The sequence below is a fragment of the Acanthochromis polyacanthus genome, chromosome 3 (genome assembly GCF_021347895.1).
Source record: "Acanthochromis polyacanthus isolate Apoly-LR-REF ecotype Palm Island chromosome 3, KAUST_Apoly_ChrSc, whole genome shotgun sequence".
Lineage (NCBI taxonomy): Eukaryota > Metazoa > Chordata > Actinopteri > Pomacentridae > Acanthochromis > Acanthochromis polyacanthus.
The window spans coordinates 15247464-15387724 of NC_067115.1; the positions used below are offsets into that span (position 1 = coordinate 15247464).

General features: G+C 40.6%; 12 protein-coding genes across 21 annotated transcripts in view; 5 read left to right on the forward strand and 7 right to left on the reverse strand.

Annotated features, from left to right (window-relative positions):
• The first annotated feature begins 221 nt into the window (after positions 1–221).
• pi4k2a (phosphatidylinositol 4-kinase type 2 alpha) lies at positions 222–8090 on the forward strand. The gene is made up of 9 exons (XM_051945873.1): positions 222–726; positions 2847–3047; positions 3140–3271; positions 4841–4998; positions 5192–5249; positions 5496–5595; positions 6268–6401; positions 6585–6644; positions 6819–8090. Exons 1-9 carry the CDS (start codon positions 388–390, stop codon positions 6978–6980), a joined length of 1344 nt encoding a protein of 447 aa, XP_051801833.1. The 5' UTR covers positions 222–387; the 3' UTR covers positions 6981–8090.
• A 1378-nt stretch (positions 8091–9468) lies between these two features.
• On the reverse strand, positions 9469–13475 carry avpi1 (arginine vasopressin induced 1). Of its 3 annotated transcripts, XR_007941041.1 has the most exons (4): positions 12637–13475; positions 12254–12458; positions 11053–11515; positions 9469–10228 (listed from the first exon to the last, which is right to left on the reverse strand). XR_007941041.1 is itself a non-coding variant. In XM_051945891.1 (3 exons), the coding sequence occupies exons 2-3, from the start codon at positions 11421–11423 to the stop codon at positions 10042–10044; spliced, it is 558 nt and encodes a 185-aa protein (XP_051801851.1). In that variant the 5' UTR covers positions 11424–11515; positions 12254–12391; the 3' UTR covers positions 9469–10041. The 3 variants fall into 3 exon arrangements, 2 of the variants coding, with proteins under 2 accessions (XP_051801851.1, XP_051801850.1); XM_051945891.1 differs by lacking the exon at positions 12637–13475 and having other exon boundaries at positions 12254–12391; XM_051945890.1 differs by lacking the exons at positions 12254–12458; positions 12637–13475 and having other exon boundaries at positions 11053–11604.
• Positions 13476–14255: 780 nt separating this feature from the next.
• LOC110960929 (zinc finger protein 287-like) lies at positions 14256–21851 on the forward strand. The gene is made up of 3 exons (XM_022208350.2): positions 14256–14988; positions 17259–17582; positions 19799–21851. The coding sequence occupies exons 1-3, from the start codon at positions 14451–14453 to the stop codon at positions 20386–20388; spliced, it is 1452 nt and encodes a 483-aa protein (XP_022064042.2). The 5' UTR covers positions 14256–14450; the 3' UTR covers positions 20389–21851.
• Positions 21852–24414: 2563 nt separating this feature from the next.
• zfyve27 (zinc finger, FYVE domain containing 27) lies at positions 24415–36454 on the forward strand. 3 transcript variants are annotated; one of them, XM_022208363.2, is made up of 14 exons: positions 24415–24753; positions 26598–26835; positions 26965–27035; positions 27144–27330; positions 28664–28759; positions 29710–29822; positions 29913–30031; positions 30482–30553; positions 31631–31651; positions 31864–31884; positions 34209–34350; positions 34470–34516; positions 34640–34721; positions 34835–36454. In XM_022208363.2, the coding sequence occupies exons 2-14, from the start codon at positions 26603–26605 to the stop codon at positions 34903–34905; spliced, it is 1275 nt and encodes a 424-aa protein (XP_022064055.1). In that variant the 5' UTR covers positions 24415–24753; positions 26598–26602; the 3' UTR covers positions 34906–36454. The 3 variants fall into 3 exon arrangements, with proteins under 3 accessions (XP_022064055.1, XP_022064065.1, XP_022064074.1); XM_022208373.2 differs by lacking the exon at positions 31864–31884; XM_022208382.2 differs by lacking the exons at positions 31631–31651; positions 31864–31884.
• A 1899-nt stretch (positions 36455–38353) lies between these two features.
• On the forward strand, positions 38354–42981 carry golga7ba (golgin A7 family, member Ba). Its single transcript, XM_022208414.2, has 5 exons — positions 38354–38495; positions 39478–39603; positions 41394–41546; positions 41627–41728; positions 41833–42981. Exons 1-5 carry the CDS (start codon positions 38448–38450, stop codon positions 41914–41916), a joined length of 513 nt encoding a protein of 170 aa, XP_022064106.1. The 5' UTR covers positions 38354–38447; the 3' UTR covers positions 41917–42981.
• A 1478-nt stretch (positions 42982–44459) lies between these two features.
• On the reverse strand, positions 44460–54889 carry crtac1a (cartilage acidic protein 1a). Of its 3 annotated transcripts, none has more exons than XM_022208400.2 (14): positions 54746–54889; positions 52515–52720; positions 52195–52391; positions 51962–52098; positions 51061–51217; positions 50840–50974; positions 49239–49375; positions 49026–49162; positions 48844–48926; positions 48569–48669; positions 47372–47540; positions 46436–46581; positions 45908–45947; positions 44460–45135 (listed from the first exon to the last, which is right to left on the reverse strand). In XM_022208400.2, exons 2-14 carry the CDS (start codon positions 52709–52711, stop codon positions 45017–45019), a joined length of 1755 nt encoding a protein of 584 aa, XP_022064092.2. In that variant the 5' UTR covers positions 52712–52720; positions 54746–54889; the 3' UTR covers positions 44460–45016. The 3 variants fall into 3 exon arrangements, with proteins under 3 accessions (XP_022064092.2, XP_022064085.2, XP_022064098.1); XM_022208393.2 differs by having other exon boundaries at positions 49239–49402; XM_022208406.2 differs by lacking the exon at positions 44460–45135 and adding an exon at positions 45558–45799 and having other exon boundaries at positions 49239–49402.
• A 272-nt stretch (positions 54890–55161) lies between these two features.
• r3hcc1l (R3H domain and coiled-coil containing 1-like) lies at positions 55162–63493 on the forward strand. The gene is made up of 7 exons (XM_022208426.2): positions 55162–55250; positions 55603–56076; positions 56317–56504; positions 58319–58389; positions 58698–58793; positions 59131–59271; positions 61151–63493. The coding sequence occupies exons 2-7, from the start codon at positions 55627–55629 to the stop codon at positions 61201–61203; spliced, it is 999 nt and encodes a 332-aa protein (XP_022064118.1). The 5' UTR covers positions 55162–55250; positions 55603–55626; the 3' UTR covers positions 61204–63493.
• A 3305-nt stretch (positions 63494–66798) lies between these two features.
• On the reverse strand, positions 66799–90046 carry LOC110960991 (lysyl oxidase homolog 4-like). Its single transcript, XM_051946089.1, has 15 exons — positions 89091–90046; positions 87946–88214; positions 87182–87861; positions 86282–86493; positions 78650–78688; positions 77550–77757; positions 77030–77210; positions 75280–75434; positions 75020–75187; positions 74317–74479; positions 73752–73995; positions 72692–72807; positions 72185–72321; positions 67904–68015; positions 66799–67790 (listed from the first exon to the last, which is right to left on the reverse strand). The coding sequence occupies exons 2-15, from the start codon at positions 88211–88213 to the stop codon at positions 67720–67722; spliced, it is 2754 nt and encodes a 917-aa protein (XP_051802049.1). The 5' UTR covers position 88214; positions 89091–90046; the 3' UTR covers positions 66799–67719.
• A 1445-nt stretch (positions 90047–91491) lies between these two features.
• On the reverse strand, positions 91492–95685 carry tekt4 (tektin 4). 2 transcript variants are annotated; one of them, XM_022208456.2, is made up of 7 exons: positions 95025–95684; positions 94122–94192; positions 93884–94027; positions 93719–93805; positions 93499–93634; positions 93275–93429; positions 91492–92501 (listed from the first exon to the last, which is right to left on the reverse strand). In XM_022208456.2, exons 1-7 carry the CDS (start codon positions 95550–95552, stop codon positions 92288–92290), a joined length of 1335 nt encoding a protein of 444 aa, XP_022064148.2. In that variant the 5' UTR covers positions 95553–95684; the 3' UTR covers positions 91492–92287. The 2 variants fall into 2 exon arrangements, with proteins under 2 accessions (XP_022064148.2, XP_022064141.2); XM_022208449.2 differs by having other exon boundaries at positions 93499–93805; positions 95025–95685.
• A 2165-nt stretch (positions 95686–97850) lies between these two features.
• On the reverse strand, positions 97851–105243 carry LOC110961017 (polymeric immunoglobulin receptor-like). 2 transcript variants are annotated; one of them, XM_022208467.2, is made up of 8 exons: positions 105186–105243; positions 104670–104993; positions 102132–102452; positions 101714–102013; positions 100024–100080; positions 99099–99197; positions 98936–99000; positions 97851–98335 (listed from the first exon to the last, which is right to left on the reverse strand). In XM_022208467.2, the coding sequence occupies exons 1-8, from the start codon at positions 105220–105222 to the stop codon at positions 98171–98173; spliced, it is 1368 nt and encodes a 455-aa protein (XP_022064159.2). In that variant the 5' UTR covers positions 105223–105243; the 3' UTR covers positions 97851–98170. The 2 variants fall into 2 exon arrangements, with proteins under 2 accessions (XP_022064159.2, XP_022064167.2); XM_022208475.2 differs by lacking the exon at positions 100024–100080.
• Positions 105244–111491: 6248 nt separating this feature from the next.
• LOC110961033 (meteorin-like protein) lies at positions 111492–117133 on the reverse strand. Its single transcript, XM_022208486.2, has 5 exons — positions 116623–117133; positions 115468–115651; positions 115155–115374; positions 113654–113713; positions 111492–112395 (listed from the first exon to the last, which is right to left on the reverse strand). Exons 1-5 carry the CDS (start codon positions 116715–116717, stop codon positions 112079–112081), a joined length of 876 nt encoding a protein of 291 aa, XP_022064178.2. The 5' UTR covers positions 116718–117133; the 3' UTR covers positions 111492–112078.
• Positions 117134–124368: 7235 nt separating this feature from the next.
• The window catches only part of b3gntl1 (UDP-GlcNAc:betaGal beta-1,3-N-acetylglucosaminyltransferase-like 1), a 17437-nt gene continuing 1544 nt past the window's right edge, over positions 124369–140261 (reverse strand). Inside the window, exons 2-12 of one of the 2 annotated variants that reach the window (XM_051945869.1) lie at positions 139731–139847; positions 139552–139651; positions 138631–138695; positions 136824–136889; positions 135817–135912; positions 131550–131645; positions 130536–130660; positions 126923–127058; positions 126732–126800; positions 126514–126588; positions 124369–125682 (exon numbers count right to left, since the gene is read on the reverse strand). In XM_051945869.1, coding sequence (XP_051801829.1) covers positions 125602–125682; positions 126514–126588; positions 126732–126800; positions 126923–127058; positions 130536–130660; positions 131550–131645; positions 135817–135912; positions 136824–136889; positions 138631–138695; positions 139552–139651; positions 139731–139847 — 1026 coding nt within the window. In that variant the 3' untranslated portion in view covers positions 124369–125601. The remainder of the gene's footprint in view (positions 125683–126513; positions 126589–126731; positions 126801–126922; positions 127059–130535; positions 130661–131549; positions 131646–135816; positions 135913–136823; positions 136890–138630; positions 138696–139551; positions 139652–139730; positions 139848–140261) is intronic. The other variant, XM_051945870.1, reaches the window with a different exon arrangement.

Genomic DNA, 140261 nt, shown 5'->3' on the forward strand with positions numbered 1-140261 from the left:
GTTCCATAATATCTCGCATAGCTTCATGATAAATACAGAAACTATTTATCAATGGCTTTTTTGTACAGTTAATTGATTGGGTTAACTGTGCTGTCACGTGTCTTCCGTGGGAGGAATATTTGTGTCTAATCAGCGGTCGAAATTCGGTCGTTGGCGTCAACAGCATGACCGCTGATTGGTTACAGGTCAAAACCCTCGTTTAGTCCCGCCTCTTCCCGGAAGCTGACAGTCATCTGATTTTTCTTTTTTGCTGTGTTTCCTTGTTAGCCAGCGTCACTGCTAGCCAACAAAACAACCGTCCCACTTTCTGTCCCTCTTCTACTTCGTCCTCTTCTTTCTGCTTCTGTCTGCAGGAGTTAGCACAACTCCTCATCCCCCTTCGAAGTCATGGACGAGACGAGTCCGCTTGTCTCTCCGCTGCGGGACTCCGGTGATTTCAGCTACTGCCCCACAGAGCCCACCAGCCCCCGGGGTGCGTTTGGAAGCACTCCGGGCTCCGTGGTGCGCATCCCGGCCGGCAGCCCGGGGCGCAACCGGGAGAGACAGCCTCTACTGGACCGGGACCGCGGAAACTTGCCTCGGGAGCCGCACAGGAACGAATTTCCAGAGGATCCCGAGTTCAGAGAGATCATCCGAAAGGCCGAACGAGCCATAGAGGAGGGGATCTACCCGGAGAGGATCTACCAGGGCTCCAGTGGCAGCTATTTTGTTAAAGACTCACAGGGGGTAAGAAGAGCTGCTGCTAACTTAGACCTGTAGATTTCTCACTGCTTTATTTTCTCTTGACTGATCTGTGAAATCGAAAGTGTTGTTGGTGATGCGACGAGTTCAAGACTGTATTGATCCTAGAGTGAGTCGCTTCTCGGAGAGGCCTCTTCTAACTCGCCTGTGATGACTTAGCAAATAGATTACAAGACATGTAAACACAACACGATCCGGCTTTTACCTGGATGAACTAACACCAGGATAAACTAATATCAACTTTAACGTTAAAATTAAATAGAAGACAACTCTGTCCATCAAGGTGGAAAATTGTCTCTAGCCTGACCGATTAAAAAAACAACCCTACAGGTGCAGCACACACGTGAATCTGTATGAATAGCAGTACTTCAGTACAACAAAGTCGAGATCAAAATCATCACATGAGCAATCCCTGCTAGGATCATTGACTTCTTTTATACTCTTATTCTTGTTTCTAAAGGCATCTTGTTGCACTTCTTAGAGCTACAGTCCCTAAATCCTCTTGTGGCTTTCTAGTTAGTTTACTGACAATGCTGATGACTTTTTTGCAGCTTATTTGTGTATTTACTGCACAGTAGAATGCTTTTAATGAGAGATATACTGCAGACCACTTGCAAAATATATTTGCTTTTAAACATAAACACCAATAGCATTCACATCTGAGTATTTTTAACTCCTTGATCCATTTGCTTAGCTGCAAATGGATCAAATGCTTTTATCTCCACTGTGGCTGTGCTGGCAGGTGTTCGTCATTTTAGATCCATCTGCTGAGGTAGGCAGCCTGTCAGCCAACGTCCATCAGACCAGTTGTCACACTGATGTCAACAAAAACACGTACTCAAGGATAATATGTCTGTTAGTTGTTGTTTCAGGCAGCTTTTCTGTTTTGCCTTGTTTTTCCTTCTATTTGCGTGCCTGGACAAATAACACACAGTCAGGTGTCTAATCAGACAGGAGGTGCTGAGCACACATCTGATTTGTTGCAGCTGCATTTGCACAAAAAGAGTCAAGATAAATTGAGGAATCAACACAGGGGAAGAGTTTAAGTATGTCTTTCAATTTATCGTCCTCTATAACAATTTTAGAATCTTCCTAATCAGGTTGTTGACAGTGCACTTTGATTATCTCTGTCAACAGTATGTACTGAGTTATATAAAAAGTAATTAAAGGAAATGTGTCTGTGGACTTTAGGATCATATCCTCTTAAATTCCACATCTACTTTCAGTCTTTTCAAGCCAATATAGTCTTTGAACTTTCTTTTAAGTGGTGCTTTGTCCCCCCTGTAGAGACTTGCAAAACAAAAAAACATAAAGTAGTATTCTAGATTGAATGTGTGAGGTTTTTATCAAGTACCCTACTCCACTCAACCCCCACCTCTCCAGTTTCTTTAGTCAGTCACCACTGTGCTTAGTAGTCATGTGCTAGCTGCCTGTGAGGACATAATTCTCCTCTATGACCAAGTTCCATGTTGTAATGTGTGTGTGTGTGTGTTTCAAGGGTAATATAACATGTGATTTCTCTATGCAGGTCTAAAGTAGCACCGCACCCCAAATCTGCCTTTTTCTTATCAAACTTTCATCCTGTGTAGGTTTAAAAGAATTTCATAGTTTCACAGAGCATGGAGGATTTGCACAGGTTCAATTCATGTCAGTTACAGTGATTAAAATAGCGTTCACTGCACATTAAATCACCCCTTTAGTGTAACCCACTTTCCAGTATTTGTGCTCCACATTTCTATCTGCATCCCTGGTTCGAATCCCGGGGTGGGCCTGGGATCTTTCTGCATGGAGTTTGCATGTTCTCCCTGAGCATGCGTGGGTTTTCTCCGGGCACTCCGGCTTCCTCCCACAGTCCAAAAATATGCTGAGGTTAACTGAGTACCCGTAGGTGTGAATGCGAGTGTGATTGTTCGTCTGTGTATGTAGCCCTGTGACAGACTGGCGACCTGTCCTGGGTGTCCCCTGCCTTTGCCCGAGTCAGCTGAGATAGGCTCCAGCACCCCCCACGACCCTAATGAGGATAAAGCGGTGTATAGAGGATGGATGGATGGATTTCTATCTACATTTCGTCTTCGCACCATCTTCCACTCTATCTCTCTTTGCAGAAGATCATCGGAGTGTTTAAACCTAAAAATGAAGAGCCTTACGGCCAGCTGAATCCCAAGTGGACAAAGTGGCTTCAGAAACTGTGCTGTCCTTGCTGTTTTGGCCGAGACTGTTTGGTACTAAACCAGGGTTACCTGTCAGAGGCCGGGGCCAGTCTGGTGGATCAGAAGCTGGAGCTCAATATTGTTCCCAGGACCAAGGTATTGACAAACAAAGCGCTGTCTCCACGTTTACAAAAGTTACACACCATTTGGCAAATATCCATCTTTATAAATCAACATTTCTACTTTAGGTGGTGTATTTGGCAAGTGAGACATTCAACTACAGTGCCATAGACAGGGTCAAGTCTCGAGGCAAACGGCTCGCCCTGGAGAAGGTGCCTAAAGTGGGTCAGCGTTTCCACAGGATCGGACTGCCCCCAAAGGTAAACTGACACTTGTACAAGTCATTTTATTTGGCTTTTAATTTGTATTATTTACCAGATGTGCAGTGAATTAGGTAGCCTGTGAAACAACATTCTCCTAGCCTAGCCGTGCTAGACAACCCACGGCAACAAATTTAATTCTCTGCCAGGGTGGGTCTAGTTACCCTCGGTAAGCCTCGAGGTTGGATGCTCCTAAAACTGGCCGGACGAATCACCATGAAGTGTAGAGTCAGAAGGCGGGCGTAACTAAGTGACGACAGAGGCGCGACGATTCTGACAGAAACAACCGGAAACAACTAGCCTAGCCGCGCTAGACAACCCACGGCAGCGAATTTAATTCTCTGCCAGGGTCGACAACAAAACGACAACAGTCGTTGAGCTCCATTAGCACCGACTCTGAATAATCTTTCTGTTAACATGTCTGTAATATACTTGAGCTTCACCCATTGACTGTATAAATAAGGCTTCACCGAACTACCGCATCCTCTGATTTCCGGCGCTCCAGAAACTACATCAGCCTATTCGTTGCGCTGATTGGTTGTATACCTACCCAATTGCTGCAGAGTGATTTGAAAGACAGCCTTTTAGCCCGCCTCCCTCCCTGTCGAGAGTTCCTAGACCCTTGCGTCTTCAGAGCTGGGTCTAGCGCGGCTAGGCTAACATTCTCCCTGAAAGGTCTTCAAATTAAACTTTGACATTTATTTGTTTATGTTTCTAAAAGTTTAGGAGTTACTTCTTATTTATATCAGTGATATACACTTGTTGACAGTAAAAGGAAGTAATTCTTCAATTTTCCATTTTTCTTTTTATTGATGATCATTAATTTTTGATCGAACTGTCAATTAAACTGCAGTGGAAATACACAAATGTGCTGTCAGTGTCTGTGTTTGGTCCACGATCCACATAACTGCCAAAAATACACCAAAGTTCACCAGGTTCATTTAGAGGCTGCTGTCTTCCAGATAAAAACTACTCTGCTAAACAACAGGAAGACCACATTATTTTGTGGGAAGTGTTTTTAAGGCCTCTTTGTGCTGTAAGCACCATCTATTACATACAACCACAGCCAAAATAAAAGCTACTGTGATGGACATAATGTCAAAATCAAGGATTCTTCGTCTTCAGAGGTGTAATCAAATTTCAACGTGTCTGAAAAAGCAAAATTCCAAGTAGCATCTTGTGTCACATGCGGTGTTATGTTAACAACTCTGTATTGAATCTAAAAGCACAGTATGTCGGACCAACTCCTCTACATGCTCTGGTATGATAAGTATTAGTAAGAGTCGGCCATCGCTACATGTTCTTGTAGAGCAATTCTCCAACTTGGTCTATTTTTCACACCGCAAAAAGTGACATAATCAAAATGTGCTTTTCGTTGTGCCTTTAACGTAAACACTTTCAGAACTTTAAAATCACAGCCAGGGATGTAACATTATTTGTCTCGGATCAGAGTTTTCTACAGGATTTTTTCCATTAACTCATTACTCAACGCATTGTTTACATCTCTATTAGGAATGTCAAAAAATCCAGACTGTACATCTGTTGTGTTTTCCGTTTCAATCCCACCAGGTTGGCTCCTTCCAGCTATTTGTTGATGGGTACAAAGATGCAGATTTCTGGCTGCGAAGGTTTGAAGCTGATCCTTTGCCTGAAAACACCAACCGTCAGCTCCAGCTGCAGTTTGAGCGGCTCGTAGTCCTCGATTACATCATCAGGAATACAGGCATGTAGTCACACTGTGCTCTGCAAAGTAAACCAAAAACAGCTCTTTTATGAAAATATTATGTTATTAGTGTCTTGTTATAAAGTATTCCTTGTCAGCTGGTATCACTGCTAAATAGAGTTTTTGTAGTTATCACAGATTGTTGCTCTGATTTGATTCTAATTATCTGAATTTGAATCTTTCTGTGTTCTAGACAGGGGAAATGACAACTGGTTGCTGAAGTACGACTGTCCCATGGACCCTGTCGGCAACAGGGTGGGGAGACACTCACACATTCTCTGACATACAGATTTCACACAGTTCAGTTCGTGATCACAATAGACCTTTTTGAAAGTATTTCTTGACGTCATGTCAGGAAAAGCAGAGGCAGTTGCGCTTGCTAGTTCAGGGTTAATTGGATCGAGTTATCATTAATGTTGAACCTTTTTCTGCAAGTCAGAATACCCAGCGTAAAATGGTAAAATATGTGTCTGCGTTAAACTTGTGTCTTTACCTTTGTAGGACACAGACTGGGTGGTAGTAAAGGATCCCATCATCAAGTTAGCAGCCATAGACAACGGCCTCGCCTTCCCCCTCAAACACCCCGACTCCTGGAGAGCTTGTAAGCACCCGCACTGACACCATTTGAACCAGTGTCTGCTCATCCTTAGTACAAAGAAAATCTTACTTTCGAGAGAAGAAACAGCTTGTTTCTTCTCAACAGTAAAAGAAAACTGCTGCAGCTACTCAGTTACACCTGTCAACCTATACTTTGTATTTTATGTGCCATTATGACATTTGGGTTCCGTCAGCCAGGAGGAAGCGCCTTAGACTCCTAAGCTGTATTGCAGGATTGTTAGTAATAAAAAATGTGGAAGTATTTCAAGTAGCACTATCAGTAGTAAGACTGTGTCTGTATGTTAATTGCAGAAGTGTCTTCATCACTTGACTATCTGAAGCCTCAGTATTTGTACTTTAACATAACAGGATCAACTATGGGGCACTTTGTACCCACACAGAGGGACATTTTGCAAGCAGTGACAATTACATTTTACATTTTTAGGAACAAAGTAGTGAATATTTTCTATCTTTCTAACACAGGTTGTATCTGTTTTCAGTAAGGATGTTTATTGTTTTTTTTCCCCTGTATATTTATTCTTATTTTATTACTTTTATTCCACATATATTGTGCTTGTTTCCTATTAAAATATTGTTTTTTTTAATTGTGATCTTTAGTCACAGTATTAATAATTGTCCTTTACATCTGACACTGCTTCATTGTCATTATCACCAGACCCCTTCTACTGGGCATGGCTTTCCCAGGCCAAAGTCCCCTTCTCCCAGGAAATCAGAGACCTGGTTCTACCCAAACTCTCTGACCCAAACTTCATCAAAGACCTAGAAGAAGACCTCTATGAACTATTTAAGGCAAGAAGAGCTTCATTAAGTATATGAATTAAATTATTTGGGAAGAATGATTGTGTGAGGAATGATGTGAGTGTGAAGATTTTGAGAATCAGAGATTAAAAGAAGGGAAACTGAAAAGGAGGGTGACTCATTTTTCTAAATGTTCTGTAAATAAATAAATGTGTTGTCTGTTGTGTGCCACAGAAAGATCCCGGTTTCGACAGGGGACAGTTTCACAAACAAGTATCTGTTATGAGGGGGCAGGTGAGTTTTCTCCTCCCTTTTCTAAAATCGCCTATCTAGACAGCAGAACCTGAGGCCGAAGATCAATTGGGGAAGGGCCGCTCTTTTTCAGCAGTTTGACACGTAACCAGTTTCATCGGTTTAAAGCATCACTATCCTGTAAATGTTAACATATGTCTCCCTTTTTATCCTAAGATCCTGAACCTATGCCAAGCCCTGAAGGATGAAAAAACGCCCCTCCAGTTGGTCCAGATGCCTCCAGTAATCGTCGAAACAGCCAGAGCACCTCAGAGAGCAAACAGTGAGTCCTACACACAGAGTTTCCAGAGCAGAAGACCCTTCTTCACCTGGTGGTAGGAAAAGAGCAGCGAAGCGAGAGAGGAGGAGGAGGAGGAGCAGCAGCAGCAGGAAGCTGGAGCGAGGAAAGGAGTCGGGAGGATCCGTGTTCGGAAGGAGGCGAAGTCAGAATCTGAGTGCACACGTTTTTGTCCTGGAAATGGAAATAGTCCTCACCCCCACTCCTCTTCTGGTGGATATTTTGGTAACAGAGAGCGAGTCAGTGGGTGTAGAGATGAGGCCAAAAGAGGAAGAATTTCACGACATTTCTTTCCTGCTTGCTTTTGTGCCTTTTGTGGTTGTCAACTATGAAATTTAAGTGATGAAGATTCTGTATCTTCTTGAGCGATATTTCCATCAGAGGGCATTTCTGTTGGACTTCTGCGTGCACGTAATGTCTGCTCACACTCGCATGCCCGCCAGTCAGAAGCCTCTCTTGCGCTGGTTTGTGGATGGGAGGCGTTGCATTCCATGTTTTGTTTTTTTTTTTCCTTTCTCTTCATACCTCTCTGCCTTTTAATACTCACATGCATATTCCCTCCCATGCAGTTAAAATCCCTGGGCTGGTGAATGCAGCAGTGCCACCAGATCAGCATTTTATTTTATTTTTTTAACAAAAAACAGAAGTGTTCATTGTGGTTAAGTCTTACAGATATAGGAACTGGACAGTTTGACAGTGGTGTGTATATCGTTGCACAGAGAGCGCAAACTGGTTTCACGTTACTCATTGCTTCCCCTAAGATTAGGTTCTGCAAGTCATCTGGGGTGATGTTGGAAAGCAGACGTCCTTCTGGTTAAAGAAGTAAGCTGTCATGCTGAGAAAAGTATGACTGGGACTTGTGACTTGTCTTTTCGCACTGATAAGTTAAATCGTCAGTGAAAAAGACAAAATGATCACATCTGCAGCTAAGCGGAGGAGGACTGGTGGTTCTCAGTCCACCAGCTCCTGCTTGTTTTGGCCGTGTTGATTTCTGTTCATTTTCTGGCTCATGGGTGGACCTGAGTAAACAAAGAAGTAACTTCCTGCTGTACTGAACTGACAAGAAATGTATTGTGACAATGCACTGTATAATTTGTATGTAATATTTAATGATAGATTATAATTAAAACATATTCCATTAATACAGATGATCTGTGTGTTGGGTGACTGGATTCTGTTGATGGTGATTGCTTAAAGTTACTGCAGGTAGTATTACAGTCAAATAACATGCTAATGGTCAATCAAATCATGTCTTTAAAGCTGCTGTAATCAAACCTTTTTCTGTTAGTTATGGATCAAATGACGATCTGTTATGTGAAAGAAGTCACCTAACTCTAGTTTCCTTCCGCTTCCTCGATTGCGTCATTGTTTTGGTTTAATGTCCTCTATTTTTTTTGTTTTAGTTTGCTGTTACTCCTCTGATCAAACTTAATTCCAGCTATATTTTTGTTTTATTTTAAGAGTTCTGACAAACCAAGAGATCGCAGTAGACAGACTCAATTAGTGATTTAGCAGCTAACCTGTCTGACAAGCAGGTAGAAACCAAAAACAAAAGTAAGAGAACATTGGATTTACATTTGCCAGATAGCCATGAACAAAGCTGCAAATGAATGGTAGCTTGTTCCATCTGCTAGAGGTACGAATAGGCAACATAACAGCTTCACCATATCAGAGCTGAAGATGACAGTTTGTCAGTTTGAGTTTAGAGCTTGTTTCTACTGCTTGTAAATTATTCTAACGTCAGTGGATGCAAGTTTGTAAAAACAACTGATGTACCATTATTAGTACATTTCAGTAATAAGTAGAACAAATCTAAAGCTAGGCATGCCTTTAAAATGCTTTTCATCTGTCATGGTTTCTGCATGACAGATGAAAAGTGGACAACGTACACACACGTGATTCTATTTGTACTAGAAATGTTATGCAGATGATCTCATTGCTCTTTATATTAGACAGAAGAAAATTATGTTCTGAAAGGTTGACTGTGACTTTGCGCTTTTTTCAGATTGGGCTGTAGCACTGTGTCAGTGTGATTATTCCAGAGGTGAGCTGATCATACTGATTAAACAGCACAAGATTTCTGGAGAACTTCCTGCTGTGTTTGAGCACAGTTTACAGAGAGCAGGTACAAATCGAAGCACCTCCAGCAGCCACTTCAATTACAACTCTTGTAATCACAGATAAAGTTGTGGATGATGGAAATTTTTTTTGTACAGCTTCTTAAAACAGTTGCTTTTAGCACCACTTGGTCACAAATTTGAGCCCTCGACTTGAGTAGATGATGAAGTTTATCTCACACATCCTTGTGGACATGCAGAAAGCATGAATTGGCCTCAGTGGTAGTCTGTTCTTTTTGATTGCTGTCCAGAAGCTTGCCCATACACAAAATATTGTACTCACTATGTCCATCAGAAGCAGGCCATTCCCATCGGCTGGTTTGACTCCATTGGGTTAATCTATGACTTGCTGCTAAGACACATACACATTTGAATTTCCTTCAGTATTTATTGGACTAATCTCCCAAGCAGGTTTAAGATAAGATAGGATAAGATAATCCTTTATTACTCCCCATGCCAAGGGACATTTCCATTGTTACAGCAGCAACATCTTTCACAGAAGTACCTAGTGTATGTATAGTAATAATAATGACAATAATATATACAAGAATGAAAAATGAATAAATACAGTATTACTACACTACAAACGACAGCAACATAAAGTGGCTTGTGGAATAAATGCAACTATAAAAGTGCAAGATGCCAGCTGTGCAAAAAAATTGTTGAGATTTCTCCATGGTTTGAGATGTTGATATGATAAAGTCCAGTTTATGTTCACATCAGCCAGTGATGCTGATGTTGTAACGTCTTAAAACAGATGGAATGACTGATCTACGATAGCGCTCCTTCTTGCAGGGTGGATGTCTCAGCCTTCTGCTGAAGGAGCTGTTTTAGCAGATTTCAGTCGTTTGTGCTGCGGTCTAACATGTATAACCCATGATAGCAGATGATGCAGTATGTCTTTTCATCCAAAATCAGTCTTTTAATTCATGACTTCAGTTTTCTTGCATCTTCCATCACTGAGTGTTATTCCAGACTCCAGTTTTTAATGAAGGATGTGGTGAAGGTAGCGTTCAGAGTCTCTGGCACCCTCCATCCTCGCTACGCCTAACCTCCATGATGAGGGTTTAAAGGGATTTTGGTTCTCTGAGAAGCCTTCCTCACTTGGCAGCAGAAATTCTCCTGAACTTGGCACTTGGTCGACTTCCTCACCAGTCAGTGGCTCCTCAATCCTGGAAGACAAGAGCCGTAACTCTTATTTAGAAAAACTATTACAGGCCTATAATTTATACTTGGGGCATATAAGCATATAATTTCCCACATAAAGATATTGTTGAAAGGGGAATAGTACTAAGTCATAAGTGCATGTGTGTTTCTGTGAATATCAGTGTACGAATTACAAGAATTAGGGATAATTTGTTCAGGGCGGGAGTTCAAGTCCCCAAACTACAAAGCTGCCACTTCCTAAACAAGGAGGGAATAAAAGAAAATTTCCCTTTGTGAGATGAATAGGCTTTACAAAATAAAAATTATATATGCATTTTTGTAAATCAACACACACCATAGTTATTGAGATACATCCATCTGAATCAAGGCACTGGACCTACTCACAGACCAACCTGCCCACACTGCACATCACATTACGCTGCTGTAAAGGCCATAAAATGTTGCTGTACCCTGTTCTGCTAATACTGCACTGCCATGTGAACTCACCGCACCATTTTACCATTTTGTTGCACTCCATTACTACTTTAGCAAATCTAATTTCATCTCAGTGAGGAATGTGGAAAGTGAAGCGTGACAGTGGCGTGTGTGTTTGTGGCGGTATGCAGAGGAGGACACAGTCTCGTGAGGTCAATTTGTTAGGCACATGACAATTCACACACTTCATTTCAAGACACAGGCCCAAAGCTGAACAGACACTGGTATGTCAACTAACGACAATATTCTTCATTAAGGTGAGAACAGATTTTGCTGCAAATAATAGGCCAAACTCTACAGAGCCTCGCTTTTCGTACCCTCGTCTTGAGTTCGTTTTGCTCATAATGTCACCTACCTGAGATATCCTGATGCTCTGAGCCACTTGTGCTCTCGGTGTCCCTCCACTCTGATTCCTGCCTTATTTCTCGCTCGGACTCTGAGCCCCACCAGCGCCTGAGCCAGCCCTGCTTCATCCTCTCTCTCCATCCCACTCTCCTCCTTTTCCTCCTCTGCTCCCTCCATGTCTGCATCCATTCCTCGCCACACTAGCTTCGCCCGGTGTTCAGCGTTTCTGTCTCCTGCTGTTCTGAACAGCCTTTGCAGCTGATGAAGGTTCACTCCTGTGAAGATGTTGGAGCAGCCAGACTTCCTGCTGCGTGGGCTGGAAAACTTCCACTGTGCAGTCTGACCATCCTCGGTGGAGCTGGATGCCAGGGCCTCGGCCATGTTATCCAGATGGAGAGCCTCCGGGTTGGTATATGAGGACAGGAGGTTGATGTGAAGGGAAGGCAGGAGCACTGACTGGAAGGTAGGATCAGCTGAAAGAGGAGAAATGGGAACTGGTCAAAGTAAAGATAAAGAGATCACAGCCAGAAGCAAAGCCTACATCCAGCACACACATTTCCATGACTGTAGCCAGAAAACCTAGTTACCTCAGACAACCTTTTATGTGTGCCAAAGTCTGATCTCATTATTTCTGGGCACTGGGTTAAGAATGTGGGAAAGGTAACACTAATGCACGTGCACAAACACTAACTGGAACAAACCATTTTCATTGTTATTTGCTCTACAAATCACATGGAAGTGTCACAGTGAACAAATAGCAGTGAAAAATCTAAATATACATAATTTTAGATCAGAAAATCAGGAAAAACTTTCACATTTGAGTAGCTGAAATAGGTAGACTTTTGTGTTTTTCTTTATATTTTGTTCAAAATACAACAAATCCAACAATAAGTCATATATTCAGCTCATCATTCCAGCTTTTTGATGAATGTTGACATGACAATTTAGACTTGAAGGTGTTTTTTTTCTCAAATTTAGTTCGGGCCTTTTAATCAACTCTTATGCACACATAATTCTCTTAAGAACCTAAAATTGCATGTTTGAAATGGCTAGAGCTACAGTCTACTCAATATATTTAGTTTTACGCCATATTTAAATAACCACTAGACCTATTCTGTCTCATGTAACATCTCCACTGATTACATTCAGTGAAAAGTTAAGTTTTCTATACAATAACAAGTATTTTAGGTACAAAAATGAGAGTTTCTTACCTCTGAGGTCTGAATGATACAAAGCCAGCCATGCGCTACAGACAGCCAGCCTGATTATTGAACCAGCATCCAGACTACAACCTTCACACCCTCTAATGCTGAGCCGACCCACTTCCGACCGGCACGTCAGTGGCCCAGGAAGCCGTAATCAAAGTGTAATCAGGCTTATGATGTTAGTGCAAAGGTGCTCAAAACAAGGGTCAGTCTGTAAATAAAGACAGAGAAAGAGGAAAGGCAGTCTGAACAAAAGAATGAATAGAAGCTGCATTGTAAAAAAAAAAGAAAAAAAGAACCTATGTAGTAAAATTCAAATAATGGCATTTTATGTCACTATAAATGGAGAGTTCAGCAGGATAATAATGACTGGTCACCCATTTTCCTACCTAAATGTGCAGTCTCTGTATTTAGCAGTTGTTGATGTCATGGTTGTGGTTGTTTCATGGTGTCAAAGCAGTCATAATTTTCATAAAACCTATCTGGAACAAAAAGATGCAGCATTTGAGTATTTTGTTAAATTGTACCCATTCTTTCAACATATGGGAATAAATGCTAGTGCTTCATTCAGCACCTCTACAACAGAATAGACATCATGAGACAAGCAAGTACACACTATATAGAAAGTAATAACTGGCAGATGGAGAGTAAAGTCACAGACCAGAGATCACAAGTTATCAAATTACACGTGTGACATATAGAGTTATTGAAGTTGTCCATGCTGCTTGTTGAATGTTGTCTCATTTTCCTGAAGGTCTGGGTGAAGTTGACAGACATTTGACATCCATCCACAACATCATGTGGCAGCTTGTCTGTCGTACCATGCTGACTGAAATGATTTCTTAGAGGTAAATGGTTGAGTTGTGGACATTTAAGTGCTTGACTTTGACTGTGGCATTGTTTCATTTGAAAAGAGCTGCATTTCAAGGTAGTCTTTTATAGCCACTGTTGAAAGTCACACCTGACAGGAGTGTGGATTAACTCAGAGGTGAGAATTTGTCACCAGTTGACCAGCTCAATAACTTTACCTGCACAGTTGGCTCAATCATTTTCTAATCATCACAATAGAAGAGAGACTTTTAAACTTTTTCTCAGAATCAGAAAAGACCCCCATTGGCATGCTGCCTCCATAATATTCTCCAGTGTATTTGGACCTGGCTGCACTCATTAAAACAAGCATGAAAGCAACACAGTATAATTCATATCACGGATGGCTGATGCGCTACAGCAAGACAATGTTATGTCTTTGTGCATATTATATAACGTTGCAGCTTTCAATCATAAATAGGCAGCAGTAATCAATGTAACTGACCACATATATTAAACTGAAAAAACGTGTATGTACCATATCCCTGCAAATCTCTCCAAAATACATCCAAAACTCTGACAAGACTTTAAAAAACTAAAATATTCATCTAAATGTTCATCTGAAACTAACCTCCATCCCAGTGTTTTTTCCAGTGGCAATTGAAGGCACCGTGGCTAATTAAGCTCAATGAGCAGGTGCGTAAAAACGGCCTTAAAAGCGTCCTGCTCCTCGTTAAACGGTTATTTCTGTTGATCTGGACCCTCTGAGCTGTTAACCAACATGTGTGGGCTCTTTGCTGGACTGCTGAAGGCTCCACGGACTCTGATTCTCAGGACAGGAGTCCAACAGCGAGCAACTTACATCCATGGCAAACCACCTAAAGATAAAATCGGCGCTATGGTAAGTTAGGATGAGTCGTGTTTTGTTGTATTTGGTGTTTTTTTTAAGTTGTTTTTTTTTTTTTTTAACAATTATATATATATTTTTAAAGTGCAATATTGCCCTGCAGGAGTCTGCGTTCGCCCTGACTATCTTGACTCTGACCGTCCTCGGACCTTCTGGTTGGATCCTTTCCCACTTGGACGACTATAAAACGCGTGGGCCTTAAATGGTGGATAGGCCATCGATAAAAATGCTGTTCATCGATGGTTTTCAGACCATTATCAATATGTTTAATCAATAAAATAAACGGGAATTTCTCAGTTTGTCGTTTTCAATTTGCTTTACACTTTGGTGCAGTTCATCTTCGGCACCGGCAGGCGTCTATGGGCGTCACATGCGTCACCGGAAGTGAAACCTTTTCCTCGACTTAGAAACAGACAGCATCACCACAAGGCATCCGTGAGACAAAAGCATTTAGCCGACGGGAGTAAATAATTTTACAGCTCATGCGCTATGAAACCGCAGCTGTTTGGTACCAAAACGCATCCGTGCGTAACGGACGCAGCGTCTTTTCAGGAAGAGCTGGTCGCCGCGATCCACGGCGCATTTGAAGTGGCCGTGGAGGTCGCAGTTCGGGAGGTGAAGCAGCTAGTAGGTCAGGCAACGAGCGACATGTACGAGGAGCTGCGTCGAGAGAACGCGTCCCTGAAACAAAGGCTGCAGAGAGCCGAGGCGCTGCTGGACTCTGTGCGCACGGAGATGACATGTGGCAGCTCTCCTCATGCAAACCAGCTCTGTAATGGCACAAAGAGCACAGACCAGCAGCTCCACCCTAACTGTAGGAGCCCGAACCCTGCAGTGAACAGCTGTACGGAGGTCAGAGGTGACTCTCCTCTTCCTGCAGGTCACAGCGGCGCACATCAGCCTGTGAACTCCAGACATAAACGCAGGAGCAGAAATGAACAGACGTCAAGCAGAGATGTGACAAGTCAGTGTGTCGATGATGCAGCTTCAGATGCAGAGAGAGAACGAAATGACGGATATTCAGAAGGTATGCAGCAGCTCCTGTACGTTATCTTTGATATGTCTAATACTCTGTAGTTCAGTTTACAGTAAATGTATTAAGGTAAAGTACTGAAACAACTGAACTGTTAGCTGAATGTTTTCACATGTTCCTTTGACACAAGTGAGAAATTTCAGAGATGCTCCCGCTGCTTGTCGCCTTCACATGCTTCATTAACAGGATTGCTGAAGTGCAGAGACTGGTTACCTTCTTAATTTTGTATGTAGTAAAGTTTATTTATGTAATGACACATTTATGAATGACTGGAGTTGAACAAAGTGCTGCACATGCTGTCAGAACAAATGTGTGAACTAGTATGACCTATTTCTAAAATGTAGTCTGTTAAAATCAAAGGCTTGAAGAAACGGTGACTTATTTTAAATCACTTCTAAAAGCACATTTTGATAGACTTAATTATGTGATGTCTCAATCAGTTTGATTGCCTTTTATTTGTTTTCTTTTCATTTTGTCCTTGTTACAATTTTACTGTTCTTGTCAAGCTTTTTCCTTTGCACTTTTATAGCATGTCTATATTTTTTTCTTTTATGTGCTGGGGCACTTTTAGTGCTTATTATTAACACTTGGTGCTTTTTGTATGGGTTTATTTATATTTAAATTCTGTAGCTTCATTTTTTGCTTCTCAAAAACATACATCTTCAGATTTTTCTTAAAAACTTAAGTACAGGGTGACCCAAAAGTTTGGAAACAAATGAAAAGTCTATAATCCAAATGTGTTATTTCAATAAATCAGTACCACGGATATATTCAGAAGAGTAACAGATTAGTTTAAAGCAAACACATTTTGACATGTTCATGTTTGTTTCTTATACAAAGACGTGAACGTTTCCACCACCTGGTCACACTGGTGTCTTCTGGAATGTATCTTCATTCATGCTTAGGAAGGTTCCTCAAACTGGCCAGTAAATGTTGCCTCATAGTACTTTTGGATGTTTAAAAAAATTTAAACTGTCAGATACTTTACCATCAAGAGTTTTGAAATCTGGCACTGATGGCCTGCATTTTGAAGTTTTGCTCCAGCGTACCTGTGCCTTATGGTTCTATTAATTTTCTTCCAAGTTATTGCACTCGACAAATACTATACTTTTAAGTTATTTTATTATGGTATAACAAAAATGGGTAAAATAAAAGTGACTTCATGCACCCCTAACTCAAATAGACTCTGCAGTTAAACTTTGTTTCCAAACTTTTGGGTCACCCTGTACACTTCTAACATTTGATTTAAAGAGGAAGGCTGTTCCAAAGCTGTCATTGCTCCTACAGAGGGTTCATCTCCTTTATACACCGGCCTCAATCGTAGAACAGTTTTTAGCTTTAGAAATTAAGAGACGCTAAGGTAATTTAGAGCCAGAGAAGTTCTGAAATTTATCCAGGTGAAACCATGCATGGATTTATAAACGCATACAGAGACCTTTAAAATCAGTCATGTATTTAGCAGGTAAATGGAGCAGGAAATAGAGTGCAGGAGATATTTTGGTACCAGTCTTGTACCAGTTTCACACAACAGAATGAAGTTGTAGTAATCCAGTTGAAAAAGAAAGTAACACCTTTTTACAAAAGAATTAATCTGTTTGTCAAATCTTAGAGTTGAGTCAAAGAGGATAAGGTGAGGATTTATGGAATGAGCATATTTTGGTCTTATGTGGTTTGTAATGCTCCTTGTGGTATTGGAGTGAACAAACAATCACATCTTTCTTAATGCCATTGCCAGTAATGCACTGCAGGTTGTAACCTGTAGTATAATCTAAGAGGTACTTTCTTTCTTGCATGTGAATTCACTAAGAGCACAGATTTGAGCAGGTGTCTCTTCAAAAATGGAATTTGCAATAAAAATCCGCTACATAATGACATGGGGGGGCAGTAAATCTTCTCTTTTATACAGTGGTATTTTAATCACTTTGGTTTCATTTTTAAATCTTGTATAGCTGTTTCAAACACTTTAAATACCTTCCTGATTATAACACTTAATCTAAAAGCTGACTGAGACACAAAAGAAGCATTTTAGAATTACCATTGGAGTTAAATCTTTTCAGATTTTACCCTTTAATTTGAAAAGTAGCTTAAGAGGGTTTTAGTTTTACAACTGGCCAAACTCAGCAATGGACTTAAAGGGCACTCACTGAAGCATAAGAATTTTGCAATGTAATAAATTAATTTTGCATGTTTCTATACTTCAGTGTTGAAGTGTATATATGAAAAACATTTTGCTTTGCTTAATGCTTGTATCTTTTAATTTACAGAGGTCACTGAGGACATTTCCCACGTTTGTGCAGTGAAGCTAGAAAGCATGAATCCAACATGTGAAGAACCAGGAGTTCATAACTGCGACTCACCACCGCTTCCCAGCATTAACAAGTCCACATTGGAGCAGGTTACTATCAAGCAGGAAAACGCAGAAGACGACAGGAATGGTTCATCTTGCTGCTTGGACTCTATTAAAGTGGAGGATTTTAGTTTGGAGTGTTTGTCTGCAGTCCAGTCCAAAATGTTGGAGGAGTGGAATCCAGAAGTCCTGGATATCCCAGACCCAAACGCTCAGCTGTCCACCGCTGGACTGGAACATGGTAAGAAAGGAAACTGTGCCCACAACAATCACTGAATGACCATCTTTAAGGAATATATGAGTTAAAACTCGTTGAATAAGTGATATTTCAAGTTGGGCTCTAAAAATCTGTGGAAACAGCATTTGAGCTGGGGGGGGGGGGGCTACACTGTTTGAGATCCAGGATTATAAAAATGACAAAGCAGAGCTGTGATTGCTGTTAACACACTACAGAGGCTCATCTCTCTTATCTAAACCAATCAACTGATACGGTGTACAGAGACCCAAGTGCAGGAAATGAGATTTCAGACAGAAGAGCAATTTAGAGGAGCTTTTATTTCCAAGACAGGAAAAAGATACAGAACTACCACTCAAACCTGTAAAACTACACCAGAACCGGAAAAACAGGTTCCGTCTAAAGCGGCAGAATGACACTACTCCTAGTGGGGAGGCAGACCAAATATAAGAATAGCAAAAACTTAACATTAGCAAACCCACGTATGGTAACAGCAAGGCAGGAATACAATCAGGAACAACTCGATACAATAATCAGGATTATTTCTACAACTAGCAGACCCACATATGGAAATACCAAGGCAGGAATACATGACCCAAAGCAAGAAACAGGCCCAAAGATAAACCGTGAATACGAGCTACCATAAATACTAATACAATGACCATGGGTCGGCTACAACAGGAGCCCAATCAGTAATGCCTGTAAAGTTTAGGAACGGAGCTATGAGTGATTTGGAGTCTAGTACTGTACTAGGGGCTGGACAAGAATATCGGCATATTCGCTTGTTACAGTAGTATCGGAATATTAATTTTGAGATCCGAGTATTTGGTTGTATGGAGGAGATGGAGTGGCTGATTGGACTGCTCCCACCTGCTCCTGCACTGCTCTCGCTGATTGCAGATTGCCATCACCTGCTGCCAGCCTCTGTGCACACGCACACCTAATTAGAGAATGCAGGGGGAAGGGAGAGTACTGCCGCTTCCTGGAACCTGCAGCTGCGGGCGTGACGTCACCCAAACTACACTGTCGGTTCGAAAAAAGTTGTACCCTAATATTTTGTTGGACTGCCTCTAGCTTTGAATATGGCACTCATTCACTGTGGCATCATTTCGATCAGCTTCTGCAATGTCACCACATTTATTGCTGTTCACAGTTGAATTAAATTTCTCCCAAGGCTTTGTATTGATGATGGGAGAGTTGAACCGCTGCGCAATGTCTTCTCCAGCACACCGTGCTCCCTGAACCACTCAGCCCCATGAATCCTGGCATTGTCACCTCTGAATCTGACCCTTCTGAGACAGATTAATGTCTTTTCCATGACCACAGGATACGCCTTCCAACATGGTTGTTTAAGAAATGAGAAGCTCCTCACTGCAGCAGCTAGGGTTAAACAAATTGATGCAGCTAAAACATATTCATCACTGCAGTAATTATCCAATGGAAGGCTCTTACCTATTTACTTAATTAAATCCAGGTGGCAACTTTTTTTTGGACAGGCAGTGTATGTTTGTATAGCAGCTTTTAAACAGCTTAGTGCCTTCAGAATGCTTCATAGATGACTGATAAGCTGATAATAGCACAGAGCAGTAGAAAGTAAAATAAAGCAAAACTGTAAAGGAATAAAATAGATTAGAGACAAAGCATCAAAATAGAATAATCAAAACAATGTAAAAAACATAATGTTTGTTTTGATAGCAAATTATACATTTGATCTTCCATTTCACATCAATCACAACTTATAATTTAGGCATTTGGAAGCCAGACTGGTTAAAAAGACAAGTTTATGCTTATAGTGCAGCTGATAAAATGCTAATTAAAACTTATTACTGTAAGCTTAATCACCTCTACAACCATTCAACGTCATATCCATGCTACAGTGAAACTGAATTACCTGCATTCAGGTGTCAAAGTTTCACATCTGCATTTCCAGTTCGGCTGCTAATGATTTGTGGAAACTATTTAAATGGCATCAAACAATCAGTCTTGTCTGATTTTTAATTTTGATGACCAGTGTGCCAGTATACAAATTTACTGCATGGAAATACTGTGTATCTGCTCTGTATTCTTAGGGCTAATTTCAAAATGCTGATCTGTTTATGTTGGGAACGAGTATCTGTAACAGAAAAAGTTGGAAAAAACATTCAAACTTTAAATTCTGTTAAGGTGAACTTTTTTTTTTTCGTTTTCTGCACTTGAGCTCTACATGTTGTATATTTCTACAGCTCACCCTCCAAACCTGATCACCAGCCTCAGTCCACCCACAGATCTTCCATCCCTATCTTCAGAGTTCCCAAACATCCTCCAGCTGGCAGAACCAGCTCCCGTATCAGAAGCTCCTCCACAGGTTTATGGAATCCACATCCGGACCGGCTGCAGCCTCAGCCACGCTGCCCCTGCCCTCTATACCTGTAAGTCCTGCGGTCAGACCTTCCACCTGCCCAGCTTGCTACGGCGGCACTATGGCCAGTGCCAGGAGAGGCTACAACAGCGCTGTCCGCAACCTGTGACAGGAAGCAAGAGGACCAGACTGCAGCTTTACCCGCCGGGCTGCAGCCCTTTCCGCTGCCCAGAGTGTAACCGAGAGTTCAACCGCATGGAGAATCTCAAGACCCACCTTCGCATCCATACCGGCGAGAGGCCGTATACCTGCTCGGTCTGCTCCAAGTGCTTCCGGCACTCGGGGGCGTTAACCAGACACTTCCGGATCCACACTGGAGAGAAGCCTTACATCTGCGGACAGTGTGGGAAGTCTTTCAGAAACTGTGGTGGGCTCAAATTCCACCAGCGTTCTCACAGCAAGCAGCTACAGTAGAGTGGGACTTTATTCAAGGTGTAAACAGCTGACTTATGCAATGCACAGTATGTTTATATTTGATATTTTTCTATTACAAATCATTTAGGAGGGTTTTACAGTCTGTGCATGTGAAACTGTTGAATTGAATAGTGTGAGCAGACATCTGATTATTTTACCAGATATACAGACACGGGATAGCTTCAGGAATCCCGTGTAAAAAATGAGCAATGCACAAAACAGCATTCCCAAGGACAAGGACACATTACAAATTTCTGACATGGATCATCATATTGGGCTAAAACATGCAGGATAGTGGCCCTCCAGGAACGGAGTTTGACACCCCTGTTCTATTGATTTATAATGACTACCCCCAAAAAGGCAGCATGTCAACCAATCACAGGAACTGTGAAGTGTATCACATTGAGGCAACAGCTGTCAAAAATTAAGAGTTTTTTTGGTTTGAATAAATTTACATTGAAAACAAATACAAATGTGACATGTTTTTTTTAAAATTACATTTTATCAATTATAGGTCCAGCATAGGTAAATATGTAATTGTTGTTCCAACACTCATCATCTCTACAACAGAATGAATTCATGAAACAACCAAGTACGGCCTATATTGGTCCAATCAAGAGTGGAGTCATTGACCAGAAATCACAAGTCGGTAATGAGCCACACGTCTGGGATCCAGATAATAAATGAGGATGCTGATGCTGATTGTGAAATGTCCTCAAGGACTCGGTGTTGCCAGACACATCAATCCAGAGACTGCCTATTGGACCATGCTCTCTGAAAGTATTTCTCTAATGACAAATGGTGGAGTTGTAGACATTTCAGTGCCTGGCTACAGCCCTAACTGACATGCCAGCACCCTGTTCTGGTGTCTCTCTGTTATCTGTAGCTTTGTGTCATTCAAATAAAGCTGCAGTTTAGTCGGCCTCCAATAGTGACTGGTCAAAGGAGTGTCTGTGTGCTGTTAATGCTGTATGGTCATTGTGCTTTAAAGCCATGTCTGATGAGTATGCGGATAAACTCAGTGATCAAGAACTGAAAACAACTTTTTGTGCACAAATGGCTAAATTTAACCATTTCCTAACCACAACAATAGAAAGGAGACTATTAACTTTCTGTCAGACACTTTTTACATGCTGCATTTATGCTTCGTTCAGTGTAATTAGCTTCATGTTAGCAGAAATGGTTCAAATGCAGAGGCTGTGTGATCACAGAACTATTTTGTGTGGGACTTCTCAGTTGTAATGAAATGAAATATGTATTGAGCCTTCTATTATAACTCCAAGTGCAATTTTTTCATACATGTTTCATGATTGTTATTAAAGTACATCACTGGCTGGGCCAGTTTGCATTTATTCAGTCATGTTTTGTAATTATTTGTTTGTGTGCTTTCTAAATATGAATCATATTGTGACTTTACTATGAAAAATAATGCAATGGGATTAATAAATGGATTACAAAATGAACATCAGAAGCCTTTAGACTGATTAATTTAAATGTTTAATTTTAAAACTAACAAAGTAAATTAACTCAAGTCAGAACACACAGACAGACTCGGATCATCATGCTGTTAATTTTGAAAGGAACGGCCACGTGCAGATTTACTTGGAATATGTGAACGCTTTTTAAATGGCATGTCATTAAACAGAAGAATGATAACTGGAGACATTCAGAGAACCAATAGAGGGCAGCAAAGATCAAACCACTATGAAAACCAATGCCATCACAATCTTATGATCAAAGAAATATTGGTTGGGAAGAAAATGTATGTTAATGTCAGTAACACTGATGCTCAGAAAGGCGATTAGTAATTATTGATTATCATGCAATATACTGTGATTTTCAACAGCTCATGTGAACAGCTCTTAATAAATCACAAGAAACTGAGCTTGCCAATAAGAAGTTACTGTCAGTCAAACTGTTTGTTAAATCTGTACAGTCACTTTTTTCCTGTTTGTGCAATAAATGGACATTCTAAAAAGGCTTTAGTTAAAATAAAAATAACACTCCTCCACCCAGTCACCCAGAAACACTTTCTAACAGGCACATACCCACTAAATGTTCTCACACATCACATCTGCTTACATGTTCATGTGCACTTATATCTTGATTTAAATGTTGAGGTTCCTGCTGCAGCTGCTAAATAGATCCATCAAGACTTAATTGAATCATCACTGTGCCTCAAGAGATAATCATGTCCCAACACACCTTCTCTGTCTGTTGATAGGATGTTTTAATAATGAAATAGAGGTAAATGTGGGTGGTTGTATGTGTGTTTTGTCAATTCTTATCTGTTACTTTTCTTTCTTTCTTGCCTCCTGTCTCTATATTACAGTGTAAGAACAAAGCTTCAATTTCCCTCAGAAAAACACAATTTATTAAGCAGAGTGTAACTGTGGAGGGGGACTGACTCTAACAGCTCTTCAACAGCTGAATTTTTATTTAATCATCTCAGTGACATTGACTTTCAACTCCTTATCCACCCTCTCAGCACAGTCGGTGTCACAGATGAAACTCAAAAGTAACGATTTCCTCTTTACAGACTGCACTGACTGTGGTCAGCTTGAAGCCGAGTTCACTTCTTCTACTTCTCATTTTTGCTGAGAACTGAGAGTCTATTAACAAGTCGAGGACACTCAGTCATCAGTAGAATACAAACAATTTGAATGAATTACTGCTGAGTGGGATCATGCGTCTTTCCCTTCCTTCACTTGCTGCCTTTTAACAAACCTGGTTATTATGAAAGTTTCTCTCTATCCATATGTGTGTTTTCTTTATTATTAGGTGTCTTGGATGTTTGAGATTCACTGTGCAAAATCAGGTTTGTCCAAAAATTCCCAATGTAGGCTTTAAGTTCACAATGTGTGCTACAGGCTATATACAGATCAACTTGTAGAACAGTCAGCAGGGGTCACATTAGGTGTTTCTATATAAAGAAACAGTAAACTGCACAATAAAACGTTATAAATACCCCCTTCCATTTTTAATTTCTTTAAAACAGTTGGACCCGCCATCTGACGCAACAACAAATAAATACAAATAAACAAATTACATTATTCACATATACATTGTGGATATTTTCAACATGTGTTTTACATCATAAAGTGGCTAAATGTACAGTAGTTTAACAAACAGCTCTTCTTAATTCATGGAAAGACCACCTTTCAGGAGGTACATGTAAGTATTATAAATTGATAGCAGCAGTTAAAATTCAATATATTCTTTTTGTTTGATATTGACAGCTGCTTGTGGGATTATTTTATAAGAGCATAGTTATTTTATTTTATTTTACAGCATTGAATGTTAAGCAATTTTCGCTCGGGGATCAATAAAGTATTTCTGATTCTGATTCTGACAGAAGCTTATTAGCTACCCTAATGCCCATTTTATCTTATCACAGTAATGATTAAACAAATCGAGTGAAAAATATAAATGAACGTACATATACTACATGATTCACAAATTAGAATATTTGAGCATTTTTAAAGTTTACTATGTTCTTGATTGGGAGATTTCCTAAATGTCAGGTATTTCACTAATACTAAAAAGTTTTTAACAACACACGCTTAAGGCTTGATTAAGACCAAGACCAGATTAACTGATCTAATCACGTTTCAGAACCCACCCCTTTTTTTTTATTTCAAACGGCCAACTTTCAAGATTTAATCCAATCTGATACCTGAAATCTCATCAATTTACCTTTTTAAAGGATTTGGCTCAGAAGACTGTTTTCCAGTCATCTGCTTAAGAAGGTAAGTTTCTCTGTCCTCACTATGAATGTTAACTATTAACCTGATTTTGTTACATTACAACAATTACACGAAAAGCAAGTTATTTGCGTCTTTAATTGGGATTATTTCAATTTATAAGCAGATTTATGTAAGATTTTGATAATTTATTTTTAAACATTATCTATGTTTAAGTCCTGGACACTGAAAGGAGTTAACTCAAGGTCCTCAACACGTCAACCCATTCAAATCTGCAGCAGATGATCATCCTGCTCTGTGATCGACTGCAGCGCTCCCTTTTCTGCCATCAATTACGCGGCCTGGATTAAAGGAGGAAGCGGACGTACTCGGATAGAGACGAAGCCAACAAAGATAGCTCGTCCACAGACTAAACAGCCGCTTCACCGTGCTGTTCTGCCTGCAGACAGCAGGATAGTTTTATAAATCATCTCGTTTTGACGGGTCGCTGCTCCTGCAGGACGGCAGGCTGCTGTCATGTTGACGGAGCTGCTCGGATTTGGAGGCTCTTCCTTCCTCCGGGCTCATGATGTCGGCAGGACTCGCTAGTTTCGCCTGAGCTCCTCTCAGCCGCCGCCGTCGCTGCTTCATAAGTTCGTTGTTGTCGGACGCTCTGCCCGGGGTAAACCATCTGCTTCATGCCCAGCAGCCAATATTAGCTAGACTGAAGTGTCAGTGATATACAACTGCCAACACAACAGGAGTTAACTTTCCGGTTTGACAGCATCTCACAGGCCACAGCGGCTAACCCTGATTTAAAGACGTGATGTTTACTGTAGATGCTCTTCTGTGCATGTTTGTACTCACTAGTTTTTGTTACATTTCACACTTTTCTGTAAGATGTAAATAATAAAGCGTGGAGAATATTAGCTGTGGATAATTACTTCAAAATTTTAAAGCAAAGTATCTAAGTAAAAGTACTATTTTGAAGGCTATATTAGGTTCCACAATAGTAAAAATGAATCCACTCTAATTATCACTAGCTAACGCAATCATGTTTTAAATAGTATTTCCAGCACACAACATAAGTGCAAAATAATAATAATACAAATTATTTACCGTGCAGCAATTTCTTCTAAGGACAAAACTAGGCTGTTCACTCATATGTAAAAATTAGAAACTGACTATTTATATTTACTGTAATAAAAACAGACAAAAGCAACATAATACCATAAAAATCTCTACACAATACTGAGGTTAAAACTATTTTTTAAATACTTAATATGCCTACCTTTATTTTGAGGACCTTCCTGGACATGGAGGATAGCAAATTTGTGGAGAGGTGTTCTGCCATTCTTCAGAGACAATTTTCCCAGCTGCTTTTTGCTGGCAGGGTTGTATTGCCATGCATTTCTCTGTAAAATACCCAGAGGTGTTCTCTGGGATGTAAGTCAGATAACACACTTGGCCAGGCCACGGTCTTCCCTTTTTCACTTCTTGAAAAACTGTTATGTCATTTTTCAAAGTCTTTTAGATTGTTATCATGCGGAAATATTCGTTTTCAGCCTTGCTTCTGCAGACTAGGAGTCTTCCTGTCAGCCAGTATTTTGTTATATCCACCGAAATTCATGGGACCATCTGTAAATGCAGTCATCCAACCCTTTTTTTGCAGTCATACAGGCCATATCATCATACTGCCACCTGCATGCTGCACTGTTAGGACTATGATTTATTGTGGTAGTTCTGGCCAGGTAAACGTCTAACATGCCGAACCCTGAGCAAATTAATCTTAGTCTCATCTGACCATAGAATGTTCTCACAGTATTCATCAGGGTTTGTTTAATATTCTTTATCCTGCCTTTTTGTGCTGAAGAGTAAGCAAGGTTTTCTCTTGGATGCATCCTTTACACCGCGACAGAAAGTTAGATTTGCATTGATAACTCATTTAATACCTCAGCTGTGTTTCACCTACTTTTTAGTTGATCATAGATCTTTTGTCCCTTTCTGTCTTTTTGAATCACATTTTAATATTCTTCTTGTAATATTTTTCTTGCAGAATCATGATGCAGACATGCACGTAGACACAGATCCTAAACTGAGAAAGTTCTGATGTTCACAGCTCATTTTATGACCATGTTCATGTACTTAGGCTAATTGGAAATCACAGGTGTCAACCAAGTGTGCTCTTCCTTCTCTTGTACCCTGCATATATCTAATATATCTCCTTACTATACACACGTTAATTACCATAGGCTTTTCTGTAAACTTTGCCTTTGTATCATGAATGCACAGATAAACTACTGAGCTTACACTATAAAGAATGTTCCCTATTTGATGCTATTTACTCCTGAAACTACAGTAAAGAGTTACTTAACACCAGCCTGAAAAGGTTGTATAATAGTTGAAAGTTTGTTTGATCCAGAACACTTGTTTATAGGGGTCGGTCATAATATCAAGTCAAGGTTCTTTTTGCCTTTTGAAGTCATTTCAGTGCCTGATTCCTTTGTTTTTCTTCACTTTGTGCAGGAGTGATGATGCACAGTACCGGCGCATTCCAGGAGCCCTCACAGGGGGCGGGAGAACGGGGCGAGCTGGTCCACTCATTATCTAAAGAGACCGCCGGGTCTCCAGATGCTTCTGAGTTGGGGAGCCCTCGCTGCACACCAAACTTTGACCTCCTCAACATGGTCGTGTCGTATAAAAGAATGGCTTTGTTTCTAGAGCCAGTTGTGGATGCAGTGGAGCTCACCCGCTTCCTGCTTGGGTGTGTACATGCGTTTCTCTTTGGCCTGTCTGGACGTCATATGGCATAGTTGCTTTTGATGTTGAGTAGAAAGCAATATTTATAGCCGAGCATTCAGTGTCATCTGTTGTGTTTTTTTTTATCTCTCAGATGGAAGATGCCACTGTGCTCTCTGCTTGTTTGTATATTCCTCAGTGTCTTCTTCTGCACAGTTAATGAAGGTAAGGTGTGACATTAGGCATTCATATTGATCCTGCTTTGTTACGGTGTTTTAAAAGACACTTGAATAATTTATCAACTTGTTGTTCTGTCTGCTTCTCTGGTATCAGTTGGTTGGTTCACCGTGAGTGTGGTGGCGGTATCGGCACCCGCTGCCCTGGGTTACCTGCAGGACAGGTGTGGGGGCAGAGCCTCTGAAGCTGAGCTCCAGAAGAGGCGCTATCATGCTGTGCACCGGAGAGACCTGCAGACCGTGCATCTCACCAAGCAGGAGGCCATGCTGGAAGTCAAAGACCTGTAAGAGTGCAGCTAATGTTTATTGCCACGAATGATTAATTTGCCTGCAGTTTTCTTGAATTGTTGATTTTTTTATTTAGTTTTTTTTTTAAAGTATATTAGTCAAAAATGCTGGTGTTCAGTCTGACTAACAGCCCAGAACCAGTCAGTTAGCTCTTCCACTAATGGACTAGTTCCTTCAGCTGTAATGTGCTCTATTTATATATGTGAATAGGAAATGAGAGCTTGTCTGCATGTGTGCGCGCTTGTCTTTCAGTGTTTCTACATTTATGCCAGATCTAGATCTACAAACTGTTTGTAGAAAACATCACTTCCCTTTTTCTATTGTGGTCTCACCATTACTTTTGTAAAGACTTACTAGAAACAGCAATTAGCATACAGTTTTATACTTGCTTAAAAACTTATATTAGTGTTTGACATAGATAGTATACAAAAGATAGACATATCCTGTGGCTCTGAGCAGGTATGCCAATGGGGAAGTTCCTTAAACCTGCGTACTTTCTAATAGCCAGCAGGGGGCAACTCCTCTGACCTCAAAAGGAAGGCAAAATTGCATAGAGGTCTACGAGAAAATAACTCTGCTTTTCACTTGGTTTACAAGTTTTCCGAATGAGTTTATAGTTTCATAAGTTATTTTCAATTCTCCTGAAACACAGCAAGATGTTCATTTGAGTCTAACTAGGACTAAAATATATGATAAAGCAGAGTATGCTTTAGGGTGTGGCTAACTTGTAATTTCCAAGTTACTTTTACATGGAAGTGTGTAGTGTCCTTGGGTTCTGAGTTGAACACAACCTGCTGACGTAGAGGCCCGGTTCTGTTGTTTTTTATTTTTAAAGCAACTGTTTTGGTGTTTAAGTTTGGAAACCGCATTAAGACGAAGCTGTTTGTTCTTTTACCCCATGCTCATCATGTACAATTTGAACAAATCAAGATGACGACAACTGAAATGTCAAATACAAAGCTTCAAAACTGTAATCCACCAATGAGCGAGTGAATTCATTGTGGCTATGTAATCATTTTTCAAAGAATCCATCCTCTGGGATTATCAACAAGTTGTCTTAGAGCTCTGGCCAAACTCAGCAGGTTAGCTTTAAATTTGCTTCTGCTTTCTATTTTGTTCAGAAAGACAAATAAATGGTTAATTATTAATTGAAAATATAGATCAACTGTCAACTACTTAACCCTTTTTCCCAAACTGTGTTCAGACTGCGACTTATGTGAACTCCCGTGTGTACGTGACATTTGTACGTGACATTTCTTCATGTGTGGATTTGACCGTATTGTTGTTCTTACAGCATTTGTGTTTGTGGGCGTTTTCTTTCTTCAAAAGGTTGAAGCACCTGGATGACATGTTGTCCTCTGCTTGTCAGTCAGCGGAAGCTATTTACAAAGTCCTGTACTGGGATAATCACACCAAGTCATCAAGGTCTGCATCTGCGTTTGCACACCCACAGCCACACATAAATGTCAAATGCAACTGAGCCATTATTTCTTTATAGTGGAGTCACTGATCATTACCACTGCTCAGCTCATTAATGTAAATGAAATGTATATTTTCTAACAATTTCTGATGACCTTAAGCCTTTGTTGTGCTGTGCTTTGTAGTATGTTATTTAGGAATACTAATTTAAATAATAAAGTGAATTTTTGAAGCTGATTCCAGTTTTCCCTATGTGTGCTGCAGACAGTGCTAAAAATGGAGTTGGAGCAGTCTGTGGGGCAAACTGTGTATGACAGCAATTTTAAATTGCCCCACACATCTTTTTCTGCATTATATTCTTGGACATCATAGGATCATACTGAAACCGATACATCTGTTGTAGTCAATATCCACCTGTTGTATTGGCCACTCGTTACATTGGTCAGGTTGTAGAAAATACTGTGTTAAGGGGCATGTTTGATCCATTTGTGCAGCTCTGAGCATATGCAATGTGAAAGATTATGAAAATTCAAACAAACAGAGGCTATGGAGACACACTTTCCTACAGCAAGCCAGCAGTGCGTTGCTCTTCATTGATGATGCTATGTGTAGATCAAGTGCTGTTTGGTTTAAAGGTCACCTTGAATCAGAGAAAGACCATTGCAGAGTTCACCTAAACACTTGCTTGTGACTGCAGACGCAACCTGTTAGAAAGATGTTATTTTTGCACCGAGGGCTAAAGAAAAGGATGAACAATGTTAGCCTACATTTGTGGTGGTTCCACGTGTGTCAGTAGAGCCGTGTGTAGCACCAACATAGCATGTTTGGTCTTTATTCGGACCGAGGTTAGTCATAACAGCTTTAATGCTTTTAATGTCACCCCACACTTTGTAGGAATGTTGACTGATCAATTACACACAGGTTTGAACGGGACATTTCAAATTTCCCCCCTGCAGGTTCTATGGAGGGTTGTTAATCGTGGTGTGTCTGCTGTATGTTGCTCCTTTGGGCTGGGTGCTCGCTGGGCTCAACATCGCCATCTTCCTGTGGAACAGAGACTTCTGCAGAGGTTAGTTCATCCTGCCTCAAAGATGGTTTAGTTACACTTGCTTTAAAAAATGAAGTGCTGTTTTTTTTTATTTTTTATTTGCTGTTGTAGTTTTGTTGGACCTCAGGAAGCTGTTCCACTTGGGTCCGACGCCTGCTTCAGAGGGGATGTGTGAAGAACAGGAACACAGCAATTTGTTGGACCGGACTCCCACACCGACCAGCGTGGAGGTGAGAGGAAGCAGTACAGTGGTGAAAAAAGTGCATGTGGGGTTAAATACTGAAAGACTCTGTTGTTGTGATTTACTTTAAAACCAACCACAGCTGTAAGCTTCTTACCCTGGTTATCCCATGCTCTCAGTGTATTAAACATAATGCACATCCATGCATGGATTTGTCAGTTCCATCATGGCGCCGCTTTCTCTGTTATCATTCCTTCTGCAATTAAGGCAGAAACAACGGCTCAGATTAATTTGGCTTTGACAGGATTACAACCAGGCAAAAGCGAACTGAAAACTAAACTGATGAAACTCATTTGCGATCATTGTTTAAGACCATCCATTGGTCTTCACATGGTTTTTAACATGACTGGGATCACTATGGAAATCAGGAGATGTCTGCAGTATAAAGTACAAACAAGTATTCATGTATGGATCTGTGTTTGTTTGTGTTTGATGGCAGGACCTGTCTCCTGGCAGCGTGGAGGAAGCTGAGGAGGCTGAGCCTGATGATGAATTTAAGGATGCCATTGAGGTAAATGCATTCCTAAAATTTGATGCTGCTCTTATCAATTAAAATTATCGTGCCACATTTTTTCACCCAAAACTGTAGTCAGATGTGACGGTGGAATCACAGACATATTTCTTATTGTATCTGTGATAAAAGACACATCAGGGGAAAACAAGGATTACAGCAGCCCCATGCTGCTAAATATATCTTGTAACATCTGGTTTATACTTGGAAAAAGTGGTGTAGGTGTTTATACCTGATCCAGCACATGCAGCCACACTCTAGAGTGAAAGAGACATTTCCAACAACACTGCATTCACGTGGCCAGTAAGAGTATAATAATAGTTAAACAGAGTAACAAATATTTGATTACTCTGGTTTTTGATCAAAGAAACATGCAAACAAGTAGAATAACAAGTAATGTTTAATGTACAAGTAAAATTAAAAGACCTGAATTTTGTAAATGATCCATCTTTATGTCCGTATTGTACGTTTGAGGCGTCATTGTAGGATCTTGCCTATCACTAGCCCAATCCCTATCTCCAAACTTTGAGGCATGTTCTTGCTAAGTGTGAGAGCTAATGAGCAGAGCAGGGCTTTGATGTAGACTTTTTATCTCCTATTTGCACTCTTTCTCTGCATATCTGCAGACCTTCCTGCCCAAACGTTATCTGTGACAGAATCTGACTGCAGTGGTTATTTATAGCACCTTTGCAGAGTTGTTTGCTTTTGTAAAAACTATATTGCTGCCCTGACATTTAGTTGTTTGCTGAAGTGTATAGACACACACTAATAAAACTGTGAATGGAAGTGCAGTCTAAATAGTGTTATTTTTTAAATGTTGTGCGTTATATTCATGCAACATGTTGTATCAAGAAGTTGTGTCCAATTCCTCCTTTTTATACCATCTTAAGCCTTCATAAATCCAGTCATTACACTGCGCTACAGCTGTGCCCACAGGTGAAGTCAGTTAAATCTGAGGATTTCCAGTTTAGGCCTGGAGATTGGGATTAAGCCAGTGTGTGGAAAACAACCGTGTTCAAGTTGATGACATACCGCCTGTTGTTTTTTTTCTTCCCCTCTGCTGTTCTCTAAACTCAGGAACATTCAGGTTCAATACAGGTGAGTGTTGCCCCCTTCTGTTTGGAAGAGGCAGGTGCACTGTCGCCCAGTCCACTCACACTAAACAACTATTTAACACATGAACTTCATGTGTTTTTTGTTAGTGTGATGAAACCTTGTGGTGTAGTTCTTGCTTTGTCCTTAGAAGCATGGTGTTTGGTATTTTTTGTGATCATTCACACTAAATATTGTGTGTTCTGTTTCCTGAAAAGGAAAACCCTTTGGTGTTAGTGGTAAGTGGATTTCCCAGCACCTCCTTTCCATCCAGTCATGCGTTTGTTCCGTCCGCATGTGACAGGGATGGGTAACACTATAGCTGTGTTTCAATTCAGGGGCTGTATTTGAAGACTGAATGTGTGGTGCAGCAAGGCTTTAAAGGCTCCTTCAAATGTAGCAAAGAAATGTGGGATGAAAGACTCACCCTTTGGATCCTTTAAGGCCAGCATATCACAAGAGTCATGGTACAGTAATAATTGGAGTTTTTCCAAAGAAGAGCTTTAGTTTTCCAATGAATTAAGCTGTCAGCTTGTCACTTTGACATTTCCTTTCTTAGTAATCACAGTAATATGAAGTTGCACTGTTTTACTCACACACAACAACAATACTTTGTAAGACAATGAATATCCTTTTCCAAATTTTTCAAAATAGATTTACAACTGAGGCCAAGAAATTGTGTGGCTCTCTATTCCCTGGGATCAAACCCAATGAAAGGTGTACTGTTACTGGGAGGCAATGATTACAGCCACAGATTTCCACATATTAGAAAGATTGTTTAAATAATTTAAAAAAAAATTATCCACATCCTTAAAGTGCAAGAAAGGAAACAATGAATTCCTGCATCACTGTAAGAATAAATATCTATTTGTACGTACTGTAAATGTTTTTATTCCTCTTAAATCAATGCAAATTATTTTAGTTTTACTGCAAACTTTAATTATTCCAGTTTAATCATGTACACATCAACACAAATACATTTAGGTTCCTGCAAGAGCAGAGCCTTTCAAAATGAAGCAGCGACCGAGAAGTAAACTTTTAAAGCAAAATCTGGGTTTCAAATCATTCAAGCTGATGATTCAAATGTTAAAAATGCGTCCATGCAGCTGTCAAGGCTGCCGGGTGACAGGAGCACAGCTTGTTGATACAAGTGTGAAGGCAGGAACAGCTGGTGACACAAATAGGAAGTCTTCCGTGGACCAGATCGCATCATTTGACAACGCTACGTTCAGCCTTCACGTGTACGAAGGCGTTCGCTCTGAAGGATGCGGCCCCTGAATTGAGGCACAGTTTAGAATCAACAGGCCCATAATTGTTGACTTCAGTAATCCCATCATGATGTTCATTCATGTCTAGTCTGCATGCCTGGCATTGTTCATATTACATCAGTGAAGTCAGCTTTTCCATTTTCAGGCGTCCTCATTTCTGTTTTTTAGTGTTTGATTGAAAGCATGGTTTGCACAGAAATGCATAGTTTTTTTATTTAAAATATAGCATGTGGATCGCTGATTTGGTGCACGATAGCTCACATATTTTTGAGGTGACCTTAGCTGACTTTGCTTCCAGTGTAGTTATTGCTTGACTAAAAGATAAGCAGCCAGTGAAGCCATTTCCAGCCGTCTCTGTTAAATTAAGATCACCATCTGCTGCCTGAAAGTTCATATTTAACAGACGTGAGAGCGGTGTACGTCTTCTCATCTATTTATTGGCAAGGTAAATACAGCAGGCAGAAACAAACAGTTCTGTTCCCTTTGAGCCTGACTGATCTGTTGGCTGATATTGGCCTATCACAGAACATAATGGAGAAATCGATGCAAAAAAGCGCTAATTTAGAAACGGCGTCGTCGCATAGTTTGTTTCTCAGACTGTTTGCAGCACATGTAGTATTTATTAGAGCTGAACAGGCGGTGGTGCAGAGTCAAGTGGTGTATTCATGGTGAATTGCTAATTAGTTTGTGAGGAATATTGTTTGGAAGTTATAAACAATGACTTTTTATCATCAGGCAATATTGATATATACCTACAAGTTGGCACTGGCTCCAAAAATCCAGTATCAGTCGTCTGTTATCTACAAGATCTGTTTGCAGAGTGTGGATGGTCCTTAAAAGTGAATACTAACATTAGAAAACTCATGTCTTCTCCTTGTGTGTCTGTTTACTCGCTGGGCTTTTGTACCATCTTACTCCTGCCACATGTAGCGGTAGATGTGCTGTGGTTTAGGATGTATTAACACGACTGCCTCGCTTTTAGTCAGTAGAGTCCTATTTGTGGTGGTTTTCCTCAGGTTTGGCAGATAGATTAAGCTCATCTGTATGCATACATGTATTTTTCCTGTGAATACATGTATTTCCCACCTCGGCCATCACTCTGTAGTCGTAGTATTTGCCATCACAATGCTTGATTTGTTTGCCAAACATCTGTCAGTCACGCTGGCTGTGTTTCAGCCAGATCAGCCCTGCTGCTGTTTGATCTGTTTCCCGGCCAAACCCCAGAAGACCATCTCCGGTTACTTATACAGCGTGTAACTGCTTGTTTCTTCGTCTGCCTCCCTCCTCTCCCTCAGGAGGATGACGACGGGCCTCTTGGAGCTCCGGAGTATGACACCATCTCTGAAAATGGTCTTCTGAGCCGCAATGAACCAATTCGCAGCAAAGTGTCCAAATTGACAGAGAAGCTGCGTAAACGCTATCCCACGGCCGCCACAGGTCAGTCCGCTCTGACTCATCCGCTCATTTCATCTATCTTATTCTCCCTCAGTGATGAAAGAAGAGTCTCTGGGAAAGTCTCACATCTTATTTTTTTATCCGTCTCTGTCTCTCCAAAGGTAACTGTTCTAGCTGCAATGCCGTCTTTTCAGTCCTGAAGAAAAGGGTGAGAGTAAAAACTTGTGACAAGAATTGGAGATATATTTAGGTTTTGCGTCATCATTGCATTTCATTTTGTCTTTGTTTGCTATTGGTTCTGATTTCAACCTGATACGTCTTTGTGTTGCAGAGGAACTGCAGTAACTGTGGCAACAGCTTCTGTTCCCGATGCTGTTCCTATAAGGTGCTGAGATCTTTCATGGGGGCAACAGGTGAGAAAGAAAAGATTTCTGTTTGGACAGATTATTAAAATTGCACGACAGTTGCATCATGTGCCAGTCACACAATCCTGAGTTACATTCTCTTATTATTGTTTCCTCCTCAGCTCCGGAGGCGCAGAGAGAGACCGTGTTTGTTTGTGCTGCCTGTAATTCCTCCCTCATCAAGTTACAATGAGATGGCATGTTAGTTTTTTCTCCTCCCAGCGGGCAGCAGTTCATTCACTGTCCACCCCTGAGCCCTTCAATGAAACCCTGACCTACATGCCTTGGTATTGAAGTCGCATCTGTGAAGATACCTCCCATGTGGAACTCAACAACCCCACTGTCTTTACAAGTTGCATCCCTCCTTAGCATCTGTTATTGCTTATGGGACTGAATATGTTAAGTGTTCCCTGCTACAACTGTCAGTGAAGAACTGGACCTGATGAATCAAAGAGACTTAATACAGAGCACAGATGGCTCTAAAATTTATACGACCTATTTTTTCCCCTCTTCCTGAGCAGATATAAGTACAAAGCATGCATGTTGGAGCCAGGATGGACTAGCGGTGTTGGATGATACAAATAGACATAAAAGGAAGTAGTACTTTGCTTTTTCACAAAGCTGATTCCACTTGAATGCTGATATCTTTAGCTATGTGTAGCAAATTAACTGTACTGTGATCTTGAGAGGACTTTTCTGTATGAACAGAATCTGAGGCTGCACGTTAAATTTGGCATACATTTTGATTGGAGATGAATGCGACACAAAACTGAACAAAATAGTGGGCATGCAACCCAAAGGTTCCGCATTCAGCATTGGCCAGTCAAATATTTGCACAGACAAGTTCACTAAAACATGTTCACAATTTCATGTGATCAGTTGACAGTTTGTCCAAGTCTCTGACCTCAAGCTGGTAAGTGATGCAGAATTTGCTCATGTTGCCATATTCATGAGCATTTTGTGCGTTTTATCAGTTGACACTGGAACGCTTACTATGACTTGAGGTTTGCTTTGTTCACTTGTGTCCCTAAAGGAGCTCAAGAGACACAGACGGAGCAGATATAAAATGTAGAAACACCCATAACTCTCATGCAGTAAACGGAAAATGCATGGCCTGTTGTAAATCACATGACATCTTTTATATATGATGGCATACTGGAGGGTAGGCTGTGAGGCTCCTTGATTCTTTGTTTTTATTTAATTTTTTTGCAGACCAGCTCGCTGCTCTTGTAATACTCAAATTGTTGCTCATTCCACTTGTCATATTATCCTTTGTGGACGTGTCATAAATCTTTTTTTCCGAGTCTGTCAGTAACCTAAAAGTCGAGAGGTCCCTGCAGTCCATGCTTTTCCTTTAACTGGATCAAAGTCAACCCAACTGGATCAAAGTCATTTGAATGGACCGTGAAACCAGCTGAAACCGTCATCAGAGCCTCACACTGTTGCAAGCAGGACTTGACGTGAGGAAGAATTGACGTCGAGGCAGTAAAAGCCAGGAGGTAAATCTGGCAGCAGTCATTTTAATCATGATTCAGACACAGATGATTGTAACTGTTTGCTTTGCTTTTATTGTAATCGTATATCAACTGTTACTGTAAATTGTTCTATAATATATTTAATTTAAAACTCCAGAAAGTGCAAGTTATCATTTTTGACTCAATGATTACTTCTGTATATATTGCCCCTGATTTTAAAAGTTGGAATATGCCATTACTAAAATAAACTCTGAAGATTTAATTAAAGTTACAAGTGGCATGTTCTTTTTGACGTAGTTTTATAAGCAGCTATAAACAATTTTAGCTACTGCTGGATGGTTTCTGCAGAAATTTTATACTAAGGCAACTAATTTGTAACATTGCAAAGATTTTTTTTGTTTTTTTTAAACACTTGTAAGAAATCAGAGTTCTGTTTCTGGCAGGTCGGATGTGCAAGTTTCAATTCTGTATTTTGAATTTTGGCATCTGATTTCATCTGGACTGATTTGTCTTGATGAATTTGTGAAGCCTAAAGTAACATATTTCAACTCCATTAACTATTTATACTTAAAAATGGAAACCCAGCATGTAATATTTACTTTCTAAAAATCTAATACATTATTTTTAAAATACAAAAATAAGATTTTATGTTCAGACATTGCATCTCTACATTCTGTTGGACAGAATGGAACTTATGAAAGAAGAGTGGGGTGATACCAGAAATCAGAAATGAGTCACACATCTGTGACGCATGGAGTTAATAAGGTTTTTGATGCTGGCTTGTGCAATAATGTCCCACTGTTCCGGAAAGGCTTTTAGAGCTAGATGGATTTAAGGATGCATTTCTTATCATTATAAGCTAATTTCTGCAATTATCCTGTTAATTGTTTACTGTGCTGCATTATGGTTTCATGGTTTTGTAGTAACCAAATAGTATTGTTTTGTTTTATCATTCTGATAGGAAGCACTTTGGTCTTCTTTTATGTTGTTGTAAAGTGCTCTATAAACAAATTTTGATTGATTGAAGGATATTTTGGTTCCATACAGAAAATTCAGTATATTCAAAACTCAGTGAAACCTATGCTGGTAAACTGTCAGGTTAACTCTCACACAAAGCTTGAGTTGTTGCTTAAGCAGCGTTCCAGTAGCATTCACCTGAGTACCGACTCAAGTTTCACAGAAACTCAGCTTAAGAATCGCACACACATGCTATTATCCCGACTGCTTGAACCTGTAAAAACGAGCCCGACTATGTGAACTGGAACTGACCCTGATGGAACAGGTTTAACGCTTAGCTTTATGGAACTACAATAACCTAACAAGTCGGACTAACTGAAAGAAGCTTTATTTATTTGTAGAACATCCTCTATGGAACAGGTTTAACCACAGCTGATTTGTTAGCTTCATTCAAGTCAGGTGTTTATTCTCACTTTTCTTAGTGCATTTTGTGCAACAGGCCCCAGGTTAGTCTCCCAGCATGGTTTCCAGCATGAAATTGCTTTATGGAACCAAAGTAGCCTTAAAACAAGACAGACTAATTGGAATGAACCTGGATTATTTATTAAACTTGTTTTACCAAAACAGGGTCCTGGTTAGTTTCCAAGCATAAGTTTCTTGTATGATTTTTTTGTTGTTTCTGTTTTTGTTTTTTGCTTTATTGATTTGCAATAACCTGACAATAAGTTAGAATAACTGAAATAAGCCTTGACTATTTGTTAAACTTGCTTTATGGAACAGGTTTAACCCAGACTGATTTGTCGGCTTCTTTCACGTCAGGTGTCTATTACCAGTTTTCTTAGCAGGCCCCAGGTAAAACTACCAGTATGAATTTGCTCTTTTTTTGAATTTGCAACAAGTCAGACTAACTGAAATAAACCTGGATTAACTTATTTGATCAGCAGGCCACTTGTTAGTTTCACAGCATAAGGTCCTCATATCATTTTTATTTTTTGGCTTTATTGAACTGCAATAACCTGAAAAGGAGTCACACTAACTGAAATAACCCTGGATTGTTGTTTAAACTCTCTGTATTGAACAGTCTTCAGATGTGGATGCTAAAATGAAGCTGCTCCAATGTCAGTCTCCTGCTGTCCTGGTACCGGCTGACACGTGTGCTCTTTCCACTATGAGTTAAAGTGTTTTGCTGTGATCCAAACGCACACCGAGGCTTTAGAGGAACTGTACTACCGTAAGCACCGCCCCTCCGGCTCCCCTCCCCGCCCTCCTCCCCTCCGTGTCCCACTAAAGCGATTTTCAGCGCATGCAGGGACTCGTCCCTACGGCCACGGATGGCAACATGGCGACAGAGGTAAGATCCCGGCAAACTGTCTGTTTCATATTTCCTGCTCAGGGATTTTTGCTTCCTTCGATCGGCTGCATCAACAGTGTCTTTATATCGTGATGAAAGCGGCGGTGGACGCGGTCAGTGAGGGCATCGAGGCTGCGCACGGTTAAAAACTGTGCCACTTGACTGTGTCCTACATTATCATTTAGTCCGAGGTCGTTTTTCCCCCCTTTCTCTTCACCTTCAACAAACGTGTTGTAGTGTGTGTTTTAATATTATTATCAAACAGGGGGGAAAAGCAACAAAGGGTGAATTCTGAAAGTCAGCTGGGCTACATATGGAGACAGAAATTGGGCAGAAACAGCGGATCAGCGCGCAAAACCCCCTCCACCCACCCAGCCACCCAACCACCGCGATGTTAAGCTGTATTGGTGAAAGCAGATCTGTTTTTGTCTGTTGAGAAATCACGTTAATCCGGTGACAAGCCACTGTGTTTGACCACTGGCTGCACATGCACACAGTCACAGATGGAGGAATAAAGCGTTCAGCACCATGGACAGAAGCCGCCCTGACCTTCCTCTGCGCTCCCTGCTTCACCTGAGCCTTCATGCATTCACAGAAATAATAATAATACACTCTGAAAGATGCACTCAGCAGCATAAATATTTGGGTGGCTTCTATCTTTGTCTTATCGATCTGTTGTCGATGTGCTTCCCCTTGTCAGACCAGAGAGAAAGGAGGGAAAAGAGTCAAAGTGTGTGTGTGTCGTAAAAGATAGTATGTCCATCGCTGGGCTCTGCTCCAGCACTTAACCAGGCAGAAATGAATGCAGACATCGAGCCACACCGTGATTGATCACATTCTGTCTGCTCCTACTCCATCATCCTACACCTCACTGTTTGTACACAGTACAAGAGAACAGGTGCTCTGAGAGGGAGGCAGCTCTGTCTGGAGATTCATTAAAGAGATGCTCTGTTAACTCTTGTTCTGCTGTGTGATTTCTCAGTTTCATAACCTGCAGGAGTTGAGGCACAGTGCATCTCTGGCCAACAAAGTGTTCATCCAGAGGGACTACAGCGAAGGGACCACCTGCAAGTTTCAAACCAAGTTCCCCTCCGAGCTGGAGAGCAGAGTAAGGAGCGCTTTTGATTTAATATGCTTTTGTTTTATGTTTTATTGTATGCAGCAAAGCATACACGCATTTGGATTTGAAGCCTCCGTGATAGGGACAGAAAAAATGCTTAAAACGCTTTAGATTTTACAACTCTCATGTGATAAGTTGGAGAAATATCTGTTAATATTTAGACGGTATGTATTTTCTCCATGTTAAAACTAGTAGGTTAGTAAATAAAATGCTCAAGAGATCTTACTCGCGTATTCCCAGTACCAACATTTTGTTCAGTGTGATCGTAAACTGAACTGAAGCTGAAGTTTTTAAGAAAGCTTTTGATAACATTTTAAAGATTAAAGTCCCCCCATTCAGTCAAAATCTAAGACTTACAGGCTTTGAAAGAAGCAGTTGACAGATTGCTGTGCTTTTACATCTCACAACAGATTCAGATTTTCAATGTTTAATCATTAACAGACTAAAGGAATAAATTCTGTCAGTTTGCAGGGGTGGGGTGGATTTAGTGTATCATTATATATTTTATTATTTATTATTACTTTTTAAAATGTTCTAGTTTTAACGTGTCTGGTTGAATTACAGCAGCATTACCACTTGCTATCACGTGGCTTACAGTAGTTTTACAGTATTTAAGCAGAGTCATACAGGAGCTGGTGTGCTCGAACTGCACTGAGCGGCATGGACTTAATTATATTCCATTGGTCATTTATGTTGCTTTGATAGACAGAGAGGAGTTTTTAGGGATTGAATCCTCTAAATCACAAGCAGTTTCAGGGCGTTTCTGCTCCTGTGGGTGTGTCCTGCACTGCTATAGAAGAAGCACAACGCTGGAAAGAAGTACAGAGAACTCAAAACTGTCTTTTGTACAATATTGCAAAGTTATAATGCCATAAATACTACTCAAGTTACAAAAATGTAGAAAAAAAACTTGAAATCAACATAAACATTTTTCCAAGTATGTACAAGTGTTACAATACTGGAAAAATGGTGACTCTACATACTATTGGTATTTACTACTTAAACCTCAATTTGTTTCTATACTGGCCTCCTCTCTGCTCTGTTAAAGCACAGCCTGCAGTTAAGCTCAGTTTAACCGAAAAGTCTTTGAGTGTTTTAAATGTGACTGTTGGTTGCAGTGGAGTCACTAATGACTTCTCAGTTGTTGTTCTTTTTTTTTTTTTTAGAATCTGGCTTGAATAAAGGTTTTATCTTTGGAAATTATGTTTTATTTTACATATGTAGAATGAAGTAATTTTGGCAAAATATCACAATTTTAAACTTAGATTTTGTTATGTTTTCTATGGAACCGCACGGCTCACATAAATAGTTCAAGGAGAGTTGGAAAGGTGACAATCTGACTCTGATACATGGTGTCATTTTGGCGATTCTTTTAAGGATAACCTGCTTTTCAAACCTGCTGCTGTTTTGGGGGTTCAGAGGGTTGATTAATGACTGATTGAGAAAACAAATACTAAATATTGGCTGCAGTATCTATTCACTGATGTTGTAATTTGTTAGAAAATTACACAGACAAATCTAGTCATTTGGTGAATCATCTATTGTTTCTGTCTTTAACTTTTTTAAAATCACTGTACAGAAAATAGATATTTTCCTTAGTGGGTTCCTAATAAATATTCTAAAAAAAAAAAAAAGAGTAATAGTTTATAATAAAGCTTGGAAGCTGGACCTGTGACTTAAATAATTCAGTATCTTGTGTCCCACTCACCAGCTGACTTGTATTTATTAACGGAATATAAATATATTCAAAGATTCCCTTTTTCCCTTTGTGCCTCCAGATTGAGCGGACACTGTTTGAGGACACTGTGAAGACGCTGAACAACTATTACGCAGAGGCCGAAAAGATAGGAGGGCAGTCCTACCTGGAGGGATGTCTGGCCTGTGCTACAGCATACCTCATCTTCCTCTGCATGGAGACGCGTTACGAAAAGGTCAGACTGGTCTTCACATTGATGAGACTTGGGTTCCACACAGTTTCTCATTTTTGGTGTTCTGTTTGTACGTGTGTCAGGTGTTGAAGAAGATAGCCAAGTACATTCAGGAGCAGAATGAGAAGATCTACGCTCCCAGAGGTCTGCTCATCACAGATCCCATAGAGAGGGGAATGCGTGTTGTATCCTTCCTCAGTGTTTTTGGGTGCATGTACATAAAGGCATCTTTTCTGTGTATTTAACCACACTCTACAGAAAGTTCTTGGTCCTTAATTAGTGTCACCAGATAGAGATTTCCATCTATGAGGACCGGGGCTCCAGTGGCTCCAGCTCAGGAAGCAGCTCTGTGTCCGGCAGCACTGCTCGATGACTGGGTGCTTCCTAAAACCGAGCCCCCAAATCACTCACAACCCTGGAAGACAAGATGGCGAAGATGCCACTCATGTTCCAACACTTAGCCTGTACACTCCTACGCTCACACAAAGGATTCACTAGCTTTTACTTCTTCTTTTTTATTTTTCTCCTGACCTGCCATCACAAGTTGTTCAAGCTTTTTCACCGTAAATGTGAACCTTACTCATTTGTTGCAAGCGCCAGGATGCAGTGTCACAATGAACAGGAAAACAAATCATGCAGCCAGTAATACTTTGTGTGATCGTATCGTTTCTTTCCTTCCTGTTGTCCTTGAAGTTTTAATGAAAAAGGGAGGATCGCTGAGTGGACCTCGAGCCTCATCAAATCTCATACCTCAGCTGCACCACGACTACACCGGACCAACCAGGAAACTGATCTAATTTCCATCAACCCTCACACCAAACCCTGGCTTTTTATTATCTGTCACTCTGAGTTTTCAGATTTTAGCAAAATACTTGAGTAAAGCAAAGTTTCACCTTCCCAGAGACCCACATAAACAATACAGAGCACTTCCTCCTCTTTCACCTCAGCTGTAAATCATGCTGTCTGGTAGCAGATGAATGTCATTCAACCCGTCCATGTATATAATGTAGCAGATCTTCCATGTTTCTCACGCGAAGCCTGAATTTTACTCGTTAGTCACACAGACAAGTGCACAAATCGAAGCACTAACCTCTTGCTGTCACTGAGCGAGACCAACTCTTCCTAAATTTCGATTATGCAAAGACTTACTGTGCAACAGATGTGACAGTAAGTAGAGAAAGGATGGGCCAAGAAAAGAAGTCTTCCTGAATCTTAACTGTAGTGTTTTAAAAGATAAACAACCAACCCTTCCTTGATTTTTGAACAAAATTCCAAAGAACAATAACTGCCAAAAAAAAAGGCTCACAAATGTGAATGTGTTTTTTGTTTTGGTGACATTTTGTGCAAGAAACAAATTTTCGTACTGCTTTGTCGTTTGATACACATGGCGATGAGGTATATATGGCTGTGTCAAATAAACAGTTTCATCACAACTGCACAGGACTGATGTTTCTTTTATTCAATATGAATAAACAATATTTTTCTTATGCAAGCTATTTGACTTCTTTTCAGACTTCTTCTTTTCATGCTACACAGCTATTTCTGTCACTTTTCATGTTAACATTCATGGATGCCTTGCAGAAGAATGTCTAAAACGGTACACTGCTGTAACATTTTTGCGTTAATAATGACCGCATGTATTGTGAAAAGGATTGCTCATAGCGATAAGCCCCAACAGAATAATCAAAAGACTGTGTAGCTCCTGTGAGCTCTTCAGTTATCAGAGGATTTAATCATACTTTCATCCGTATCTTTGATGTTTTGTTCCATTCTCACAGCTGGTTTCCTTCCGCATGTAGCAGCAATGCTCTAAAAAAAAGCATACAACTGACTCATGAACATAGTGGAGATTTTCTTTAGATTACCTTTGCCAGAAGCTTATCTCCAGATTAATAGTAAAGTTGCTTTTGATGCATAAATGAGCAGGTTTTTTTTGTAACAACTTCTTCATGCCAACTCAAAAGCAATACAAGTGTTGTGTGCAGCTTGTCTGACATGTCAAAAATATCTGCAGGTGTGTATCTGCAAACCTTATGGGCTTCTCCACTTTTTATCCATTGTTTAAGATACCTTGGGGGTCTATAAATTTTATGTAAATGATAACATTCCCAAATTTCAAGAAGAAACTTACCAACAGCCGTGAGAAAAAAATTACGGAGACCGTGTCTATCATGGCAGTCTTTCTTTCTACAATTCAGCATTTTCTTTGATGGAATGATTGACACACCATTTCTTTACCACCTTTGATAGGTGTTTGGGATCCCAGTTGTATTCAAGAATCAACCTTTTAACTGATGATTTTAGATTTTTCTAAAGAATGTGGAGGTAATCCTTTATCATTTTCCCATTTACTTTGTGTAAAACAGCCCCAGAGCATAATTCTACCACCACCCTGCTTGATATTCTTGGGGTTAGAGGCCTCATTTGACTGCAGAACTTTTCTCCAGAAGCCTCTTCTTTGTCCATGTGATCAGCAGCAAAGTTAGCAGTGGCTGAGTCTGATTAAAATATCAAATAGGCACTACTTTGATTTAATTTAATAACACAACCTTCTGCATCGCAAAAATTGATATTTCAAGTTGCAGTATGTATATTTTTGACCCAGCAGATTTTGTCATATTTCCAGAAGACATATACTAAATTGAGCTGCACACCACTGTGAAGAACTCCAGGTGGCATATGTGTATAGATAATGTGTATAATCATCACATTTTCTCGTGTATAGATAATGGATGGATATATTACATTTCTGAAAGAAAAGCACAATATTTTTGTGACACAGACACTTGTGTTTTAATCATCTATCATAGAAAATTTAGAGATGCAGAAATCAAGACTGTCAGGATATGTATGATCTTTACAAGTGTATATAAAGTTTTGTTCGCAACAGTTTGAGAACATGTTTTCACACCGCTGAAAAATTTGCATATTGTTTATTTATAGGCAAAACACAACCTTTAAAAAAGGCATTTTGTCGTCACAAGCAGTAAAGCAAAAATAAATAACTACAAATTACGGATGGATTCTGTTTCTGCTGTGCATGCAGACTCATTGTCTCCCTGTTGTGACTTGATGGGACATTTAATAAAACAGAGCCAACAACAATGTTATTAGTAGCTTTTGATTTTCCTCCTGTGACAAGTCAAAGTGTTGTCAAAAGCATTGGTGAAGCAAATGCCCTCATGTTTGCATGCATGCCTGCCTCGTTACATGACACTACAGCTGGGTAAAGGGCACGATACTGATCCAGTGTCTCAGTCTTCACTTGCAACACACAGGGACGTCCTCATGCAACCAACTTATCAAAATAAGCAGGACATGTCCCCACTGCAGGACGTCCAGATGTGAGGACGTGATTAAATAGTGTGTCCTAACATAACAAATGGACACTGCATGCCAAAGTGAGTCCTTATAGCACATTTAGTCCAGGCAACGCTGGATGGAGGCTGTCATCATTTCCCTGCAGACTACTCTCACCTCAGATCTGCCAGTGCAGACAGCAGCAACACACACTGCAGCAAAATAGTGTTAAAACAGGAGGCTCCAAACATGGAGGCTGCAGAACGAACACCGTCGTAAAATGGAGCCAACGCTGCATAGATGTAGAGAGAACAGGGAGGGGTCAACAAAAATGGTGGAAAAACAAGGAAAGGCAGACATCAGATTGAGGCAGAACAAAATAAATGATCATCCATGTGGTAAGAAGATGAGGAAAGGCCGGAGAAGTTCACACAGGTTACATCAAAGAAACCCAGGATGTGTCCTTTGTACGTAACGCTGATCCTTTCTGATTATTGGCGAGTCTGTGGCAGCGGAAGAGTTCATGCCTCACTCTTACTACAATAGTTCTGTTTCAGCAGGTTTTACTGCAAACTCAGCACGTCTTAAAACATGTAGGAAGTACTTGCTGCATTCACTGCTGTTGTGAGTCAAAGTAAGTGTAAATGGCGACACTGTATGCGAGACCAAATGTGTCACAAGAGAGATATGAAAGGACAGTCTGACTCACGCAGCTTATTGATGTGATGCAGTTTATTTAATTAAAGTACAGCAGTAGAAGTAAAGAGTAAAATCCCCCCCAAAAATACTAAAATATTGTAAACAAAGATATTAAAACCACTCATAGAGTAAAGAAAATAAGGACTCTCTCTTTAAACAAAGACAAAAAGAAAAGCTTATTAAAACCGTATTCTCTGTAACACTGTTCCCACACACATAAGTTCTTTATTGCATTTCATGTGATTATCCTCACACACCTGTAGAAACATAAACATGAATGTAAATTAAAGAGAAAACATTACACAAACACAATATTTGGAAAAAATATAATAATAATAATAATAATAATAATAATACATGCTTACCTGTACAGCGGCCATTCTTGACAGTGAAGCCGTTCCCACACTGAGAAAAAGAAAGAAAAAAGAAGTTGGTATTCAGGAATATTGATTCTTTTTAATTTTACAGACAAAAGTCTAAAATCTATTTTTTTTAATTAAGAGAAAATAGTCAGTCGTGCTACATTCTGTTGTAAAATGGTTTTTGAAATTAGACTGTGATGTGTTTGTTCAGTATATAAAGCCATTTACATAGAAAAACCCATGTTCATAATTAATGCCATGAATCCCGCCTTGCCTCTAGTGCTGCTCTCACACTGGTGTATGAATGCGTGTGAATGTTGGTGGTGGTCAGAGGGGCTGTAGGCGCGGATTGGCAGCCACGCTTCCATCAGTCTGCCCCAGGGCAGCTGTGGCTACAAATGTAGCTTACCACCACCAGAGTGAGAATGTGTGAGTGAATGAATAATGGATCCATTGTGAAGCGCTTTGAGTGCCCAGAAAGTGCTATATAAATCTAATCCATTATTATTATTATTAATCCATACTGTGTACCTGCGTGTCATTGGCCAGCACAGACATTTCCCCTTCTTTAGGATAAGCGACTTCCACCACCGAGTTCATTTCACCGGCCTGAAGAGCTCGAGTGACGGTCGTGCCGTCTGGCCAAGAGACCTGCAGCACCATCACCTGGTCAGTTCCTGGGAGAAATTTACACAGTTTTGTCAATTTCTCATTTTATTTTACCTTCACCGTATTTACTTCTTAAGCTGAAACTCAGTAATGAGAAATGACCGCTTGTCTGTGCAATGACACAATTATAATTCTGCCATTATTTATCACATTATATACTTGGTTGTTGTATATATCTCATGTTTTTCTACTATTTAGACTTCTAAGACTTGAATGAGAGTACTGTAGCATGAGCTATTCCCCTTCCCAATAGCTTAGCTTAGCTTAGCATATTAAACTTGCTAGCCATGCTCTATGAAAAACTAAAAAAAAACATACCCACCAATCACACACATTAATAAAGCTTTACATTATTCAGTAAAACTTTCTATAGTTTTTGTCTGGTCCATTTAGAAACAGCAATACAGCATATTAGACAACATAAATAAAAAAGACCAATGACAGAAGTGTTGAACTGATAGATTGTGACTGCTGTTTGTCAAGACAGTTACAATACACACTAAATCCACTCTGTGCCATTTCTGTTTGTTGTGAATAAAAAAATTGGTACATGTTCATTATTAGCCTTCAAGGTTTTGGAAGGTGAATTTTTTAACTTCTGGGCGAAGTCAGACTAACTGTTTCTCTCTCGATTCTAGTCTTTAGGCTAAGCTAAGCTAATGGACTCTCCAAACTCCAGTTTGTCATAGAAACAATATGCATATTTGGATCACAGTAAAAATAATATAAATAGCAGTATATACCGTTCTATACTTGAAATGCTATTTTTCAGTGTCTACTATGTCTAAAGAAGTTTACCTAAACCAAAGTGTGCAACCGGCTCCATCTCACACAGGTAGCCTGAACCTCCATCAATGATGTGTGTTTGAGCTCCACTCTGATTGGTGAAGGCCGTTACCTTGGCACCTCGAGCAAAAGCACCAAACTGGGTGCGAGGAATCACCCGCAGCCAGTTATTGGATGAGCCCTGACAACAAGGATGATGGGTTAGTTAGTAGGTAGTCACAGTCCAGAGGGTTGTAACATGAAGCATATTCAACAAAGCCAGGCTTTCTTTGAGTTAGATGGCTCAACAAAACCTAAAATTCCATCCAGAGATAACAAATACCACAACAGTGGTTATCAACTTTTTTATTAGCTAGACTTTCTTCATCATCCTCTGTGCCCTCCCATAAAAAGTGACATTTGAAGTGTGATGTGATATCATTTTCTCATGAAATGGACCAATCATGTGCCGCAAGACAGGAAAGCTGATAGGAAATAGTTAATTGCATAACTAATATGTTTATTTTACCATACTTATTTCTAACATGGTGGCTGCACATTAGAGCTCTGAAACTTTAGATGACATTCATTAAAACATGATATTCAAGCAGTGCATTGAAGTCTGGCCCTGAACCTTATTATACCACACGTGGAAATCACTGTAGTTTGTGGCCAAATCCAAGTGAAATTAATGCTATTACGGTAACTGAAAATTCTCTGTGATGAATATAAATGAATTTCAGAATCTATGTTTTATTAGCTGCAGTACACAGAGGATAAAACGAACCTGGCTCCAAATCAGGACCAGGCATAAAAGCATATTTATGCATTTTCAGCATCACTAACGAAATGCATATCGGCTCCTGGGTCAATACATTGTATACAGGTTACACGACAGTAACTGCACACCTTCAACCAATTGGTTTGCTAATATATGGCTCAACAGGTTTGCTGACTTAACCTCCGACAATCATCAAGGAAATAACTGATGAAGGCAGGGTGCATATTTCAGCTAGTTAAAATCCCATACTCTGAACAGAGCATCCTCTAAAGCAGGTCACCTGTGCAGCTTGAGTTACCATGGTGATCTAGCTCGTTTAAAGAGAGCCATACTCCTGAACACTGTGGTTTTAGGCTCAACATCCCTGACTGGTAATCTCAATTGACAGTAGATGTCTCAGTTGTTATGAACAAGCACAAACATTCAGACACATGCACAAACACGCTCACCTGTGTGACTTTGAAGACAGAGATTGGCTGCTGAGCGCTCTCTCCATGTGCCAGCAGCAGGTCCAGCTGTCCGTCGCCGTCCAAGTCTGTCACAGTGCCACCTGTCCAAACACAGACTGTTTTCACTGCACTGACTTACACAGCAACTTCCCTCTTGTGTTCATCTGATGGCTGGGAATCTCATCCAAACATATTGGTAGCTGAGGCAACATAATTACAATAGCATATTGAGAATAAAACAGATGAAAATAGGTCTGAGTTTACAGATATCTGACCTGTTCCTCTCCCCTGTGGCTCTGCAGCATCTCCCACATTAAGCTCCTGGATCAAAGGGTCTGCATTAGCTCGCCTCGACACCCTACAAGCAAAGACAAGCTTTAAAAAATTGCTGATAGCCTAAACAATAATTCAAAGTGTCTCAGGTGGACTTTAGTTGACACAATATTTGAAATCTTACCTGAAGAGCCTGTTAGGGGAGGATCCTCTGTAGGCAATGTTATTAAAGAACACCTCCAGCTCCTTGTCATTGTCAAAGTCGGCAGCGATGACAGTGCGAATAGGTGACGGTGAAGCAAATCCTCCAGTAGCAATATTCTGAACAGAAAAACACGTAACTGTCAAGTCATGCTTTATTATAACCTTTATATTTTACCAACTTCTATCCTCGTACCCGGAACTTGGAGTCGCTGGTCTGCAGGTAAAGTCTGTGTGGACCGTTCCAGTTGCCATAGACAATGTCTGTCTTTCCATCGCCATTGAAGTCAGCTAGCGCCACTCCTCTGCCATGCTGGTATCGGTCCTCCACACCTTTATATATGGACACAACGGTAAAGGCTGCGTAATATTTGGATATAACTCTGTAAAAAAAAGATGAAAATAACGAGAAGCGCCTCTTCTGTATCTGATAAAATTAAAGCTAATTCCAGGAAGTGTTTTTATTAGCTTAACAAAGACTAGGGGCAAGAGAGCCGGATTCTTTTGTAAGCAGCAACTTTGGGCTGAGAAATTAAGCAAACATAGAAGTGCTAAAAAGTGCTAAAAAGTGCTGCAGTTCTGCGAATGTCCACTTGAGGCTGGTTCCAAAAGCAAGTCAAGCTCTATAGAACCCAATGTTAAAATGCCCAACTTTACAGCAGAATTAAAAAAGTTTTACAGCCTGGAACAAAAACTATTTTGGTCCGGTTCATGTAAACTGTATGGGAGTAATTTTTTAAACAACTCACCCATTTACATTGTGTTCGGGTTGAAAATTAGGCTTAATTTCCTGTGTGACCCCTTTGATTGAACAGGACAGTCCATGGCCCAGAGGTGTTTGCATTACCTGCCTCCAGCTCCACCTCTGTGCCTTTTTTTTTAATTAGCCAGAAGTCAGTAGGAATCAGGCACTGCGAAGATGGCAATGACTTGTATATGTTGTTTTGTAACTGCTAAATCACAGTGTACAGAAAATAATTATGTGCAAACTACATATAGGAAATGTAATAATAAATGTACACATATATACTTCATGATATAATATATTGCAAATATGAAAACACATTAATATTACTTATTAAAATATAGTAATTACTAATGCACCCATTTATTTCTAACATTAACACCTTTTCAAACAAATTTTTCAAACATTCAGATTTACAGAGGACAAGTATGAGATCTAAAGCTCTTTTCACTAAACTGGCAATTGTCTCTCTAGACATATAAAATCTATCAGATTAAATAATTATGAATTCCAGTGTAGTTAGTTAACATTAGTCTAATAATAAAAGCACTATTATTATATCATTATACTATTATATTTTGCGAGTGGACTGACTGCTCCTTGCCTGAAATTTGACCCCAAACAGATTTTGGTGATTTGTTAAGCTAAAATAAGTCAGAGCTTTCTTAACCTACTTCTACACAATGGAAGACTACTCATGATGCTTAAACTCCATTAGCTCACAGAAGCAGGGGCCTCTAAGAGACAAGTTTGCAGAAGGACTGGTTTCAGACAGCCATCAGAGGCTAAGTTAACAGGCGGACTGCATAACAGTGGTCTCTTTGTTTTAACTCTCAGCAACAAAGCAAACAATCCAAATTCATTTAAAGGTTCATCAGTACCACCACCAGGTATTAAATAGCAGCAGAGTAAAAAACAGAACATGTGGTGTGAAACTAAATGCTGAAAGATGTCAGATTACTTCAAGAAATACTACAATTTAAAGGGTAACTATAAGGTTTTCTGCTCCTATCGTAATATTTTCACCGTATTTTCCCCTTCCCTCTTCTTACCTGCCTTTCTGGCCATTTCAACAAACGTCCCATCTCCGTTGTTCTTAAACAGAAAGTTGGGCCCGTTCTCATTGTCGCAGAACACATCAGACCTCGACTCGCTCAGGATTGGTCCGACAACCACACCGCGACCTCCTGCACAACAAGCCAACTATGAAGGCCTCGGCTGCCTTTACAAACTTAAAACTGTCACATGCTTCAGATCCAGTGTGACGCCTGACCTGTTAACCTGTTAACCCGAGCTGTAGCAGCGACATCAGACAGAGCGATGATGCCCTCTGCGACGTTACTGGCAGACTCATCCATTTCCAAAAGAGCGTGTGGGCCGACGTTGCCACTGGCGTAGTTGGCCACGTAGATTGAGTAGCGACCTGTTCCCTGCAGAGCAACAACAACAATTTTTAAAAAACAAGAAAATGTGTTAAATTGACTTAAAGAGCATGAGAAGGGTGAAGGACAGAAGCTGAAATGTGTACAGCGAAATTGTGATACTTTTCGAGGGTTGATCAAAAAAGTTCCAAGACTGTTTGTGGTGAGTGTGTAAGGAGTGTGTCCATGGTCACACGTGTTCAGTATGTGAGCAGAAAATGCCCTGAGTCAGGATGTCACAGGACACTGTCTTATCAACAGCAGGACCACTGCTACACATGTTTTTATGCCTGTGCAATTCCTCCATGGACCAAAGAAGAAAACATTACATTCTGTGCCAGCCAGCAGCTGAGGTGAGCCATGTTGAGGTGGGGCTGCAGCTACCATTACAAGAAGAAACAGCACTGGTGCTTCAATGTGCCATTCAATGTAGACGCTTTTTGACCACAGCAACACAATCATCGCTCCCCACCCGCTCTACTCACGAGCTGTGATTCCCTGTGACTTCTTGCTCTGCAAAAATGAAATTGAAGTTGAAAGGTTGCGTTTTGACACAGTTTGAAAGATTCAGTGCTCATCGCAAATGGTGCTTGCAATGTTTACATTATGGGATATCCAGGGAGCATTACAAGTGTTGCAGATGTGAAAGGAGGGCTGGATCAGTGCACAAAGAGGCTGTTTTAACACGGGTGGCGGCCAAATTTAAAACAGTTTTATAACCAACCCTAGTTTAAGTAAAGTGGGTTTACTGACCTTTCTGTCAATACATGCGACTGAACGTCCTGCCATGCGATTAGCGACGCCGCGACGCACATTGAGCTCGTCACTGAGCAGATCCTCAAAACGACCATTACGAAACTTGAACAGCTTGTCTGTGTATGTTGCCCGTCCTGCACAAAAGGTCATACATACATTGTGAGGAAAAATCTTTCAACTACCTTAATTACTTTTATGTGCACCTTTTGGAAGTAGTCAGGGGATTTTACCAGAGAAAGCATCGTTGGTATTGAGGAAATAGATCTCCTCACGTCCATCTCCATCCACATCACAGGCAGTAACTCCAATAGCATTGCCTGCCCGGTCCCTCAGTGCATAGTATGGAGAGTTACTGTCATCAATAGCAATATTAACCAGCCTGTTTTGAGTCCGGTCGTACTTCAACACCAAGTTGGGCCCATTGAACCTGTGAGAGAATGTCACATATAACACAGTTTTATGTTAAAAAAAAAATCTGCATAGGGTTATGAAGCAGTTGTAAGTCATAATCCCATCTGCTTTTGTGTGTTTAATGATTTTCCACACTCACCCTGCCACCACCACTTCCAGATCACCGTCACCATCCACATCTGTCACAGCCATCCCATAGTTGAGCTGTGTGGGATTGTGCATACTGTCAGGAGGAAGCACTGTCTGTGTAACAACCTGGAGCATTGGCTGAGAGTTCTGGCTGTGGGACTGATGCCACAGCATGACCAGGAGGATCAGCAGACGAGAACCCCACATTACTGCAGCCTGATAGCACACAGATCAGGATCAGAATCCATATACACACGTGGACAAAATTGTTGGTACCCCTCAGTTAAAGAAGGAAAAACCCACAATTCTCACTGAAATCACTTGAAACTCACAAAAGTAACAATAAATAAAAATTTATTGAAAATTAAATAATCAAAAACAGCCATTACTTTTGAATTGTTGATTAACATAATTATTTAAAAAAACAAACTAATGAAACAGGCCTGGACAAAAATGATGGTACCTCTATAAAAGATTGAAAACTATTTGACCAGAGTGACATGATTAACTCAGGTGTGTCATTTAATTGACATCACAGGTGTTTCCAAACTCATAATCACTCAGTCTGCCTATTTAAAGGGAGACAAGTAGTCACCCTGCTGTTTGGTGAAAAGGTGTGTACCACACTGAACATGGACAACAGAAAGCGAAGGAGAGAATTGTCCCAGGACATCCGAAAAAAAATGATAGACAAACATCTTAAAAGTAAAGGCTATAAGACCATCTCTAAACAGCTTGAAGTTCCTGTGACAACAGTGGCTCATATTATTCAGAAGTTCAAGACCCACGGGACAGTAGCCAACCTCCCTGGACGTGGCCGCAAGAGGAAAATTGATGACAAATTGAAGAGACGGATCGTTGGAATTGTATCCAAAGAGCCCAGAGCAACCTCCAAAGAAATTAAAGGTGAACTCCAAGGCCAAGGTACATCAGTGTCAGATCGCACCATTCGTCGTTGTTTGAGCCAAAGTGGACTTCATGGGAGACGACCAAGGAGGACACCACTGCTGAAAAAAACTCATAAAAAGCGAGACTGGAATTTGCAAAAATGCATGTTGACAAGCCACAAAGCTTCTGGGAGAATGTCCTTTGGACAGATGAGACCAAACTGGAGCTTTTTGGTAAGGCACATCAACTCTATGTTCGTAGACTCAAAAACCAAGCATACGAAGAAAAGAACACTGTCCCTACGGTGAAACATGGAGGAGGCTCAGTAATGTTTTGGGGCTGCTTTGCTGCATCTGGCACAGGGTGTCTTGAAAGTGTGCAAGGTACGATGAAATCTGAAGACTATCAAGGCATTCTGGAGAGAAATGTGCTGCCTAGTGTCAGAAAGCTTGGTCTCAGTCGCAGGTCATGGGTCTTCCAACAGGACAACGATCCAAAACACACAGCCAAAAACACCCAAGAATGGCTGAGAGAAAAGCGTTGGACTATTCTAAAGTGGCCTTCTATGAGCCCAGATCTGAATCCCATTGAACATATGTGGAAGGAGCTGAAACATGCCATTTGGAGAAGACACCCATCAAACCTGAGACAACTGGAGCTGTTTGCTCATGAGGAGTGGGCCAAAATACCTGTTGACAGCTGCAGAACGCTCATTGACAAATACAGAAATCGTTTAATTGCAGTGATTGCCTCAAAAGGTTGTGCAACAAAATATTAAATTATGGGTACCATCATTTTTGTCCAGCCCTATTGCATTAGTCTGTTTTTTTAAATAATTATGTTAATCAACAATTCAAAAGTGATGGCTGATTTTGATTATTTAATTTTCAATAAATTTTTATTTATTGTTACTTTTGTGAGTTTCAAGTGATTTCAGTGAGAATTGTGGGTTTTTCCTTCTTTAACTGAGGGGTACCAACAATTTTGTCCACGTGTGTAGAGATATTAAGTAGTCAAAATGTCCAAAAACAAATATTATTTAAGTTTTTACACAGAGAAAAACATTAAAATCACTGGAAAATCGCAATAGATTACATCTGAAGTGTAGAGTCTTTCTTTCACAATTAAACAGTGAAATCAACATTTTTGCAACAACCACATGCATACAGTGAATTACTAATGGCATTCTGTATTCTTGACTTATAAACATTTAAACTCCATCACATAAGTTATTTTTGCATAATGCAATGAGATCTATATAAATGAGAGCATGCATGACTCCGCACATCTGTACTGTACTGAGTAGAGTCGCCTGCCGAATTTCATGTCTTCACTAACTGAATACCGTCTTACCGTTCCAGTGCGTAAAGCTGCGGCTGATGTGATTTCGCTGGAGTGAAGTGAGTTTCTCTGCTCGGTTATTACATAAAGATTTTTCACCTTACACAACTCATGTATTTAAAATTTACGAAACAGCTTGTATAACTGGGGAAAAAACTATCCAATCAGAGTAGAGCTTTCTGAATAATAAGGAAGTCGGCCAATGGCTGGGTGGTCTGTGTTTCTCTGCGTGTCATCAAAGACACCAGGATTTGTCCGTTTTTAGTGACCGCTACGTAAACACTTTCCATCGAAAGCACAAAAATCACACATGCAAGTCACAGTATGTTAATTTAATCTGCTGAATAAAATATCTAAACATTCAAAAACAACGCACAATCTGCTAAGAAACAAATTAGTCTCGAAATAAACGTGATAAGCGCCGAATAATGACTTCATCTCCCACAATGCTTTTCGTTGATCTGCGCTTTGCGTCAGCTGTGCGACGAAAATCTGATGTTAAACAAACCAAACACGGGTAAGCTGAAAATGTATTTTATATTAGTGTCGTTTAATAGCGTGAATGAACAAAAATGAACACAGATACATTTAATGCAACTCTTCATTAACTGTATATCTGTGTCATAAAGAAACAGTAACTACAGCCTTAACGAGAGGAAGTTTAGCAGCTAATAGCTACGTCGGTTAGCTAACTGTAGCTAGTATACAGTTGAATTTGAAAACTGTGCTCCCGAAGCAGTTCCTGGTTCAAATAGCTAAAAGAAATATCTTCTAACTGTAATTACCAATAATCATCAGCCATTAAAGTGTCTTACAAATCCGTTCTATAGTGTTGTGAAAATAAGTGTTCCCGTTTCTCATTCATCCAGATGTTTTGGGATCATCATTGAAGCATGGAGGCAGAACAGCCTAAAGAAGACTGTACTCCCTCCCAGCCAACACATACACCTGATTCTCAGTCTAAGAAGCCTAGCCAGCCTCTGTATGTCCCCAAACAACGACTGCACGCCTCCAAAGACCAAGCTCAGACTCAGGGTGAAGGTAAACCAAGACCCAGACCTCGCTATACAGACAAGGCACGAAAGAACGCTAAGAACAAGAAGGACAAGGCTGGAGGAGGAGATAGAGGTGCGATACAGAAAAATGATCCTGATGTGAAAGAGGAGCGAGTACAGGGAGCAGAGGTGATGGTTAATGGGCAGCCCGACTCATCCAATGTGGAGACAGGGGGTACATCACAGCAGGAAGCAGCATCTCCTCAGGAAGAAAAGGGGGAAGAGGAAAGCTGGGACACCTTGTTCAACGATGATGGAGACTGTTTGGATCCGCATCTGCTGGAAGAGGTGAGAGCTTGTTGTGGGTTTTGTTGACAAGAAAACAAAAAGTCACAATTACCCCCAAAAATTCTATTCTTATGTTCATTTATTTGTATGTGAAGCTAAAAAAAATGGAGTCTATTACAGCACTGGACAAACACAACACAGAGTTTATAGTTCAGGTCCAGGGCCTCTTATTCTTTTCTTCTCTGTTTGTTTTTTTCTACCATCTTTCTTACTGCATGTACTCCCTATTCACCCTCCCAGCTGGCATTGAGGGATGGTAAGAAGAAGAAGTCAATCCAGGAGCCCCGGTTCGATTATTACAACATGGACAGGGATGACGATGATGACGTTGACCTCACAGACGATGAGCTTTCTCATATCGTAGAAATCTACGACTTCCCCACAGAGTTCAAGACGGAAGACCTTCTGAAGTTATTTCAGTGCTACCAGTATGTATACTTAATGTATTATTGCTACCCTTACCATTTTTCTCTTGTGTTTATCAACATGCTTCAGATTTAAATACTTCTCTTTATTTTGAGGTCATGATGAATCCTGAGTAAAACATAACAAGTATGATTGTTTTAAAAGCATGTTTTCTAATTCATGGTTTCTTATAAACTTTGGAATAAATTTATGCATTAGAGCAGCATAATCTTTCTGCCCCTTCAATTCATCTGAAAGGACATTCAGAAGGCATCATTAATTAGCCAGTGTGAATACGGAGGAGGAATACGGTCAGGTCCATAAATATTTGAACAGTGACATGATTTTCAGCATTTCAGCTCTATATGCCACCACAATGGATTAGGGGCGGCATGGCTCAGTGGGTAGAGTGGCCGTCTTGGAACTGGAAGGTTGCCGGTTCGATCCTTGGCCCGTTGTGCTCATGTCAAGGTGTCCCTGAGCAAGACACTGAACCCCTAACTACTCCTGATGGGTCATGGTTAGCGCCTTGCATAGCAGCTTCCGCCATCAGTGTGTGAATGTGATGTATCTTGTAAAGCGCTTTGGGTACCTTGCAAGTATATAAATACGGACCATTCAGGGTTCTCGCCAGGATTTTTTTCAGCGTAATGGCAGGTCCTCTTGCACGCGTGCGCAATAGACGGGAACGGGTCAATCGACAAGAAAGTACGGCTGAGGTGGGGAGACATAAATTAACCTAGATAGGCACCCAGTTGATAAAAACAAACGCACATGGCATTATCTGTCAAAATAACAGCGCAGCGGCCCTAATCACAGTGTTAACCCTTCCTGTTCGACCCCCGACCGTCGTCAGGAAGCCCGGGGTTAACCCCCTTCACTTCCTCAGCAGCCGTAGAGGCAAAGACACAGGAGCCCAGCCGCATCGAAGAACACTGCAGCCTTTATTGTCTATAAACAGTGGCTGAACCGCACAGTAAGGCCAACCAAGCAACTACACACCTTCTCTCCTCCTCCGACTGCACCGACTGCCGTCTCTCTCACTCGCTCTCCCCCTCCCTCTCACACACACGCTGCTCTCTCTCCCACTCTCATGACAGAGCCACACTCTCATAACAACAGCGTAATCTTTGAAATGCGCTGGTGTAGCGGCCCTAATCACAGCGTAATCTTTTAAACTGAGCGTAACGGGCCGTTATGGCAGCGTAACGGGCCGTTACGCTGAAATGCGCTGGTGAGAACCCTGCCATTTACAATCAAGACTGACCCTGCCACCACCACTGATAGTGACTTCATATTAAGAATTGACCAAACTTTAATACCACACTTGAAATGAATTCTAGTTCTGCTCCTTGTAAATGAAATAATGAGGGAATCACCTAGCTGAGCAGTCAGTTGTCCAATTACTTTTATATGTTCCCTCCACCTTTTTAAGGTGGAGGGAACATATAAAATGTGCTGATTTGAATGTAAATACCATCAAATTAAAGCTGAAAGTCAAGCACCTTGATTGTTTCATTTCAAATCCATTGTGGTAGTGTACAGAGCCGAAAGGCTGAAAATTGTGTCAAGTGTCCAAATATTTATGCACCTGACTGTAATTACAGCAAGCAAATCGCATTTCAGGATTCATATGGGCACCAGTCTATTGTTTTAAGACAGACTTTAAGAACTGTGAAGGAATCCGTTAACAGAATTTAAACCATGAAACAGTCAATTGTTTTGATATCTCCGTAATCATGCGGTCCTTGGCAGAAATAATACATTTAAGATTCACAGGTGTCATGGCAGGAAATTTTCTGTTCTGCCTATGTGTGACTTCTGACCGTGTTTCCAGACAGAGAGGCTTTGACATTAAGTGGATTGATGACACACACGCCCTGGGCCTCTTCTCAAGCCCTATAGCAGGTTAGTGAAGCTCTTTTTTACATTTACGGTAATTACAGTACATTATTTTCTGCAGAAAATATCAGAGTTGTAGTAACGAGAATCCGTGAGCATGAGTAGACGCTGACTCTGACAGAAAATCTTTATACCGTTAATATTATGGTAGCTTTTGTTTCAGGTCTGTTGTATTATTTTGTGTCAGTTATTTTGTCTAATGTCTAAGTGAACAAATGTACCTTTCTTTTTGAGTTAATGTCACAAATGTTGATTTTGCGGTTGCATTCATTTATTAAGCAACGCACTGATTTGTGTTTATTTTGTCTTTTTAGCCCGTGAAGCTCTAAGATCCAAAAATCCACTGATGAAGTTGCGACCGCTCTCCAAATCTTCATCTGCCACAAAGGCCAAAGCCCGTAGCTGCTCAGGTACAGTACACCTGCCTGTGTTTCTAGTCTTTTGTACAATACAAAAGTAAGGATGCTTTCGAAATGGATGTTTTTAAAAAAATCAATTACCTTTTTTCAGAGTGCAGTAAACAGAAAAAAAATCTTCTCAGTTCTCTCTGCATTGAGGCTCATTTGTTTCCACTGAAGATTCTTTGTGTCTCAGGTTGTAGGTTTGGGGTAGTTTTCCTGCTACAATTTGTTTTTTTTTAACAATCTTCCCTGATGCCTTTAAATAACGGGTTAATCTAAATATTCAAAGCACCTAAAACGCTACACTGCTCTATCTCCCAAATGTAAACACTCCTGCCTTCCCCAGACTACCTCCTTCCTGCTAAAGAGAGACCCCAGACGAGTGCATCACTGGCCAGAAGACTAGTGATCGGTGCCCTCGGTGTAAAGAGCAACGTCACAAAGGAGCAGCGTGAGGCAGAGAGGAAGAAACTGCAGGAGGCGAAAGGTACACTGTGCACAACACATGATGTTTAGCTCATGATTGTGGTGTTGTGGTCAGCTGAACACTGTGATTGTTTCTCATTCTCAAGGTCTCTGTTATTTTTCTGGGCTGGACTCATTATTAGACTAAATGTAGACTGAAGACAGATCCTTGTCTTGGGTGAGCTGCTGCTAAACTGACAAAAGTATTCACTAGTTAATGTCCAAGTTACATGCAGGGTTTTCACTTAACCCGGAATCATTCCTGAAATAGGGCTGCACAGTGACTTGGGGGTTAGCACTGTCGCCTCACAGTGAGAGGATCTCCGGTTCACGTCCCGGCCTGGATCTGGAATCTTTTTATGTGGAGTTTGCATGTTCTCCCTGTGCATACGTGGGTTTTCTCCGGGTTTTCCAGCTTTCTCCCACAGTCCGATAACATACTCAGGTTAACTGGTAATTCTAACTTGTCCGTGAGCGTCCTTGTTTGTCTCTGTGTGCAGACTTGTCCATGGTGCCTCCTGCCTTCACCCTAAGTCAGCTGGGATAGCCTCCAGCCCCCTGTGACCCTAATGAGAATTAAGCAGTGTATAGATAATGAATGGATGAAATGTATAGCTTTCACTTGAAAATCCTAGGCTGCATTCCAGTTTGCATATTATGTCTTTTTACTGTAAGTATGTACTACAACTGCCATTACAAAGTGAAGTCTGTGTGTTGCTGGGACATACTACGGTGCCATAATATTTTGCCTTCCTCTTATATTTGTTACAGCCTATAGTGTGAAATGAAAGGTCACCTGTCTGCGCACTCTTTGTGGCTTGGGCTTGTTTTCAATGTGACATAATTGCACAGAGGATTGTGGGTAAAAATAGAGATGAAAGAATGCTGGCTTGCACGCTGCAAAATCCCACCAGATGTACTAAGACATCCTGGTATTTTTGACATACTAGATTTGCCATACTCTGCGTAGTGGATGGGGGTTAGCATTGTCGCCTTGGAGGTAGAACATCCCTCTTTTGCGTCCTGGATCTGGGGTCTTTCTGCATGGAGTTTGCATGTTCTTCCTGTGAATGTGTGGGTTTTCTCTGCGTACTCCGGCTTCCTCCCACAGTCCAAAAACATGCTGGGGTTTATTGGTAATTCTAAATTGTCTGTAAATGTGAATGTGATTGTTTGTCTCTATGTGCAGCACCTCCTCCGCGACCTTAATGAGGATTAAGCAGTGTATAGATAATGGGTGGATGGATGGATTTGCTGTAGTCTGTATTGGGACAAACTAAATCTTTTTCTGGCATGCTACATAGTATGGAAATAGGAATATTGGAACGTGAACCCAGTGTTTGCATCACAAGGTTTCCACCACAAGTGGGAGCTGTTTTCATACATACTGAAGAAAGTGGAAAGTTTAGTTGCAAAGTGAAGCCAAGAGAAGTTCATCCATTGCTGTGTGGATCGTAACAGGTCTATAATCAGTACAGCAGTCATTTCCCTTCACAGATGGAACATAAGTATATAGGCACAGAAAACCACAACTGGCTGTCCACTGAACAGTCAGTCCAGGAAGTCAGAGCCTTGAGTATAGCAAAACTAAAAAAAACTCCTTTGTTCTTAGCATGGACTCACTGCTGTGCTCTTTATGTAAGATCACAACACACACAGTAAATGTGAGAGCACGAATGCATCATGTGCGGAATGTTGTGTACTTGGAGGAGATGCCACGTATGGTCATATGCAGAGATTAATTTGCAGCTGGCTCGTCAATCTGCTGCAGCTCTTCACTTCCCTACATGTGGTAAAGATGGTGATATAAATTTAGAGCAGTGAACCACCTAAGTGTTGTTTATATAATGGCTTTCACTTGTTCATGTGTTGAACTTGTCTGTCTGTGATTTATCTCGCAGAGCAAAAGCGTCTGGCAGCCAAGCAGAGGGAAGATGCTTGGGAGGGGAAGTGACTGGACGCACATTTGATTCCTTGATTCAACAGAGGACTCAGACTTTTCAGTTTCTTCTCCTCTTCTGTTTTTTTTTTTCAACTTGCCACTCCCTCCTACCAGCCCACTTCCCAGAAATGGGTTTCCTCCGTGTTTTCCTTCGTCCGTGCAAAAACTCTTGACCCGTAACATCGTCAGGACTACCACCACCTGACTCACCAGGACTTACTCTCAAATCTCTGACTTTGTGAACGCAGTTTGTAATGAAGCACTGAGGCTAAGAAATTTTCCAAGTGAACATTATTCACTGAATTTGTTGTTTTCTGTATAGATCCAAAGCTTCATGTTTTTCTTTCTACGGATATTTTTCAATGTTTTTAAAGATTAAAATGTGAGTGTGTCACGTACGATGTAAATTAATTCATAATGATGCAGTTTAACATTATACACCAATCAGCCACAACATAAAAGCCAGTTACCTAGCATTGTATGGGCTTTCCTTGTGCGCCAGTACAGCTCTGACACATTGAGACATAGACTCATGGCTCTGTGTTGTCAGGCCCCAAGAAGTGAGCAGAAGATTGACAAAGTCCTGTAAGTTGCAAAGTCCATGGATTGGACATGTCAACTTGTTGACACCTGTGCTGCTTAAACAATTCCTGAACGGCTTTTGCAGCGTGGCGGGGATCATTATCCTACAACAGTATTTAGGTAGGTGGTATTTGTCAGAATAACATCCACAGGAATGCCACAACCCAAAGTTTTCCCAGAAGAACATCACAGAGAGCATCACACTGCTTCCACTGGCTTGCTTTATTCCCATGGTGCATCATATTTACCCAGGTAAACCACACACACACTTCTCATCATCCACAGAATGTAAAATTGAATTCAGTTAGGTTTTATCTGTAAATTGCTTCACATAGTAGGGTTTACATCGTTCCATTTTGTACAGAGGAACTAGACATATTTAGCAGTTCCCTTTGAACAAACCTGGTGACAACAGGAAGAAAGTCTCCCTTTAAACAGGAAGAGATCTTAAGCAGAACCAGGCTCACAGAGGGTGGACATGTGCCTCGACTGGGGTAACGGGGTAAAGAGAAGAGTGATATGGACAGTAGACAAGAAATTATAAAACATGACACACTAGGGAGGCTGGTGAGACCATATAAAGAAAAGACAATGTGATTCAGCAGTCCGTGCCACCTTCTTCCAGTGCTCCGTGGTTCAGTTCTGACGTTTCATCGTAGGTGCTTTTGGTGTTGGACATCTGCCAGCATAGACTCTGATGGAGAGTCCCATATACAGCAAGATGTGATGCTCTGTGTGTGACTTTTTTTAACATATCAAGAATTGCGGTGGCTGCATAGTGCTGTAGTGGTTAGCACTTCTGCCTTGCAGCAAGAAGATCCCTGGTTCAAATCCTGGGTGGACCTGGGATCTTTCTGCATGGAGTTTGCATGTTCTCCCTGTGCATGCGTGGGTTTTCTCCGGGTTCTCCGGCTTCCTCCCACTGTCTAAAAATATGCTGAGGTTAATTGATGACTCTAAATTGCCCATAGGTGTGAATGTGAGTGTGATTGTGTGTCTGTATATGTAGCCCTGTGACAGACTGGCGACCTGTCCAGGGTGTCCCCTGCCTTCGCCCGAGTCAGCTGGGATAGGCTCCAGCACCCCCCGTGACCCCAGTGAGGATAAAGCGGTGCATAGAGAATGGATGGATGGATGGAGAATTGCGGTTTTTCAGCAATTTGTGCTGCAGTAGCGTTTCTGGGAGATAAATCACACGTGCGTCAGTGTCACTGGTTAACCAGTAGTGCTTCCTAGGCCAACTTCTGGTAGGTACAAACCTCAGTATACTGTGAATACTGCACAAGAGCTGCTGTTTTTTGACATGTTCAGACCCGGTCATCATTCCATCACAGTTGGGCCCTTGTCATAATTGTTCACATCCTCTCTCTTGCTATTTTCTCCAGCACATTTTTTCATTATAAAAGGGTTATTCACTCATTTCCCTGTGGTTTTAATGTGGCTGATTGGTGCAAATGAAGCATTGTTGAGATTAGTTTCTATTTGAGGGGTGGAATTAAATATGTGTCGATTTATAAATGTTGTTTAACAGTTGAAGGCTCACCCTTATTAAACATTACTTCACTTTTAAGCCGTCATGTCGGGTCGTTTGCAGTGTGAACCGCCACCCAGTGTCCTGCATCATTCTTAAATGAGAGCAGCTTCTGATGCAGATACTGTATTTCAGTTGTGTACGTTTCATTTGTCACATTGGCAGTTAAATAAATGATTTACAGAAAGACGCTATTTCAACGACGCTTCTATTCCAGCATTACATGATCTATTAGTTGAGACATTCAGTGGCACTAGGGGTTTACCACAGCTCTTTTAAACAGCTTTAGATTTAAGAAAAAGTCTTTATTCCTAGAAAGTTGAGATATTGGAATTGTAAAAGCTTTCACTACAGAGATTGTATTTATTTAATTAAGCTTTTGTCCTCGAATTCACTCTCCCAATTAAACTTTCAACTTTCATAATTCGGCTTCCTCAGACAACCACACACACACACAACTCAGGCTCGAGAGACTTTTCTGACAGCTGCAGGCATCCGCCTCCTCTGAGGCTTCACCCAGCCGACCACAGACCATGTGGCACTGTGGCTCATTCACCTCCTCAGCCAATAATTACACCACTTTCAGCCAGCTTGGAAAAAGAGCTGCAAATTTGTGATTTGTTCTTAGTTAGTGAACTTGGTATCAAATCTAAATCTGATATTAATATCTCGCCGCAGTAGCTGCTGTCTGTTGAAGTGTTGCCACAGCGATACAACAGATTACCCGGATGTTTAAAAGGATAATTGATGCTGAATTTTTAAATAGCCTCTGGACAATCATTTAATCAGAGTTACTATACGATGTCAAGTCTCCCACTATTTAATATCCAAATCAGTTTAATGCTGAACTGCTGTAAGAAAGCTACTTTTGTAAAAGTGTGCTCGTCGGCTGAGGCCGACTCAGACTCTGTGCCACGTGGCTCATGGTGGGCTAATTAAAGTGCTGCAGCCTGAGAGGAGGCATCAGAACATGTTCATTTTTTTTTTCAAATCAGTAGTTTTAAATGAGCACTGACAAGTACATTTCCATGCAGAGATTCTTTGTTTCTAAAAAGGTTTCTTTTTCAACCAGATCACTGGGTACAGAAATGGAAAAATGACTAGTTTACATTTTGTTGTTGCCCAGTGCGACAGTACATTGTTGTTCAAATGCAACTGGAAACAGGTACCAGACAAAAAACAAGAGAAAGCTATGTCTTACTTCATGGACAAGTTATTTAGACAGTTATTTATACAGTTTTCTAGTGTTTGCTGAAGGTACAGCATGTAGTTTTAATGTAGACGATCTTTCCCTGAAACTTAAAGCAATCAGAATAAGGTGTGTAAATACAAAGAATCGGAAACAAGTCAATAATTTTAATGTGAATTTTGTTACATTTTTGTATGGATGTGTGATGTTAGTGTTATGTATTACTCTTATTCATTTAAAGTCTAAACTCCATGTTTGGAGTTACTGTCAAGTGCAACAGTACATTACTGTTAAGATGCAGCTAGAAAGAGTTGTTTTGATTTTTGTATATTGTTACGAACACCAGGTCAAGACCAAAAGCATCGAACAATAGGTTTTAGCTGGGGAGAAAATTATGTTTTACTTCATGGACAAGTTGTTAAAACAGTTTTTATATGGTTTTGTAGTGTTTGCTGATGGTACAGCATGTGGTTCTGATGGACACATTCATTCCCTGAAACTTAACCCATAAGAGCCCACGGTGACACCAGTGTAACAAGCACTTTGAGTGCCCCAGTCTCTTCCTTGTAAAGCTTTATGTCTGACCTTAACTCATTTAAGTCCTTTAAGGAAAAATGGGTCTGGGTTCTTATGGGTTAATAAGGTGTATAAATGTTAAGAATTCAAAATTAGTAATTTTTATGTAAATTTTTAAAAATCTTACCCCTTGAAAGCCTGTATGATGTAAACGCTATCCAGTACTCTTCTTTATACAAAGCCTAAGCTCTCTGGCTGTTAAATAATTTTTGGAAAGATGAGGGGAAAAACTCAAACAAAAGGCTCTAATAATTTTATTTCAGCATCAGCGCTATATATTTTGTTTTATAGCCTTTTCATACACTTTTCTGTTCAGAAACTATATCGCACTTTGATGGGTCATCCATTAAGCTTGTAAGACTCTTTATAGAGGCTGTTATTCATGTCTTTTGAGATGAGGTCTCTCTTGGTCCCACTGCACACATGGCTTTCTCTTTCATAACCTGCTCACAAACTTCCAGCAGCAAATGCGGACAAATTGTCATAGTCGACCGCCCTGCGCGCTGTTGTTCTTGCAGCTGCACTACATATAGAGGTCGTAGCTGCTCTTTACCATCATCGTGTGAGATCTGAGCCCTGCCCATAATCTCCTTCTTTGCTGTGGCTTCGTGAGGAGGAGGTGATGTACCACAGAGCAGCCTGCTGGGTGCCTCATACACAATCATTAGATTAACTACACAAACACAAACCACTACTGAGCAAGTGGCGGTTCCAAGTGCTGCACAGAAAAGGCTGCATGTTATGTCATGGAGCAAATGAAGTGTGAGCCGTGGTCCAAATGAAGAAATAATCTAATGTCCCGCCACAATAAAGGATCCTGGTGGTGAAGAGCAGCGAGTTTCCCGGCACCAAATGCTGTCAGCGAACATACCTTGCATCACCCATGTCCCTTTATTAAGACTCTGCTGGACACAGCTTCCTCACAACCCGAGACAAAAGTGTGTCTGTGCCAATATAATAATAATAAAAGGTCTTATTATCAACATTATATTTATTTGTGAGGAACCATGCGTATAAAAAGAAGCAAACGCAAACTCTTGTTTCATGGTAAAAATGAATTGATATTAAAATGGGTTTCTCTTGGCAACAGGTGCAGGCAGTGATGGAATGATGTGTTCAGGGATGTATCTGCTGCTGCAATCTGTGGTGAGATTTTCTAAAATTTGTAGATGGTTGTATTTGTCACCTATAAGGAGTCTGTCACAGTGATGCTCCCAGGACTGTACTTGCTGTGACCAAAAATTACATCCCTTAAAGTTTATGTTACCTCTAAGGACTTTGTATTTGATTTTAATTGCAACTTTACTTATAGAACGTGAACATTATATTCTGCACCAGCTCGTTAAAGTTAAAAAAAAGACCAAAGTAAATCACATATAAAATGAAGCCTCTTATGTAATGTGACAATGGACAGCTGTGAGTGTTTCGTGTGTTTGTACGTGTTCATCAGTGGGACTGAGGTTGGAAACAACTATAAAACACGGCTTAGCTCCTGGGGAAAGGATGAGAAACTCAGTCTTTTTAATCTTTTTTAATATCTGCTGTGAACGAACTGAAACAATGTTGATGTGATTAGACTGTCAAACTTGCATAAGGCACTGTACAAACTGCAGGAATCTCTTTTAAGTCACTTTAGATTCCCTTAAAATCTTCTGCAGAAACTGTGGCATTAAAGTTTATTTTTATTCTGCGTTAGAAAAGTCTGCAGTCAAAATAACCATGCCTCGAATGACCATACAGTTTGTCAATCTGACGTTTATTCTTTTGCTACCATTACCAAGAACTGATAAGCGCAATACCCAAGGTACAACCAGATCTCATCTGTTGCCACCGATGTTAAACAGGTAAAGAACAAACAAAGTGGAAATAGCTGTCATAATAAAATTAACAATACAAACAAGTTTCAAATCAAAAGTACATTAAAATTCTGCATAAATTAGAGAACCTAAAGAACATTATTCCAGAGAGGTAATATAAAACTGTACATGACAATACATTTGCAATACATTACAATATTTATTCAAAAAAGGCAAAATAGCACCATGAATTTAAAAAAAAAACTCAGTCAAAACAAAAAGCAAATCACACAGTTATAACAGTAAATACTGCATTTCGTAATGTGGACAGTGAAAGCACAGAAAGCACGTACAGAGTTTTGTCGACAGTCTATTGCCTGTGTTGATATTATATGGAGAACTCTGGTGATGTACTCTAAAAGTTGTTCTCATGTGCCTTCATGTCATTACTTTCTTAACTGTGGATATCAATGTAATTCATTGGTGGGGGGAAAAAAAACCAAAAACAAGTTTTCAAAATTGTAAACTACTACTAAGTTCTATCATGGTGACAGGATGCTTGTGACTTTCTACTATTTTGTCTTTACATCTTTCTACATTTCTTCTTCAATCTCTTTCTAACAGCAACAAGATGATGACTATCAGTCACGAGGTCCCGATTAGTCAGTTTTGCATCAAGTCCATCCATCCCTCCCAAAACATCCCCCTTTTTTTCCCCCACCCTCCTCCCTCTTTGACCTTCCTCTCTTTATTTACTGGCATGTCATTGTCATTCACCCTCCCTCCTCTGACACGCTGAGGTGTGGTGAGGAGTTGTACAGTTGTTCTGTTCTTAAATCTGGCTGTTCCTTAATTCACAGGAAGTTGTTGGAAATCTGACGTTGGTGGTCGAACAGGTTCTCCGCCTCGGCGCTATAAGCATCAGCTGATGAAAACAAAAAAAAAGAAGGGAAGTGGAACACACGGAAGCACACGGGTGAGTATTAAGTTGTTGAAACTGAGAGGATTCACGTGCACGGAAAAGTAAAATCCCTCTACCTGCGTGGCAACCGAACATGTAAACTCGTGCTCCATCGTATTTGCACCTGCAGCGCATCACATTGTTCCGGAAATCGGACTCAGCCATGTCTAGGGAAGGGTTGACCTCCACCTGTATGGAAAAAAGAGATAACAGGAGTCAGTTAACCTCCTCACAGCTGAGTAAAGTATCTTTCTGAACCAAGAAGTCTGGAAGCTAATATACAAAGATTACTATATATGATGAATATGAAGTAAGTGTATCCTCTCCTGACCTTGGATTTGGAGACAATTTGATTTTTTTCAGTAAAAACACTTTAATTTACTACAAGTGTTTGCGTACAAGACAAGACAGAACTCCAAAGCTTATCACTATGTGAACTGAGCCACATGCACAAGCAATTATCTCCACTTATCTCTCCTAATGGAATAGAAATACACAGTGTATTTACTTGTATGCTGATGGTCTTTCGCAATATTTTTCAAGTCTCCCTTAGGCATATATTTGGGATGGGTTTGGTTAAAGGTGTGTTAGGGGTGTGAAGGTTCTCAGTTATTCAAAGCATGGAATACCTGGATGCTAAAACCAAAGCCACTTGAATTAATGGAGTTTCTTGAAGATGTTTCATCTCTCATGCCAAAAGTCTTCTTCCGTTTTAACTGACAAATAGCCCAGGTATTGAAACTGCACTTTCAGACTGGTCGAGGTCACATGTGAGTCATTAACCCACATTATTATCAGGTGAGTCATTTTGGTCCCCTGAGCCCAGATGTCAGTGGGTGTTAAGGCCAGTTCATGCTTTCCATGTTTACATGTCGACAAGTGTATGGGGGACAACATTCTTGGGTCTGCAAGGATATGTGTGGACCCTTTGTCATCTACATGCAGCCCAACATTTTTTGATTGTCTACACCACAACTGCACCAAATGAACATGCGCCCAGAAAACAAATGGTACTTAAAACAAATGCCTGTCATTAGGAGAAGATTTACTATCATCCAAATCTTTATAGTTCATCATTTATAGAATGGTAATTGAAGTAATCACTGCTATACCTTGGAGGTGCTATGATTTGTCCATGCTTTCCATTAACGGTCCACAAACACAGCAGAAAGTTCAAAATTTCTAGAAAACCCTTTTGCCTATTGTGCTCAGCAAACCTAGGGAATAGTCACATTGCAGCTACTAGTTGCTGTAAATTGCATAAGGTGCAAAGTTACAGCAGCTTTCCCATGAGTTAGAAATGTTTATGGGAATAGTGTGTGTTTCTTTGAGGGGCAATGCAACTATCTACAAAGCAGACCGCAGCTGTAGGTGTGTAGGATGGACAGAATAACATGGGGGTCTAGTTTCAGCTTTGAAAGCCCACATCAGATGTAGAAAGCATGAACTGGCCTTTCAGCCTTGATTATACTCCTTTGTGGACTCTCACACACACAGCTGCAAACACCATGGATATGTTGTTGTTGTTACTTTTATAGTCCACTCAGAAGACTCCATTCTATACATGCACAGTAGGTTAGTATCTGTACATTGGCCTGTCTGCGTGGACACAAACTTTGGGCTGCGTGTAGACTCCTCCTGAGTTAAGGAGATGTCCGAATTTATATAAGGATGTCTTTCCACATTCATAGATGCGTAAATACCTTATAGTCTGTAAATTTCATCATTTGTCCACATTTGCATAAAATATGTCCTCACAGTGACTACACTACTACCGGTAATAGTGCACATGCTTTGCAACATTGTGCTTGCACAGAATAAATACAACTTACTGTAAATGAGTGTGTCTCTGTGCATGTCTGCAAGGCTTAACACTGGCCTTAAGTTGCTCACAGTTGGGAGTCCTGAGATCCCTCCTCAGACAACAAGTATATGCCTAACATTATTGCCCTGACTTAGGGGACCCTAATGACTTATCTGATGTCCAGGTGCATCAAGGACTCACATGTGGCCTCAGTCACTCTCAGAAGCTTCGATGCTCGGGATTCCCCACCACTTAGAAGTGGAGAGGTCTTTCAGCTAACCATCTTCAAGAAACTCAATCAAAACTCAGTCATCACTTTGAGGGTAAAATATCTACCATAAAAGAACACGTCAGCATTTTGGGACACAAGCTTATTATTATTATTATTGTCTCGTGTCTGTGTGTTAAAAATGAAGCCAGTTTTAGAGGAGTGTTAGTTTAGCATACTGCGTGGAGACTCCAGGAGGGGGAGGTGAATGTAAGTTGGGAATATTTCTTGTGTCAGTGCAGTAACTTCCTGGATTTTCCTCTGGTTGCCTGGGAAAGTAACTTTCTGTCTAGACTACAAACACAGCAGAGAGTGTCTTTTAATAAAGAAAGGGAATGAGTGAGAAAGTAGCACTTTTTTTCAGACAGTTAGGAAACAACAGTCTTTCCACCGGACCCGAATGAGAAGTCACAGGATTATTGTTTTCCTTTTCTATATGACCCATGATGTATAAATTCAGGGTTCGAGTGATGCATGACATCACTTTCCACTGTTATCTCTGCAGGAAAAAAAAGGCCCAGGGATGGAGATGACAGTGTTGGGTTTGGATTTAAGTCGCAGCCTATCATTAGACCGTAGCCATGGTTGGTTGCCATGGTTTGTTGTTTTCCACCCTGTCTGTCTGCCTGCCATATATAAGAAAAGCACACAAATGAATTTTCCTGATGCACACATCAAACAGATAACCTGACCACATATTCAATAAAGCAACCCACTTTCATTTTTTACATACAGTATAAATTTTGTGGTTCCAATTATATTTACAGGCAAAGATTTAAGATGCAAAATATTCATAATTATGATTCTTTTTCATTACATTGTAGGCCAAATTTAGTACTGAGAACTTCATTTTTTTTTTCTTTCAATATTGCATGTCGAGAGCAGCCAGTGACACGTATTTTACAGTCCCGGTGTAAAACACCATATTAACTTGGTGGCAGCTGATGCCCTATTAAAAGCTCTTGTAATAATGTGAGACAAAAGGCCCACAGCCTGTTTTACAGAACAATGAAAGGCTGTCACTGCCATGTAAAATGTTGTGTGGAGGTTGAGCAGTTGAATTTTAAATAGCTTCACAATCAGGAGCAATCACGCTGAGGTGGATGTGACTCATCAGTTTAAATGTATGGTCCTAAAAATGGCTGCCACCCCGCGTTTCTCGGTAAAGACTCACAGAAACACCCAAATTGCATGATAGACGAACAAGGATTTACGCCCTCCCTCAATCTCTCACTTCTTACACAAATTTATGAGCGGCTCAACTACTGTTGCACCACGATCGTCACCACAAAGTGCTGCTGGGTCACGGTGTCGTGGCAACAGTGGATCACGGCTTTACGGCATATATGTGGTTTTATCTCTCAAGAAGTGACTCGTCATGTGCGTGTGACAAACCGCTCCTGCATGTCGCTTACATACTGTCCACGTGAGCTCGTGCAAGTCCCACTTCTCGATTTTATGTAAACACTCATAAAATAATTAGCACCATCATTGCTTTTCTGCTGTCAGTAAAAAATAGAACAAATGACAGAGAGGGAGGACAGATGAGTAGGTCACCACAGCAGATTGAATGTCTAGAAAAAGACGAGACATGTGAACCGGCTCGGCTGTCAAACATATAAACGTACAAATGAAAAGTGCTGACGGAGCTTTTCCACCGCCAATAAGTCCTCGCTTTGTGCAAGGGTGGACTAATAGCAGGTCTACTTTCTATATAAATCCAGACTAAATTCACTTTCCTTAAATACACACACACCCTTAAAACTGCATACATACTGCACACCTGAATGACTGGAAACACAGCCAAGAGGCATTTAGCTGAAATTACAGTCTTTTATCACAGCTTTTATCTTGCGTGTGCCTTCAGATGTCGAAACTCCTGTATTTGCTGTGTTCTTTTCTCTTTTTCTTCCTTACTTTCATGCCTGATCTAAGAAGTTGTATAAGCTACTCAGATTGTTGATGCTCTTTCTCCATAAAGATTGAGTGCAGATTTCTTTTTTCGTGTATAGTGACACCCTCTTAAAATAATAACCTAGGCAATTTTTTCAGAAAACACAAAAAACCGAAACACACCACACTGAACCTTGATCTAGGCCATTATACTGCTCGGGGTATAATCATATGATCTGTTTAACTGAGGATGTAGGTGATTTTACCAGAGGTGGCCAGCATCATGAGGGGATGATTTAGGCAAAAAAAAAAAAAACTTTATTGTCTAAAAATGACTAGCCGTTACTTTAGGAAGGTGGCCAAGATGGTTCATTTTATTTGTAACAAACTGACCTGGAAGATGTATTCACCAGGGCGTACATCTGTGATGTCCACCCACTGACAGTCAATGTCATGGCGGTAAGTGTCCCAGCAGCCAATTGAGATACCCTGTTGTCCCATGTTGTAGCAGGCATACCGCTTATGGATACCTGAAAAAAAGCGAACAGTTGGAAACACATAAGAAGACATAAAAAGCAAAGCCTACCATGTGTAAATTTTCTTCGCTGTCAGTCGCTGTGGATTTCAATTCCTTGCAATAGTCTGAAATTACAAAATGATTTGAAACCCAACTCTTTTTTTGGTGTCCTTCAAATGAATGGAAGGATCTAAGATGTCTCGGCTCTGCGAAGCCAAGATCAATTTAGGCTTGGCCTCTGATCTTACAGCCTTTGAAAGCACTTTACATAATTTCAGCCTTGCACTTTTATGTATTCTCGTTTGTCACGATTGCGCGGCCTTTTCCCGTTGTCCCTCAAAATAGACAGATTTATGTGCTATTAGTCTTTATTGGTGTCTTACCGTCGGGGCAGTAAGTGTCCTCCAGGCAGAAACTGGCTTTGTGACCTTCAGCCACCTTTGTCCCATTGATGGTGAGCAGATCGTAGTGGGTGAACACCTCAATGCTGTGGTAGTGCCTGAGAATGAGATCAGTATGTGGTGAATAAAGTGTGAGATTGGTAAAAATAATAACAGAAAGTTATAGAAAGAGTCGGAGAAAGATCTCCGTTGAGTACGCTGCTGTTGTTGTTTTCATCTACATTCATAAAACCCTCTGAGGTGAAAAAATCCCAAACCTGATGTTTATTTGCAACCATAAATCCCGTTAGGTTGTTCTGAAGGCGTCAGACAGACACAGACAGCAATTGTAAAAACAGATAGATATCAGTTTAGTGTTGCTCTTTCTCTCATTACAGAACCAATTCCCAGAACAAGCTACCAAAGCTGAAAGTCGAACCCTGTGTTTGCTGGTCGTGGAGGTAGTGAGTGGGTTGTGGCTGGGAAACACAACGAGCTGTGCCTTTTCGTTCTGGGACACAGAACCACAACCGCCGAGATAAGAAGCCAGGCTGCTCTGAGTGCAGTCATGGCTCTGACTGTAACAAGTGGGCGACCGGTGAGGAGGATGTTTGTTGTAAACATCATTTTAGAGGATAAAAGATTGTGTTTATTGTATCAAATAACAAACTTTTTAAACACGCTTGGCTATTTCTAGGCCACATCTCAGAAATATTACCCTCCTTTGCTTGCGTCTAGTGATTCCCATTCAGCTTCGGCTGCAGGCAATTTAAGCTTAAGGTTTTGACCTCTAGTAGCAACTGTGGTTTTTTTTTTTTAAAAATGCTCTTTTTTCTTGTGCCACCTCATAATGATGCCCAGTCTTGTGCCATGGAGGAGGTTATGCAAGTTTTCACTTCAACTAAACCCAGCGGCAGCTATAATCACCACACAGTTAATCCCTAACTGGTGGAAGGCATTAAATGAGCAGCTGCTGCTTTAAATAAAAGCCTTAAAGCTCCTCTAAATGACACAGTGACTTAAAGTGATGCTGTGAATGTCTCTTTCTTCTTTCCAGTCTTACCTGTGACACTGGTGCCATATCCAGCTTTCTCTGGTGGCCCGAGGTCTGAAGTCGGCGCGACCCAGGTTCATGATGCGGGAGGAGAAGCGCAGCAGGCGGCGGTGTCCGTAAGGCCAGTTCATTCTGGCAGCAGAGGAGGACAAGCAGTTCTCCTCATTGGCGCAAGTCAGCAGGTGAAGAGGTCGATCCTCCAGGTAAGCCGTCTCTTGGACCAGCTGGGCGTCCAGTACGAGGTCAGGAGCAGCTGCAGGTGTCAAAGAGTTTTGTTTTACAAAGTGAACCCCCATTTTAGCATTGCACCCATTTAAAACTGCTCAGTCTTCTGCTTTTGTTTTTGCTTATCCACAAAGCAACTCAACCTCCACCTCAACAGTTTGGCCAGGAATTCGAGTGACTCATGCAAGTAGCAGCAGCAGCAATTATCAGACTTCATGCAGCTTTTTAAACACAGCAGTAGTTTTTCCAAGCACCTGTAAACAGACTGATGCGTGAAATTGCCAGAGTTCTCCTTTAAAAATAAAACAAGTACAACTGCGTCTGTGTATTTGCTGCTTTGTGGACTCACTCTCCACACATGTGACTCCTGCAGCTCTGCCATCTCCTCCTCGGGGACAGTAGACGTTTGTGTTTCTGCGACACTGCTGGATGGACATCTCAGTGCCGGTGCAGTGAGTCCCACTCAGCACCACCTCACCAGCATCTGAAGATCCAGGCCAGTACCAGGTCTCCTGAGCAGAGACACAAGAGAACACATTCATACAGAAAATCACGAGAGCACTTCTGGAAAAAAGACAAGAGGTGAAAAATGCCACAGAGCTGAAAGCAAAGCAGCCTCTGCTGTAAACAGCAATACCTCTCTTTTTACAGGAACTATCAGTACATATTATCACATTTTCCACTCTTTTTCACAATTCTAAAACTGCCTGTTAAATGTTCCCAGCAGCCCCCCTCGACACACTCACGCTGCCCTTTCCGTGTACAATTCTATTTTCAGTTTGTTTGCTCTGTGAATTTCTCCCGATCTCTCTTCGCCTCACTTTCCCTCTTTTATTTTCGGTGCGCTGGAAGTGGACGTTTCAGAAGCCTGTAATTACCTCAGGCCTCGGTAATAACACAGCACAGACACACAAACAGGGGGGAGAGAGCGAGAGAGAGCGAGGGGAGGAAATATAGGAGCACCCAGAACAAAGGCTCATAGACCGAAAAAGAGCGATTCAGAGGAAAAGTTGTTAAAAAGACAGCAACATGGTGCGTTCCTTGCTTTTTACCTGATGAGCTCTGGAGGCAAATCCCAATCCCAGCTGTCGACAGACCACCATTGCTTCGTTGAGGCCCCAGTTCTCACTGCAGACGGAGCCCCAACGCTTCACTCCTCCGACCTCCATCAGCACCTCCACACGGCCCTCTGCAGGCTCTCTGCCTCCGGCCAGACGCACCTGAAAATGTATTTAGAAAAGTGTTTCATCACCAGTCTGTGAATAGTGCTGCTGTACTGTAATGTCCTCATGTTCTGGTGTGTGTTTCTCACCGTGGCCCGCAGGCCGGTGTTGGGCACATTGCAGCGGACTGCTACATCCTGGCTGTGTTTGCAGGTGTAAAGTGGCACCTGTTTGTATTGACACTCGGTAATGGTCCTCTCCCTGCCTGTGCACTGCACGCTGTTCATGTGGATGGGACCAGTGCCTGCAGGAGACGGGCGTGGAGCAGGAGTTGACTGATTGCCAGTTAGAGGCCGCATGCAAAGACTGATGCCCACACACACACACACACACACACACACACACACACACACACACACACACACACACACACACACACACACACACACACACACACACACACACACACACACACAAGGCACGCATGCACACATAAAAGTCTGTAAAACCTGGTGGCTGTGCAGGCACAGATGTCCACAGAGAAGGATTAAAAGCCCAGACGTGATCGGGACCTCTGATGTGGCTCTGAAACTGAGCTTAGCTAGAGAGTCTTCCATCCAAATTGCTGTAGGCTCCGTGCTGCACATTTGCACACCAGGGCTTTATAAACCAAAATAGACACCAAAATGGCAAAATGGAGCAAAATCTTTGAACACATCTATGTTTGCGTAGGTGTATGAGGCCCTGGCTGAAGTCCATTAAAGCCCTATAATTTTACCTTAAATAGCTAATGATCTCATCACACCCAGCTCCAAGCTGCTCTTCTCTGACTGCACTACCCATGAGCTTTATGTCTTGCATGTTATAACTCATACACTGACCTGAAACGCTAAAAGCCACAATGTTCCATTCTGACATTTTACCATGAATTCATTATTCAGATACAACAGCCCCATAGCACCTAGTTTAATAGAGCCCTAAAAGTAACACGCAAATGCTTTCCATGACTTACTTCATTAAGTAAAGTAGAGAGAAGGAAATGCACCCACCATTATAGGACATGCTATGTGCTCATTTGGGCAGAAAGATAATGGGAGGAAATGAATGTGATTACAGAGCTACTGCAGAGGTATGGCAAGAAAACGGAATATAACTGAGTGTGAGAAAGTGGGGTCTATGCAATTTCCTCGGAAAATGTTTAACTCTGTTATTGCCGGACACAATTCTGTGGTCATATTTTCATGCCCTCAGTAAAAACATTGCCAGAATAATTACATCTGAGTGTTTGCTCCTTTTTAGTGCTGATTGCCTGACATCCTGGTTTCAAAGCAGCGCTAACTTCTCACATACAACAGGTTTATTTTGACGGCAAGAACACACGCCATTGTTTTGGTAGCCGGACCCTCCTAGTACAGTTTAGACTTGTATAATTGGTCATGGGGAGAGTTCCTCAACAATCAGCTTTTCCGATAGAAGTCGATTTCAGGATGTAAACATTTTCTCTGGGTTTATTTGTCGGCTCAGGTTCACAGTTCTTGGAGTATTGCATTTAGACTGAGAAGTGTTTAGTCTAAAGGAATTACTGGGCTCAGCTGATCATACTCAGAGTCCATGGTGAACTCGGGCACTGATTCAAAGCTGATTTACCCATAACTTGTTATCAGATCACCAGCTGGTGGTCTGTTTTGATGCTCTGTGATTTTATGAATGAGGTTATCTGCTTATTTATGATAAAATAGCAAGTAAAGGCTCTGTTATAGTTTTGTTTAAACACACAAATGTTTCCCACAGTGACCTCCCAAACCATGGTGAGTGAAATCATGGCTGGAAAACACCAGAAAGACTTCAAAGTGCTGTTTGACTGTATGTGTGTGGCTTTGTTTATGTGTCTCGTCTTACCCTGTCCCAGCTGAGCCTTGGTGAGTGCTTCCTTGGCCGTCCCAAAACCCAGCTCTCTGCAGACCACGCTGGCTGCAGGCAGGTCCCACAGGTGGTCACACACGGTGCCCCACTTCCCCTCTCTGAGCACCTCCACACGACCCTCTCCAAGTCGGGGTCCAGCCTTCAGACGCACCACAGACTGGAAGAAAGAACAGAAATGAAAGTTTTAAAGCATGTCCAGAGTTAAGTGTTACATTTTCAGATTGTTAAACTGAAAAGTTGAAAAACGTACCACAAAAAAACTACCGCAAAGCCCCATTATTTTTGCATCTTGTTTTTGGATTAAACATAAAATAGCATGCAAATTCATTTGTGGGATTAAGGTGTGTTGGTAGACAGCTTTTGTTACTTTTGAACTGACCCTAGCTAGCTGGGCTAAATCTTATAATCTAACGCTTGACAAAAAAAATGAACCGCTCTAAAAAAATTTCTAAATTTCAACATTTCCCCCCTCTGTTGTGTCCACCTTCACACTAACCGGTGCAGCAGGTGGCGCAGGTGTTCTGCCATAACGTGCAAACTGGGATCCAGGGACACAGCGGACCACAGCGGACATTCCTCCCCTGCATGGGACGTCAGCCCTGGGGAGGGACAGCTGGGCCTGACACTGGGACAAAGACGCCTCCACGCCCTGACACTGCACCTTCTCCACCCAGTAAGCCTTCTTACCGGCCTGTGACCTCAGCCTTTAAAAAACAGATGAAGCGTTAATTTGTGAAAACAGATAACAGTCTTTCTCAACTTTCTGAATCATAAGTAGTTTCTGGGCATGTTCTGCTTCTGTCACCTTTTTGCTCATTGTGGGCTAACTTTTTACTGCAATATAATGTCCTGCACCTCTATGGATACAGCACAGAAGTAGACAGAGCTCAAAGATGTATTTTGTGCAGTATGACAAAGTTCTAGTGCTGTAAATCATAAAAAAGTCAAAGTGAACATTGAACTTCTCTGTAGATTTCACAGACATTGTACAACATTTTTCCAAGTGCCCACGCGTCTTACCAATACTGAAAAAAGTGGTTGTTCTACAAAACAAGATATTTAACTATTTACATTATCTTGTTTTAATACTTGTTTCCTATCTGCTCTGTGTAAACACAGTCTGTAGTTCAGCCAAACAGTTGAGTTGTGATTTTTTTCTGTCACATAACCGTTAGTCACTGCTGAGTCATTCATGGTTCTAAGTAGTGAGCTCAGAATCCTGCTGTTTTTTTTTCAGAATCTGGCTTTATTTTTGAAAGATTTTAAACAAGACCTGTAGAAAAAAAGTGGCTGATGAAATATGATCTAAGCTTAGTTTAAGTTCACTTTCCTGACAGAACTGCATGTCATTTGAGATTAGCTCAATGATGGTTGGACATTCAAAAATCTAGTTTGTGGTTATAATAAATGGTGTAATTTAGAAATTTGCTTTTTTATAATACAACATTCATTTCAAACCTGCTGGTAGGTTTTGGGGTTCAGAAGGATAAAAATGAATAAACCAATACCAGTTTAATTCCCTGGATCACATAAATAAATAAAACATGATAGAGCAAACAGTTTTTTGCAAATGAACCCTTCAGATGTTGGTTTTACCTGGAGGAAGGATCAGCCAACTTGGAGTCCCACAGTTTCCTGAAAGACAGAGAGCATCGCACTGAACATTTTAGCGTTGCAACTGAGCATCTTTATATCAAGTAGACTAAACAACCAGCTGTCCTGTTCACTCCCACAGTCTGCTCTCCTCTTCAATCAACCTCTCCTCTCCTTCTTGACATCCCTGCTCTTTCATCCTGTCCATCAAACGTCAAATAAACAAGCTGAAACCTACAAATATGAAGGAAAAACAACATGCTGAAAAGAGCGTTTGTTCCCTGGTAAACTTATCCCTCATGTAAGAAACAAAGAGGGAGAATTATAATAATAAATCACAAGGCTCCCTTTTTCTTTCGTCTCTCTAAAACCATCCCTTTCTTGCCTTTTTCAGATCTTCCATTTCTACATTCATGGTATTTCTGTTTCAGTATGTCTACAGTGGATGTCTGGTTTGAGGCATCCATGTGGAAAAAACTAAAAATATGAATAGACCACTATACATTAATCCCTGCAAGAAGCCTTATTGAGGTCTGCCAACTCCAACAGAGTTTTCTACACTGTGTCTAGTTTCATGGCTATTACCTTAAACTAGAGTCAAATCCAAAGGGGAAATAGTGGGTACACACAAAACGAGCCCCTTAACGCACACACATACACGGACAAGCACACATTAGAGCTGACCACTTGCATCAGCCAGGGCGACCACAGACAGGTGCAGTGTGACTGACGCCCTTCATGAATGTGCCTGAATTAAGTGAGTCATGACACCAAGTATAGACAATACGAGAGTTTACTGTGCAACCAGAGTCGTGATGCAATTAAATATTTGGCGAACTAAAATAAGAGATGTTTCCTCTCCAGGAGAACCCCAGTATCCTGGTATTCCATGCACAGTCCCAGCATTAGAAGAGCAATGTTTTTGAGGCTGGAAGGGCTTTAAATGGGGAAAAAAAAGAAAGAAAAGGAATTGGAATCTTGAGCCAGTGAAACTACGGTATGGAACATGTGCACCGCAAGCCATTTACAAGCGAACAAACGGCCAGACAGTGAAGGAAAAACTATGAGTTCTTTAACAGCAAAAGGAAATTTCCACTCTCAGATAAGCTAAAACTGATACCTATTATTATTTTCTGATTCTGCTGCAGCCCAGCGGTGAGTTTAGACACTGTCTGGTCAGGACAACTGGCCTCCTACGGTGAAAAAAATCTACTGTATATTTCCTCCTACAATGAATAGACTCAGAGTGACTAAGGAACTCTGAACCCCTGATTCTCTCTGGGTTGGAGATGCACTGGAAATATCTTAAAGTAACTCTCTGGTCATTGATTTAGCTCCTTATATCTGTGTAGCAAAGATACATATTTAGAAGGTTGTTGTTTTTTTTCTTCCATGAATAAAATCCCTTCTTGCCTTAAAATGACCTAAATGCAGCAGTACACTTGTGCAAATCAAACTGCAGCTCGAGCACACCAGCTCACCTATAACTCTGCTCAAACACTATAAAAATACTCTGTGACAAAACGTCAGTGGCAAGTTGGAGTAATTCAGCCATATATATGTGAACTGAAATCCAATTCTGAAGAAGAATAATGGCTCAAAAACTATGAAAGCTAGCAAAAAAAGTTCTTAGGTTTATTCCATATGAAATAGCAGAATTGTGAATCCTTGTTATTGAGACTGCCATCAGCACACTGTAGTTTTAAGGTGGAAATGCTCAGTCATGGTGTTGACTGCATATTTTGGGCATGATACGTATCCCAACGTATAGAAAAACACCATCTGGACATGTTAGGTAAAAACTTGATTTATATATCTTTTTGGGGTGCTTGGGGACAGCTGAACCACAAAACTGATATTAACATGAATGTGTTCACAAACGGTAGCTTATCTTGCAGCCAGGTGAAGAATATACATCTAAGGTACTTTTATAACTCTCTTTTAGCTCTAAGTGACATATCTTAGTCATTAGCTAGCGGCTTACTTTGTCTGTCTGCTTTTTTGTGATAAGTAGCAACAGAAGCTATGTAAGAACTTTTCTTTGTTGAAAATAGCTGCTTTATTCTGCTCTAAATAAGTTTAATATAAGCGGTGAAAATAAACCTAAGCAATAAAAAAAAACACTTAAAGCTGAGAGGAACTGCGGTATTGCAGTGTGAGTAGTACAACTAAAACCTTCTCCTCTCTTTTCCCTTTTTGCAAGACATCGTTTCCACCTCCTCTCTCTGCCACTTTTCCCACATCTTGCGTTCATTTATCGAGTCAATTTGCATGGGGACGTGGGCAGTGATTTGTTTTATCTGTCTGGGTCCACGGTTGGTAATCATATAACTATCAGCCTAATGTCATAGTATCGTCAAATATAATAGGGAACCATTTATTTTTAGTTTCCTATTACTGTTCCATTGCCAAAGTAAGATGAGATTTAGTTTTGTGAACATCTGTTTTGAGAATAGTCTTATTTCAGAATTGATTTGATGCTTTGCATTTATGGTTAACGGTTTCATAATTATATGTGTATTCTTTACAGCCTTTAAATCAGGAATTACTTGAGACTGGGTGGAGTGATATGCTGTACAGTGAGCCGATCTTTAAATTTGCTGTTTCTGTTTCTGGTGCAAACATTATATGAAGGTATTCATACAACTTGTCATTTGTTCTTTTTGCATTTCCTCCTCCTACATTGCTTATTTGCTTTTCTCAATCATTCTTTCCTTCATTCCAACTTTCTTCCTCCCTACCTTCCACATGTCCTTTCTTCTGTCGCTCTCCCTTTGTCTTTCTCAGGCCTGTCTTAAGTCATAAACACCCCTAAAACTACAGTTACCAATTCTGCAAGAGAATAAGACACATAAAGTTGTATCAAGAAACACTGTCTGTGTTAAAGAATGTTCCTAATATTCACGAGAACTGACAAATCCTGTGGCTTCTGTGCACATTGTCAATGAGTAAATGTAAGTTGTGTGTGATTGCATGTATTTGCTTGTGTCTGTCTTCTCAAGTGTATGCCTATACGTGAGCGTTTGCGGTGTTTAAAATGTTTCATAACTCGGTGGTAAATCAAAACGAGATAGACAGACTGTATGGGGGTGTTAGTTCATGGCTGGGAGGAGGGGGAGGGTGGGGGTGAGAGTGCTACCCATATAATTGCCTGCTCTGCTTGGCAGTGTCTGCTTTGCGGTTGAGCAGTAGCATGTTGGTTCACACACACCAGACGTGGAAATATGCACGTACATATCAACTTTCCCTGCCTTGCCTCTGTAAAAACAAAGCTCTTTAAAACCCCAGTGTCGTTACCCAACGTTATGAGTGCATGCTGGGAACGAGTGATGTAAGACTGAAATCTCTGTCAACTGGGCAACTCTCATGAGAATCTTCACGGGAAGAGGAAAAGCATGTTCTTTTGGTTTTCAGATACATTTTAGTAGTCCTGCTGAGAGCTAAATGGATGGTGTGTGATGCTCCTCATCAAGTTGGAGGAGTGGAGTTGAGTTAAGACTCTCTGTCTTATAATGAGGGAAGTAAACCACAGCAACAAGCCTCGACACAACAAACAGGTTGTGTTTGCAGCACTACTGCTGAATTCTTTTAACTAGAGGACTTTCTTCAGCTTGAGCTGGGTTTTTTAAGCAACTCTGACTACAGAATACCATAAGCCACAGTGGTGAGAGGAGCTAACTGTCAAAAAAAGCAAATATAACCTGTTATTATACTGCATGAATGCAAAGCTGCCTGACTGGAACAATCGGCTCACTCAGGAGACAGCAGGTTGCCACACTGACTCCACAACAGGACCTAGACAGTCCAATCAACCTCCATGGAACAAAAACTCAAAGGGGTCATAATGACGTACTTTCCATGAAAAGTGGGTTTTAGTATAATTCCCTTAAAGGCATTAAACGTGGCCTTTAAAAAGGAGGCGGGGAGAAAACAGGGAGCAGGGGGTGAAAGTAAATTAGAGGAACTGAAGAAGTTGCTGTCAGCCTCAAAGAGAGTGTGAACGGGATGAAACAAGGGAGCTGGAAAATGGATTTAGCACTTGCTTTTTGTAAGCACAGCAAAGTGGGGGAGTATTTAAACATCTGTAAAAATGCGCTGAGCAACTTAACAGGCAGAGACAAAGGCAGTCACAGAAAAAAAAAAAGACAACCACATGGCTCTAGAGGGAAGTGCTGACACAGCAAAGGGTGTGCAGCAGGTTCAGTTGAGAAAATATTCCAGATTAGAGGATCTCTCAGACCATAATTACAGCTTTTCAAGTGGACGCAAACCCCAAAAAAAGACCAGGCATGGACCAGTGCCAGTGCAGTGGCGAGCAGCACGAAGATGTTATGTGACTGTTATCATGCGTAGATCAGCATTAACAAGAGTTAGCTGCTTTATCATGCTGATGTTGCTATTCTGATGACAAAGCTAACATGCTTGTGTTTAGTACATCTAATGTCAAGGGTTAGTATTGCATGTGTTTCGTAAGTGGCAGTCTGAGGCTAAAAAATGAAGTCAGTGCTGAAGTGCCAAAAACCGCAGTTCTTTGAACGGCTACTTGAGGCTAGCTACAAAAGTGAATCAATCCCTATAGGTCACCATGCTAAAAACTCCAACTTTACAACAGAAATAAACATGCTTGCATTCTGATAAAAAGAATGATTTTGGTCTCTATAGTTAAGTTTCTTGTCAATGACAACTGTACAATGCATCAATTTTTATATAGCTTGTCCATTTAGATTGTATTAAGGCTTAAAGTTATACTTAATTAAGATGGCTTCTTTAAATGACAGTTGGGTGCCATCACAGGAAAGTCCATGGCCCACCTCAGCTCCAGTTGTGCTGTAACTCTTAGTGAATTTTTGAATTTTCAAGCAGTTGATCAGTGTCTGGTACTGCCAAGAAGGCATTGGCTGAAGTCACCAACCTGAGCTTCAAAACTATTTTTCAGAAACCTATGGGCAACGTCAAAGAGGGTCCAACCATTTTTGTCTATAACTTGATGGTCTTGCTTGACACAAATTAAGGGAAAATTAAATGTATTTCAGCCCAATTTTATGGCGAGCCTTTCCACAGTTGTCAAGACCTTTCACTAAAACTCGAAAAATGTTGAAGAAAAGTTGGAGAATCGCCATGTATGTTTTCCTCCTCTGGGGACAATGGATGCCTCTCCAAAAGTTGACGACAATCTGTTAAATAGTTGTTGAAATGTTTCAGACAAAACCATAGGGACTGACCGACACTGCCATCCCTAGATAGCAATGCTGCTAAAAAAGGCCATTGCCACTAAGTGTATAAGATATATCAACTTCCATCTCGTTTCAAAAAGGCGGTCAACAGTCAACTATCTGCTTTGAAATACATGAACACATGTGGCACCAGATGCTAAAGATTCTACTTGTCCTTGTCTGGTACAAATAAACTCTTCCTACCCCCCTCAACTGTTTACTGTTGGACAAAAATGTCTGCTTCATTCATCTCCCACGTAGCTGGGTGGAGGTTGACAAAAAAACAAACAACTTTCATGGCCTGGCTCAGTCTTTACACAAGCGGCTGGTTGGATTCTTGGCACAGAAATGTGATGTTTCTTCAGGCTACTCTAAGGTGTTTTTCAATGCTGTTGTTGTCCACAACACCATTAGATTTTGAAAGTTAGCAAGACAGACGACCAGACTTGGCTATATTTTTGATCTTAGCCTCATCTTTGACTTGATAGCGCTGCTAACTTGAACAAAAAGACGTACTTAACTATAAGTGAGGATAAAATGGATCAAAGTGAAATTTCTCACACCATTGCATCTCACCCTCACGGTTCTGAAGAAGTCGTTTGAGATAAGACACTGTGAATGACGGACAGCTTTTCATTACTAGACTGTGGTGATGGTGGCAAACAGGGCAGCTGAGGAGATGCTGCTTGTATCCTGCTGCTGAGCGGAGCAGAACAGGACACAAGAGGTAATTATTGCCGACATGGAGAGACAGATGGTGCTGGGCAGGCCAGCGGTCAGTACAGTCGTCCTGTTAGCCAAGCCGTAAAAAGACCTCTGTGGGCAGACAGATGGACACATGGAGGGTTGTGTTTGCATGTGCACTAGTGTGTGTTTGCATGTTTATTTGTGTGTGCACGTGGATTTTGGACATAGTTTATGAAAGGTCTGTGTGCAATGAGGGTGGAGAGAGGAATGTATTAGCACGTGTGTGTGTAAGTGAGGTATTGGGGTTGTTGATGGTATGTGTGCAAGGGTTTTGAAGGTTTCTGTTGGTGCTTTAATGGGTATTTTTGCTAAAGTTAGACAGATTAGGTGGACTTACAGGGAGAAAATCAACAAAACAGTCTGACATTATGAGGAGAGCAAATTATTTGTGTTTGAGTGTAATGAAAGAGTTATAAAACCCCACAATAAAAAGGAAACAGAATCCCGTCTCATCTGCTCATCACACTTTAAAGCTGAGGTAGGCAATCTTTTCTGGCGACACTGAATAAGAAGTTCTGTACTAATCTCTATAAATTCAAGTGGTCTCAGAGGACCCTCTGGCCTTTGTTTTCAGACTTTAGAAAACAATTTGCAAATCCCAGGGCTGTTCACCAGAGGATATGAGATTGCATAAATAGCACCAAAATCTGCAGTGACAGTAGGATGTGGTTACGCGGTTAGAGGAAGGACTTTCACTCAGGAAAGCGCTCATCGACGATTTATATGATCTGTAACTCTGATAAGCTAGAATGTGAGTCTATTTTTTCTGCCATTTGCTAGATTAAACATGCATGAATGACTGCACTACCGAGTAAAATGGCCTCACTGCTATTTTAGGAAGCGTAAATTAATAGTTATTTTTGCTTGGATTTAACAAATACATCCCCATACAACAGTAGATGCTGAATGCTAACAAACAAATTATCACTTTTTCTGTGATGAACTAATGAAGTGCTGAAATTTTACTGCGCATTATAGTGATAAATATCTCTTGATTAAATCATCAGCTCACACCCTAAATACAACTTAGACATATTTAGCTCACCTTTAAAGTTGACATGGCAGACAGTGCTTCTGATAGAGAGCAACTCTAGCTGTTGTTTGGAATCATGTGTACTCAAATTAAACTGCTTCAATGGGGATTCTGCTAAAGTTCAAAAGAAGTGAGCCCTTAGTCTTTCTGATGCACACCCAGTGTTAGAAAATGCTGCTGCACACAGTTTTCACTGGAAGATTCTTAATTATATGAGATTAGAGACCATGTGATGGAGGTTGCACATAAGGACACACAGCACGAGGACGATGATAATCTTGTCGTCTGGATCTGACATTAATAACATGCTCTCTAGGACTATTTTAAAGGTTTGTGTTGAGGCCCACTCAGCCAATGGAGCAGACGGGCCTGGCGGACAGCCAGCTGAGGCTAATACCGCTGTGGACATGTCCTGCCAAGTGTGGTTATTCTAATGACAGCAGCTGTGGTTAACCTCTACTACAGGGGGGTTGGGACGGTAGTCCGTACATGAGGCCACTTAATCCGTGAGGGGATGTGTAGTCCAGTTTTCCATCCCATTTACATACACACACGCGCACACACACACACACACATCCATTTGTGCACACATGTTCTTTTTATGTCAGTAGCACTCTGCTGTGTCCACTCTCACATACTTACCTGTAGGCGTTTTGGTCAAACGCTTCGGCTGAGGGGAATCCTAACATGCCACAGACGACACGGCTGCTGCTCATGTCCCATCCATGGTTGCACACATGACGCCATCTCCCAGCATGCTTCACTTCCACCACTCCCTCCGTCACCAGACCCCCGTGGTTGCCGGTCAGCACAGGCCGGAGACGAACTTCCTCTAAGTGAACTCTCTCAGATCCCTGTCCAGGGGAAAATTGATTATGGCACTTATTTATCCATATTTATCCCATTTGTCTTTTTATTATCTTACAGAAGAAGGATTAAGACAGATCTTTGTCACATTTGTTTAAAAAGCTTTGATCCCAACCTCAAGAGGATTAATTTCATTTAATAAACATGAATTCAATTCTGCTCAAACAATACATTGTCACATTGTTTTACTAAATGGCACGCAATCGAGGCAAGAATAACATGAAAGGATAACATGCAATGTCTCTAATCATGACACTCTTTAATCATCTACATTACATACTGCAGGCAGCAGGAAGGAAACTAACAGAAAACACAGTTTGTTTAACGTGACAGGAAATGTGTCATGATGATTACAAAATGGTAAAGAAAGTATAAACTCTGCAAGTTGAAAAGAGAGAAAGCCAAATAGAAGTGACAAACGACTCAGTGTCTCGTCAGCTGAAGTTTTTTCTTCAGAAGAAGAGTTACTGGTGGTTAAACTAAACTTCAGGCCCAACTGGTGCACAAGGACTGGATCTGGAGAAGGTCTGGTTTTAGGTTTGTCTCTAATTATACATGCCCATTGCCCTGTGGCTCCACAGATGACATTTCAGTATGAGTCTGTATAAATCCAGACTGGGTTACTTCTTTGGTTTGTGCCGGAGGTTGTGTGTGTCTGTGCTTGTGTGTTTTTACCTGTATATACTGTCTGTCAGTCTCCAGTCCCATGTCTGGGTGTACTGGGTCTGGTTCAACATGGTTCCCACTGAGCTGCTGATGCCGGTCACTTCTCCTCTCAGACTGGAGCTGGGAATGAGGCTGAGGTTGAGGCTGCCTGTTTGTCTGCCCCTCGGCCTCCCGTCTCACTGACTGTGGACTGGTCCTCGAAGTCTCCTGTCTCTGCCTGTAAGCTGCACCGTTTGCCAGACGTGAAGGTAGCTGGTGGCCTTGTGGCGAAGCAGGGTTGACTTGCTGGCCTGGTCTTGAGCCACCTCGATTCCGGCGCAAAATCTGGATCTCGTGTCCATTTTCCTGTGGGGAGATGCTGCTGCGGCGGGAAGATGTTGGGTTGCGATGGAGGGCAATCTCATGCCCTCTTGCAGAAGAAGAGGAAGCTGGGGCTGCAGGTGGAGCTGGGGGTAATACAGACTGCCGCGGTGGTGGGTTTCTCTGTCTTTGCTGGCTTGGCTGGTGCCTTGAGGATGAAGCATCCTCTTCCAAAGAGACAGAGGGGAAGCCAGGTCTCCTTTCTGGGCTGCAAATGACCCCTAGATCCTCAGCAGGGGTGCAGTCATGGATTCCCCAACCGTTGGAGCGACACTCTGCAATGGAGAGCTCGGTCCCCTTGCAGTGCACATTGTCTAACCAGATCAGACCTACCACAAGAAAGGACCAGTGACTTACTGAATCAAGAGAAATGAAAAATCAATTCTAAACGGAACATTTTTGGGAAGACATACCTTCTCCCTGGCCAAACTTGGCACTGTGTGCCCAGGTCAAGCAGCGCTGAAAGCCCAGCTGTCGGCACACCACATTGGCCAGGTTAAGATCCACCGCGTCATCACACACTGTGCCCCATGCTCCATTGTAGAACACCTCCACACGTCCTTCATTTGCACCGCGTCGACCTTCGCCTGCAAGACGTACAAGCACCTCTTGTGCAGACAGCGGAGGAGGGTAGAGGAGAAGCAGGACGAGGAATGTCGACAGGGAGCTAAGGCACAGCATCCTGGAGGAAAGAAAAAAAGTCAAATGAGGTGTGGAAAAGGGGGCTGATGGAAATAGTGTGACATTAGGGTGAAGACAAGTACGGAAAGCAGAGGATGCATGGAAAGCAGGAGCCCCCAAATAAATATGCACATGTTACCACAAAAATCCCAAAAATCACGCAAAGCCATAGAACTCACATTCCATACTCTGACAAAACATATAATTAGAAACGTCTCTTCTGACCCTAATGGGACATTCCACAGTAAAATGAAAGATTGATAGATGTTTTTATCCCTTTAAAACGATCAGAGTCATTTAAAGGACAGTCGGAGGCCTGAGAAACAGTCTGAACCAGTCAGGGCAGAGGGAGTAATAACCAAAGCTAAAAGTAGCCTCTCCATCCAGCCAACGGAAACTCTGGCTTTCCGCAAACCCTCAAACTTAGCTGCATGTATTTAGCCAACAGACACAAAAGCAAATAAACACTGTCATAAAAATGTTCTCACACATAAATAAGGCAGCAGGTCTGCGTCTGTGAGAGATGTTTTGGTTAATGAGCAATGATTAATTCATCCTTGGTTGACCTCTAAAAGCTTTATCTTCCAACAGAGAAAAAGAAACTAGAGAGAAGGAGCAATTAGAAAAGACATTAAAGTAATTTTATTTATTTGCTTTGCATATGGATAACAAAACCCAATCTATGCAATAATACAAATATGTGCAAATAAAAGCTGCACCTAAAACTGAAGAAGTGAAATTATTGAGGGAAGAAGTGAGTGTGTATGAGTCCTAGTGAAATCTTGAGTTATGGAGGAGAAACTGAGGCAAATATGACAAAGTGGGAAAGAAAAAGGAGACTTGAAGAGATGGAGAAAAATGCTGAGTTTGAACTCACCTCTCTGTTGAACTCAGCCTGGAGTTACTGAGAGAAGGAAGGGAGAGAGAGCTCTGGAGGAAAGGAAGGCTGTGAGTTTGGTCCTGCTGTCCCTCTATTCTCCTCTCTTCCCTCCCTCTTTCTTTTTCTGTCACTCCCTCTGATCTGCTCCTTCATCCATCCCTCCCATTTTTATTCATTTAAAGTTTTTTTTCTCCCCCCATTGTGTCTGGTCACGTTTCTACTTTCCATCACATACTGGTCATGAAAGAAAATCTGGAAAAAGAAATAGCCCCCCTAACTTTCAACATTTACATGATTTTGTAACAATTAGGCCATCCCAGTGCAAACTTGTTGGCACTTATTTACATATGCAGCAGGTGGTTGAACTCCTGCACCAACCACCAACTTGTAAGCTGATCACATGGTTGGATTCATGGGACACGTGAGCTCAACTTATAAAAGACCAAGATTTTATAAGGATCTCTCCTGTTTTTCTTTCCTTGTTAGTTGTGCAAAGTTTGTCCAATCAATGGGAATTTGTTTTATTGTGTATCAAAGTCTTCCAATCCTCAATCACATAATCTCAGCCTTATAATCTTTAATGTAAAAAAAACAAAAAAAACAGTCGCTCTCCTCTCTGATGTCTATGGACTTGTGAGCTCTTTAATCCCACACAATGATAAAATCATATGTTCACACACACACACACACACACACACACACACACACACACACACACACACACACACACACACACACACACACACACACACACACACACACACAAATACATTCACACAAATACATTCACACACAGGGTCCTGGCACTGCACTGTGCCCACAGTTTGTGGTGTCATAAAATAAATACTATGTGCTTTGCAGTAAGAATGAAACTGCATGTCTGAACTCTTTGCATGGAGCTGAGTTTCATAACATCCTCAGTCGTGGCACCTCCTCACTTGCAGCAAGTTCTGTCTAAGAATAGAGATGAATGGTGACTTTATGATTACATGAGGAAGAGCAGACGATCCTAAAAATGAGGCTTCAGTGAGATGAGGCTTAATGAGAATGAAATAAGTGAAGAGACTTCAAATTTGCAATGATTTACGCAATTTATAGAAATAGCAGAGCATCTTTGAAAGTCAGTAGATTCATTTGGACCGCTGTATTTCCTTTTTTGTTCATATACTTTACTAATCTTTACATTATGCAGGTTTGGAAACATGATATATGTCCTTTCATATCACTATCAAATGCTACAAGTTAAACAGTTACTGAAGCACCTTTATGTTGTTACACTTTAGAGATCGATGTTTCCTTTTGGCTTTTAGGTTGCTTTTGAGGTGGAGAACAGGCCAGTGTAAAGAGAAGTGACCTGACAGAAGACATTGAGGATCAAGAGCGCCCTCTGGTGGAGTAAATCACTACTAGAACTTCAAACACGGCAAGACTTTTTGTAATTTTTGTGTAATTTAAGTTATTTCTGTGGAATAATGTGGAATTAAAAGTGGGAAATCATAACCAGGACCTATGACAAGAAAGATTATATTTATGAAACAAACTGAGGACCTTAAAGGTCAGTCAGCGTATTCTCAACAAACGTTTACAACAGTAGACAACATCCTTATTTTGATTATTATATCCCGATTTAAGTATGTGACTGCTAAAAACAAGGATATCTATCTATCTATCTATGGAAAGTTCACAAGAGAGGAAATACATCTGACTAATATATTTCAAACTGCAGCACTCTGAGGTCATGATTTAAATGTGGAACTGAGGAAATTTAAAACTCAGCCACTTATAATTGTTAACATTTCGTGCAGTTGTAGTACATGAAGATGTGGAACAATTAAATCCTCCTGTTCATCCTCTGCAGTACGTTCTTGTAAAATAAGTCAAAGAAATATTTTTTCCCAGCTAATACAGGTGGCTAAAGCTATCTATCTTAATGTTCTATTGTAGCGATCAGTGTTGACATACAGCTGTAACGCACCAGTATTTAGGTGTGCATGATTAAATTTGAAACAGATGACATTTACTTAAATATAAGTGTCTATTTTGGGCTGCACAGTGGAGTAGTGGTTAGCACTTTTGCCTTGCAGCAAGAAGATCCCTGGTTCAAATCCCGGGGTGGGCCTGGGATCTTTCTGCATGGAGTTTGCATGTTCTCCCTGTGCATGCGTGGGTTTTCTCCGGGCACTCCGGCTTCCTCCTACAGTCCAAAAATATGCTGAGGTCAATTGGTTACTCTAAATTGCCCGTAGGTGTGAATGTGAGTATGATTGTTTGTCTGTATATGTAGTCCTGTGACAGACTGGCGACCTGTCCAGGCTCCAGCACCCCCCGCAACCCTAGAGAGGATAAAGCGGTGTATAGAGGATGGATGGATGGATAAACTGAACTGGTGGAAATGGGATCCTCAAAAGTAAAAGGTTTAATAGAGATGCGAAATAGACTCATGGCTTCAGTATGTCCTTTGCTTGAGCTTGAAGCCCTGCTGGGCCTCACAGAGCCACTAGCAATTCTGTAGATTCCTGTTTTATTTGCATGTGGACCAAAGGGTTGGAGTGGATAAATCACCCACATATTTACGTCTTACCTGTTTGTTCTGCTGCTAGTGGGCCCAAAATACAACTGTGCACTAAATGCAAACATAATTGAGTTGATTGATTACACCAAATGCTAAACATAATGCTTTTTCTCTTTTTTTGTGTGTGTTTTTTTTTTTTAGATCTATGAAAATCGCACATCTGAGATGCATGCAATGTTGCATTTCTCTGAGCAGCAAAGCAACAATCATGTCTATGATAATGAGGATGGCAACAATGTGTACTATGAATTTACTGCACCAGAACATATCTACTGTAATCAGTAGTGAGCAGATGCATGACTGGGGTCAAATTTGTGGTCACATTAATCTCATGATTGTTTGTATTTTCTCTGTCTAAATCCAATCCTCTTACAGTCTGAACAAAGAATAAAGAAATGAATCCAAAAGTAGCAAATATCATGTGTAGAGCTCAGAAACAGCTGAACACACAGTTAATCCCTTTTTGATGTGGGTTACAGAAACATGGATATGAAAATGAATTGAAATACAACTGATATGCTCTCTGCCATCTCTACTATGCTCTCTGCAACAAAGAGCCAAAGCAAAGCAAAATTTTCAAAAATAGCAACAACAGCACAGATTCCAGAAACACTTGTTGTCTTCAGTATCCTGACAGCACTGAGATGGTCGGATAGCGGTTACGGTGAGTCATGCACTTTTCTCTCTCGATGAACAATGAGTGGGTTTTGCAGTTTATGTCCTTCTCGAGCGCCATGCGTGACTCCTCCAGGTGGGACAAAGAGCCCCTGGCTTCACTCAGCTGCTGCTGCAGAGACGCCACAGTGGCCTCAATCTGCCTCACCTCCCCTTCCAGACTACAAGAAACAAACGAGGATACCGGTACATATGTAAATAGAAAGAGAGTACAGATGCTTTTATCTTGTTTTGCATGTGCATTAGGAATTGACCGATAAGGGGTTTTTCAGTACTGATACTGATTATTGGTGATCATGAAAGGCTGAAAAATGATATTTGTGCCTGATATACACACAATGTTATCTATTAACAGCATGTGATAGCAGGGAAATCACTATTTGTCATTCATGACTCTGCCTCGTCATTTATAGCTGTGCATAACTGCGCAACTTTTTATTACTTTAACTGAATATATACAATAGAAAGAAGAGTGATAAAATCAAAGCATCATGCGTCGACTGATTAAGATTAATCAGTTTATCTTCTGCAGTTTTGTCTGTTCTTCTCTGTTTTCTTAAACTTCTGTCACTTGTATTGCATTGCCAACTAGAGACCATACCTTAAAGAATTATTACTGTTTTCCAGACTCTGTTTCAGGGTAATCTGCCTCCTCACATAGCCGCTAGCTGTGAGCATAGCCCTAGCCACTATGACAACAGATGGTTTCCTTATATGTCATGACGACTTGTGTTTCTCGTTCAGTTTGAACTGGTAGGGTCTCTGCTTTAGAGATATTTCTGAGATCACAGAGTGACTACAGACAGAGAGAGGAGGCTGCATCAGACTCGACGTTGCGCATTTAATTCATCGATAATTGACTGATCGGCATACCAATGCCATTAAGTGGAAAAATGTCAGACGGCCAATAATCGTCTATTTCTGGTGTGCATACCTGAACTGGGGTTCATCCCTGCAGAGCTCCATGTTGGGTCTGAGTGAGCGCAGGTAAAGCCTGGACTGAGCTACTCTCAGTGGAGCCTCTTTGTTGTGGATGGCTTGCTGTAGAGCCGCAATGTTCTTCTCCTGGGCCCCGATTTGCTCCAAGATCTGCACGAGATCCTACAATCAATCATAAGTTATTTATCAATCAGCTGCTCAGTCTGTCAGTTAGTCTACCTTGACTAGCTTCATCTCCAGCTGGGTTTTAGCCTCAATAAGCTCCGCACAGCGCTGGCTGAAGGCTCGGTCCACAGTGGAGCATTGCACCCTGAGATCCTCAGTGGTGTCCTGCAGCATTCGCTCCACCAGCACTCTGACACAGACAAACATCATCATGATGTGTACAGAAAATAATAAATGATGCACCACATTCAGTTTGGGACACAGGTGCTCTGACCTGAGGCTGCTGGTAGCCTGTTCCTCCTGCATGGCCTTCGATAGGTTGTCCTGTGTGAACTTTGTCCACGATGAGTGGTTGCACACCCTGCAGAAGGTGGATTGTCTCGATTAACAGCACCGTTTCTCATACTGTCAGATTTATTTCATGCATCCACATACTCACTGCTCCTGCATGGTGGCTGAGCTGGGGTGGTGCTGAGTATCTGGACTCATGTTGCTGTGCCTTCCACCATTTTCATCAAAGCTGTAGGCCTGGTGCTTATCAGACCAGTCCAGCTCTAATGTCTGCTTGGCATCTCTGTTCATCCTGACACAAAGACACTCATTAAAGGATCATTCACTTCTAATGAGGGCATTGTATTAGTGAGTTGCTTGTTGTGAAATTCTAGTTTGACACTCACTTGATCTGACTGACAACCTGAGCTGTGGTTCTCTTTAGAAGAGCCTGAATGCTCCTGATTAAGTCCACTTCCTGAAAAAAAACATACAGCAGTTGGGCTTAGATAGGAGCCCTCTGCTGGGCGCAAGTTACTGTTCCAAAAACATTGATGTGTGAGAGAAATCTGCCTGTTGTTTTCCTGATTAATTATATCAGACAAAAGTTGAAAAAATGGTTATTCCAAATTTCTCAAGTCAAGGTGAATGCTATCTGATGTGGCATTTTGTCTTGCCAATTGTGCAGATGCCAATTACTAGTATGTGGGTACATATATATATATATATATATATATATATATATATATATATATATATATATATATATATAAGACACTGCATTAATTAGAACTTAAGACAAGCAAAGATAGGAGATTGTTAGACATGAGGAAGTGGATGCATCGAATATTTGGCATATTTTGTGAAAAAAGGACAGAAATTGAGTGCTTAATTGTTTGATGACTTCACATATTATTTTACTATTAATCCTGTGAACATCAAAACCCTGACACAAGCTTTTTTAAAGAATAATCGCTAAAATTGCACAGTTTATTGTAGCAACAAATTGTAAAATCAGAAGAAAAAAAAGTATATTCAACTTTCACTGTGAACTACTCATCAGTGACCTGCAGTTCCACTGGAAATTCATCCAAATCTAAGGTCAAAACCATGATATGTCATCAAAATCCCTTTATTCTACATGTCTGGTTTGATCTACCATGACTATTATTTTATGTACACTACACTAGCACAAAGGCATCATCAGTATCATCTGAATTTAACATAAATACCACCTTTTTGCTTCCTTTTCACACAGATTCACATATAAACCTTGATTTCATGAGGTAAATCTTACATCCAGGCCTCACCTTCAGCAGCTCCTCCTCCACGGAGTCTCGAACCAGGTCTGGTCCCAGTCTTCTGGTCCTGCAGGTCAGATTATCGGTGGCGATGGCAAACGGAGTCTCAGTGGCGTCCAGCGCCTTCTCCAGTCGCGTCTTCAGCGCCAGCAGGGCCTCGGTGTCGGCCAGCAGCTGTTCGATGTGCCGCTGCAGCTCGGACTTCCAGTAGTGGATCTCCTGCAGCCTCTCCCCCAGCAGACGCGTCCCCTGGGCCTGTTTCCCTGAAGTAGCCGCCTCTGTGTCCTGGTTCAGAGCTCTGGACTCTCGCTGGATAGTCCGGGCGTCGTGGTGGTCGGTACCGGCCTGTTCAAGTATAGTTCGGTAGTTGGAGAACCATTCGCTCGTGGTGTATTTCGCCGAGCGGTACCCGACGGTGGCTGAGCCCGAGGACGGCTGTGGGAGCTCCGGACCCTCAGGAGCGTCTTTCTCCGGGAGTCCCTGAGCCACAGCCCGGCTGTCATAGTGCGGACGTGACACCAACACACCTGAGCTCATTTTCACTTTTCCGTTATAAGAAGAAGAGAGAAAAAAAAATAGAAAACTGATGTAAACTCAAATTGCAAGTATAAGCAGTGAGTTTAACACTCCTGATCCAGCTGTATGTTTGTTTACTGTTGCCTGGTTACACATGTTGGCTGCTCTGCTCAAGTGACTGCACTCAAAGTAGCAGGTGAGGATTCAGTGTCATTTCAGTCATCCAGATCATCATAAGAGCTTCTAGAAGACAACTGAGCACAAAGAGGCTTTCAAGAGGCTTCCTCCGTTCAAAAGAAACAAACCCTCCTGGATGAGACGGAGGATCATCTTCAAGAACTAAGAAGTGAACTTTCCTTCTACTGAATCTCTTAGGAGTGTTGACCTCACCTACTGACAGCTGAACCTTGGTGTGCTGAGTCATCTGAACCACATCAGTATGTTCCAGCATCGCCTGCTTCCAGCCCTGTTGTTGTCATCAAGGAAGAGCCTTATAGAAACATCTGCTTTCTTCACTCATCCCCATGTCATGTACTGCAGCACAATGGTGAAAGAAGTAATCACATCTTTTATTTAAGTAAAAGTAGCAATATCAGAATTTGAAAATAGTCAGTGACAAGTACAAGTCTTGAATTACAAATCTTATTTCAGTAAAAGTATGTATGTTTTATCACCAAAACGTACTTGAAGCACAAAAATAAAAATATTCATTAGATACCAATATGGGATCTGTCAAGTGTTTAATTTGCATTAATTTAATTGCATTAATACCATCTGAACCCCAAGCAGTTAAGGGGTGTTTTTGGGTCCTGTCACACTTTTACTTGCTGTAGGTTCATCTGTAAAGTTGTGACTTCTATAGAAACAGCACAACCATGGCTAAATGTGAGAGAATGCAAAAATGTACTTTGTGAAGTATAACAAGTTACAGTGCCACAAGTCATAAAAAATAAAAGCTGAATTTCTTAATTTATTTGACAAAAATTGAAAAAAAACATCAGTCAACATGTGCAACATATTTTCCAACTGCCCATAGGTGTTACAAAATTGTACAAAAAGCATTGTTGATATATTTAATTAGTTTCCATACCTGTCTCCTATCTACGGTCTTAACACAGCCTGCAGTTCAACCCAACTCCCAGCTGCAGAGTCCCAGAAATCCTGTCACGTCACAGTTGGTTGGAGGTGAGTCGCTCGTGACTTCACAGCTGCACAGAAGGCGTACAGAAGCTTTGGTTTATTTAAAGAATCTGGTTTGAGCAAGTGGCTGCACAGTGGAGTAGTGGTTAGCACTTTCACCTTGCAGCTAGAAGAGCCTTGGTTTCTTTCTGCATGGAGTTTGCATGTTCTCCCTGAACATACATGGGCTTTCCCAAGATTCTCTGCCCCCCCCCCCCCCCCCCCCACACACACACACACACACACAGAGTCCAAAAACATGCTGAGATTAATTGGCGATTCCAAATTGTGTGTCGGTGTGAATGTGAGTGTGATTGTTTGTCTCTATGTGTAGCCCTGCGATAGACTGGTGACCTGTCCAGCTGCCTTCACCCTGAGTCAGCTGGGATAGGCTCCATCCCCATAACCCTAATGAGGATTAAGCGGTGTATAGATAATGGATGGATGGATGTCTACTAAAAGTAACAATAAATAAATGTAAGAAATACTCTCTTTCAAGTACAATTTCTGCATTCAAAGCCCCATTTGACAAGAAATACAGAAGTGATACCAGTAATAGAAAAAAAGCAGTTGTACAGGCCACTGTTTTTGTAGCTTTAAGTTCTGGTTACACTGTTACTGGTCCTTTAGTCCATATGAAAATTTCAAGGGACTGCTCTCCAGTGGAACTAACAAATCATGAACATGTGATTATTTACAAAGAACGTTAAACACTACCTTTTTAAAAAAGATTTTGACAATAATTTTTTCAATACTGGATTTGTGCATTTGACGTTTTGTGATGCATTTTTCACTTTAGCATATTTTTTAATCATAGTGTATTTTAGACTTTATTGTGCATTTTGTACTTTAGCATATTTGTCTTGGTGTGATCTTCATCCTATTAATTCTACTCTATTCTATTCTGTTCTATTCTGATAAGTATCCAATAATTATAGAAACATCAGATGAGTGTAGTGCAGCAAAAGGTTTAACGCATAACATAATGAAAAATACAAACTACAGATACTGCACAATTGTCATTAAACACACTATCGGAGTAAATTTATTGCTCTCCAATACTTTAATGACAGTGACTATGTGTGTTTTGCTTGAAAATGATTGTATTCCTTAAATAATGACTGAGCTCCGTAATGACTGGGTTTATCATCATTTGTTGACTTGTTTTCTTTTATTATATACAAATAGGTAACTTACATTTAAGTTGCATGGCTGAAATTTTACATGATATCCACAATTCATACAAGGAGTGCAGATTGAAGAAAATTAATGCAATGGCAAAAGTTGAAAGCGTTAAAACCATGAACATGTACATGTTCAACTGTATCTTATGTTGATGATAAAACAAATCTGGGTCACAACGACCAACAAAGTCTTCAGTTAGAGGATGTAATTGTCAGATTGCAGTGGTACATGAATGCGGGTTGCGCTGTTGTTCATGCTAAAACAGTACAGACAGTTCATCTGTTATAGCCTTGATGGAAACTTTGGTTACAGTAGATGTCTTCTGTGATGTTTTCATAGTCGGGTTGGTCTTCACCTTCATTGTCATACTGCGAACAGGCGTTCTGCTGTCCGGATTTCATTGGCTTTGCGTACTGAACAACTTCTTGATTTTCATAAATCTGCGAAAGAATCAAACAATAAACAGAGAAGAGGGTGAATTTACTGACAAAGCACAAACACAGAGACCCCAGTTTGATGGACATATTTAGCATCGAATCAAACATTTTTGCCATTTTATTGTGCAAAATACAAGGAAATAAAGAGTGCTACTCCTAAATAGGGCATTAGAACCTTAAAAACACACACCCAAATATAAGGAAATAAATAATCAATATTAAAATAAAACACTAGATGTAGCTGTTGCATCAGTATGTATGCTGATTAAAGTATTGCAGAGTATGGCACCAGTTTAAATGAAACTTATCACACACGAATAAATAGAATTATCGATTATCATATTCACATATTAAAAAAGAATAATAATTTTGCCACATCATCAACAGACTTCAGAAGTAGCCTGATAATTAGTTAGTTAGTCAATATCTCTGTTCAGTGCACTGCTTCTTTGCAGGACATCTGGCTGTACAGGTCAGATCACTGTGAAATTTTGTGCACATGTATTTAATTTCAGTAACAATTTTGGTTTGCATCACAGTCTAGTAACAAGTCCTGCTAAAGGCTACAAGGAAATATTTAAACATAGATTTTTGTTTTCTTACATCTACTCCGCCCATCGCTTCCTCTGAAGTATTGGGTTTGCTTCTGTAGGTGTTGACCTCAGCACCTGCAGGCACACATCAAAAGAAATAATTACATTTTTTTTGTATGCATGCATGCATTTGTGTGCAAAGTCTGATGCAAGTGTTTCAATGTCAGATATACCTTGCACTTTGTGACGTTTGTATTTACAGGCAATAACCAGGGCAAATATCACTATGAGCGACACAGCGGACACAGTGACAACCACATAGAGTACCACGTCTGAAAACCAAAAGAACAGAGCAAAGTGAAAATATACACTTCCTGAAACACAACACTTCAGCAGCACTCATCAATACCAAAGCAATAACAGCAGAAGGAACTGCAAATAAAAGAATGGTGGCTACACAGCTTTTGAAGATTTTTATGATTCCTTTTTAATTACTATTGAAATATCACTGTGTGCTTCTATCACAGATGCACATAACTATAGCTAGTTCTACAGCTGGGAGGTTATTTGTTTGACTTACATGCACTCCCTGGTGACTTACCCAAACTGAAACTATAAACACTCAACCATAACCTGAATGAAAACCAAATGTTAACCCTTCATTAACAAGAACACACACACACACACACACACACACACACACACACACACACACACACACACACACACACACACACACACACACACACACACACACACACACACACACACACACACACTATGTTTTTCTATCTTTGTGGGGACTTACCATTGACTCCCATTCATATCTAACCCCTAACCCTTACCGTAACCTTAACCAAAACAATGGCTAACGCTAAAGAAACGTTTTTGCACTTTTACTTTTTTCAAACAACATGGCCAAGAAAACACTGTTTAAACTTGTGGGGCCCGAAAGATGTCCCCACAAGTGACGTAGTTTTTGGATTTCCTACAGTTGTGAGGACATTTTGTCCCCACAATGTAGCAAATGCTAAAACACACACACACACACACACACACACACACACACACACACACACACACACACACACACACACACACACACACACACACACACACACACACTGTATTTATGCATATATTTATATATAGATATACCTTTGACATGTTTGGTAGATGGATGTGTTGAATTTGTTTCCACAGTGATGTCAGAGACTGTCAGAGAAAAACGTTACTTCTGGTCACAGTGGCAGCAGGACTCAAGGGATATCATTGCTTTCTCAGTCAATTGATCAGTGGATCACTTTGGTTCACAATGAGATATCATATCAGCATATAAACGCTTTGACATCAAATACTGTTGGTTGTCTTTTCCGAGTTTAACAAAGCAACATCAAGAACCACACAGCAGTCCAGCCACTCAAAGGTAATCTTTCCCAGGTCCTAAAAGAGGTTTTAACATTCGTTTTTTGAGTTAAATGTTAAAACCTCTTCTGTACAGTCTTGCCGCCCCTGTACAGATATCTTTTATTCCAAATTAAAACTACAGTGATGTAAAAGACTGACCACAAGCTATGAAGCACAATTTAAAAGTTTAAAAACAGCATTTTGTGTTCTGTTGGTTATCTTTGTCTAATACTAAATAAATATAAAAATGAGTTGATCTGGAACATTTAAGTGTAAAAATTTTGAAATGATGGAGGACATCAGGAAGGGGGAAAATACATTTTCACAGCACTGTATATACTGTATATATACCTTTAACATGTTTGCCAGAAGGATGTATTGATTCCACAGTGATGACAGAGACGGTCGACTGCGGAAAGACTGTCGGAGAAAAATATTATTTCTGGCCACAATGGCAGCAGGACTCTGGGGATATCATTGCTTTCTCAGTCAGTTGGTCAGTGCAGCACAGTGGTTCACACTGTGGTTTTTTTTTTTTTTTTTTTTTTTGGGGGGGGGGGGGGGGGCGGATCTCAACAACTGAGATTGCCATGAAATTTTGCACAAACATGGACAATCAACATCATCAGGCAAGATTTTTACTTTGTCCAGTACATTGAGTGGCTTTTCACTGTTGGACCTTGGTGGCATGAAGAGAATGTATGAACAGAACAATGAAGGATTTGCAATGTTTAACTTTATGACAACCAATCAGCATTTGCCCTCTCTGACTTTGACCAATCAGCACTGAGATCCACACCACAGTTCAGCTGTACAGAAGTATCTTCCCAGTCTGCAAAAATCCTGCAGCTAAAAACAGCTTCTTCGGTTTGAAACGTTTAGCATGCTAACAGGCTAAACTAACCATTACAGGAAAACCACACATGATCCAATGTGATCCCATGTGTTTTTTCTGTAAGACAAAAGAGTGATTGGATTGATAAATTATAATACATTTACTAGATTGCATTAGCAATCAGTACAAATGCACTATCAGAAAGAGGGTGGCAGCATGCTGTAAACGCCTATCGTTTTTAGCAGCTATGTTCAGATAAATTAATAATGTTAACAATAACTACACACTATACACACAGCAGTTCAAAGAGAAAGTCACCAACTGACCGTAAATTTTTGTGCTGGTGGTGTGGTAAAAACGAAATGTCGAAACCAGGGTCTAATTTGGCCACAGATAAGCTAGAGGTGTAAAGTGAAGTTTCGATTCAGCCCTTCAGGCCTCTCACTAGCAAACATCTGCACAGTGGAGACAACCGAGTCTGCAGTTTCATTTCATCAGACCTCAGTCACCTGAACCACCAGGAGACGACCACTTTTGTTTATGCACATATAATGTAACTTCCAGCGATCTTCATTTTATTCTCTTATACGTCTGTGCTGATCTTACCTACTGACAGCTGAATCTTGGTGTAGTTTCCAATGCCCCACTGTGAGTCTGAAACACACCAGTATGTCCCAGCATCACCTGCTTCCAGCCCTGAGATTGTCACTGAAAACAAGCTGGAAGAAACGTCGTCCTGCATCGAGAACCTGCTCTTACTGGTAATCACATCTCTGCAGTTTTTGTGGTGATCACCCTTACAGAGAAACTTCCTGTTATTCTTGTGTTTGGGCAGATAAGGACACTGCAAAGTTACTGCATGTCCCACGATGCCACTCATGTTGTGTGACTTCACACAGCACCACTCTGTCGGTCAGAAAGCACAAAAGGATCTCAGACTTATCAAATGTTCAATTGTCTTGATCTTCCTTTGGATTAAGTGACATTTTGTGAAATGTAGTGAGGTTTAACTGTGACTTCTCACCTTTTACTTCCAACTTAATAGCAGCGAAAACATTGAATCCATTGTTCCTATGTACGCCACAAAGATACGACCCAGAATCCTTTTGGGTCAGACTGCTGATGTTCACTGTGAATTTCCTGATCTCCTTGTCATCAGTAAGAGTGAACTGTCCGTTGTGTTCGTTGTCAGATGTGACCAGTGCCTGCTGCAGACATGTGGACGGTTGCGTCCCTCTGCAGAAATATTTCAGGTTGTTCTGGTTCTCAGACTCATACGGACAACTGAAGGACACCGAACCTCCATCATGACTTTCTTTTTCAGTCACATGGTCACAGCAGCTGTCTGTCAAGAAGAAATCAAACAACACACACTGGAAATAATACCCCGCTCAAAACAAGAAAAACAAACTTATTTCAAAGAACTTTTACTTTGAAATAAGTGAAAAAATCTTCCAATAGAACAAGTGACAACTGGCTTGGTAAGATTTCTTGAAATAAGATATGATATTTAGAATCTTGAGGTCTCAAAATTAGCTGGGAAAACTTATTTTAAGCTATATTTTAACAGGATTGTCAAGCTTATCCTAAAAATATCTAAAGTGATTACATATTTATCAGTAAAACTTCTAATATTTTCTTAGAAACATTCAGAAAAAAATCTTTGAGAATGTTCTTAAAAACCATTTCTTTTATTAATTAATTAATTAATTAATTAATTAATTAATTATTATTATTATTATTATTATTATTATTATTATTATTATTATTATTATTTTTACCAAAAATGTTCAGAGATTTCCCAAAAATGTTGAAAATGTGGACATCAGAAGTTTCACTGTGAAAATATTTTTTTCCCCTCACATTTTCAAACCTTAAAACGGGTCAGTTTTGACCCGCAGAACGACACAAGGGTCAAACTTGTTTTGAGTTTTCTTGTAAAATTCAACTCAAAACAAGATAATTTCAAAATTGTTTGACTTAACAAGATATTTAAGATGCAATGTCTTGAAACAAGCCCCTCCATCTTGCTGAAATGATTATCACTTGTTAAGTGAATTTATCTTAAATCAAGTGGGATGAAACATTTAGACTAAGAATAAGACAAATAGACTTGGAAGGATTTTGAGTTTTTGCAGTGCATTTTATAGCTTTACAGACAGTTTTACAGCTCTGAAGACAACAGTAATGTTTTATATTCAGCTCATTAGTCAATGTTGCACGCTTCTTAGACGGTGATCTTCCTCTAGTATGCAGAGTTCACTGTTCTGCCGTCAGGCTCACGCGACAAACCACCAGGTCATTTGTTTTCAGTGGATTATTAAAGAACTATTTAAACTTGCTAATTTTTCTATCATCTATTATTCGAAATAATGAATTTAATGCTACTCATTGTTTCTTAAAGGTTTATCTGCCTGCCTGTTGTGTTGTAACCTAATTAACAGTAACTATTAAAATATACTGATTAAATATACGTAAATTAACAGGAGAAAACTATGGCAATTCTGTTGATTGTAAATAATTTGTAGTTAATTTAAGTCAAAAACACAAGTTTTCCTGCCGCCTTAAAAATGTGAATTCACTGCACTTTGTTGGGTTAATTAGCTCAAAGTCGTCTTATGGGTTGTAAAAGTGTAAAACGAGTTAAGTAAAAGGAACTTGAGAAAGTGAGATCAATGAAGTCAAGATATAAAGTTGCATTAATGTTACAGACTTGCTTTGCTTTTACCTTGTTTAGGTTTAAAGCATTTATTCTACATTTAACATCAGGAACTTACAGTCTGCAGCTGCTGAAGCCATTTTTGACCAGAGTTTAAATTACAGCAAGATAAATTACAAGTCTGCACTTATTGAGGACTGACTTCAAAACTAACCTCTATCATGATTAGAATTATTTAGTTTATTATGAAAAGTATAACGTCATTTAACAGAGATATACAGTATATTTCAACAATGTCTGTTGTCGGAGTTCTAAGTCTTTCCCAGTTTATTTTAGAAAGTCAGTTTATACGCTACTTTTGTTTCTTGTATACTGAAGTTAAGAGTTAAGTGACCTTTCAGGTGTTCATTCAGATGATTATTTTAAGCCACAATACCACAGGATATATGGATTCACGGACATAAGTTCTAAAGCAGTCCAAAAACCAAGAATAAATAGACATTTTAAGTTTAAAAAAACTGGACAGTAGGAAAATTTTAATAAACTAGAAAAGACAATATGGTTTGATTGCATTCTTTTATGATGTTTTACAGTGTAGCAGCTTTGTATTTATTCACTTGTCACCTCTAAACATAGCAAACGGTACAATGCCTCAGGTTATAGGAACTTATGTTTATGAGTTATAATGTGGTGTACATTAGATATTTGCTTTAAAAAGGACATTTTAAGTTCAATAAACAGGATATTACAAAAATACACTTTCCTTTATGATTTACAGTGCACCAGTTCTGTATTTATTCAGTTGCCATCTCTTGTAATAATTACATTTGCAGCCCTTACACTGGACTTGCTTCTGATTTTTACTTAATGGTGATGTAGATATTAAACTATGTAAGCTTTTACCTTGTCTTATCTCCAGCTTGACTTCATTGTAGAGATCTTTCCCAGTCCTGGTCACCCCGCACCAGTATGTCCCAGAATCCGAAGCACGAAGATCAGAGATTGTCACAGTGGACTTCCGTGCCTTTTTGTCATCATAAATGGAATATCTACCTTTCTTTGTTTGTCCTGTCATAATTAGAACATCACTGTCACCACAGCCGTTCCTGCATAGGTATTTCTCATAGCCCTGATAGCCTTCATCATAGTGGCAGGAAACATTCACATCTCGTCCCTCATATCCAAACACATGGAAACCTGCAGCACCGGACAGAGAACTCAGAGCAGCTGTAAAAGAAAGGCAACAGAAACAATTTTACCTGATCATGTAGATATTCATCCTAGCAGTGTTAACAGCTGTAAAATGAAATTACAATGACCATAACAAGGTGTATTTTTCCTGCAGTTAGCTTCTTGTGCTAAAATCTCTATTTCTAAAACAAATAGGCTTTAGTTACTCATCAAATCTAAACAGCTTACTGCAAAAAGTGAGCAGCACGCTGCAAAGGCTCTTCATCTTTGCCCTATTTCAAAGAAACAGAAACCTGAAAGGAAGTGTTTCTCACACTGAGAATAGAACGCCCACACTGTGTAAGAATGCCAACATCGGAGTCTTTCACTTCTGCATTCAGATGACCAGTTTTAAACTTTCCCAGAGTCACATTTATAACAAAATTCATCACCTTTCTTGTGAAATCATTGAGCAGTTTTTGTAGTTAGTCTGTATTAGTAGTTGTGAAATATAAGTTTTATAAATTTCTACTGTAAGTGAATGAGGTGCTAAGAAAATCTAGTCAGATGTGTCTAACTTAATGATGGTGATGAACTTAGTGTTTGAATCATTTTTGGTTTTAAAGCACTTATACAGTGGTAGAAAAAAAGGTTTTCAGACATCCCATGAATTTGTGAAATATTGCATCAAGAATCACTCTAAGGCAGGCCCGGACTGGCAATCAGGAGAGGCGGGACTTTTCCCGGTGGCCTGCCTCCTTATTGGCCTGCCTGGACAGGCCAGCCACGGACTGACAGGCCAATGAAAAAAAGTTGATCGGATTTTTGGCAGACAACCTTAGGTCTTCAAGTGCAATTTCTTTGAGTATATTCGCAGCCAAAATACTAAACAATTTTTTAAAAAAAAAAAGCCATTAATAACTTAAAATTGATTGGTTGCATAAAAATACATAAAAAAAATTTGAGTACTGGGTCATTTTGGTACCAGTTATCCACTAATGAAGGTCGTGCTTTTTACTAAAAGACACAATTTTGTTGCCATGATTCGTGTCTATATAAAGCCAGCACATTTGAAAGTTGTTCCGACACAAAAATGGATAAAACAAGGAACCTCACGCAGGAAGTACGCCTGTAGATATAGATACAGATTCCAGGAAGGGTACAGCTGCTGCCAGATAGCCAGGAAGTACAGATGCAGTCGTTCAACAGTTGGATACACTCTGCAGAAATACAGACGAACCAACAGCTTGGAAGCTAAAACCAAGATCTGGGCGTCCAAGGGTTTCTGCAGCAAGAAATGACTGCATCCTGATCCTCATGTGCAGGGATAACCACAGAATGATATCAAAGAAACTAGTGTCTAGTGTTCCACCCGCACTGTACGTGGCCGACTTTTACATCATAACTTAAAGTCCTGCAAGGCTGACAAGAAACCCCTGACCAATGAGAGACAGAGGTTAGCCCGGCGCTGTTGGGCCCAAGCACACAAGAACTGGACAGCCAAGAACTGGAAAAAGATTCTGGGGTCAGTCGAGTCCAGTTTCCGGCATTATCTTCCTCCTGCTAATGTGAGGGTACGCAGAAGACCAGGTGAAGCATTATCTCCAGAATGTACAGTACCTACTGTCATGCATGGTGGAGGCAGCATCATGGTTTGGGCATACGTGAGTGCTACTGGTGTTGGTTATCTCATTGTCAGTGATGACACTCTGCCAATAATTGTTCTATTCTCCAAACCCACATACTCCCTTCTGCATGTGCACTGTTCCGTCAAGGTCAAAACTGGATGTTTCAACACAATAATGCCTCTTGAACACATCCAGGACCAGCAGAACTTGACTGCAGGAGGCACAGGATCCAAGTCTTAGAATATCCAGCTCAATCCCCAGACATGAGCCCCATTGAAAATCTGTGGTGGATTATCAAAAAAACTGTTCCAAAGCATAAATCAAAGAATTTTGAAAAACTTAAAGAGAAGAATGGGACAAGACTTCCCCTCAACAGTGTGAAAGGCTCGTGGGGAACATCCCAGCCAGGATTAGAGCTCTACTGTGTGCTAATGGCAGGACTACTAAATATTAATTTGAGCATGTGATGGCTCATTTATCTTTTGTTCAGTTTTGAACACGTTCTCTGTTATTTGTTAACTTTGATACCAACAATATTGAGAACTGACCTACAGAAACTGTCAAGAATTTAGTTTTGCTAGTTTTTCTTGTAAACAATAAACAAAAAACGTAATTTGTATGTTTGTGTCTGTCTAATGCAGCCATGCCCTCTGAAACACAAAAAAAGATTTTTACCCAAATATTTCATGATAGTATTTAAGATTGCGTAAAAACTTTAAGGTTAAGGGTCTCTGAAAACTCTTTTAAACCACTGTAATTTCTGTATTTCTGAATTTGCCGTTGCATTTCACGTTGCTGCCACAGAGGGGCACTGCAGCCTCATATCCAAAGAAACAAATTAGAAGAACAACAGTAAGTGACTTCTATTCTTCATTTAATGGGGGTCATGTGGATGTGGCCCAAAGAAATTGGTTTCGAAAGTTATCATTACACCTCAATTTTATATATACATGTTCTATAAGCACTGATTATATAATTTAAAATGAGAACAAAATAGAACAGATTGAGTTGTTTGGTCATCAACCACCCTTGTTTATTTTATTCTTTTTTATTTTTAGATTAAAAATCTGTTTATTGGTGGACCAGAAACCCATCCACCAGCCTTTTCAAGTCTCTTAATAGTTTCAAATCTGGCCATCTTTTTTCCAGACTTAGTAGGGCTTTTAAAAGTTTAATTAAGAAATAATTTCATGTATTTAATTATATTCAAGATTTTCAATGAATTAAAGATATGTAGAATTAAGGTGGTTGCAAAATGCATGTTTTTAGAATTTTGTCACTGCAGCCTCACTACAGAATAATGCAAGAAATCAGTGAAATCAGTGAACTTTTAGTGAAAGCGTCAAAGCTATAAGCAGCATTCACTCAGCATACAATTTTCTTGAATCAAACTCTGTCACAAGCCTTTCAAGACAAATGTGCTTATAAAGGCATCAACCAGTAAACAGCATCATCAACTATTTAATCAATTTCATAAGGCCTCTTTCCTCATGCAGGAGAATGAGGAAGAACCAAATTCTGATGCACACATGTTGCTTGGATTGCCACGTGACACTCAAGGATGGGTTACATTGATCTTTCCTTAGTAAGAAGCAGAGCTACTGATCTGACTGACAGCAAAATAGCTAATTGGTTAATGAGCAAGACTCACTTAAACAGTGGATGGATTCACAAATGTCTCTTAAAAGTACTTATGAATATTGCTTGTGACTAACATTTAAAAGACTTTTTCATAGCTATGAATTTTTAAGTTGATCTATTTGTGTATACTTCTAAAACAAAATGTTAAAATAGAACAGAATTGGAAAATTGGAATATTTATCACGCTATTAGTTTTAAATTAAAACGACACTTTTCATTAATCACTTTAAAAGACAAATAGGACAATTCACTCTTCTGATGGAATTATTCATGACATCAACATTTATCTCAGATCTGCCTTCTACATTTAAAAGTATCACCTCTTTGCTTATTTTAAAGTCCCTGTGCGAACTTCATTAAGGGCATCAGTCTCTATAAAGACTGGCCACATGTCATATCCTCTGGACCCTCTTTAGAAACCAGACATGCTTACAACCAAAAATATTGTGCCACCATGTAAAACCACTGACCCCACCCTGACCAGAGCATTATAAAATGCCAGTGGCGGTATACAGTATGTGGGTGGAAGCATGCATGTGTGTTTTCCCTGAGCTCAGCCATTCCCTTGACTCCAGCTGACCGCTCAGCTGTGCCTCTCGCATACTGCAGCACAAACTGTTTCCATATCTCACACCGAAAGGTTACCATTAAGACTCCTGTGCGGAGGGATAAGTGTGTCCCGAATTAGCGAGGATGCCAAGGCGAGCTGGGCTGTTGCCAGGGTGGGTTGCCAGGGGGTGTTGGGTGTTGCTATGGTGGGTTGGGTTTCTGCAGTGTGGCCTGCTTGCATGTCGGCAGTGTGCAAGGCGTGTGTGTTGTGGTCTTCTCAAACTACAACTCAAAACAAACGCGCACACACACACACACACACACACACACACACTTGGTCCTTAGTATGTAGAGGGGACTGTTATTTAAAGGTGACCCACTCAGGTCTCCTGGATCTGTCTTAAACCTTCATGCTGTGTGTTTATGCCTCCCTCCATTGCTCTCTTACCTTCTCCCTCTCACTTATTTGTGTGAAGTCAATGAGCTTTATTCACTTTATTTCACTCAATTAACTACCGTTTTGACAAGTATGTTACTGACAGAAAAACTACAAACAGAACATGCAAGTCTGTTTGAATTGTGGGATTCAGTCATTTGCAGATATTCATTGCTGCATTCTTAGTGTTCATTCCCCGCAAAGACCATCTAATGGACTTACTGCATATTAGCTTTAGGCTAGCTAGCTATTGTTGCATTGTCTGTATGGTTGTGTTTAGTTTGTCTTTAAACTCAGCACCAACATTTTACTGTTTCTCTGCAGTTGCTCTTATTTTCCCTCTCATTTCTGTACATTTATGAAGCACATGTATAAAGCTCTGGGATATGCAAAGGTCACATCAGGCAAAATTCACATTCATCAAATTCAGGTCCACTTGCATTTCCATTAACTTTAAATGCTGCTGTCTCTATGACTCACTTTTCTTTTTTCTATCGGAACACACCATTAAAAGTTAGAATATTTGAGCACCTGTTGGTTAGGTGTCGAACAGACTTTATCTAAACTGAGGCTGTCACAACTGATGACATTGCCCCGAAAAATATGCGTTTTAATCATCAATATTCAATTTTAAGAACCAACATCTAGTTTTTACTTTTTTTTCTAAAAAAAATTAAAACTAATGCTTTTCTTCTGTATCACTGCATAATTGCTGTGTTATGACATCAGTTCACTTTGGCTCCACTCATTAGTCGGGTGAAATCCCCACTTCAGTCTCAGAAAATGGCAGCTGCTGCAGCAACAGAGTCTGACTTAGATAAGGGTTAAATTTTCAAAGACGCAACACTTAGAAAGTACAGAAGTATTTCAAATTATCACACAACAGAAAGGTGATTTATACACTCTAGATTTGTATTAGTGCAACACACAGGAAATCACACAACGCTATTCTGCTGTTCTGAAAAAACTGTAAACTCATCTTTAGTATCTATTTATTGGAAGGAAGAGCTTTTTCAAATGTCTTTTCACCCTGTAGCTGCTGTATGTCTTTATAGTTGCTTAGAACACTCCCAAAACCCAACACTCAAACCTAAAATTAACTGAGTAATTCGTAAAATAGTTAATGATTAATCTCGTGCTTGTGAAACCCCGAACTTTATAATCATGCATTAATAAACTGCTAGTGTTTGTAAGAGCACAGCAGTACATTTACAGGCCTGCAGTGCCTTTCTTTGACTCTCGAAACTCTGTGCTAAAAGCACCACAGACAATACTGACACAAAAACACTTAATCATCTCATTCAGAGCACCTGCACACTCTAAAAGTATGACCCTGGTGAGAAATTAAGAATAATTTATTTCATACTATGTTACAGGACTTGTGATTTGTCTCTGCTCATGGAGGTGTGTCTGTGTGTGATTGTATAGCTATCTTTGTGGGGACCACTTGAGTTTTAAAATAAGTGAGGTCGGTCACTTAGCCAAACCTAATGTTTGAGGTTTGGCTTTGGGGTTTTAAGTTGGAATTAGGCATTTAGTTATGATGGCTCAACTGAAGGTAAAGCGCTGTGTCCTCACAATGATATCTATTAAAATGTGTGTGTCTGTGTGCAGAAAGGGGACATTCCATCCATTCTTGCTCTTCCTGAGGAAAGAGGGAAAGCATCCCACACACACACACAGAACTGTTGACAGCAGGCAGAGGTGCACATACACCCCTCTAAGGTCATTCATACATCCGCCTCCTCTTTCAGCTCTCCACCCACAATAGTCTCCACCATCCCTCTGCTCTGACAGTAGCTTTATACTTTGACAGGCACCTATCGTGACTAAACTCCACCATGAAGTCCTGTGACTTCAGCGGCATACTCGACAGATATTCAGTCTTTCCTTAACCTCAAGAGAAAAACATTAGCTATTGAACTGGACCTGGTTGGCTACTGTGGAAAATATAATTGCTTCTCCTTCTCCCACACGGCGGTGAATGGAGACACGCATGCAGGGAAGGAGGATGCCAACCAGAAGAGTGGCTCATCAAAGCTCCACAGGGGCAGCGACGCCAGCACTGACGCACTGCTGCTCTCCTGCCAGCTAATGGTCACTGAGCACTCATAATGGCTTTTTCTTTAGGGTAGTTAGGTGGATAATATGTCTTTGTTTGCATCCATGTGGGCCAGCGGAGAGGCTGGTAACTTTTGGTCCTTTACGTTTTTGTTCCTACTATGAGCGTCACTCGCCACTTGTTTTTAATTATGTGCACATCAGCCACACCAAGCCTCATTGTGCCGTGCAGTATGCGAATCATAAGAACAGGTTGGTTTATTACATTTATCTCAACATACAGTTTAGTTCATTCTAAGACATGCACAAACACCAAAATAGACCACTTTTGTCAACAGAAACACAGATGCCTTTTCAATTTTCTGTAAATATGTACAACCCTTTTGAACTCAATAGCAAAACACACACACAAACTTAGTATATAAAGACTCACAGAGCTGCATACTATACACTTCTGTCAGAAGACTCCTAAATTTTACAGAAAGCTTTTTACAAAGCAAACGTTCATTTCAAGAATGAGCTGTATCATCAATGTGAAAATCAAAACAAAAAAAAATGTTAACCAGTTAGGCACAAATTGAACTCATCAATCATTCATTCACTGTCACTCTTGCACACATGAAGCATACAAATACAGTCAAATGGAGACATTTCAGCTTAGGCAGCACCTCGGCTGCTGAAATGCTCGGTGTCCAACTGTCCTTTCTGCTGCAAATCAAAAATAAGCTGCACAGCACTAAATGATGACCTTAATGATGACCAGGGGGTTTATAGGCCTGCTTATCCCTTATCGCTGCTTGTTTTATCCAGAGCCATGAGGAGATCTCTCAGTTTACGTCTATTTGACAGGGGTTTGTTCCCGCTTTCTGTGCGCTGATGTAAAGCTCCAGGAAGTCTTTGTAGCGAGGTGCACAGCCAAGCCAGGCTTCGCTGAAGTGGACAGAGCCAGTCAAAAGGTATTCGTTCTCCCCTGAATGGACGCCACACTGTTTGGGAACGTTGACGCGTCCACTCCAGCTTCGTCCTCTGGCTCCACCCCAAGCAAACACACCGCTCTTCTGACGGAACAGCCGGCTCAGAGCAACCACAACTGGAGAGTGTTCATCAGTGCCCGACGCCACGCTTCGAAAGACGCCACTACCAGCTACAAAGACAGAAATGAAGAGCAACTAAATTTAAAAAGGGGGAATGAAATCTGGAACTACTGTATAAGTGATGTTGCTGAGTTAATCTGCTGACTTTATACCTCAGGAATATTGGAAAAATCAATCAAATTCAATGTGCCATTATCTTTTAATTGCCAGGTGTGGCCACTGCTCAGCATAGTGTGACATATTGAGAAATACACTCATTCACTGTTTTGTCGGGAATTAGAAGAGAAAAGTGTTACCACTCTCATGTCAGTCGACTAAATATGTAGCTGGAACCAAGAGGAGTAGCAGCAACAGTTTAGCATAAAAAACAAAAGCAGAAGCTCTCTGAAGTCTTAGGGAAAAAGTCTTTTACCTTACATCCCTGCAAAATTGATAGATATGAAGTGTTACATCTTGCTTCCAGATTTTAAGTTGCCGGATACCTTCATATTTACTGCACAAAGTCTTTGCAGTAAAGCTAAGAAGACTTTGTTCTTACTGTGTTCTACAAAAGGTCAAATTATTCTTTTAATCATCTCAATCCCAAGTAGTTTCTTGATGTTTTATTTGTTCCTGTCATATTTTTATTCACTATGGGCTCATTTTTCACTGCAATATAAAGCCCTGCACCGTAACTGAAACACGCTTCCCACAACCATGACTGGAAAAGAAGAGAACCCAGAAATGTGTCCTGTGATGCACGTCACAGTTATATTGGCATAAATTCTAAAAACACAAAGTTGAATTTCTTTATATCTCCGTTTGTTTTAACAAAAATTTAAAAATTCTGAAATCAGTGAGTGCCCATAGATGTTATCAATTCTTTCCTGCTTACATTTTTACTTTGCTTCTAAAACACAGCCTGCAGTTCAGCCAAAGACTCACTGAATTTTCAGTTGGTTGCAGCTGAATCACTAATTCTCAGTTGTGACAAACACTGAAGATTTTTTTTTGTCTTTATACAATCTGGTTAGTGCAAACAATGCATTTATGATACAATTTTAAATAAAAATATGACGTGTACTTTAAAGTGATATTGGTGAAAAATCATGACTTTCAGCTCAGATTTGGTTCATTTTCTTGACAGCACAGTATTTAACACATGGGTAGGTCAAAGGCAGTTGGAAAGCTGAAAGTCTGGTGATTCTTTCTGACATTTTTCTGACACTGACAAATGGTGTCCTGAAAACAAATATAGCATGTCTTGTAAACCTGCCAGCAGATTTTAGGGTTCAGCGGGTTAAAGTGCACATCTGTGTATGTATTTACCAAAGTCACTGGTACACACAGCCATGAGGACCTCTTCATCGGAGCAGGGTTTGCAGGTGACTAGAAAACAACCACAAACAAACATTAAATTATTTGAACATAAGAACACAAATGCCCTTATTTCAATAATCCATTATCTTGCCTTTTGAGTTGTTTCACACTTTGTCTGTTTCTGGTTCTGTCTTTCCATGTGTTGGTTTGTGTTTTTAAAGTAAATGTAGAAAATGTGTGAATAAGAAAACAGCAGGTGAGGGAAGAGGCTTTAATCGGAGAAGTAGCCTTAGACCCTGTCAGCTACAAAAACAGCCGTAAAGCGTCCAGACACTCAGACAGGAAACTTCAGTGGAAAGACTTTCTTCTCTCTCTCCCCTCCAACACAACACTTTACCCATACGGGTGGGCTACCCAAAACCCCCTGCTTTAACAGGCAGGAGGGTCTGTTCTTGATTGACAGTCGAGAGACGATTGGTTGACCCTTGCGCTTGACCCGAACGAGACCTTTTGATTGGCCTGCTTGTTTTCATACGTCTGGCTGACACAGGGGGAGGAGGGGAGTGAGGAAGCGGGGGAGGAGGGTGTCAGCAAGCAACTGAGATGAAGACACAAGTGTGAAACATTAACGTGGCCTTTTTTGAAGGGCAGTTTTAGTCTGTCACCCTCAATTCATGTCTGTGGACTGTGTCAGGTAACGAGGAGCTTAACGGATCATTTCAGCCAATTACAAACAGACTGTGGACAACTGACTGAGATTTGCTGAATTTAGTGAATGTTTAACCTTTTTTTTTTTCAACGGACAAAATGAGACTGGAGCTGGAAATGTATTACTTGCAATGTTGGTGCATTTAGGTGCAGAAATAACTGAATGTTGGTTGCCTGAGAGCATCAATTTTACTCCAATGTCGTTTTGAAATTTTGTCCTTCAAACATCTTCTGCTCATCATTTAAATTCCAGATAGGATTTTCCAACAACAGCTCTAATGGGATCAAAAGTAAGGCATTTTCAAAATCGTCCCTCTCAATATTAAAAATACAGCAACTACTGAAACTGTATATAGACTAGAATAGAATTGAAATACTTCATTGATCCCCAAGGAAATTCAGCAGCACACTGAAAGAGTAAAGTGACACCATCACAGTACAAATAAACAGGAAAATATAGTAAAATACAAAATGCACAATAAAGTGTTAAATATACTACGATTTTAAAATGTATCAAATGTCAAATGCTAAGTGAGGAAATTAAAGTCCTATCAACAAAAAAGTTGGAAAATCACATGAGGTTTGAGCAAAGATAGAACTACAGTTTTCATTATACTGTGTACATCAAACTTGTACTATAAGCTACCAAATACTACTAGTATAAGGCTGCAGAGTATATTCAGTCTTACAGTTGACACAAAACATATTAAGATAAGTCAACAGCAAATTAATCTCTCTAAAGGTACAAGTTTCCCTTCCTATGTGAATCACATGACACTCATTAAATAAAAAAGCCTGTTACCTGAACCGTGGTGCAGGGATGGATACATGTGTGCACCCGGCCCCTGACTGGAAACCAGCTCATACTGGAAAGCTGTGATCCTCCTGCTGATGTCTGTCTGTGGGATGGCCTCCACAAAGAGAACTCCTTCTGCCAGACTGAAACAGTGAACTGCAGCCTGGTCCTTTTCTGTGAGCAGCAGCCTCAGATCCCCTGCATGCTCCAGGTACACATGAGAACCCTGAACAAGGACATTTCTAATTAGAGTCACTGTAATTCATATAAACGCTAGATACACCAAAGCCACTTTCTGGATACCGGTTTCATACTCTACCTGGGAGTAAGGATATGGCTTTATGCACGCATGGAGACCCGACATGTGCCCTGACGAAGGCTCTATGTTGGGTCTCAGGTTGACGATGATGGCACCGGTGGGGTAGAGCCACTCCAGTGATCCCTGGGAGCAGCGAAGGTAGACCTGCTCCACGTCTCTACGGTGAGACTCATGGCTCAAACCGCTACAGAGGAGAAAAGAGACTTCTTGTGAGGCATATTGACTCTTTCACAGAGAGAAGAATGGGACAAAACACCTAAAACCACCAAAATGACCACTATTAAGAGCCTATAAAACACACTTCAGACACAGAGTTAAAGACACATACAGAGGGATTTAATGGCACTCTTTAGGAGTAACTCTGGCAGCCAAGTCTTTCACTTGTCTCTGATGTGCAGAAAGCACCTCAACACCAGGAACTGATTAGAAGATTTGAGGCGAGTAAACTTTACAACACAGAGTGCAAAGTACAGGCTTTCATTATTTTATGACTTGGGGACTTGGAGGAGCGATCAAAGGCACCATGTGGCTGTATTTACTTAAGATTAGGAGCTGCAGCAGAGACATTCCTGTGATCAGAAATACATTTGTAAAAGTCCTACAGAGTGCACATTGTAGATGGAAAAGAAGTCGCATTCAACCACCTCTCTTGTTCATCTCCTTCTGAGTCAGTTTCCTTTCTGAGAACAGAAACTGCGTGAAAATATTCCGATAAATGCAAAGAGGACTAATAATCAGATCTGACCTCAGTGCATTTCTCGACAGTAACCACAGCAAACCCATCTCTGAACTTTCTTTGGCATTTCTTATTACTCATTTTCCTTCTGACCCTCCAGTGCCCTTCCTGAGGATCCAGATGAATCTTAATTATACATGTGTGCGTGTAATTACTCCTCCGAGCCCGCAGAAATCTAGAGTAATGGACAACAGAAGTGGTTCAAAGGCGCAGCTTCTCCTTCAAACACTAAAGCGAATCCGTGGATTGAAGTCAAAAGCGCGAATCATTTTTAACACAAATATACAGTTTCTCGTGCGGCTCGTTAAGAAAATAACATTCCAGAATGAACTGTGTGTTGCTTTTATCGCCTGTAAAATCAGCCCGTGGTGCATTTTCTGCTTCTACACACAGACTGACCAGGAGTCCTCCATCCTCACCTTCCTCTCCAGCTGCACTGGTCGCTGGAGTACTGCGCCACCGCCCGACACACGAGCACAGCTGTGATCCACTGGACAGCCCACGGCCGGAGCATAGTGGCCCGTCCGCCCCGCCGTTCCCCGGATCCCGCACACCAGACCACACCGACACCAGCCAGCCGCTCCGTTCCGCTCCCGGTTCAACGAATCTCTCCAAATGCGCCGCCGAGAGCGCGCAGGCTACATGGCGGGTTCAAGTGAGGCAAAGACTGCGTCCGACAGAGACAAACATCCTGGAGAGAAGTGCGTAAAAGGAGCAGAGTGCGCGCAGCAGCCGGACAACACGCAGACTGTTTGAAAAACTTTCGCCGTGTGCGCTCCGCTGCGCGTCAGCGGGGACGCGTGCCAGCAGCTGACTGCGCTTGAGTGACACGCGAACGCTCCAGAAACCACTCCCACGGACCCACGGGAGAGATAGGAGCACACAGAGCTCCCGGGTCAACACATAAACACCAGCAAGCCTGTAGAAAGAAAAAAAACGTAAAAAAGAGAGAGAGAGAGAGAGAGACAGAAATCTGGCAATAATGATGTTTGAAAATATATGTTAAACACAGTAATGCTCAAAAGCTGTAAAACATTTTTAAATGAATATAACAGCAAATATCTGTAAAATAAGTATATTCCCTTGTAGATTTTCACACAGTAAAACTGAGCAATTTTGTGGTCACGCATTATTGAAGAACCAATGACTATATCTAGGAACACCCATTTTCATTGTGGCTATTGTACACAGCCCTGTTTTTTTTAAATAGTCATTATATAAGAGGAATAAATAAATGTCATAAACCATCGAAATTATGTTAAATAACAGCTGAAAAATGTTTACCATTTCAGTCCTTAATATACACATTTTTTTTTTAAATTTTCAACTAAAATAAAAACATACGTAAAATAATAATTTTTGCTGATTTAAGTATTGTTAAAAAATGAGTTGAATTTTTAGGTCAGACATTGCAAAAGAAAAAATTATCATTTGTAATAATACAGATTTTTGATATGGATGTTTTGGACTATTTTTTTCTTCCATATAGTTCGTTTCAATTCAGTTTTATTTATGTAATGCCAATTCACAACATTCACCATCTCATTTGGATTCCCTACAGAACCAGGCTCAGGTAAGGCGGTCATCTGCCTCGACCAGTTGGGGTGAGAGTTGGGATGGGGGATAGCAGGATAGCAGATGGAGGACAGACAAAGAATACAAAACAGAACAGTTTGTAATCTATTACTTTTCCTGATATGTGCAATCTAACAAGCCAGGGAAATTCTGTAAAGTAACAGAATATTTAGCATTTCTCAATTCTCAATGTGCATTTTTAAAAATTTCAAATGACAGCAAATATCTGCAAAGTTACATTAATTTGTTGATTTAAGTACCATTAAAAACAGTGTAATTTTTCTGTCAAATGTCACAGATTTTTGACGTGAATGCTATTTACAGTTTTGGGCTTTTTTTTGTTTGTTTTTTTAAATTTTTACAGTTAATGTGCAAATCAATACTGTTACTTCTTTGATTTTATCTTATCAGAAATAATATTTGACATTTGACAAAACTGAAAAAAAATCTGTAATAGTAGTAAACTGTTAAAAAATGCAGTTCAAAACTCAAAACTCTTTCAGTTTTTACAGTAAAGCCTCCCTAGTGTTGAACATGAGTGACTCCTGAGGCCTAAACAATGAATGAAACAAACAAAGAAGACGATACATTTTTGAGGTGGATGCTATTTTCCGTGTTTATCTTTATAAAATGTATTTATTTTACAGTTAATGTGCAAATTATCACATTTTTAAAAACCTATTGACATTTAACAAAACAGGTAGATTCTGTAATTTATTGTTTATTTAAACCATTTCACCAGTCCTTAACATAATATTTCTGTAAAATCATTTAGTACTTATGTTATTTACATTTTGGAGCTGTTCTTTATTTTATTTTTACTGTTAATGTATGATTTATACTTTTATGTGTTTCTAGTTACATTTAACAAAACAAGGAAGGTCTGTGAAATAACAGTAAATTGTAAACTAGTAAAAAAAAAACATTTTTCTTTACTTTTTTTTAACAGTGTAGCATCTGCTGCTGAGCCTACAATGAGTAATGTCATATTGACCAAAAACACATCAGCGAGTGAGCACGAATGAAAGTGGCGTTCAAGTGAAAACAAACCTGTAAAATCTGCAAACAGAACCATGGCAGCCATGAAGCACCCATAAAAAGTGTCAAGTCTGAATCAGTTTGCCAAATAAATTCCTTTCATCATACTTAAAAAACTGATGTGGAAGTCTAGCAGGTCCCTAAAAGTGTCAAAGAACCTGTGTGAGTGTTTGTGTGTTGGCTTCAAAAACACATGGATCACATTATCGCCACGAAAATGAGATCAGCGTGAAGGTCTGGAACTGCAGCATCTCCAAAACCTCTGAAGCAGTCCCTGAACACTGTTTATTCAGCGCCATGTTGCAGCACAAATGGGTCCAAAGTGTGACTTTCTCCTCTGTCGCCAGTTTTAATTGTCTAATATTCCTGCGCCCCTGCTATAATAGTGGTATCCTGAGGCTGTTGGAAAAAGAAAAGAAAGGCCCCTGAACACAACACAAAGTCACACATGTGCTCTAAACGTCTGTTTGGAAGTCGGGAGGTTTTCCCGTGAGAAAACCAGAACCAAGAGCATGTTACTGACTCGTCACATTCCCCTGGACAGCCTGAGCAATGTAGCGCATGTAACACACACACACTGCTCCTGTTATAAGCAGCATCTGTGCAAGTAGGACTGTAAAACTTAAACAATAACTTCAATTACATGTACCAAATTCTTATTGATCCTTAGTCATGATTTTGATAAGTTAAACTGAATAAACAGAGGGCAGAGTAAAATTTGGTGCCACATTTTAATGATAGGCAGCCTTCAAAAATGGTCAATAATAGTTAATAACACATTTAATGATGTATTGTAGCTTAGGACATTAACTAAAACAACTCTTAGGTTTCCAGATTGAGGGAAAAACCCCTTTAACATTGATATTCTCAAGAAAAACCTCAATATCTACAAGTTTCCAAAGGCTTTTGGCAGCTTTAAATGTTGTTTCATGTTTATTTTATAGCTTAATTTTAGACATGCATTATTATCTTATAAACTGATCTTGCCCGTTTCAGCACTTTATATTTAATATATTCATTTTGACAGGTTTTATCCTGTCTGTTTGAGCCACACTTTGGTCAACTTCTGCTACTCTGAAACGTGCTATACACATAAATTAGATTGGAGATTAGATTTGATTTAATGTCTTGGATGGATGAGCTTTCTTTTTACTAATATCACTGTTTTAAATTGGTTTCCACTATTCTTTGTATTCTCAAATGTGTTTCATGTTGGGTGAACTTTATTCATTTACAGTTGTGTTTTAATCTCTACTTTTAGTATTTTCAGCAGGATCTGTCTGTATTTAAAAAGTTGAATTGATTCATCTGAATTTCATGACAAAAAGAGGGACTGGGCTGCAATCTATTTATTAACCCAACGTTTGTTCCTATTAATGGTTTATGAGTGACCTATAAACTGTGATTTATTAACACTAATAAATGCTCAGTGGAAGTGGTGCCACTCCACAAAAAAACTAGACAGGAAAGGAAAGAAAAAGAAAAGGCATCTGTAAAATAGATCTCTGGGTTTGAAACCAATGCAGTTTCACCAAAAACTTGAATCCAATCCTCTCACACCACAGAGCCTCGCTGCTGCTGATGTGCCGTTTGACCTCAGATGCTCCTTCACCATGTGAAGTATTTACAGAGCAGCACAGCCTCTGACCTTCTTCTATCTGATCCTCCTGCCGTCACCTGGATCCTCTCAAGTCGCCTGACAGCAGGAGCGCTCAGTCTGTCTGCACACTGAGGCCTGCACACATTCCTCTATCTCTCATTTCAACCTGCGTGACCTTTGTTTCCTCTCTCTTAGGAAGAAAATCTTAATTTACCAACAAGCCAGCTCAGCAACTCCAGCGGATCTGCAGTGAGGCTGAATGTGTCGCTCAAAGAAAGCAGAGAACATTCATCTGATGCCGCTTGTACTTTCTTAAAAGAATGGAGCAGTGAGTGAAAAAAAACAACAAAAAGCAGTGATAATTGGAAAGCAAGGGTGCCAAAGAAAATGTTATGTTCAGAAACTGAAAGAAAGAAAGAACTGTGAAAAAACTAATTGCTATTTATAAATATGCAGATTTTTGATGTGGACATTATGTACATTTTTTTATTGTTGACATGTAAATATGCCTTTATTTTCTGTGTAGATATTATCTGTCATTTGTGCTGGGAAACTCCATTAACATTTTAAAAAATGATATACCACTTTTCAATCATTTTCTTTCAAGTAACAGTAAATACATGCCAAACAATTCTGTTATTGATTTGAAAATAGCTAAAGAAAAATAGAGTAATTTTCTGTCAAACATAGTAAAAAAAACTTATTGTAAAAATACAGATTTTTGACATGGAAGTTATTTATGGTTGTGGACTTCATTTATTTAAAGAAAATGTGTAAATGAATACTTTGTACTAAAGCATCACTTCTTATTTACTGAAGAATAGTTGTATTATTCGTACATAACGAGTAGCTCTGCTCATCTACTTCATTTAGAGTTTTTTTGAAATCACTAATATAATTTAAATGGTGTTCAGGTGGTAAAGTGGGTTCTCAGCTGCTCCCTCCTGTCCAAGTGTCCTTTGGCAGGACACCAGACACTGAGCTGCTCCCTGTAGCAGGCAGCACCCTGCATGGCGGCTCCACCGCCATCAGAGTGTGTGTGTGTATAAGAAACACATTGTAAAGCACTTTGGAGCCACTAAGGTAATAAAAGCGGCATATATAAGTGCAGGCCATTCACCATTCAAATATAGTTTAGCTCCTAAATCATGTGAATTCTCTGCAGATGTGGAAATTGCAGCTCCAGCCACTCTGCTAAAAATATTACCTTCAATAGGAGCATGTGTGGATTCACTTCCTATTTTTTTCAGTTACTTGATTAAAAACTGCATTAACAAGAAGCCGTTTCATGAAACTCGGAGTGTTCTGGTTTCACCTCATTATTTTTCTGCTGCAGGGGGAAACCCTCTGGCTTCCTTGTATTTCTTTAAACTAATTACTGTTGTATTTGGTGGAGATAAGTGAAGGATGAAGCAACAGTTTCCTCTCAAAGTGGGGTCAGGGGACAGCTTTAGTGGAACATTTGCATGCAGGGAGGTGAGCACTGTCATTAAAGTGACTAATTCACCGTGACAGACAACGGATGGAAACTAGCTTTGTGCTCGATCCGTCTTACTTACAGCAATGTTGTGTAAACTACTATGAGATTGTGTGTTCATTAATATGCACTGTCCCGTCCAAATAAATAAACAAGAAAAGCACTCAGAGAGGGCAGTTCTCTGCCAAGGCTGCTCAGTCTTGGTATCCTTACCGACAAATTAAATGTTGAATAATAAAATGACTTGCCCTGAGCACATGCGTGTGCTATTATGCATGTGTATGTTATGTATGGATACCGACTCGCCTGGCCTAAATATGTAGCAGGCGACAGGAATTGATGGGACTCTGAAACACCCAATTTAATTAAATGTTCCTTGTATGATTTCCGACGGACCAGTGGCGGTGGATTTCTAGTAGGACCGCAATTATGTGATCATCAGAAGGCTGCTGACATAGTGTTCACCTGTTGTCATGGTTACAGTGATGCAGTGCCGCTATCTCGCAACGGGAAATCCTTAACAAATCCATGGATCCAGACTATAAGTCACATCACTGCCAAAATCTAATCAGTTGGTCCTTGGTGTCATTTCTGACCTTCCCTGAAAATTTCATCCAAATCATCGTTTTTTAATAATGTTGCTAACAGACAGACGGACAAACCAACGCTGATCGTCACATAACTCCATGTTTCTTAGCAGAGTGATAAAGACTAACAGGGCTTCTGCACTGTATCTACATTATTTTGAAGCTCCAAATTTTCAGTCTGGTACAGTGCTCTCTCTCTCTCTCTCTCTCTCTCTCTCTCTCTCTCTCTCTCACTTATACTCCCAATCAGCATCTAGTGAGTCAGTTGCTTGATAACGATAATTAGCTCTCCTCCTGCAGCTCTGTAGTTGTGTTTCTGGGACAGTCGTATGCCTTTTTTTTTTTTTTTTAAACATAGATGCAGAATCATTTCTATATGGTAAAACAGGTGCACACAATTCAGAACAAGAAGTGTTCTTTGGTGTTGTAGTGAATCATTGCTCCATCATGTGAACCACCATCCTACTGTCCCAGTCTGCTTCCCAGTAACACTCACATCTGACCTGTTAAACCAGAGAAATGTGTGAGCGTTCCAGGTGAATGGAAAAGCCTTCAGTGTCTGACCTCTCCCCACTCCAACACACCCAATTCTTATCTCTTTGTCTTATTGACCGCGCTGCCAGAGATTGTGCAGCTGTATAAGTGTGTGTATTTTTCTGCGCACGTGCGGGTTTATTTGACTGGCCAGGGCGAGCGGGCTGCAGGTCAGGGTCATTCATTGTGCCTGTGTGGGTTATCAGGTCTAATGTCTGCAAAGAGACGGAGTGTAAACACTGAGTAAAGCTCTGTTTACTCTCCTTCTGAGTCTCTTTCATGGATTCTCCATTAGAGCTCACTCTGATCATCCACCAAGTGCTTTATCACGAGGGCAGAGTGGGGAAAGGAGACAGGATGTATTTAGACAGAACGTGGTCTTAGTTAAACAACTCGCGTTGGTTTGATACATTCTAAAATATATGCTGTCCATTTATCCAGTGGATTATGGCTTTGTGCACTCTGAATGAGTGGTTGCAGTAGGAAGCAGAGAAATGCCTTTTTTCACTTCGGAACAATTTATAATGACAATGACAATAATGGTTTCAGTGCTACTGCAAAACATCATTTCTCTGAGGAAAACAACTCAATGTTTAAGTGTTTGTGTGTAAAATAACAGAGTGTATGGAGACTATGTGCTAGACAGGATGTGATATTTTTCTCAGCCCCTACACAGCTCTATCTGTGGGTGGCAGCGGAATGAAGCTTTCACCTCCAACCTGCCTGCCCTGAATCAAGCCCAAACATTCAGGCTATTTATCTAACCCTAAATCCCATCCTAACTTCTAATAGTGTTTCTGTGCACTCACACCACTGTGCAACTGCAGTCTCAGTTTGTGATAACAAACAGAGGTAGTGAAAATAAGACTTTGGCACAGTCGACGGTCTTTTTCTTTTAACCATCGTGCCATTTTCCCTTAAACTGCTGTGGGCAGATTTACAGTAAGGCAGACCACCTCGCCGACCCAGGAAACACTGGGGGAGATTTTGTGGGGAAAGGTCTGTTTACCTTTGGGCTGAAAAACGCCTCACTCTGTGAGGTAAAATAAACTTGTTTTATATGTTTATGTATCAGAACTGCACCCTCTTAAAGAGGTTATTGTTCTTTAGATTTCATAAGAGACCCAGGGAAAGAAAAACAAATGTGTGCAGAATCCATGTTTGTACATTTGTAGCAGATGTGTATGTGTGTGTATCAGGTTTTACACGGTTGCATCAGAGAAGGCTGTGAAGAAATCTGGTCATGACACATCCAGCCCTTTATAAGCTGAACCTTCTGTGAGGAGACTTCCTTCAACTTCAACACATGTTCAAGCATGCAGGCTGGCAAATACCACCTCAGTCCACACAGTGCTAGAAAACACAATCACATTTTATTGCTCCAGTGGTCAACACTGGTGACAGTCATGTCCTCCTGCATGATCAATAGCTGCTTTCTGTAGAGTAAAACGTAAGACTTTCTGTAACTTAAAACATCAATCCATGTCTTCTTGCTTGACATCTCTTGCAACTCTAGTCAGTTTATGGTGCGTATATTAGCTTTTAAAATATATAGATTAAACATTTTGGGAAATACACACATTCCTGTTTTTGTCAATAAATACATGGGAGAATATCACTGTTATATCTGTGCATTAAATATGAAGGTACAGCTAGTTAGCCTAGCATTGGCTGGAAACAGTGGAAAACAGCTGGAGTGGCTAAGGTAAAAAAAAAAGATAAAAACAGGTTAGATCTAGTGGGGTAGATGCATACAAAAAGTCAAAAATTAACAAAGAAACTGCACCGGACCAAGATATTTCCAGGTACAAAAACCCTGGGACAGGTTTGATTCCTCAAGTTTGTTATGCATGAAACTCTGGAAGTCTGAAATGAGGCTTCAATGATAAACTGCAGTTTGAAGGGGGAAATGATCAGTCATTTTATTAACTGATCATTTCATTTGTGATCTGCCTTCTAGCATATAAAAAGGACACAGACAAGCTAACAAGGTAAAAAAAAAGAGTTGTGTCATCATTAAACACAAGACATATAAAATGTAAAACAAGACTTCAGGGTACTGGTGAGTTTCTGTTGTTGCTGTTTTTCATGTCAAACGAAACTAAATATATCCTGGCTGTAGCTTCACATTTAATATATGAGACTTTTACTAACTGAGACTGGCACTGATGTTCACATCTAACTCTGACTCAGAAAGCAAATAAGCATGCTTACACACAATGTGGAGTTCCTCCTGTAAGCTTCTCTGAGAATAGCAAACTGTAACAACCTCAGTGATGTGGTCAAAGAGCGAGACAGAGAAATCAGAAATCGGAGCTGGGATGTACCGCTGTGCCTTTTTATCAACGTTCCATCAATTTTGCCAAGTAAAACTATGACAGCTTGAAATTCTTCACCCTCTTTAGACTTAAAACACATTTTAAGCATCTCTTTCCTTCGTCTTGTTATTGCTCCTCCCTCTGTTCCAGGGTTCAGTCTTTTCCCGTTACTACCTGCCATCTCTCAGTTTGTATATATGTGTAAGTAATCCTCTGCATTCCACTGAGTGTTAAACCTGCAGCGCTCCTCTCACCTCCCCTCTGAGCACTCAGTTGAAATGACAGAAATCGATTCCTTCCTTCAGCTGCAGAGAGTTGAGGTTTTCCTCCAGAATGCCTCCTGTCATATCCTATGAATGGAAAGAAAAAAAAAACACAGAAAATCAGAAAACATGCATTAAAGCAAAACTACAACAAAATAGCTTACATAAGAGTCATTACATACTGCCCTACTGGCTAAACACAGCCATTTAGCTTTGCAAACAGGCCCATTTTTAGTTTTTTCTGCTTTAACCAAAGTTTCTATTCAGCCTCATCTGCAGTAAATCAGCTTTAAGCATTTCCTATGAGAACATTTCAAATTTATTTGTTGATTATTGGACATTTAAGTAAAACACGTGTGTGATTAAGTCCAGGTGTTTATGTGTGACTCCTACAGAACTAGAGAGAGCATGATTGAGTCCAGGTCTCCTTGTCCTCTGACTCTGATTACTTCTCCCAATTCCCATAATTGAGCAATTAGCAGCCCCCTTAGGTGGGGTCACTCTAGATTTAAATCTGAATCTGCCTGGGTGATAAATAGGCAATTACTAATGTAACTGCCAGAGCAGCTGTGAGTGTGTTTTTACAAATTAAAATAAAACGATAAACACAGTATCGGTCGGTAAGTCTCTGATCTGACTGAGAATCCTTTCAGCATTGTGGTGCACATAATGCAACTAAAATCACGATGCATGTCAAGTGAAAGGGGGCAAAAAAATGAGATGTTTACACAAGCGTCACATGATCAAAGATCAGGCTGCTGTCCCTGCCCATTTCCTGACAGCCTCCTCTGTGTTTGTGTGCGTTACGTCCTGTGCTGCTGGACACACGCCCTTCATCATTATGCTGTTAACGTAGATTACAGACACGAGGGACGGACGGTCAGAAACAGCAAGCACACAAACAGGCTTTCTGCTCACCAGTTTAACACAGATGATGAAGGGGGCAGAGGCGACTTTGTAGTGCAGAATTGGGATTTTTGGCTTTGGTCTTTCCTGGAGGGATACCAACAAAAAGAGAGAGACCCCACACCCTTTATAACTGCTGCTGCATAGAAACTTAACTCTGTTCTACTATTCACTGACCCTGATTTCTGTCAATTAATCACTGTTGTGCTCGGTATCCACAGTGACCTCACCTTGGATTCCTCGTACGTGTAGAAGCCTTTCTGGATCTTGTTCTCGTCCACATCACAGAAAGCTTTGACCTAACGCAACAGAACGACACTGAATGCTGACACACACTCACATTTCACAACTTCTTTCCTCTGCCTACAGACAGAAAGCAGAACAAAGTGGAATTTGGCTGATATTTGACAGCTGAACATACTTTCTTCTGATTGATCGGGCTCAGGCATCGGTACAGCTTTCGGCCCTGTTTCCCAGCGTTCCATATGGTGAAGTTCTCCCACTGGCTGAGAACCTTCTCCTGCAGGAAGTCCACTCGCAGCTTCCAGATAGTCTCCCTGCAAACAGGGAGGATGCAGAGGAGAAATAAGATAAGCGAAAGTCAGAATTGAAGTTTGTCTCAGAATTGTTTCTTTAATTCTTTCAAAAATTGTTTGGTTTCCACTGTCAAAGTGAAGAAATATGATCAGTGTGTAAGTACAGACACATACAGTATAGTGACGTTTTGAATGTCTCTCCTGGCATTTATTAAACCCCTAAAACCTCATTTCTGCATATCAAAGTCATATTTTGATTACTTCCCCATGAAAATATTCCGCTCCTGTCTTAAAGTGGCTTAGATGTCACACACATGCTTCCTTTAGACTAAACCTGTAAAACTGCTCAGCACAATAGTAAGCTGCAATTTTGGAGTAAATCAGGAAACAAATTCAGAAGACAAGGATGCAAAAAACCCCACCCTGCATGTTGACAGGATTAGTTCCTCAGGTTTGTAACGTTTGAAACTTCAGAAGCCTGAATCCATGTTTTGACACAGTCAGTCACTGCAGTTTGAAGTCGACTGCTTGTTTCTCCCCTTACATTGTCTTTTGGCATATAAAGAAGAAGCCATACGAGCATGGTAGAAGATAAAAACATCTTGAAAAATACTTGCACAGAGGATAGCAATGAAAGCTAAAACTACAAGCTTAAACAATCCATTTGGTGACCCCTTTCACTTTCTGAATTCAAACAATCTTATGTAAATGAGTAAGTTTTTTTTTCTGCGGCGGCCAAACACACGCACACAGAAGCAACTTTATGCATAGATTTATTTAAGTAGGCACCATTCTTTGTGGACATGATCTGGGATTCAATGCAATACTCATTATGACAATTTTACGTATAGGATCACAGATTATAATATTATTACCCTCTGAACCCTACTGCGGAGCTCAAAGGGTTATAAAGGCATGTCACATTTTTTTTTAAAAGTCATTAAACTTGCACCATTTATCACAGGCAGAAACTATGAACGCAGAAAGCATCCGCAGACTGTGAAACTTTTGGTCATTGAATTACTCATTTGTAATGATTTTAGCCAAATCTAAACCTAAATCTCATATTTTATCAAAGGCATTTTATTTCACTTTTCATTTTAAAAAATCCTGCACTCTTCAGCTCAGGCTGTGAAGTCATTAGTGACTCAGCTGCAACGAACAGTATACATAGTAATGATAGAAAACAAGTATGGAAACAAATTCAGAATGTAGAAAAGTAGTAAAATATCTGTAGTATGTAGAGCTGCCACATTTGTTCCAGTTTTAGCAACACCTGTGGACACTTTGGAAAATGCCGGGCCTGTTGAGTCCAGGTTTCTTTACATTTTGCAAAATGAAGAATCAGGAAAAATTCAACTTCTGTCTTCTTTTGTTATTGTGATTTATGGCATTGTAACCATAGACTGTATATAAAGTGGACGTAGCATCTGGCTCCAGAATTGAAGCCAACCCGGAAGTGTCAAAAACTTGCAATATCATGCCGTCCGCTAGGGTTGGCTCCAAAAAGCTTTTGCTCCATAGACTCCAATTCATTTTTGGAAAAAATAAAATTTGATAGACTGATTTTCTACAGCTCAGGATTTTTTTTCCCCATTAGTTTTCATGGTCAAAATGAGAGATCAGGTGGCCGATCTCAAAATAAATCAATACTGAATTTTAAATAAATCGTTAAAGTTGGCGGAGCCAGGGGGCGTGGCTATACTTGATAGACAGCAACAGAAGCCTCTGCGGTAAAATGTGGCGGGATAAGAGAGTCCTCAGCCAATCCTGCCCCTAGTTGCTCTCCGGTCCAGTCTGTTTGATGACGCTTTTTACGTCACTGGCTCCAAAAAATCCAAAACGGCGACCAGGAAGTAGCAAAATCCGGGCTTCATTTTCTCGGCGTTGAAACCAACGGGTGACGTCAACGGTTAGTTTACGCCTGATTGCAACACTGCTGTATTGCACAAAAGACATTGATGGGTTTCTATACTTCTCACCTTGGTTTCTTCCATAGAGGTGCAGGGCTTTATATTGCAGTCAAAAATTAGCCCACAGTGAGTAAAAATGTGACAGGAGCAAAGACAACATGCATAAACTACTTGGGGTTAAGAGGGTTAAAAGAATAATTTGACATTTTGTAGAACACAATACCCTTATTCCCTTTATTGTCAAGACTGTCTGTGCAGTAAATATGAAGCTGCCGCCAGGAACCAGTTAACTTAAAAACTGGAAACAGGACATAACATATCATAACCTATTCATTCTGCAGATTTGTTAAGCAGTTTGTTTTTAACACTTATTTACTCATTCATACCATAATTGAGGTCTGCACTTAAACTGCATTATGTGCAATGAAAATAGTTCATTCTACTCTACTGTATTTATACTCTCCTCATGTCCTCAGCCCCTCCTCCTCACATTCTGACACACACAGGCTCTGCTATTGAGTAATTATACAGACACATTCACAGGAAGCATTTCACTCTCATCTCTTGTTATGAGCTTCTTACTGACTCTAGCAGTGGGCCTCATATGGCAAACAAACCCAAATCCACCACCGTCGTGGAGCCCGGGTGGTCTTCAGATTCCTTCGCTATGCATTCTCTGTGCAGGCTTTGATTCAAAGTCATGGCAGCAACATGGCAGAGATTTACTATACACACGCTGAAGCCCTCCACTCACATTTATAAACACAGCCTTTCTGTGTTAGAAAGCTTCTCATCTCGGTTACTCTTTTAACCATCTTTTAAAAAACGGCACGCCTCACCTCACACACAGGGAATGTAGATTTATGCGAGTGTGTGACAGACAGAAATAAGATGATGGTTTCATTCGACTAAAGAGAGGAAGTAGGTAGGCAGTGCATTGGAAGGGGTGACAAGAAGTAGGGGAGAGTGGAAAGCTCGAAATAGGCCTCCAAAAATAGACAGATGAGAGATGAAGACAGAGAAGAGGATGATCGGTGAAGGAGTGCGTCAGCAAGGGCAGATATACGGGCAGTGAAGAGGAAGCAAGGCAGGAAGGAAGGAAAGTGGGAAGGAAGGAGGGATAACAGGAAAGAGGGGATGAAAGACAGGGAGGTGTGGGGAGGGAAGTCAGGAAAGCCGTTTCTCTTTGGTGTGTTTTACACTTAGAGGCACACACACACCTGCAGACTCTACAGGCTGCAGCAAACGCAACAGCAGGAATGTGAGCGCTACACACGACATGCCAAACAGCTTCGTTCACGACAAGATCCCATTCCCTCCCAACAGCATCGGACGGACACTTAACATTCCACATGGAGAAGAAAACAGGTTGAAATTCCAATTTCATATGCTGACAAATCGGCTGGAATTCCAAAACACGGTCTGAAAATCTCAGGGTTGTGTGTGCATATTTGTGTGTGTGAGAGTATGGAGCCCTGAGAAACTCCGGGAAGCCAGTGGGCAGCTGTGAGTAGGTGGAGGATCAACACAAGCATGCGTTTGTGAGTGCAGCTGAGTGGGAATGAGGGTGTACGGTGAGACTGACTCAGTTACAGAGTGAGTGGTGGCCTTCTCGTGGTAACGGTAGACCAGCAGGCACTCGTCGACCCTGGACAGACCCCCTCCCTGACGAAGACTCTGGTAGAAGAAGAGCAGATCCTCTGGGACTCCCTGGAGATGAAGAAGTAGTAGAGGGTGACATGACAGCCTGAAAAAACTGTGATTGAGTCTGTCAGCTAAAAATGGTGGAACTATTGGGAAAACTAGAAAATTAGCATCAGATGCAGTGATGGTTGGGTCAGTTTAGTTTCAGACAAAGTATTGAATCTTTTCAGCAAATTAAGTAACATTTCACATGTCCCAAAAGTGTTTCTTTAAAATGTTCTGCTCAAAATAGAGCAAAGATTGTTCACTTTACCATTAACGTATAACTCCTGGTTTTAGCCCTGTTATAAAGGGGCTGTTTCAGTGTTTGTACTTTTACATTCTGTTGTCCACGAGTCCTTCAGGAAGAAAACCTCACTCTCTCTGTGATTAACAGCGTTGAGCAAAAGAGTGAAGCAGTCGACACAGGTGTGACAGAGTGTGATACCAGAATTTGCTCTCTGATCATTTTTCAAGGAAATATCAGCAAATTCAGAGAACAGCTGTGTCCCATGTGGTAACTTTGTCGTATCACATTACGGTTATAAAATAAGTAGTCTGGTGCTCTGACAACAGAAACAAAAAACTGTGTAAATGAGGACAACTTTTTGGGGAATTTGGCTAATTTTAAATACATTATATGTGATTACAAAGGCAGCAGAGAAGAAAATGAATGTAAACAGTGGCTGAGTTTACACTGAAGAACATCAGGTGGCATGAAAACAGAAACCCTTCCAGTTCTTGTTTACTGGTTCCAAATCTATCTTCCGTCATCTCGGAATATTCTTCAGCATTACAATGTCCACAGACCTCTGGCCTGTGGGAACATGATCAAAGCTAATGGCAACGTTAGCCGCATTAGCCGCACAATGTGCTAACGGTAAGAATTTTCATATTGTAGTTCTGACACCCTCACCTTGCCTCCCTCGTCAAACAGTCCAACCTTCAGGTACCATTTCCTTGAGCAGAACCACGTCGGCATGATGACTGTGGGGCCATGGGAGGTGTACACCTAAAATACAAAAACAATTGTGACTTTAACACACAACACAATTATGCACATCTATTAATCAGGTGCTATACATCATATGCAGGAGAATCTGGGGTATAATGTAATGCAGTCCACCACAACATCATCACTAATTTACTACATCATAATCTTCCTAAATGCTGAGTTTATGTCAGATCTGTTGCATTATATTGCATTAAATTTAGAATTGGAGAGCCATACAAAGTGGTTAGGGTGTGTATATAGCATCATAGCAAAACACAGTAACTCACAAATTCCACATTTTAAAATGAATTGTTGAACCATAGACCATAGAGATTTTTTGACTTATCTACAAAACTTAAGTTGTGCATCTGTCTTACTCCATTTTAATCAAAATGTGCACCTCTACTTTTAGCCACAGTACAGGGGTTAAGTTCAGTTTTGCCTGGTCAAAATTAAAAAATCTCATGATCTAAAACAAATAACAAATACAGGAGAAACCAGAGCAAATGTGTGCACATGTGTAACTACCAAGAGCCTCCAGAACATATCTAATGAGCATTCCATTCCTAATGAGGTTCCATTGGTGGTTAAATATGCAGTCAGAAATATAAGCATAACTGTTATGCCCAAAACTCTTCGTACCAACACCAAATTTTGATTTAATGTAAATTTTTATTTGACCACTAAGTTTCTTCTGGTTGGAAATAGATGTTTGGGAGACATACTGAACCGCTTTTGATTCCTGTAAATGAGCGGAGGCTGAAGAAAAGTCTATATTTAACTACAACACAAATTAGATTCGACTTTCTTGTCACTGCACAGAGTACAAGTACATACTACAGCATGGCTAGTGCACTTGAGAAGAGAGCATGTTGTCACAGTTAGACAACATAAAACCCACATTAGCCAAAACAGCTCAAGATTTTGCTCATGGATGTAGGAAAATTTCCCTGTTGGCTTCAAGGGACAATCAGTCAAATGAAGAAGGACTATGCTATAGTTTAAGCGTAATCCTGAAAACAAAACAGGTTAGAGTGCAGCCACATGTGCTTCTTTACAGGAGTGTGTGCTTCCTGGAGTGTGCAGGGGAAGCATACACACTTCCATCCTTTTGCACATGATCTTTAACTAATGAGTTTGTTTTGGCCTCTCCATCTCTGTCTGACCGCAAACTCTTCAATACATAAGGACCACATTATGACCTCGTTCCACCGGTGCCCAGCCTCCTCTTCTGCCCCTCCACCCCTCCTTTCCTCTGTCTGTCTGTTTTGTAACAGTAATGAATCTGAGGGTCATTCCAGGCTGATCTGCTTCTCCTTCCAACAATATTACTGTGTTTCACACTGCGCGTATGTGTGACTGTTTCTGGTTGGAGTGTAACGCTCCTGCATGACAGAAATGCATCACAGATGATGGGGAAAATTGTGCAAAACATCTGGATTCAGCTAGTCGAGCAGCTGGACAGAATCTACTCAGTGAGTGTGTGTGTGTGTTTGTGTCCACCTACGTTCATCTCTTCGCCCTTCTGTTATAATATTGCAACATTCTGCAGATGTAATCTGTGGCCAAAAGCATGAATAAGAGGAATAAGAATGAGTTCTGGGAAAACGGGGGACAGGGAAAGATGAATGTGTGTGGACGTGAGTAGTCAGAGGGGTACAGAAGGTTTTGGATAACTATAACTAATGCTCTGCAGATGAATGCTGAGAGAAACAAGTCAGTTAGGTTCTGTTTCTTTATCCAGAAAGTGAAAGTAAAGGCAGATGAAGTGAAGATAGAAAAGGGGAAGGAAAAGGAGCGGCTTTCAAGTCTGCAGAATCAATGTATGATCTCACTCTCATGCTCCGTGAAACCTAATATCATAAAATATCCTGGAATGTCTGCTAAGGAGTTATGCAGGCTGTGTGAGCATGAATGTGTGTGTGTGTGTGCGTGTTGGAGAGAGTGAGTCCAGGTTGTCTTGTATCCTTGGTGACAGTGTGTTTTGTGAGGTCAGAAACAGCAGACTTCCATCTCTGCATAAACAGAAAATATTTGCTCTGGTTTTACTTCTGTATCACTGACTCTCTTATCATCTCAGCACTGAAAGGTTCACTGAAATGAAATTATACATCAGCCCTCTTTTACTTCTCTGTGTTTGCAGTTTCAAGTGGAACAGTGCTCTGTGCTCTTAAATGTCAGGTTCACTTTCAGGGAAATGTCAAACTCGGTGCAAAAAGGCAAAACAACTACTTCTCTGCATCTCACGAGACCTTCCTGACAGTGAATAAAACAAACACTTATTTTCATTCCAGATATCCAACATCTGTTAGCTCAGCCCAGTGCCAGTCAGCCTGGTCTTGAGATAAGAATTTTGTCCAGCAAGCCAACACTGGCTAAGTCTGGTTGAGCTGCATAGGTCCACTCTGAACCCTGAACCTGTGGAGTCCACCAAATTTTCACTGGCTCAGTATTGGCTAGTTTGCCACATTAAGCACATTTGGGTGAGCTCTGAGCTGATGTTGGAGATGGACAAATTCTACTCCTTCAGTTTCGGGGCACTGGTACTGTGCAGTATTGCACTGCAAGAATACACAGCAGGTGTGAGCTAAAGTTTAGAATAATGAATTTTACACTGTTAATGATGCTGTTGGAGAGCATTGTACTTGAAAGGTGCATTGACAGCACAGAAAAAAAAATGGCAGTTCTTGTTGTTGTATTCTCAAAGTTGAAACAATCAGCCGTCCCTAGCAGTTTTTTCGGAGTACCTCAAAATTTCCTTCCCTGGAAAAAGCACTTTTTTTCTCCAAAAGCTCTCCTGAAAGAGGTTCTACAAGGTTGTTTCTTTTCGGCAGAATATGCACAAAGGTGCTTGTCACCCTAAAATGTCCTGCGAGCTTTTGCAGGGCAAAATGACCCCAATACAACAGAAGCATCACTAACTAACTCTCCTGATTTACTATTGCACCTCTACAACATTGAGAGACTCAAGACAGAATTTTTTTAAAAGGCATCAGATCCATTGCAGCAGAACCAGAGGTCTTTTTTTAACTGCACACACATTCTTTATCTTTGTCAAAACCTGGCAACTGCATTTCCCACAATGCAAACCAACTACAGGCAGTTTACTCAGAGATTCAGATATACTATGCTACTAATAGCTAATTATTAGCATAAGCTGCTAGCCTCATGCAGAGACGGGGAGCAGTTTACAGAGGTCTGGAAAGCTCACTTCATTTTAACTCTGCTTTACTGAATTTTCTAGTCTTCAGTTCAAACCCATGCTGCCTCAAGCGACTTGGGGAAATTTATCAGGCTGTGTGCTGCACCCTCTGGAGCCACAAAACGCTTTATACAACCCTCGTCATGTATACAGTAGCTTTAGCCAAGACTTGTAAACAGTGTGTTAAACTGTTGTTCTCCTTAAATGTTATTAGTCACACCAGGGTTTTTCCTGCGATGACGAATCAGAATGACTCTACGATATTTGGTCATGATGACCCACACTTGTTTCCTATTGGGTCTCTATGTTTTTGCTCCAACGCATTTGCTTTGAAGTGCAAGAAGGCCAGGACTGGCCGCCCTCGATAAGAGCAAACAGGAATCCTTTTATTTCAGTATGTAGCACAGAAACTCTGCTAACATCTGCTTCTGTTTTGAGCCATGAAGCAATTCATTATCAAATGTAAACTGGTTTCCTTCCGTGATAGAAAAGTAGAGTGTAGAGATCCACTTAAGCTTTCATATTTTGGTAAGAGGATTCATCTGTTTACAGTAGGTGCATGTATTTTAGTAACAATAATGCACAGTAACTCGCAGACAGTCGTGCACTACAATAAACACCATGAATCTAAAGTCTGCTACAGGATCAGCGGGAAGAGAAACAGTCTGCACAGTAGGATCCTAGTAGTTTTCAGTCTGCAAAATTTACTTTTCCACTGCCAAGACCCCTATTTATTACTGTAAGCAGACAGCTGGCAGTGCGACCTGTTTCCTCTACTGGGACTGTGACGGACAGAAAGGTCAGGAGCAATGCTGCGTCCTCCCTTCAGTCATCTGCCACGTTTCCGTGGAAAGTGTGGACAGCAGGTACGTATCCTGTTTCTGTCTGACCGAGTAGCTGCCTGACACATGACCTGTCACATACACACAAACACACACATTCATCGACACCAGAACACGCATGCTGTGCCAAGCTGTGTGGCTTCACCTGTGTGATGAGCTGGTGCTGAGAGAGTGTGTTGATCCAGCGAGTGTAGCGCTCCGTAGATCCCTCCGGCACCCTCTGGACTCTACAGCCAATCAGCTATCATGAAAACATTCACACCTTTAGGAGTACAATATTTACCTTTGAGAACCATCGAAAACATGTGCAGCCACTAAAAATGCAATAAAAACAGCTTTTCAGTTTGTTTTTGGAAGGTTTGGCTGTCCAGAAAAGAAAAACACAATCATATTAGATGTTGGTTACAAGCTTTCAGAATAAAAGGGGTCAAACTATTCAATGTCAGCTGCAATCCTAATCACACACATCAAGTTTTAATGTAAATCCAAACTATATCCTAATCATAGCAGGTATCCTTTCAGACATGCAGAAGAAAGAGATAAATAACAGGTAAAGAAGGTTATACATACAGAAGAGAGACTATAAAACTGAAAAACAAGACAGAGGATCAGCTTCCAAAACCATAAAAAATTACAGTCATAACAGAAAGGGGCAGGTTGTTTTTTCAGGGCAGCAAGCCTGCTGTCTCCATACTGTCTCCCTCATTTCCCTCACACATATGACCTATAACCTCTGACCTGGCAGGCCACAAAAGGCATCAACACCGGATACTCACACTGTTCTGCATGCCAACCGCATGGAAGCACACACACACACACACACACACACACACACACACACACACACACACACACACACACACACACACACACACACACACACACACACACACACACACACACACACACACACACACACACACACACACACACACACACACACACACACACACACACACACACACACACACGGTCACATGTTCACTGACACAAACAACGTGAATATTTTCTTATTCTATGACAGAGATTTGTCAGGGAGAGATAGAGAGAGAGAAGAGGAAGGGGAGGAAGAGAACTGAAGAAAAAAGAAGGGTGATCACAGAGCACAAAAGAGAGAGAAGGAAGTGAGTAAGCAAGTAAGTGAGAACTTACAGAGTTTTGGTGGAGGACACATGCATCGTACTGCAGGCGAATTCTTTGGGGCAACATTATGTCGTCCTAAAATTGACAAAAATAATTTCAAATGCATAAAAAACATCATTTATAGCAAGTTATTCTGCAATGTATGACAGCAAATGCATGCTACAGTGCCTAAAGAAAGTATTAACCCGTGTTGGAAGTTAAAATCTCTGATTGCTTGTCAACAATGAATAGTGGTCAACATAACGAGGCCTTCTGAAAAGAAGTACAACACAAGATTCTTTCATCTCAGTGAAACAGATTTCTACAAAGTAATGTCAATTTGCGGAAAAAAAATTGAAAATGTATCAAACATAAACACAAGTGACTAAGTAAGTATTCACTCCCTTCAAACCAGTGTTTAGTAGTTGCACCTTGAGCCTGTGTGAATAGGTCTCAATCAGCTATACACATCTGGATACTGTAATTTCACTCCTTCCTTCTTTGCAGAACTGCTCAACATCTTTCAGCTTTCACAGGGATTGTGAGCAAACAGCCCTTTTAAAGCCCAACCAAGATTCAGCTTGAGGTCTGGGCTCTGACTCTGCCACAAAACATTCACCTTGTCGTCTTTAAACCACTTCTGTGTAGTGTTGGCTGTATGCTTCAGGTCACTGTCTTGGTGGAAATCAAATGCAGGAATCCAAATCGTAGGATTTCCCTGCATTCATTTCATCCTCCACCTTTGCAAGCTTTCCTTGGCCGGCTGCTCAGATGCTTTCCTTCATCATGATGCTGCCACTACCATGCTTCATAGTGTTGCGTTTACCATGCTGAGCAGCGTTTGATGTTTGCCAAACACAACATCTAGTTGGGCCCATAACTTAATTTTGGTTTCCTCAGACCTTCTCGTGAACTCTAGTCGAGTCTTAATGAGTCTTAATGAGTGGCTTTCTCTTCGACAGGTCACACACAAGCCACAGTTCATGGGCAGTGTATGTTCCCTTTAGCAAAAAAATGAAGCATATGCTTAGTTTAGTGTTATTCTTTTTAGTTCTTTTAGCTATTACAGTTGAGTAATTAGGTTAAATCAACATTAATAAAACTGGCACCATGTTTTCTTAAAGTTTAATTCCACTTAAAGACTAACTTGATTTAAGTGAAGGGGACAGACCCTCAGTTTGCAGGCTGGCTACCTATTAAGACAAACGGGCTTCAAAGAAGAGGGGAAAATTATGATGAGCACAAATTTTTAAAGAGATTTTTTGGAGAAAATTTATGGTACAACAAATTTAAGACACGACAGATATGAGCGGGCATAAGAGAAACAAATTCAACAAAACAAACAGAAGAAGTTGGCTGTGCTCTGAGAAAACAATCTTTCAGTCATTGTGACTTTTTCTGGGAACCGTCTGTCAGTACAAAACAGTTTAGTTGATAAGATGTGGCTCGAGCAGCTAAAAAGTAAATCCAAACAGAAGTAGTCAGAGGTCAGAAATTCATACGTTGTGGCCTTTTATTTGTAGTTTTGACGACTAAGCCTTCAGACAAGCAACTACAAAGCTCTCTGTTGAAAACCGAGCTGCCGTCAAACATAAAACACATACAGCGTGCTGCATCAAACACGGCACTGAGCTCATTAGCTATGAGTTCTGACAGGTCTGTCAAACAGTCACTGAAATGCTGAGGCCTGTGTGTGAATGTGTGTGTATTGTGTGCACATCTGGACAAACCAATATGACTTAATAAGCTTTGACTCACTACTGTATGTGCTATGAGAGATCTGGACAGTGAAATGAAGCATGCAATGTCTGACGCCGACATTCACATACAAACTCACCGCATCCTGAAAGCACAAGTACTGTCCACAACTCTGAGATATTGCCTTATTCTTTGCAAATCCCACTGAAAGACAAAGGACATTGTATGTTTCCGTTCAAAAGTCTTGCATTCATATACACAATAGTGTGCAAGCTACTGCTATTTGGATGTGTGTTTGTACTTTTATTCAATCATCAAAGGTGACAACAACTTTGCAAGACACTAAACAAACTTTAGTAAACGAGAACCTCCTCCGTGTGTGATTGGAGTCAATCAGTTATCAGCCGGATTGATTATGGGATTTCATAGTCGCTGTTTGTTTTTAACCAATTCCTGACATAAAAACTTGTGGGTTTTCAGTCTGTTTTTATCTGTAGTCATCATCTGTGCTGTTGAGCAATATCTTCCCCACAGCACTGTCATGGAGGTTGCACGCCACAAATAATAACCGATCGACACTGAAAAATACCTCTATTTTAATTAAGGAATTTCATGTTTTCGTCTGAATTTTGGCACTAAGTTTTTCATTTTAAATGCAAATGTCTTTTCCAATTACTTGTTATTGGGGTCGGTGAAAACAAATAATTGACATCGGCCCTAAAAAAAAAAACTTGACTGGGAAACCCCTAGTCTGTGATGACTTGGCCAAAAATGCTAACAGCATCTACTGAGGAAGTATCAGAGACCATTACATACACCCAATGAAGCTGGATTTTGAGGAACTCTAATGCTGTAAGCATGTTTCAGTGTTTTGCAGATTTTATGGGCATTTCTCCCCAAACTAAAGAATTGCCTGGTCAGTTCCTGCCACTGGTCAATTCTTACACTAAGCCCATCAAGTTTCACACAGAAAACAAAAATCTGTAGTAATAATTTGACAAGATACCCCATTTGTACCTGGAAGTTGATTACTGATCAGCAGTCCTAACAGTTTACTGACCTCCTCTCGGTTTGGGGGAGCAGTGACCGGAGACCACCACTGAGATAAGCCTCGCCTCCAGCTTCTCCCTCCAACCCTCTACCACTTTTCTGGAGTCATCCTAAGCGACATACACACAGTTCATATTCTGAAACAGATGACATTTTAACGTGTGTAAACACTCAAACAAATAAACGTACAGTGCTTGCGTCGTCAAAGACCGACAGCTCCATGGATCCAGTGAAGTCTTGGTCTACTATGGCCTGTAGACACTCATCCAGCCAACACGATGCATTGTACACCGGCATGATGATACTCTGAGTAAACACAGAGACAGAAAAGTTACACTCAGTTCACTGATGCTTTGGCAACCAGACAAATAGCAACCAATCTGGAATAGTGAAAACTGGAAGTCCAAGGGGGAAGTGAATTTAGAATTGTGCAAAACTGCGACTTTGCCACCTCTTAAAATTGCTCACACCAAGAAGTGCACAAAAACAACCCAAATTAAAGAAATGATGCTGAAAATTGTCACCTAACTAATACTAATCACCGATACAACAGTCATACAACAGATTTTACCTCCTCAAAGGTTGTACTGTCATGTCCCTCTACGGTTATTGATTTAAACCCTATAAACCCATCTCTGTACCAAAGTTGCATGGACAAATAAAAAACTAGGGAGCAATATTAGTTACTATTACCAGTTGGCTATTTCCACGAGGCATTTC

Excerpts from the sequence above, each read along its gene's own strand:
- pi4k2a (XM_051945873.1), top strand. The coding sequence starts at position 388 with ATGGACGAGACGAGTCCGCTTGTCTCTCCGCTGCGGGACTCCGGTGAT. Across the intron at positions 727-2,846 it reads TTGTTAAAGACTCACAGGGG|AAGATCATCGGAGTGTTTAA; the intron begins GTAAGAAGAGCT and ends CTCTCTTTGCAG. Across the intron at positions 3,048-3,139 it reads ATATTGTTCCCAGGACCAAG|GTGGTGTATTTGGCAAGTGA; the intron begins GTATTGACAAAC and ends TTTCTACTTTAG.
- avpi1 (XM_051945891.1), bottom strand. The coding sequence starts at position 11,423 with ATGGCCGAGGCCCTGGCATCCAGCTCCACCGAGGATGGTCAGACTGCA. Across the intron at positions 10,229-11,052 it reads AGAGCATCAGGATATCTCAG|GATTGAGGAGCCACTGACTG; the intron begins GTAGGTGACATT and ends CTTGTCTTCCAG.
- LOC110960929 (XM_022208350.2), top strand. The coding sequence starts at position 14,451 with ATGAAACCGCAGCTGTTTGGTACCAAAACGCATCCGTGCGTAACGGAC. Across the intron at positions 14,989-17,258 it reads AAATGACGGATATTCAGAAG|AGGTCACTGAGGACATTTCC; the intron begins GTATGCAGCAGC and ends TTTAATTTACAG. Across the intron at positions 17,583-19,798 it reads CACCGCTGGACTGGAACATG|CTCACCCTCCAAACCTGATC; the intron begins GTAAGAAAGGAA and ends ATATTTCTACAG.
- zfyve27 (XM_022208363.2), top strand. The coding sequence starts at position 26,603 with ATGATGCACAGTACCGGCGCATTCCAGGAGCCCTCACAGGGGGCGGGA. Across the intron at positions 30,032-30,481 it reads CCACACCGACCAGCGTGGAG|GACCTGTCTCCTGGCAGCGT; the intron begins GTGAGAGGAAGC and ends GTTTGATGGCAG. Across the intron at positions 34,722-34,834 it reads ATCTTTCATGGGGGCAACAG|CTCCGGAGGCGCAGAGAGAG; the intron begins GTGAGAAAGAAA and ends TTTCCTCCTCAG.
- golga7ba (XM_022208414.2), top strand. The coding sequence starts at position 38,448 with ATGCAGGGACTCGTCCCTACGGCCACGGATGGCAACATGGCGACAGAG. Across the intron at positions 39,604-41,393 it reads CCTCCGAGCTGGAGAGCAGA|ATTGAGCGGACACTGTTTGA; the intron begins GTAAGGAGCGCT and ends TTGTGCCTCCAG. Across the intron at positions 41,547-41,626 it reads TGGAGACGCGTTACGAAAAG|GTGTTGAAGAAGATAGCCAA; the intron begins GTCAGACTGGTC and ends TACGTGTGTCAG.
- crtac1a (XM_022208393.2), bottom strand. The coding sequence starts at position 52,711 with ATGTGGGGTTCTCGTCTGCTGATCCTCCTGGTCATGCTGTGGCATCAG. Across the intron at positions 52,392-52,514 it reads CTGGAAGTGGTGGTGGCAGG|GTTCAATGGGCCCAACTTGG; the intron begins GTGAGTGTGGAA and ends ATTCTCTCACAG. Across the intron at positions 52,099-52,194 it reads TACCAACGATGCTTTCTCTG|GACGGGCAACATACACAGAC; the intron begins GTAAAATCCCCT and ends CCTTTTGTGCAG.
- r3hcc1l (XM_022208426.2), top strand. The coding sequence starts at position 55,627 with ATGGAGGCAGAACAGCCTAAAGAAGACTGTACTCCCTCCCAGCCAACA. Across the intron at positions 56,505-58,318 it reads AAGTTATTTCAGTGCTACCA|ACAGAGAGGCTTTGACATTA; the intron begins GTATGTATACTT and ends CCGTGTTTCCAG. Across the intron at positions 59,272-61,150 it reads GAAACTGCAGGAGGCGAAAG|AGCAAAAGCGTCTGGCAGCC; the intron begins GTACACTGTGCA and ends TTTATCTCGCAG.
- LOC110960991 (XM_051946089.1), bottom strand. The coding sequence starts at position 88,213 with ATGCTGTGCCTTAGCTCCCTGTCGACATTCCTCGTCCTGCTTCTCCTC. Across the intron at positions 74,480-75,019 it reads TTGCCTCCAGAGCTCATCAG|GAGACCTGGTACTGGCCTGG; the intron begins GTAAAAAGCAAG and ends GTCTCTGCTCAG. Across the intron at positions 67,791-67,903 it reads CATGTTCGGTTGCCACGCAG|CTGATGCTTATAGCGCCGAG; the intron begins GTAGAGGGATTT and ends TGTTTTCATCAG.
- tekt4 (XM_022208449.2), bottom strand. The coding sequence starts at position 95,552 with ATGAGCTCAGGTGTGTTGGTGTCACGTCCGCACTATGACAGCCGGGCT. Across the intron at positions 94,193-95,024 it reads TGGAGGAGGAGCTGCTGAAG|GAAGTGGACTTAATCAGGAG; the intron begins GTGAGGCCTGGA and ends GTTTTTTTTCAG. Across the intron at positions 93,430-93,498 it reads TGGAGATGAAGCTAGTCAAG|ATCTTGGAGCAAATCGGGGC; the intron begins GTAGACTAACTG and ends GATCTCGTGCAG.
- LOC110961017 (XM_022208467.2), bottom strand. The coding sequence starts at position 105,222 with ATGAAGAGCCTTTGCAGCGTGCTGCTCACTTTTTGCA. Across the intron at positions 102,014-102,131 it reads TATTAAGTTGGAAGTAAAAG|AGTGGTGCTGTGTGAAGTCA; the intron begins GTGAGAAGTCAC and ends TCTGACCGACAG. Across the intron at positions 99,001-99,098 it reads CAAACGTCACAAAGTGCAAG|GTGCTGAGGTCAACACCTAC; the intron begins GTATATCTGACA and ends GTGTGCCTGCAG.
- LOC110961033 (XM_022208486.2), bottom strand. The coding sequence starts at position 116,717 with ATGCTCCGGCCGTGGGCTGTCCAGTGGATCACAGCTGTGCTCGTGTGT. Across the intron at positions 115,652-116,622 it reads CAGTGCAGCTGGAGAGGAAG|CGGTTTGAGCCATGAGTCTC; the intron begins GTGAGGATGGAG and ends TCTCCTCTGTAG. Across the intron at positions 115,375-115,467 it reads AGCCATATCCTTACTCCCAG|GGTTCTCATGTGTACCTGGA; the intron begins GTAGAGTATGAA and ends GTCCTTGTTCAG.